Genomic DNA, 144179 nt, shown 5'->3' with positions numbered 1-144179 from the left:
CTCAGAATCAAGAGATGTAAAAATCTGTAATGTAAGAATTCAAATGCAAATGATTTATTAAGGTAATACTCCCAGGAGAAACAATAAGAGTGTGGGGAAAGCAAGACCGGGCAGGGGAAGAAGTAAAGCAAGGCTGCAAATTTGGGCAAGAACTCACAGAAAGCGACTTCAGCTTGACCCCACAGGGGACCTCTGGGGTATAAGGCATGCCTCAGGGTTTATCTGAGTCTGAGGCATGGAATCTGCACTTTCCTCCACCACCCATTCTCCACCCTTGGTAAGGGCTGCCCCAGGGTTTGGAGATGGGGGAATATAAACTTCCAGGCATTTTCTGAAGCCCTGTGCTTGGGGGCCTCCAGTAACCTGAGGGCAGCCTGAGGAAGAAAAGTCAATGTGTGGGCAGGTTGGAGACAAAACCAGTGTCACAGCTGAAGAGGAGTGCAGAGGAACAGTAGAGGGGATCTGGGGGAATTTGGGTGAAGCCATGATGTTTTGAAGGGCAGCTTTTGGAGAGAGACCCCTCTGATGCCAACACCTGGGGACTTTGTCCACCATCCCATTAGGCCTCTCTTTGTCCCCTTACGTTAGTCCTTCCTCTGCTGAATTCTGACTCCGTTAGCAGCACCAGACCTCGGGGCTGAGGTGCCCTGCAGTTTGGGAGCCAATCACATCTAAGGCGCTGAGAGAACTGATAGACTCAATTCCATTTCCTGGAAGGTTTAGTAGATTAGAACCTCAGCACCAGGAGTTTAGGAAAGTGATTTCATATGTTATAAATTGATGAAACTTTTCAACATTGTTGTAACTTTATTGAAAAAACATTTAAAATAAACATTTAAAAATAAAACAGAGCCTCTTAGAAGCTGGCCAGATGTCGATCCTTCAGAGCCTTGATGCCTTCTGTGTGCACTTTGGGCGCCCTCCTTTTTCTGGATTTCATAGCACTGAAGTTCCTCCCTAGGTTACTTGTACTCCCTGGTGGGAGCAGGTTCTGGACAAAGATAAGTCACCTACTGCCATATGAACCAGATACCATGTGGATTTCTGACATATGAATGCACAGAAAACAATAGATGGGATCTCTGAACTTGGGGTTTTTTTTCTGAAGTCTCCTTTATTTTTCTCTGACAAATCAGATTTATGTTTCTCTAAGCTTGAATTATGTAAAGCTCTGTGGTCTTGTGCAGGCTGTGACTTGAAAAACAGAGACAATAGCACTAAGTAAAGGTGTGAAGAACAATTTTACATTTTGTAGCATTTTTCACAACCATTGTATCCTGAGGCACTTAGCAGGAAGTAGCAACAACAACTTCTCCTATAGATCCTATTGGGGTGTGAATTCTGAAACCCAATTCTGACCTTCTATTGTTCATCTGATGGTGTGGAAGACTCTAAAAATGGCACTCTCTGGCTTTTTTTTTTCTTTCCTTTATTTTTTTATATTCCTTTGAATTTTTTTCTTTGATATTTTTATACATCTCTCCTTTAAACAAATATTTATTCAATATCCAGCAATATACTAAGCAATGGGGATAAAACAGCAAACAAGAGATAATTTTGAATGCCACTTTTGCTACTTATTAACTTTGTGTCTAGGTTTCCTTATCTGTAAAATGGAAATTATCTATCTCCTGTGGGGCATGAAATGAAATGCCGCATATAAAGGCTTTAGAACAATATATAGCAGTTAGTCAATAATTAGACATTGGGAACTGATTGTGTGGGTGTCAGGCACTACTCTAGGGAGTTTGAAACTAATACAATGTTACTGTCCTCACAGAGCTTACTTCTAGTAGTAAGATATAGACAATGCAGAAACATACAAAAATCTTAAATACTGATAAGTGCAATGAAGAAAATACAGTAAAATGATAATCAATTGGAAGTGCGGCAGTTTTAATTAAGGTGGTCAAGAAGGGCATCTCTGATGAGGTGACCTTTTGAGTTGGGATCTGAATGATGAAGAGGCAGCCATTCCAAGATCTGGGATTAAGTCCTTCCAAGCCAACAGTGCAAATGCTCTGAGGTAAGAATGACATTACCCATTTAAGACCCAAAGAAGGCATGTGACTGAAGGAGAATAGTGACTGAGGGTGAGTTCAGGAAGAGAAGTAAGCAGGAGCCAGATCATCTATGGCCCCTGTACTCCATGGGAAGGAGTTTGAATTTTATTGTGTTTTCTGTGAAGACAGAATAATTTTAAGCAAGCTGGGGCTGGGGAGTGGGTATTGATTGGATTTATAATGGATTGCACTGACTTGTTCTCACTTCTGAATGGAGGGAAGACCATAACAGGGTCAAGAATGGAGTAAGGGAGAACAGCTGAGCATCTGTGATGGTGGTCCAGGTGAGAGAAGATGTTGCTTACAGAGTGGAATTAGGGAGTATTGGTCAAATCTGGGATACCTTTTTGAAGCAGAACTTATCGAGCTGGTTGTGGGAGGAAAGAATCAAATAAATCAAGGGTGATGGGTTTTGGCTTGAGCATTGGATGTGGGGTAGTGTCATTTTCTCTGAGGAGGAAGACTAAGCTTGAGCTGATAGTTATGCTTAGGTCACGTGAAGTTTAAGATACCTGTCACACATCTAAAAATAAAGCAGCCAAATGAACAGTTGGTTATGTAAGTCTTGAGTTTAGGGAGAGTTCCGGGTTGAATACAGACATTTTGAGATCATCAACAGTTAGGTGACTTTTAAAATCATAAGATTAATTTTAATTCTCTAGAAAATAATGACTACTATTTATTCAATACCTACCAAATACCAAGTATTGTTCTAAGTGATGTACATGCATTTATTCATTTATTTAATACTCATCACAACTCTAAGATAAGAAACGTTACTATATTAATTTTACTGATGGGGAGCAGAGGCACAGAGAAGTTAAATAACATGCTCAGTTATATACCTAGTCAATATTGGAATTTGAGCCTAGGTAATGTGGTCGCAGTTTCCAGACACTAGAGTATAGAGAAAACAGAGGGAATAGGACTCAGTTCTAATGCAGTGTAACATTTTGAGGTCAAACGGGAGAGCTGGAGTCTGCAAGAGAACTGAGATGCGGTCACTGAGGAGGGAGGGGGTCTGAGGGCGGGTTGTGGAGCCCTAGATAAGTAAGTGAATAAATAAGCAAGAGGTTAATGCGTCAAATGTTGCAAGAGCACCCACCTTGACACTATATATGTTAAAATTGGAACAATGCAAAGATGATGAGCCCTATGCCTGAGGAAAGATGATATATAGGTTTGTGAAGTGCTCCATGTATTTTTGTGGGCCCATATCTCATAGTCTACGGAACTATAAAATTTTTGTGTGTTAAAGATTTAAATCTGAAATTCAAACTTTAAATCATCTGGAAGAAAACGTAAGAGAATATATTATGATCTGGGAGTAGGAAAGAATTTCTTGAATAAAAATAGCCAATACTTAAGTGCTTAAAATGCTAAGTGCGGTTACAATAAGTTATATAATATATATATATAATATATAATAAATATAATAAATAAATATAATAATTATAATATATATAATATATTAACACATTTAATCCTCACAGCAATCCTGTAAGATTATCCCTCCTTTACAGATGAGGCAACTGAAGCATATAAGGCAAAAAGTACCCAAGGTTGTACAGCAGGTAAGACGTGGATCCAGGACCCACCCCCAGTGGCCCAGCTCTATAAACCATGCTCTTAACCAGCATCCCTTCCTTAGTCTAAGCTATAACACAAATACACATTCCACAAAGCAAAATATTAATTGACTAGAGTACATTTAATGAAAAAATTTCATCAAAAGTTATCTAGATAAAAGAAAAGGACAAACCACATACGAGGAGTAGATATATATATAAAACACATGAAACCAATCAAGTGATTAGTATCCAGAATATATAGACAGCTCTTAAAAAGATCAATAAGAAAAACACAAAGAATTGCACAGAAAAAAAAGGGCCAAAAGCTCATGTGCCAAGTTGGTCTTAGGAGCAGACAGATGGGATACAGGTGGTTGTGTACCTCTGCAAGTTGTGCTTGAGGTGGTGGGAGGGTGAAGTAGTTCCTTGTTTGCTTTTACTTTTTTCTATGTTGTTTGAAGTCATTGGCTGGGGACAGAGTGGGGAGACAGATTGCTGGAAAATTGAGGAAGGAGGGAAAAGCATTTAAAAAATTCCCAGAGTATGGGAGAATGGGTAAAACAATTGTCAAGATAGTGACACCCCCATATTGAAAAGAAATACAATGCTCAAAAAGATTAAATAAATTTGATACAGTTCCATAGCTAGGCAGTGACAAAGCTAGGCTTCCCACACAGGACCTCCATCCATCTCAGCTCTAGTAGTTTTTTCCTGTGTCTCAGTTTCTGAGAGGCAAAAATTTGCTTCTCTCTATGGATCTTACTGATGTCTGGAAATTCTGGGTGAATTGGAATTGTTTCAAAGGTCTGCTTGCTCCTCTCAGGCACTATCAAGGTGGTCTGATACCTGTAGTAGCACTGTATTCTTATTTGGCTTATTTTAGGAGTGAAAACAGAGGTAACGAATGAGTGCTTGTTACCAAGTCCAAGCTTGTACCACGTGCTCGCATGAGTCAAGAGACAAGGTGTTGGGACAAGGAAAAGTGACTTTATACGGAAGACTAGCAAACTGAGAAGATGGCAGATTAATGTCCTAAAGAACCATCTTAATTCAAGGTAGAATTCAAGCTGCTTTTATGCCAGGGAAGGGGGAAGCAGGAGGGAGTTAGGAAGTGACGGACGAGCACAGGCATCTGGGTGCCAGCAAGGTCCCAAGGTGGGTTGTGAAAACTCTTTGTTCTCGGTCAGTTGACCTTGGTTGAGGTGAGTCTGGTCACGATATTCCTGCAGAACTCAATAAGACAAATGTTAATTTTTCTTGTTCACATTTCCTTATTGCTGCAGGGGAGGTAGAGTTTCTTTGAAGGAGGGCTGTCACGTACACCCCAAGCTGGGGGCAAAATTCCTATAGTGGCTAACATGTCTTTGTGCAGGGCTAAGCAGAGGCTTATGACCCAGAGGTTAAAGCAGCAGAAAAGATAGATACAATATGGAGTCAGAGATGCCAAGCTTCTTCTACAAACAAGAGGCCGGTGGGGCGGGGGACATGGTGGTGGTGGTGGGGTCTTAGTTCATGAAGAACAACTCAAAGATATCCAACAGGTTGTTACGTATATTCCTTGAGGAGGAACTGGAACTGTTTTATTGCGGAACTATTGTCATTACTTTTCTTGTTTAACTGTTTTTCCTTTGTTTCTGCATTCCTTCACTTACTTTCCTCATTAGAAATTGCCTGTGCCTGCTCTTTGGAACCCAGGGAAGGCCTAGGAGACAAAAGCCTTTCCAACAAACAAGAAATGGGGGACAGGGAGGGGCTTTTGTACCCCAAAGGGCCCTGCAGGATCCTGCTCAGATTCATGTTTGTTTAAGGATTTTAATTTTTATTCACTTACTCATTTGAACCATTGGGCACCTACCATGTGCTCTAAAGTAACTATGTGCTCTAATATATTCATGAGCACCTCCATGTACTTTCTATATTTATTCATTTATTCATTGAACACACTGAGCATCAACCACATGTATTAAATTCTAGAGGGGTGGCAAAAAAAAAAAAGGTAAATATGTCAGATGGTGATAATTTATATGGAGATAAATTAAGCACAGTAAGGGGATTGAGGGAGAGTTTGGCATTTTATTGGTCTGCTGAATGGACAGGCTTCAGAGGAGAAAAACATGGTGGATATGCATAGATCTTCTGAGAAATTTTGCTATAAAAGAGAGTAAGATGGAAAAGTAGTTGGAGAGGATGTGGAAGTCAAGGGAGAGTTGTTGTGTGTTTTGTTTGTTTGTTTAATTTCATGTGGGAGATCATGATGGTTAATTTTATGTGTCAACTTGACTGTGCCATGGGTTCCAGACACTTGATTAAACATTATTCTGGGTGTGTCTGTGAAGGTGTTTCTGGATGAGGTTAACTTTTGAATCTGTAGCCTGAGTAAAGCAGACTGCCATCCCAATTTGGATGGGCCTCAGCCAATCCACTGAAGGCCTGGGTAGAACAAAAAGGCTGAGTAAGGGAGAACCGTTCTCTTTGTGCCTGACTGTCTTTGAGCCAGGACATCAGTCTGCTTTTGCCCTCAGACTTGGACTCGGACTGGAACTTACACCACTGGGTCTCCTGGGTCTCATCTTTTTCAGTGCAGGTCTTTTGGACTTCTCAGCCTCCATAATCATGTGAACCAATTCCCTATAATGAATCTCTTTATATGTATTATATATATATATATATATAAATTGTAATGCTCTAGTAGGAAGGAAAATTGATGATTCTGGAAAGGTGCCATATTCTTAACAGAGAGGGAGTGGTAACTAATGCACAAATGGAGAGGCTATATATAGTTTATATAAAAAAAGCAAGTAAGGAAGAACAGGTGCAGGTACAAGTATGTATATATTTGTGGATGTGAGCACTTGTGGAAGTTCTTTTTTGATTGCCTCCATCCTCTCAGTGAAATATAAGGGAAGTTCTACAGGTGAGAGATAGTGAGAAGGGGATATAGGTGTTAAAAGATTGATAACAGATATTTAGTTGAAAAGTAAACAATTTTAAAGGAAAAATATACTAGTAAATAATGCCATGGATGAAATGAATTCCTGTACAACTCTAAAGTCTAATTTTTGTTTCTTAGTTCCAACATCCTTAAACAATGTAATATCCTATCAAAATCTTATAGTAATTGAGAAAATTGTACTTCACCCTCTGTGTAGAGTGGATAATAAGCAATAAGTATTGAAAAGGTTAGTGGAGACAGTGAAAAAAAATTAAGGACCTTGAGTTATCCACAAAGAGATCCCTCTCTCCTGAATACTTTCCTTTCCAATAGAGACTGATTTTGTACTCTGAAATTGGACTATGGGACTTGATGTATGTTCAACTTTTTTTAAAAGAAGCTCAAACATTTTGCCTTGTGCTTTCCATTTTTCTCTAAAGTAGGAGAACGGTTTAACGTTTATCTATGTGCAAACATTACTCTTGTAATCCTAGAGTGTTATGGAGACCTTGGCTTATCCATCTCATCACTTTTATTTGCCCATGGGTGGCTTCACCTTGTGTATACTCAAAACTCCTAAGTAGCCCTGCTACTTCTAGACAGATAACCCATTTTTATTGATCTCTAATCTTGACCCATGTATCTGTCTCCCTGACAAAAGGCTGTGCCCAGTGTACAATAAAGTATTCATGTTGAAGCACATAATTCTGAATTTTGACATTTTAAAACACTAAAACTTTAACTTCTGTGGTGCTAAGGTATGGGGAGAGTAGGGCGTGGAGTCATAACTAGGTAGAAACAAGTAGGAGTGGGTAAATCTAGGTGGAGAAATCAAACCACCCACGGGAATTGCCAGAAATAGATTGAGGAGTTTTTTTCCCTTCCACTTCTGCTTTTCTTTCAGCTTTGTCTGTAAGATTAAGATTTGAATTTTTTTTTTTTCTCAAAACCCCACTTTTGTTTATTTATTTATTTTTGGCTGTGTTGGGTCTTCGTTTCTGTGCGAGGGCTTTCTCTACTTGCGGCAAGCAGGGGCCACTCGTCATCGCGGTGCGCGGGCCTCTCACTGTCGCGGCCTCTCTTGTTGCGGAGCACAGGCTCCAGACACGCAGGCTCAGTAGTTGTGGCTCACGGGCCCAGTTGCTCTGCGGCATGTGGGATCCTCCTGGACCAGGGCTCGAACCCGTGCCCCCTGCATTGGCAGGCAGATTCTCAACCACTGCGCCACCAGGGAAGCCCCTAAGATTTGAAATTTGAGCGTGAAGAGCTGTTACAGTCTTATTGTGAGTTTTGCTCATTCAGGTCAATCTTCTAATCCAAAAGAAACTTTCTGGCTTTTATTAATTTCTAGCAGCATCATTCTGAAAGCCAAGCATGCTGTCTTACTGTTGAAAAACATTAGCTTAATTTGAAAAGTGCTTTGCCATAAGTAGAGTTTGTTCCAATGATGTATTCATTGATTTTTTTTTTAACTTGTTTCTTTTTCAAGTGTGTGTGTGTGTGTATGTGTGTGTGTGTGTGTGTGTGTGTGTGTGTGCGCATGATTAGCAACTGTAATGTTATTTTTGGTTTAGTGGAGGCTTCTCTTTGGGTTATGAACTGTTTTGTTTTTTGGTACGTCACTGTGCATGTTTTTGTGGTGCATTTAATATAAAAAAGGAGACATATAAGTACCACCCAGGAAATCAGTAGCATAGCACCTCAGAATTATTTGTTGTTATTGTTGATGGTGTTTAATTTTATTTTGCATATATATTATTTATGAAAACTTTATGAATCCTGCCAAAACACATTTCAGGAGAATTGGAAATGGTATCACAAGAAAAATTGCCTGGTGTGGATCAACAGGGTTTGTGGCCCGTTTTATAAATGTGCCTTTTTGTTGTTTAATTGATAAATTATGTATGTAGAAAGAAGCAAAAGAATGATTGATTAAATGTTTATGAGAAACTCTAGTACGCCCTAGTACTAGAAACTCTAGTACGTTTTTAAAGTGCAAGGAACAGACAATTAGCTAAGGGATTTGTCACTGAGGTTATTGATCACAATAGGAGTCTAAATGAAGGGAAAATGTGAATTCCTCTTCAAGTCACCAACAGGTTATTATGAAATAACCCTAATTTTGAATTCCCTTTCCTTCTCAAAAGTTTGTTATCACTCAACTTACAGCTCTGAGACCTTTAGCCTTTGACCGAAAGAGATAAGAATCACTGAAGAGGACTATATTTATCCTCTTTTATCAGTTTCTATGAGGAAGGAAGACGTGTTTTTGTCTCTTTTCTTGCTTATGAAAAGGCGGGCATAGTGTTATAGATCTTGTTTGCTGTGAAAGAAGAATAACTATATCAATTTGATTGAAGGTGTCAGAAATGTTTTGGGAAACAGCAGAAACGGAGCTCTGAGGTGGGAAAGGTTTGACATGTAGCAACGGCAGAGCCTGGTTTGTTTGTGTTTTGATTTAATACACCCACTGTGTGTTTAAGCATATTATGCCATAAAAGCCAACTGCTGTTTGCAAAGCTGGCTGGAGTGTATTTTGTGGACATTTGTCCTTGTTTTACCTGTGCGTTTAAATAAATAAATAAACGTAAGTTTTTGATTTCTATGAGGGTTCCGGTAGACTTTTTCCCCTCGATTGAAAGTCTTAGGCATTTTATAGGCTTCTCAGTTGGATGGAAAGGAGGGGAAGGGGTGTCCTAGGTAACAGATTGTTTTAATAAAAGGTGTCCCTTACCCACAGAGATTCTCTGTCGCACTCATGGCTGCCGCTGGAAGTATTTACGTTTTAATGGAAATAAATAGCTAAAACTAAGGACTGACACTAAAGAAAGTGAATCACACCCATAATTATCCTTATATTCTTAATCTTTTTTCATTTGTTTACTTTTGTGCATTTTGATGAAGCACTTCACTTCCCAGTGCCTTAGTTTTCATATTCACATAGTGGGGTCCATAATGCGGTTTTATAACCCTGCTGAGAGGATCAATGAGGTCCGTGTACATGAAGGGACTTAATAAATAGTATGTGATTTGAGCTTTCTGGATGAAAGGTGCTACGTGAGTACAAAGTAGAGCAGCCTCCCACAGGTAATGCCTTTGCCTGGATAACTCTGATTATAGGCTTTCTTTATCTCTTCAAAGCAGAGATTTTTCTCCTTGATTCCTTCCTGTATCTTCATTGCAGAAGCTAAAATGCCAATTTACTCAGTACCATTTCCTTTTGAGCATCCATACACCAATCAAGGAACATACTTGCAAAAAGATTTGTTAGTGCACACATGGTCAATCTCATAAATGCAAATAGGAAAAAGGAACAGTATGAAAGAAGCGTTCACATCACATCAAACCCCCAGATGGCTCTCAGAACCTCTGCCATCTCAGGTGGAACTGAATTTTAGAATATGTATTTTCAAGTGAAGAGACTGTATCCCAGGAACATTGAATAGTGTTTGTTAGAGTTATTTAAATTTGACTTCATTATGTTCCCATTTCCTGTGCAGCTCCAGATAAAAGTGATAACAAGAAATAATTTTTTTAATAGATCTTTATTGGAGTGTAACTGCTTAACAATACTGTGTTAGTTTCTGTTATATAGCAAAGTGAGTCAGACATATGCATACATATATCCCCATATCCCCTCCCTCTTGAGCCTCCCTCCCCCCCTCCCTCCCCCACCCCTCTATGTCATCGCAAAGCACCAAGCTGATCTCCCTGTGCTATGCTGTTGCTTCCCACTAGCTATCTATTTTACATTTGGTCGTGTATATATGTCCAGGCCACTCTCTCACTTCATCCCAGCTTCCCCCTCCCCACCCCTGTGTCCTCAAGTCCTCAAGTCCATTCTCTATGTCTGTGTCTTTATTTCAGCCCTGCCACTAGGTTCATCAGTACCATTTTCTTTTTTTTTTTTTTTTTTAGATTCCATATATATGCGTTAGCATACGGTATTTGTTTTTCTCTTTCTGACTTACTTCACTCTGTATGACAGACTCTAGGTCCATCCACCTCACTACAAATAACTCAGTTTCGTTTCTTTTTATGGTTGAGTAATATTCCATTGTATATATGTGCCACATCTTCTTTATCCATTCATCTGTCAATGGACATTTAGGTTGCTTCCATGTCCTGGCTATTGTAAATAGTGCTGCAATGAACATTGTGGTACATGTCTCTTTTAGAATTATGGTTTTCTCAGGGTATATGCCCAGTAGTGGGATTGCTGGGTCATATGGTAGTTCTATTTTTAGTTTAAGGAACCTCTATACTCTTCTCTATAGTGGTTGTATCAATTTACATTCCCACCAACAGTGCAGGAGGGTTCCCTTTTCACCACACCCTTTCCAGCATTTATTGTTTCTAGATTTTTTGATGATGGCCATTCGGACTGGTGTGAGGTGATACCTCATTGTAGTTTTGATTTGCATTTCTCTAATAATTAGTGATGTTGAGCATCTTTTCATGTGCCTCTTGGCCATGTGTATGTCTTCTTCGGTGAATTAATCTCCAAAATATACAAACATCTCATGGAGCTCAATATCAGAAAAACAAACAATCCAATTAAAAAATGGGTGGAAGACCTAAATAGACATTTCACCAAAAAAATAATTCTATACAACACTTTAAAGTGTTTACAAAACATTTTTACAAACATTATTTCATTTGTTCCTCACAACAACCCTGTGAGATAGGAAGGACCTATGTGCTCAGAAAAGTTATGCAACTTGTCAAAAAATAGCCCTCTGTTTAGTGGTAATATGTAATTTAGAATAAACATCTTCAGTACTTTTCCACATTTCCAAGGATGGCAAGTGAGTTTTATCACACATTCCATAATCTGATTAATAAGTAGTGGCTGTCTATAGTGCTGTGCTCAGGATTTTTAGGCTATATCCAGTGTCTGAGGGAAAGAGTGCAGTAATTGAATAGTGATGTCTGATCTTTATGTGGGCAGAGCCCTGGGTTACCAGTAATGCATATCTGCCAACCCAGAAATGCACCATAATGTGGGTGTTATGGACTAAAAGTTTATGTGTGCCCTCTCTCCCCCAACCAAATTTATATGTTAAAATCTAGTCCTTAATGTAATGGTATTTAGAGGTGAGGCATTTGGGAGGCAATTCGATCATGAGGGTAGAGCCCTCATAAATGTGACTAGTGCCCTTAGAAGAAGAGACCAGAGAGCTAGCTGCTCTTTGCACCATATGAGGACAGAGCAAGAAGATGACCCTCTGTAGAAGGGAAGAGATCACTCACTAGAACCCAAACATACTGATAACTTGATCTTGGACTTCCAGCCTGCAGAACTGTGAGAAATAAATTTCTGTTGATTATAAGCGACGAAGTCGATGATGCTTTGTTATAGCAGCCTGAACTGACTAAGACAGTGGGTTTTTAAAAGAGTGTTTTTTGAATAATAAATTTGTCTCTGTAGTACTCAAGTAAAATAGGTATCTCTGAACAGTTTGTAGCAGGGGTGTGGACTGAGCCTGTTAGTTAGCCATGGTATGCAAACACAGCTTTTTGATCTGGAAGAATTTAATTGAACTACTGTTTAATCTAGATTTATGATTTTGAAATGTGGCAGATGATTATGACATAGGTGTATATTTTCTTGATCTTTCTCTCAGTCTTATTTTTTGTTTGTTTGTTTGTTTACTTATGGTCACAAAGGCTCCTACTCATCCTTTAGAAACTCATGCAGTGCTTGGATTAGGTGAAATCCATTTAGAAAAGCTGATGCATGAGAATGTAAGGACAGTGATGAACAAACGTCTTTCTAAATATTTGTTGGTAAAATGAAGGAGAAAGTGGGGGAGATCTTTTGAAATAGAAGTAATGTAGGAGAGCATCTTAGTTCCCTGGTATTATACCAGGTAGATGACAGTCTATTCTTGGTATTGGTAAAGTTAGCATTGATTGCTGGAGTAAGTTATTTTGGGATGGCATTAATATTACGGTAAATAATTTAGTCCTATCAACCACAGGAAATATCCTATCTTAAAGGACACATCAGAAGACATGTCTTTTGGCTTTTAAGAAAATGATATAAGGCTCATATAGTTAAGATTATTTTTGAAGCTGACTATCCCTGGGAGCATAACTGTACTGATATTCTCCTTTCAGTTTGCAGACAATTGGCCCACTTTGGTGATGAGTCATTCAGTTCCACTTTCAATTTTGGCATTGAAAAATACATAGATAACTCTAGTGTGAAAAAAGGTATTTCCATATTCTTGCCTTAAAATTAGATTTAGAAGTATATGACCTGTTATTTTGTTTCTTTCACCAGAAGGTTTTAGCCATGAAATTTTTATAAAAATAGCTCTAATACACTTTTTTTTTTATTATAGATTTCGTAGTTTATTTTTTTATTTTTATTTTTTTTTAAACATCTTTATTGAAGTATAATTGCTTCACAATGGTGCGTTAGTTTCTGCTTTATAACAAAGTGAATCAGCTATACATATACATATATCCCCATATCTCCTCCCTCCCACATCTCCCTCCCTCCCACCCTCCCCATCCCACCCCCCCAGGCGGTCACAAAGCACCGAGCTGATCTCCCTATGCTATGTGGCTGCTTCCCACTAGCTATCTATTTTACATTTGGTAGTGTATATATGTCCATGACACTCTCTCACCCTGTCACATCTCAACTCTCTAATACACTTTTATAGTTGGGAAGGACCATTTTAAAATATGAATTGGAATTCATCATTGTATGATCAGCTTTGAAATTTGTATCTTCTGCCAGACATGTCCTTTGAATTCCAGAGCATACAATACTAATACAAAAGGAGATCTGAAGTGGAGTAAGCAAGAAAGGTAGACATCATCTCTGATACTTGCTTATCCCTGGCCCTCCTATAACAACCCATCACCATGTTCCATGATTTTACTTCCTAACTGTTGCTAAAATCTGACCATATCACCCTGGTTTTACTATTAGCAACTTTAGGCTTAAGCTTAGGCCAAGCTACCAATCTCTCCCTAGACTTTTAATGGAGTCATAACTGTTTTTCCTTCACTTAATCTTTCCTCTCTCCTGTTCATGCTTCAGAATGAACTTTTTCAATGAAGCTGGTATAGATTCTTCTCCCCAACACTAGAGTATGAGGAATTTTATTTCTATAAACAAATTGAATCTGCTTCAGGACCCAGCTCCCTTGGGCCTTGGGACATTCAGCCTCAGACAGTACAGTGGATTTAGATCAGGGAGGCCAGAGTCAGACTATCTGAGCTCAAATACTGAATTTATAAGACATGTGATGTTGCCCAAATTACTTATTCCTTAGAGTCTCATGCTCTTTCCTCATGTGTAAAATAGGGATAACAGTAGTCTTTAACTTGCAGGTAGTTATAATGAGGTAATCCCAATAAAGCTGTTAACACAGTGCTGGCCATGAGGTCAGTGAGGATGTCAAGGCTGCCATGGGCAGCCCTCGTTGCCTGCCCCCAACCTCCGTACCCTCAGTGTTTGGCCACACGTACCCTCAGTGTTTGGCCACACGTACCCTCAGTGTTTGGCCACACCCACAGGAGCGCTCACTGTGGTTCTCCTGGTCCTGGTTCATATTGTCTACCTCCTGTAGACAAAGACAGCCTACAGTGAAAAATCGAGACCTGGGACTCTGCTATCATCCAAGGCCCTCACCCTCCACCCCTAACTTCCTCCATTCTCTAGTCTAACACCACATAATGGACCTGATGGTGGCGTGGAGAAGTAGGGAAAGGGCAAGGAGGTGGAGATAAAATGACTACCTAGCCCTTTGGATAAATAATTCTGGCCCCTCTTTCCTTATGTCAGGATGGGAAAGGAGAAGCTGTTTTATTTTTTTCCTTAGTAACCTCTCTTGTTATCCCAAACTCAGTTCTCACTACGTCACTTACCTTGATGGAGCATCCGTTAAGGATGCGTTCCATCCAGGCACGAAGCCTGTGCCTGTACTGTTCCCATGCTTTTCCTCTCTTTCTTTGCCTGGTGAATTTCTATTGGTCTTTTATGTCTCAGATCAAAGTTACTCAGAGACGCCTTTTCTGAGGTACCAGGTGAGGACAATCCACCTGTAACATATTTTATATTTCTGTGTGTTGCTCCACCCAGTACCCATCACAGTTTGTAATGATTTTTAATGTATATATCGTACCTGTCTCCCATCAGGCTGAAAGCTCTAGGTGGGTAGGGATCACATCTGTAAAGACAGAAGTTTGTGGAATTAACAGAGTGCTTGGCAGGAACTCTGTTAAATATTTGTTAGCTGATGGAATAGGTAATTTTTCATAAGCACTGAGAATTCATAGTCTGTAGTACCTCATGCCTTTTAACATTTGATTTTACTTTTAAGGTTTTTAAATCTGCAAAGAACAGCAAATATGAAGTAATCTATTCTTTTTTTTTTTTTAATTAATAGCTACTTTATTTATTTATTTATTTATGACTGTGTTGGGTCTTCGTTTCTGTGCGAAGGCTTTCTCTAGTTGTGGCAAGCGGAGGCCACTCTTCATCACGGTGCGCGGGCCTTTCACTATCGCGGCCCCTCCCGTTGCGGGGCACAGGCTCCAGACGCGCAGGCTCAGCAGCTGTGGCTCACGGGCCCAGTTGCTCCGCGGCATGTGGGATCTTCCCAGACCAGGGCTCGAACCCGTGTCCCCTGCATTAGCAGGCAGACTCTCAACCACTGTGCCACCAGGGAAGCCCCTGAAGTAATCTATTCTTAATTATGTTATAGCTGAAGAACAATTTTCATGTTTGGATTTCCTGTTGCCTTCATTGACCAAGCATAGGAATTAGTCATTATTGCTTTCTGTTTCTGCATTGTTTATTGCAAACTACTGGTACTTAGAATTAATCTTTTGATAAAACATTATAAGGTTACATACTTATTTACAACTGTGCACGCATGTGCGCGCGCGCACACACACACACACACATAGGTAAGAAATTCCTTTATTTAGGAGGATATTAACTATGGATGCTACAAATCTTCCTTCTCCTCTTTCCTTCTTTCTCTATCCTTCCTCTTTCCCTCCTCTCTTTCCCCTTCTCCCCTCTCCATCTCTCTCTCTCTGTCTCTTGTCTCTGTCTCTGTCTGCCTCTCTCTCTCTCTCTCTCTCTCTCTCTCACACACACACACACACACACATACTTCCTGGTCTGAACTTATAACTGTAAGAAGTCATGGAAACATTCATCCATAGATGACCTGGTTAGCTTCAAGATACACATAATATTGAAACATTCTCTTCAAACTTATAGCTCTCCATTGTGATTTAAAAATTTGCATTATCATTTTAAAGGATTAATTTTATTTGGCAGTCCTTCCAGGATTCTGCTCTTAAAATCACTTTGGGAATTAACAAATGCATTTGGTTTCCAAATCTGCTCAGCTCTGCACCTTCAGCTCCAAAGTGCTCTGAGCTCAATTCCCCCACTCTCTTCTTGCCGCCCCAGTTAACTCAGAGGAAGAATACGTCTCAATAGACTGTTAAAAAGGCTGTTCAGAGATCTCTCCTTTTCTCTTTTGGGGGGAGAATTTCATTTGACAAATTTGGCATGCATGTCATCGGTCAATTAATAGTTAATAGAATGTGGACCAGAATAAAATTAATCTTCAGAATACTGGCAGATCAGTTGCACTTCTGCTAATAAGGATTCAGTGTGCATGACAATCTTATTGGAGACTGAATACATCTGTTCGTTGTGTAGTTAACCTGATTGTTTCCAGCCTACCCTGCTCACTGGCATCAGTTTAACCTACAGAGCCAAGTCTGGGTAATGGGTTGGTCTTATCTTCCATAGATGCTAAGAAGAAGATCACAATAACTATAGATGAGGTGATGTTGGAGATAAATTCCATCCTCCTCAGCCTCTCAAATGTCCAGAAGAGTCCTCAGCCCTCTTAGAGGTTGCCAAATTTTAATGTTAGGACAATAATGTGCAGGTGCTACTTTTTAAATATCAATTTTATTGTCTTAAGTGTAGAAGTACCTGAGAGACATTATGGAATGGCAAAAAAAAAGAGGAAAAATGAAATTACTGTTACAGTGCTGTTCTAGCACATCTGGTATTTTGATGTGAACTCTTCTAAATTATTTTTTACATGTATTTTTAATTAGTTGCATTCATAATTTCATGTACTGATTTTTCCTTGATACTATTTCATAAATACTTCTGCAATTTAGAGTTTTCAAAGTATCAACATTATATTATCTAGCTAATAGATATGGAATAATTTGCCTAAACATGTCCTATTGTTGGACATTTGGGCTGCTTGCAACTCCTCGACATTTTAAATAACATTGTAATGAATAGTTTTGTGCACAGATGTTTTGATTTATTTTTCTTAAAAGAGATCCACAAAGTGGTATCATCACTGCTTGACTTTTGGAAAGTTGAGCTTAATAACATTATTATTCTTCTTGAATTGCCATAGAGTCTCAATAGGAGAGAACTGTGCGTTTACATAATAATTCTATAAGAGCTTTATTCAGTTGGATAGTTTCAAATGCCCTTTCAGTGATCTTTTTTAGTTTCCCTTTCTTGGAATAAGGTGAATCAACTTCATTTGTAGAAATACCAACAACAGCAGCAACTCCATACTGAGTACATATGCCAAGGTGCCAAGCCATTCATTTACATTATGCTAATTGATAATCACAACAATCCCAGGAAGTAGATATTATTATTGCACCAACTTTTTAGGTGAAGAAAGGAAGGTTCAAGATTGTTAGGTACCTTGCCTAAGGTCACACAAGGTAAATGGTAGAACTGGGATTTGAGCCCTACTCTGGTGATGTACCTCATGGCTTCATTATATGGATGCATCAAACCATGGACACAGTTTTTCAGACTGTCCCAAAGAAGAAGTAAAGCTTCATGCTGTGCACATTTTAATGCCACTCCCACTGTTTGTTCAAGTTAATAAATACTGTTTTATCAGGTGAATAAGAACTCTGCAGAAATGGTAGTCACTTAAGGAGAAACATTGGATGCAATTAAGCAATAAGTCATATAGTTCTGGGTATCTGAATGGATAGATTGAAAACTTCATAACCAAAAATCCATGTCTCAGTGTTCACTGCTACATTTCTAATCTTAAGCACAGTATTCAGAGTGCACACTCACTGTATGTTGAATGATAAATACTAAACTCCAAATGCTAACCAATTCTTTCAAAGCCATTTACTACCCACTGCATCTGAGCCGGTCACTGGGCCTTGACCAAGTGTATCTGTAAGTTGCTCAGAGTCCTTTTTTATGCATTAAATCCCTCTCCTCATATAGAACTAAAATACATCTTTGGGGATTGCAAAAGTCTGCCACTTAGGAAAGCAAAACAAAGCAAAAAAAAAAAAAAACAAAAAACAGCGTCACCAGGCCTAGGGCGTACACTGGTACTTGCAATGAGGGGAAAAATACACAGCTGAAAATAACTGTAAACCTACAGAATCATAATTAATGAATATTTAAATAGATATATAAAATGTAACAGTGCTATGTAGTCAAATGCAGTTCCACTCATTTCTTAAAGTGTTATAAATTTTATTTTTGGTGATATATGGGGGTGTTTTATCATGTTTAAAATGATGTGGGGTAGAGCCTCCAATATTAAGAGTTCCCAGAGCTGCTAAAGTTACAACACTGTATACCACGGCTACTTGGTTTGAATAAAAGACAGCTCATTAGTCCCATACTCATTCTGCAGGCTGCTGATGGCCATTTTCCAGAAGAGCAGGTGTAAGTCTTTCTTGCTGCTAGTGGTTGGGGGTCAGGAGTTGGTGAGCCTCATGGAATAACAGACCTTCCCTCTTCGGTCAAAACCTAATATAGCCTAGTATACTCTTTTCCTTTTTAATTTTATTTGGTCAAATATGTGCATGCATTTATATTTCATGAAGTTGTTTTCTGCTTAGGGATTATCTTTTAGATACTATATCAGATACTTCATGAACTTCATGGAGACTATCCTATTGCATTTTGATCCTTACCCTTACCTTTGGGGAAAATTTACCCTAGTGTGGAAACTGTTAGACTTTCTGCATCCAGAAGCCATAGATTCAGCCTTGAGTCAATTGTGCTTCAGTGTTTGGTCCCGGCTCTCTTAGCTGGGCTTTGCTACTCATCTTTGGTTGCTGTGGTTGGGCTTCCACCATGAGTGGCTAGATCCCCAGATGCTGTCTGTCTGATTGATTGAATCTCTGCTTATCACCGGCCATCAGAGTCCACTAATGATAAACTCTGTTCACCTGCAGCTGTTGTTTACTTCTCAACCTCTTTAATGCTTAACAGCTGCCTGCCTGAACTTCCTTCCCTGTCCCGGCAGTCTTCCTTTTAGTTTGCTTCTAGGCTTTTCCCAACAACCTTTCCATTTGTCCGGTTTGGCTCTGGTGGGACAGCCTAAAGTCTTTGTGCAACCTCCTCCAGATTGGCCATTTGTGCCGCTGACAAAGTCCCTGGTCCTGAAGCAAGAAAGAATGATATACAGTTGAAATACATAAGAAGCAGAAAACAGTGAGTAATAATATTTAAGTAAAAGCAAATGCCTTTTTCTATTTTATGTTATTTAAAGCTATCTGAAACAGAGAATTTTTTTTCAAGACAATCCTCACCTCAACTTTTTCATTTATGTTCTATGTAGAAATTTTTGGTTTTAGGCAAATGGAGTCATAATGAAAGTGGATTCTTTTTCCTTTTTTGGAGTGTGGGTGAGAGTGTACTGCCTTATTACCAAAATATATAACTTATGATTGGAAGAGAATCATACAGATTTCAACATGGGAAATTTTTTTTCAAAAATATTTTCTGTCTTAGCTTGAACGTTAAGAAAGTTCCTTCAGTGCCTTTTTTCCCTCTGTATTGCTACTCTTGACCACAGAGCCTGTCTTGGTTTCTCTCTCTTGTAAGAGAATTTGCTTCCTCCTTTGCTCAATATCTGGTTAGCCAGTTACTAACGTTGGTTATGGCAGTTTGCTTTCTTTTCTGGAATTGAGGACTTCTGTCTTGACCCTGGCCAGTCATCCTATAAATATGTGTAGTGTATTTCAGTGGGAACAGGCTAGAGAGTAGGGCTGGATTTGAATGAAATACACACGTGAATAGTGCTTCTGATGGAAGGTCAGTAGTATCACCTTGGTATCAAGGAAAGCTTTATTAATGAATGAAACCACTTTCTTGGCTTTTTTTCCTCCTTTATTTATTTTTTGTTATCCACTCATGGTAGATTTATCAGTTGGTTGATACGTTTGTGGGAGTGGAATTTTCTTTGCTCCTATTCTTATTTGGTTGTTTGGCTTCATCTGAAAAGAGATAATGATTTTTCTCTTGGATTCATATGTGCATCTTCCTCATTTCCAGTGCTCATATGAAGGAAGAAAGCACAACCACGGTACTGTACAATATATGGTGAGCTACTTAGCTACTTGTGGAGCCTTTTCTGCTATCTAATAACCTTCAGTATACTGTTGAGAATAGAGCCGACGTTGTGGGTCCAACTAGCTACCTTTTTAAAAAAAAATATTGGGAATGGAATGAGGCCAAGTAAGCTGAAGCAGAAAAGTTATGCCTTTTAATCATAATTGCCTAAAACTATGGTTGCCCTCACCTTCTGGTGTCTAAGTGGTTACCTGGCGTTCTGTTATCCAAACGTCAATTACTCAGCCCGAAGTGATTTAGATTTAAAGCAGAAGTCGTACCCTTCTGTAATTATGGCTGTTTGATCAATGATCTTGACATTTTTACATTTTCAGTATTGTGAGGGAGAAAATCCAGTTTTAAGATTTCCCTTTAAGAAATTAGAAAATTAAAAATTAATCAGATTGAACGTTGCATGTCTGCAAAAAAGAAAATTCCAGATGTCATTCCAGCCATTAAAGGACAGGTGTTTCCTTTTTAAGACCTGACATAAGCAATGAGTACCAGCTTTAATATTTTGATAACACCTTGGATTGAAAAGTTAAAATTTTTGTCTAATATTTCCAAATAATCTCACATAGCTAATGGGGTTGAAAAACAAAACAACTTTTGATGAATGGGTATTGCCAATTAAAAAGGTTTCCCCAAAGTGCTCTATGCTTCATGAAACTTTCATTGGCAAGTTATATATTAGACAGTGAATCCTAATTTTCGAATACTGTATTTGAATTATAATTTTTACATATGGAATGGTATGTAATTTATAGTCTATTTTATAAATGGCATTCAAGCTCAGATTTAGAACAAAACAATCTTCTAATTAAATGGTAATTTGGGACTCATTTGTGGACTCCTGTGATCTCATTTTCCTATTCATTATTTTGGTTCCCATCCCCCCCTCCAGAGACATTACAGTCATTCCTCTACATTGAGAGGTGAAACATAGAATGTTAGAAAATGGACAGACTTTGGAATTATAAAGATATGAGATTGAATTTTATCTTTGATTCTTACTAGGAATGTGATTGTGGGCAATATAACAACTCTTTCAGAATAAAATTTTTCTCACAATAGTACTCTAATTTAATAGCAATAGATAATATTGCAATTAGCAGTAGCTAGATAATATATGCTAGTTCCTTTAAGGCAAGTTATAAACATTATCTAGTTTAATTTTCACAATACCACCACAGGATAGCTATTATTATCTACATATTACATATGAGAAAATCAAGTCTTAGAGACGCTAAGTAAATTCTTCTAATTTCATACAGTAAGTGCCAAAGTCAATATTCAAACTCAGACCTCTATTTCCCTTTGTGAGAAATGGTATTATAGTCTCTTGCAAGGTTGTTGTGAGAATTTAATGAGATAATGTAGTATATTTCCAGGCACTATGCAAATGCTCTGTAAATTTTGGAATCATATTCGGTCTTCTTCTTTATTTTCTGCTTCTAGTCATTTTCTAATTCTTGCTTTTTATATCTCTTTTAGCTTTCTTTTCCTCTTCTTTTTCTCAGTGTTACTGTCCTAATTTATGATATGATTTTTTCTTTGCATTGTTTTCCCTGGCCCTGCTTTTTAGCATTTCATCTCCTTTCCCGTAACAACATATCCTAAGAAATATCCAAAGATAGAGTTTTAGTCATATGACAACCTCTATACCCTTCTCCTTGTAAACCTTTTCAGAAACCTAGATTAACTCCTCATGACTTACAAAGCAGGTTTAATTTCTTGGCGTGACTTTAGGGCCCTCCCCAAAGTGGGCATGTGCTACTTCTCCAAGCTTTCTTACACTTCACGGTTGCAAACTCAACTAGTCTCACTTTCCCCGAGTAGGGCGTGTGTGTGTAGGTCTACTTTTTTGCCTCTCTAGTATTGCACATAGTATGATTTCCATCTGATAGGTCTCCCCTTCCTTCCCCTCCCTGCTCCCACTGCTGCCTGCCATTTCTACCCACAAGTCTTACACAGCCAGTTGAAAAACCACCTCTTGCATGATGCCTTTCCTGCCCTTAACCAGAATCTTTCTTCTGTCTTTCATTCCTAGAACCTCAAAATTCTACTGTATTACTTATAATATTTTTCTTTTACTAAAATTGTATCCACATCTTCCTCCAGTGTTAACTATCATCTTTGAAAAGAGACCCCATGCCTAGTTCGTCTTTTTATGTTCTAAGTAGCACCACATACAATACCTTAGATCCAGTAGAACTTGGATAAATTGCATTGAATTAAACAGAAGCTCAAAAGGGAGACCCTATGGAGTAGGGCAAAGAGCAAAAAGCTTTGGAAACAGGCAGAACCAATTTAAATAATACATCTGCCAATTGAGAGCTTAATTAGGCCTCAGCTTTCATATCTGTAAAGTGGGCTAATAGTGTCTATCTCAGATGATTGTTGGAAAGATTGAAGTAGCATGTACCAATAACTAACACTTCAGCATGTGCTATGTGTCAGGCCTTGTTCTTAGCAGTTTATGTATATTGATTCATTTAATCCTTATAATTCATTTAATCCATATAATCCTTATAATTCATTTAATCCTTTAATCCTATGAAGTGAGTGCTATTATGATCTTGTTTTTAGAATGAGCAAACTGAGACACAGAGGTATTAAGTATCTTGCCCACGGTTCCCCAGCTAGTAAGTGGAGGAGGTGGGATTTGAATCCAGGCAGTCAGGCTATAGAAAGCACGTGTTGCACTCTACCTTAGTTTATTTTCCTTCTCTATAAGTTGAAAGAGGGATTATTATATTCAGTGATCCAGCAAGTGCTTGTACTAGATGTCAGTGTTCCAGGCAGGATGTGGTCTCTGCTCCTAAGGCACTCCCAGTGTCACAGGGGAGGTGGACAGCAGGTAAACAGTTTGACAAGTCCTGTGGTAGCAGTATTCACAGCATGCTGTGGGAGAACAAACACATTTCTTGTTCGCTCAGGCTTTTCTTTTAGAAGAGTGTTTTTCCTTTTCAAGGGAAATTTCTCTTTTCTATTTATGATGCCATAATAATTAAGTGGCTTAGAGAAATCCTAATATGAGGTTTAGAGTTCTAGGCCCCAAATAGCCTATGATTCCCAAAGCCTCATATTTATACCCTTTTCTCTGTTACTTAGCTCTTTGACTTTTGAAAATCAGATGGGCTGCTTCATGGGCTGTGGTCTGTAAATCAAACGAAACCTTAGGAAAGATGGTTTTGATACTCTCCCATTCAGACCCTAGTAAAGAAGTTTATGCTTGAAGCAAAATGTGGGTGAGCAAAACTTACTCTTTGTTCTTGTGCTCTAAGTTGAATATTCTCAAACAAGGTAAGAGAAATAGCTATATAGCTATGAGACTCTGTGCCACAGAAAATTTAATGTCTTCAATGGTTCATATTAAGATTTTTTCACCACTCTATCCCCAATACCTATCCCCAAAGTAACACACAAAAAGAAATATATTCTAATAGCACTTATCCAGTCTAATTTAAAGTAAAATCTTCCATACACACACACACACACACACACACACACACACACACGCACGCACAATAGTTCCTGGCAACTAGCCAGCTACCAAGTACCTGTTTGGCAGGATAGCTCATTTCCTTTCAGAATGTGATATGTACAGAAATAAACTTTGAAGGAGGAGGTGAGAGATGGGAAAAAGACTACAGAAAACAGGTCTCATTTAGTATAGCTACATCCCTCAATGCTTGTCATATGTGCTTTTCCTTTTTATACCATTAGTTTGCATATTTATCATGGCTATAGGTATATTGATTTACAATTTTCACACTCGGTCTTTTACTTTTTTTCTGTCCATAGATGTTCTTGTCAGAGAGAGGGGAATTCTACTTGTTGTTTAATAGGTTTCTGAGAAATGGCAACAGACTGAGCACTTGGTGATATCCTAGGAGTAGAATTTAGACTACCCAGAATTACTGAGAAGTCAGAATTACTCCAAAAGCTACCCCAGGAAGGATGGAAATCCTTCCCAAGCAAGTAGGACCTATGTTTAAAAATGTGGTCATCATATCTAATACATAAAAAGAATATCAAGTAACAAAAAGGAAAAGAAAAATACATCTTTTTTTCCCTCTTAGTTTGATGGCTTTTGCTCCTCATTTCCCTAACTCCCAAGTTCAAGTGTTCGGTATGATTAGATGAGGTGAGATGAAGGGCAGCATCATGTGTCTCAGTAGAATAGTGGTATCTAAACTAAGATGAATATTAGAATTATTTTAGGTGCTTCTGAAAAAAAATTTCCAGGGGCCCACCCCAAATACACTGATTTTGTTGGTCAGTGTGGAATATGTAGTTTTGAAGAACTTACCTGTTGACTTTAATGATCAGCCATTTTTTAAAACGATTATAATCATGAATTTGGTATTTTTGAAGTTTCACATGATTCTACTGTGCAGTCAGGAAGGAGAACTACTGTTACATCAATTGGGAAGTTAGATATAGGGGTAAAGTTTAGATGAGTATAGAGTATTGAAATAAACTAGAGATACTTAAAGACAGTAGAAAGAAGGTAATATATTTGGAATCAGTGATCTCTAAAGCCCTTTCCGTCTTTAAAATTATAAGGCACTAAGCACTGAGATCAGTAACCCTACAATACTTTATCACCTGTCTCCAGTCTATGATGTACATTTGCATTCTGGTATAACTATACTAGTGTGGTTATCAGAGATGAGAAATGTGCCAGGCACTGTGCAGGTGGAAGAGAAGGCCAAGGGGTGACCATATTTGTCTAAAAATGAGGGAGAGTGGTGATGAGAAAGAAGGATGGAACTCCCTTTTACTGAGTAACTACTATGTGACAAATATTTTGCTGCCTTATATAGCGCTACTATTAGTAAAAATCATAGTAGTAGCTAACACTTTTATGGTCTTTTTTATGTGCCAGGCACTGTTCTTAAGTATTTTATATGTATTAACCCTTTGAGTCCTTAAAAAAAATTTAAAAGTTGAGACTATTATGTTCCCCATTTACAGATGAGGCAACTGAGGCCCAGATAGGCTGTGCAACTTGCTCCACCATCACAGAATTAGATAGTGGCCAAGTTTAGATTCAGCCTAGAAATGTACTTTTCCTGAGTCTCTGCTTTCAGCAGCTTTCCCTCATAACTGGACTGAAGTAAAGGCTCTAGAATTTTTGTATAGATGGATGAAAGAAAGATTGAACTGCTTTCTGAGGAAAACATGGAGTTCTGGACATTGATGATCACATGACTCCTTAGTGTGCCTCTCAACTAAGTATTTTAAAGCAAGGGCGTGGGCAAAGACAATATTTGTAGTGGGTAGAATTGCAAGAATCTTATTTAATTGTGATGTCAGTGCTTTAAATTTATTAGTTGCTGAATTTATTTTCCTGTAGCCTTCATTCTTAGTCTATATACAAATCTCCTGTTAGACATTTGACTTTCTTGTTGAACTTCCTCCTTCCACGTGCTATTTTTCTACCTATCACCTCCGGCAAAAAATACAAAAAGGTCAAACAAACAAAAAATAAACAAGCACTCTGTGACATCCAGTCAGAAAAATGTAACAGATGAGATCCATCTTTATTTATTCTTTTGTGGCACATAATATATTCACTTTTAGTACCTCTAATTTGCTTATCAGTCTTATGTCATTGTGAGCTTGCTGTGATCATCAGAGTAAGGAATAAACCTGTTTTATGTGCATTACCCAAGTATCTGCTGGCTAGATATCCTATGCCCTTTAATATTATAAACAAGCAAGCAAACCAAACCAACAAACAGAAATCCTGCCACCACCATCACACACTGACTGACATGCCATTTTTGGTGGAAATCCTATCCTTCACTCCACCCCCTGAGAATTCCTGGATAGGTTAAGTTTTTCCTAGTCACCTTTGCCTTGATTTCTTATTTTCCTCTGAATTTTAAAATCTCTCCTGTGTATCTCATTTCCTGCAACTTTTCTTTTTATATGGATCAAGCCTATCTTTGCACTTTTTGCCAAAATAACATTGGCAAAGGCATTTCTATACTTGAAGATTCTATTGAGGGTTTGGGGGCATCAGAAGTTTGCTGTGTTGCTCCCAGCACTGCCAACAAACTACATTTGCATTTTAGATGTCCCTGTTTTTAAAATCCCCAGGCATTACTACCACAGGTATTTCTCAACGATTAACTTTATCTCAGGGTCTTCAACCTTCTGCCTGATGGACAGGCAATGTCCATTCTCAGATTATGCCACAGCTACCTAAATTCTCAGTTTCTCCTCCAATTTTTTCCATGTCCTATTTGTGGATTTTGAAAAACAGACTGTGAGTTTACAATATGGCAACACTTCTTTCATTTACAAACAGACAGACTTGATCTACTATCATTAATGCTCCTAGAACTAGGATGGTTCCATTTCCAAAAGATAAGCTTGAATAAGTTCCAACTGAGGAGAGAGTGAAAGCACGAAGTGTCCTGGAAAATGTTTACATCTTCCTCTAGGTTATGAGAAATTATGTAGGCTTGCTGGTTTGAATTATTTTTTTAGGAAATAGAGGAAGCAAGTCTCCAAGTGGCCCACATGAGAAATGAAAAGCTATAATTGAAAGATACTCCAAATAGTTACCCTGGTTATAAAACAAAGTATTGAATCACCTCACCACCAGAGAAGGTTATGTTCATGGACCTTGACTGTGGAGGACCTCTGTTTGCCCATCTTGATTCAGAAGGCAAGGCTTGTCTCTATTCAGACTTTTGTAAACAAAAGGAAGAAATATTCCTAGTGTATTACTGGGACAGCTGTATAGGTAATACATGATTATTCCTTAATATTCCTCTGAGTAGAAGATTAAAAATATTTTAATGAAAAATGTTTTTGACTGGTATCTGTGTCTTAGAATTCTAAATCTCTTACTCAATGCCTTATGAGAGGAACCAACTAATTATATAGGGTATTGGCAAGGAGAAGTCTCTGATATTTGGCTAAGAATCCCTGAAACTTCCCCCTAAGCCTCAAACTCCAAGTCCAGCTTATTTTTATCTGCAAAGTAATTCAGATCTCCCTCACTTCTTCTTTACATCCCAGTCCTTTCCCTGGGCTAATTTTTCCACGTCAAAACCACCCATCAAGATGTTTTGTGAAACTAAAATAAATTCTCACCATTTGATTCATTATGTGGCTTTCTGTAAATAACAGTTTTACCCCTCAATGCTACAAGATCACGCTGCACTGCAATGCATGCTTACATTGGAAATGGCAGTCTGCTGTGGCCCACTTTTTGTTCCATTGGTTGTAAACCTCCTCTTCCTTCTCCTCCTCATTCTCCTTTTGATTATTCACTTTTTAGCACTTTCCTACCCTGTTTAAGTATTCTCATCTGTAAGGTCTGAAGTCCTCATTAAAAAACATTTGCTGAACCACCCTCCCTCCCCCCAAAATGCAAACATAGGAAATGTAGCTTCAGTACTTGGGCTTCCAAAATGGAGTTGAGGAGAATAGCAAAGCTGCCTATTCAGTGTTTCTTGGCCAACATAGTTCATTTTGTGAAATGCATTAAGTGACTTGATCTCATAACGTTGTTGGGACAGCATGAACGATGAGGAGTCTTAAGTAATGAAACATTCGCATTATAAATTTTGTTGAGGTGCATGAGGCTTATGATTTTGAAAAGCACTTTATTTTAATCATAGTAGGTGAAAAGCATACTCTTGATATAACCATTGTGTGAACATTTCTCTTAGAATTTGGTTAATAGGAAGTATTCCTTCAAATGAAAGGAGAAGTTTTATTATTTTATTTCTTTATTTACCATAAAAAAGGCAAACAGAATGCTCTGAAACCTCTGTTATCCTCCTGGCTCTCTGTGATAAAAAGTATTAAACTTGTTTATATTTATCAGAATCATACTGCAATACATTTTTCTCCACACTGCCTTGTTGATTACACACATACATACCCAAAACCCATACTCAAAGCCATCCAACTTGTTGCTGGACTGCTGGCATTGGTCTGGTTAAACAAAAATTTTTTTTTCCATTTAGGGGTTAATATCTTTTCTTTTTTTTTTTCCACCAGCCGGTTCTAAGTGGGAAAAAAATATAAAGAAGTGTGTAAGTAGAAAATAGTGGGGGAAGATTCCTTAAGGCCAATACACCAATCTTAATCCTAAATCTGTCCTAAAGAAATGCTAAAGATTTTACTGAATCTCCAAAATAAAGTGACAGTAGAGGAAAAGAGAGGTTTAAAATAACAGAAGGATTTGTGAAAGACACGGGAAACCTGGAGAAAGGAAAATAAATTGTGGTTAGTGAGAAGAAATAATAGCTCTATTAAGTAGGGAAAAATAACTTTAGCAATTACTCATTACACATATAGGATATATATATATACACATACATATACATATACATATGTGTATATATACACTGACACACATACATAAAATCAGTGCATTCCATTTGCCACTTCTCTAAAGTACTCTGGAAAATAGCTTTCCAAGGTATCACTCAATGAATTATAGTTTCCATCCTTTGAATATTTGCTTAATAGTATAGAAAAAGTAATGATCATAATGGTGGTTTTAATGATGAGAATTACTACTGGAACTCATTTAATAAATCTTTTCTCCAAATTGATGCCAGTTAAAGGTCCAGATTAAAAAAAAAATTTAAGGGTTAACAAAAATCTCTTCAAAGGAATCTCTTGTCTTGTTGCAAATAAAAGCAAGTTTAAAATTCTCTGTGTTCAAAAGTCAGTTATTGACAATTCCATGGGCTCCTCAAACATGGGATTTTCATTTAGCAGATCCAACTTTACCTGCCAAAAGCCCATAAAATGGCCCCTTTCCATCTGGTAAATTTTCCACAGTGAAATTAGAACTGTTGGAAAATAATGGAAATCTATGGACACAGGTACACTGTGACTGAAATGTGAAAATTTGTCAGTAATATCTGGTGTAAATTACTTAGTTAAGGACCAATGTTAACTCTTGTAGACCAGGAAAGCTTGAGTTTCTGTGTTACAGCTGATGTAATTTCCTACCTCCAGGCAGAGGTAATTCAAACCCTTCTAGAGAAATAACAGCCCCCAAGCTGCCAAACAGTGGTTCTTAAATATTTTTTGTGAGTGTCATGACCCTTTGGAAGATCCAATGAAAACTAGACACTCAACCCAGAAAAAAGATGCTATGCAAAAATTTGGAAGTAATTTGAGCAGTTAAAAACAAACAAACCCTATTCCAAATAGTTTTTGAAAGAGGAGTTCTTCAGTCCCTTAATGCATTTAGCATTTCTCAGAAGGAAGCTTTCTTAAGTCCAATGTATAAATTTAAATAATTTCCCATAGGTTTATTTACCCAGCTCTGTTTATATTACTGACTTTTCCCCTTTTGAAGATTTAAATGAATTTCTCATATAATTTTCTTTTACTCTGTGAATGGGCCACAGAGGAGATAGCTCAACTAGTGGAAAACAGTTTGCCTTGTCCAATGTACCAAGAAAAGAATATATGTAACTAAATGTTTGTATGTGCCCATGTGCACACCTAGGTGTAATTCAGAGAAGGTGACCTGGCATATGCATAAGTATGTAGATAAGACCCCAAAAAGACTGTATGAATTGTTCATTTATGTGATGTAATATGTATGGGTATGCCAGCTCCCTGCCTCCTACCTCCTTCTGAAAACAATAACAACAAAGCTCTTAACCTCTGACTCATGACAACTTTTATTATTTTATCAAATGTTCTTAACAGAAGTAAAATGATCTCCAAGGGCAGAAAGAACTTTCTGAGGCTCACAGAGGAGGAAAAAATTCTGATAGGGAAGAAAGGGGCCAACAGGATGATCCTTGGCAAAATTAAGTTGTACTATTGTAAAACGATTAGTAACTCTTCCTAGAACAGGAAATAGGCTTTTCCAGAAGATGCTTCTGGAGATTTCAATTTAGTTTACGTTTAGTTTCTCAATTCATTCCTAAGATCAGTGACTCATTTCTTAAATGACTCTGTAGTATGTTATTTTCTAACCATATGGAGGGCATTGTCAACCAAGTGGTTTCTTTTCCTCTTCGAGGCACTGTTTTTACATGGTGACAGCAGAAGTCCTTTCAGACTCAGGGAAACCACAGGATTATCTGCACTGGCAGTTGCTCAAGAGATCGTGCTTAGCAGTAGACGGCCAACATCATTTCTCTTGATTCACAGCATAGGGAATTCCAGCTCACTTTGAAGCCTGTTCAAAATATTCTTGTCCATCTATTTTACCCCCAAGCCAACTCATTTTTTAGACCTGCCCTTGGTTAGCTTTGATTGACAGAAAGGCTTTGGAAGCCATTGACATCTTATTTTAGAAAGGATTGAAATCTTACCTCTCTGAGGTCTTCAATCTCTGTTTGGAGACCAAAGGCACTATGTCAAAAGACTTGTAGAAACGTGTACTTGGAACTGGGGCTTCTGTGGCAGATTTACGACCCTTGGATTATTTGAGGTTTCCAAGTTAAGACCTGATGGAGCGAGGGATGTGGAGAGGCAGCTATAATATGGACAATGCACTGATAAGTTTTTCCTAGAAATAAGAATAGCCTCTTGATCTGTCATAGTTAATACAAAAATAGAGTAATACAAATGAAGACTTAAATTGATGAGGCACATGTGTAAATTGATAAAGGAAGTTTGATGCATCATAACATTGAAATTTATCTAAATTCAATATTGTTAAACATTCTTAAAGATCAGATGAATTATACATGAAGTATATGGATTATTTGTCCCTGGCAAACAATGGTGACATTTCTGTCTGTCACTTAGTATGACAAGGTTAGCATGTTTTATTCAAAACTTTTAAACAGTAAAATGATTTGTATGCATTACTCTTTCTTTGGACTGTCAGGGAAAGCAGAAAGCAACACAGTTATTCTATGACATTGAGTCAGCATGTGCATAAAAAAACGACAGAACAGAATTGCCTCTGACATCTATAAAGCTCCTACTTTTGCTTTCTAATCATTTGGTAGAAAAACAATAAAACCATAAAGACAGAAGTATTTCCCTTTCACCCCCAAAAGAAACAAGCCATTCCATATTGAAATATAATATTTGTGATATAATAAATATAGAATATTCATGAGTGGGAATAGACTCCTGGAAATAGGATGATTTGGGTTTTAAGGAAATTTAATGACAGAATATTTATTTTCTTCAATAAAGAAGAGTCAGGCTATGTTGTTCCTTTCAACGTTAAAATGCTCTGCAGTGATGGGATGGGACAGTAATTTATGAGATGTTTGGATTTGTGCTCTCTGTGTATGTAGGATGGGCATATAGAAAGAAATGAATAGCAGAATAGAAGGTATTATTCGACACCTGGGTAGAGACAGAGGACTTCAGTGACTTGTCTGCGGTTTCTGTCACAGCAGTCTGACACTGGAGGGTATGGAAGTTAAGTCCTGATAGAGTAGGTCATAGAGGAGAGGCAACTCCCGAGGCAGCTCTAAGATTGCCCCCTACCCCAGTGCCCCCAATCCAGGACACTAGAGGAACATGCACTTCACTGTTGCTGTGCTCTTCTTCCTCTTCCTCTTATGAGGTTCTAAAGCAGAAATGAGTTTTCGGGAGATTATGCTAGGTTGGAATAAGGTAGGACCTAGGGATCTGGTGCAGTATAAAAACCCAGGGACAGAGAATACTTGAGGCTTTGAATTCAACCCTTTCCATTCACAGGTGGCTTAGGGACCTCAGATGGTGCTGCAGCCATTCCACAAAGAACATTCCGCTGACACCTCCTGGGAAGATACTATGAACCAGTGACTCTCTTGGGAATAAAATGATGGCTGAGATAAGCTCTTGTCTTTCAAGTGTTTACAACAAAGGAAGAAAGACACATTAGCAAAAAAGCACAATGGTGATACAGGTGCTGTTGCAGCTAATTGCGCAGGGTGAGGGGATAGGGAAGAAGATGGGTGCAAACAGGGGAAGGGGTCAGCACACCATACCAGTTTCCTGTTCCTCCACTCCATACCCTGATATTTTCTTTCATTGCATTCGGCAGTATGTTCACTACATCTTCAAAACCACTAAATTCCCTGCATCATGCATGCATTTTGTGTTTCCTCCATACCTGCCCAGGGCCTGGAGAAAACTTGGCTCTTTATTTATTAAGCTTTTTTGATTATTGTAACAGCTGCTAATGGCTATAATTGATTATAACCTGTCTAAGGCAAAAGATTGAAGTATGCATTTTGGTGGGGGTGATTCTTTCATGGAGACTGTTGAACGAAAGAAAAAAGACATTTTACTGTATACTCCATTTTTCTGGATATAACACTTAACTCACGTTGACCCTGAAACTCATCAGTGTTAATACATACCACATCAGCTACAAGGTAGATACTCGTTGCAAAGGTAATTATCACTACTTCACTTTAGTTAATGCACAAAAATTATACCCAACCTTTTTTAATCCTTTACCTCAATCCACCTGCCCCCTGCCAACCTCCAGGACATTTAGCATCAATCTAAACTGTTAGAATAAAAGAACTGTATTGTTTTCAGAAAGGTTTATCCTGACTCAGTAAGCAATTTATAGAGGTAGTTCACAAGCAAATTATGATAACCTATTGCCGAAAAGAGACTTCCAGGTGCCACCAAACTTTTGGGATGCTGTGCAACCTTGCTGGTCTGTCATTTTTAAGAAATGTTGTCTCCGTAGAGGAAAATGTTTTCAGAAATACTCTGACCTTTCCATTTTTTAGCATGAAAGTGAGGTGATCTAAGAGGAGCCACCTTCCAAGTAAACGTGGTGAGCTGTTAGTTTGAAATATTCATTGTGTTTCTGTTGTGAATAGCCAAGGCAGTGCTAAAATTCAGTTTGCTGGTCTATTCAGCTTATTCATTTCATGCAAATCCCAATGTGCATGAAATGAACAAAGGAGATCCTTTCTCTTCATAATGCATTGTTAGTTTTCTATTCCATTTTTATTCCCAAACTCGTTTTTCTCTCTTTCAGCGTTAGTGCTTTATTCATTCTTTCCACAAATATTTGTAGCATCCTTAGGCATGATGAGACCCCAAAGTGAATGGTACTGTCCCAGCATGGTAGTCAGCATGACCCACAGGTTTCATTTTTTATGCCTTTTTAGTTACACCATTAGAGGATGCTTGGAGGTTTTCTTAAGACCACATCTGTGATGAAGGGAAAGAATGGGATGCTCAATTATGTGTGTCTACTCTGAGCATGGTTTGGGGGCTCATTGCCTTAGTGACTCAGGGATTTGGAAGAGTATGTACTTGGGAGTCTGACTGATAGGGATTCCCTTTGTTGCTCTGCTCCTTGTAAGCTCTAACCTGGGATGTTAGCTCTCACTCTGAGGGAGTTTCCTTATCTGTAAAAGGAGAATACCTGCCTTATACTGTTGTTAAATGAGTTACCAGAGTGTCTGCACCTAATAGGACTCCCTCAATAAGTGATCATCCTCAGTGCCTTTCCTAGAATCTATAATCTAGTGCATATGTAACTGAGTAAAAACTTTAATAATAATGTAAGAGAGGCTCAAATAAGTCCTATTAACGCAGATACAGCAAAGTGTTCTGGTATTTCTTGGAGGATTTGGTAAATTGTAGACTGTCTGATTCCTCTTCTCTTTCCAGTTTTTATCTTGGATGTAATGGGTTCCTATCATGGGAATTTTTAACTTAAATAAATTCAACTATAAATACACAATAGGGAGTGAGAGAGAAAGGGAATGAATACGAGTTTAAAAAGTTTACATTGCATAGCTGATTACACATGCCTTTCCATTCCGGGAATACTTCTCTCTGACTCATCTTGGGCGCATCTCCCCACACTGAGTTTGCTCCTAGTGTTTTGAAGACATATGTTTTTTATATTATATGATCCCAAATTCAAGCTCACTCAAATAAATATTGATTGGTTCCGATGCTGGAGGAAAAAAAACTGATTTTGTAAGACTTCTTGAGAGATGGCTTGTTTCTCTCTGATATGGTACCTTTCTAAGGCATTAGCCAGGGCATTTTCAATTATTCATGATTATTAACTTATTGGCAGCATAACTTTTAACCGCATTGTACTTCTTGGCTTTTATTCTTTGTAATTCCTTTCATCTTTTACTTGCATGTCTAGATTTTCTTTCTCCTTTTTTCCCACATAATCTCTGTCGGAATATTGACCTGTTTCTTGCCTGGGTTACTTACTGGCTATTTTATTATTTAATTTTTCAAAAAACGTTGTAGGGCTGTGTCTAGTACTCAAATCCCTGTGTGTAATGTCTTCAGTGGGTCATGGAGCTTAAGGCATTGTTTCCTTAGGAACACCTGATAAACTTTTTATGTTCGTAGAGTGGTAGGTGACGGTTTTGCAGGTTAGAGTGAGCTCAGCAGTGTTTTTATCATAATATTATCATAATGTACTCTTTGCTGCCTGATGCTTGTCTGATTTTATTCTGCCAACACAAAGGATCTTTATAGACTGTTAGCACAGGGATCCAAAGCTCTGATCCACAGTAAAATGCAAAGACCACAGAGCAGATAGATCCTTTATCAATTATTTACATCTCTGTGTGAATCCAGTGTGATAAGGGATAGAAGAAAAGGCCTAAGGGCTCTAAGCAGGTTAGGAAGAAACAGGTCTATCTAAAAAGGCCTGGGATGGGCTATAAGGCCAGCTTTCCTACATTACACCTTTGCTACGTGCTGCTATTAACACTGTCAGACATTCTTCCTCCACCTCTGCCCCCATTTTTATGTCTGCCCTTCTCCTTTCTTTTATTCTGTCATACATGATTTTAGTTTTTAGTTACCTTTCTTTCAGGGGAGTTGTTTTAGGCTCTTCATGCAAGTAAACATTAATACTGAATATTCTTTATTAAGAATAATAACACCAATGTTTAAGTACATAAGATTCATTAAATATGAGGATAGAAACTTTATAAACGTTTCTAATTTTCACAATAATTCTGTAAGGAAAGTACTTTCATGGTAAAATTGGGGAAAAAAAAACAACAACAACCCTGAAAGACAGGGAGAAAGTAACTTACCATGTGGTTTAAATGATAGAGGCGGATGAGACCCCATAAGTCTTTATTGCCTGTGCCCTCTCCACTATCAAGTTCTGAGTAAGAGAGAGAAGGAGAGACAGACAGAGGGTGGGCTTATCATCTTCCTATGTATACATGCATTTTTTAAAACCATGGCTGCCTTCCAGAGACTTTTGCAGTGGAAAACCAGTGTTGCCCGGACTTTGAATCCAAATATGCCTCCCCACCCCTACCAAAGTGAGCTGAAATTTTACAAGTTGCAATTTATGCAATTGATGTATTGTTTACTCTGATATAGTTTCTGCAAATGAAACAGAACTTTATCCAATTTTATTTTTCAAATAAAGCATTTCCAGGGCTGGCAATTGCTTTACTTCTCACCGGCTGGTCTTTGAAGGCATAACACTATTTTCTTTAACATTATTTACTCCTTCCTATAAGGAGCAACACCCCTTTCATATTGTGTCCAGTGAAGCAGTTTCTCATTTCTGAAATTTTAATGCCTATAAGATGGAAAAAAAAAAAGAGGGAAGGAAAGACCCTGGGGTGATTTAAGATGATGATTCTGGATTGAAGCATCTTGCTACTTAGAGGAACACCATATTTCATAGTGTATTTGCAGAAATGCTTCATGGCACAAACTCCTATTTCATGTCCTTGAAGGCCAATGGAGTAACAGAGTTTCTGTTTCAGTGCCTATCTGATCAATAATCCTGTGACTTTTTGGAATTGCCATCTGTCTTGTGATACATTTTTACTGTGTTGATGTGCAGTGACTAACACCTACATGCATATATTTTTGTCTCTTGCAGCTGTAAATTATTTTTAAAATATTTCTACAAGTTCTTAAATTTATTTTTATAGAACATCTTTTCCTTGATTTCATTGGAGACATACATAAATCAGTTTTATTTGAAAATATATTTGGAATTTAGTATAACTTCCCTTGGGCTTGGCCTTTAATTCAACATACAGTAATAGGGCATTAACTATGTGGCAGGAAATATGCTAGGCCTTGATGAGTAGGACATGGACCCTGCCTTTCCAGAGTTCACAGGCTTTAGACTTGAAATGGTAGTTAAGAGCATGGATTTTATCACCACTCTGCCTTAGTTTGAGTTTTTTCCTTACAACTTGTTAGATGTTAGACAAATTGTTTCACTTTCTACGTCTTAATGATCTCATCTGTAAAATAGTAGTGATAAATGTTACCTTAAGACTTATGTGAGTATTAAATGAGCTAATACTTGTAAGGTGCTTAGAGTGGTGCCAGGCACATACATCTCAAAAAATTATGGGTATTTTTGTCAATTATTATTGACATTACTGCTATTATTACATGAGTTACAGTTAAATATTATCCTACTCTACAATAAGTATAAAATAGAAATACGTTTAAGAGGAGGGAATACAGACCTCTGTCATGAGCTGCCAAGAAGTTTTCATGGGAGAAATGAGACTTACATGTATATATTTTTTGTCTCTTGCAACTTGAGACTTGAACAAGGTCTTGAGGAAGATGTAGTATTTCACTAGACATATAAGGAAAGTCGTAACATCTCAGGCAGCAGAAATAGCATTTGAAAAGGTAGGAAGGCTTGAGAAAGTATGCCCCACTAAGCAAACTATTGGTTGGGCCATGTATGTAATTAGGAGTGGAGTGTAAGGTAAAGGGTAAGGTCACAAAGAGCCCTGGGTGATACACTTAGTATTTAGACTTAATCATGGTGGTGTTGGAAACCGTGAAAGGATTTTTAAAAAGAAAACTAATGTGATTAGATTTATATTTTAGAAGTATTATCCTACTCAATGTAGAGGATAGATTAGAATGCTAGCTAGAGGAAGGTAAGATGCGAGGCTAGGTTTTTGTAATTGGTAATATGAGAACTTGATCAGATCCTTAAGACTGTGGCTATGGAAATGGAAAAGAAGGAACACATTTGAGATACATTTAAGAGAGTGACTTGATGGTGCTGTAGGATCATTTGTCTGGAAAGGAGAACTAGAGGGGTCCAGGGTGATGCTCAAGTTGAAGTTTTGGACATTTGGGTGGATGACAGTGCTATCAAGTAGAGATAAGGAGCAGATTGAAGGGCAGAACAGAGGCAGTCTGGTAGGTGGGGATGAAATCTGGGGCAATCATCACCTTCTCATGGACTGGCGTAGAAAGAAAAACTGGAAAAGAAGATATAAGAAATATACAAGAAGTAGGAGAGGAACCAGATATTACAGAATCTAGGGAAGAAATAAATGTCAAGAAAGAGGTTTGTTAACACAATTAGTAATTTATTTATGATCTTAATGAATATATTCCAAAGTTATGAAGAATGAAATGAAGGGAAGGAAGTGACAACAAGTAAAGATTATTGTTAGGTAGCTCAGCTAAGAGACATAGTAAATGAAGATGATTTTTTCCCCCTTAGGCAATTAGACTTGAGAATTTTTGTATACAATGGGGGAAAAGTCACCAGAAGGAGAAGACAGAGGTAAAATAAATAGGGAAATAATTAAAGAGTTCCTTTGAGTTGAAAATTATTTGGAACCAGAACATAAAAGGATATAATTTTCAACAAGAGGAAGAAGTCCGATTCATATGTATGGGAGGCAAGAATGGAGTGCATGAGGGTAGGTTGTTTGTGTCTGTAATAGGAATTTGAGGTGATTCATTTCTATTTGTAAAATAGAAGGTGAGGTCATCTTCATGGGTAGTCAAAGTTTGCTCTCTTCTTTCCCTCATGATTATTTTCTTTTGTCTAACTCCTTCCAGAAACCAAGTAGTAAAATAAATAACATGTATTTTAAGGAATCTCTAGGTTCTGTGGGTTTCTTGGTATTTCCCAGACTTAATGTGTGTGGCTCTTTTCTAATGAAGCTTTATCAAATGAAATGTTAACAGTAAGACAGTTTTCACTGTTTTGACCCTATGCCTCTTTGATCACTTTTTTTAATTGAGGGGGCTTTATAGATCTCTGTAAGGGCTAACCATCATGTCATTGTTTTGGTTAAGGTCACCTGTGTGCTCTCTGAGCATATTAGCAGCAGAAAAAAAATGACCTTTGATATTTGGGATTAGCAGGATCTCCAATCTAGATTCTTTATTTAGAGTCCTGGGAGGGCAAGTCTGGTGCCCATCACTAAGCACTCTTCGTACCTACTGGATGTTTGCTAAAGGACCACCCAAGGAACATCTCTACTTATTTAAAATTCATGTAGAAGAATTGTATTATATCAGACAAATCCACTGAGGATTAAAGATATTATGTACGTTTCTCAGCGTTATGTGGGGCTGTATTTCAAACTGGATTTTTCTTACTCTAAAGTTCAAGTTTTAAACCCTGTGGTATTAACCTAACTCCCCTGACCAGTCCCAAGCTTTATGCTATTTGACTCTACTTCTGTCTTTGACAATAAAACAAAAATAATTCTACTTTTTCTTCCACAGAACATCACTACAAATCACTTAATATTACTGTAATTGTCTTTCTACCATCTTTAACTCATTTAATTTTTCCTCACAGGTAATGTTTTGAAAACCCTTCCAATATCCAAGTAGTCTCTGTAAATAAGCTTTAGTTCCCACTTTATGAGGGAACTGCTCATACAGTGGAAGTAGCATTAGACTTGAACACAGAGGTTGAGTTCTGTTTTAGCAAATTCTAGAATTTGAAATTTGGACAATTATCTTGTCTCCATTTTATTAATTTGTAAATGAGAATGGCACCTTAGTTAGCAACAAGGTTTCTTCTTTTTAAACAGTTTTACCCATGTATATTTTACATACATACCCCAAAGTTCACCCATTTAAAGTACACAAGTGAATGGTTTTTAGTATATCTATAGTACTGGGCAAGGATGACTCTGATCTAATTTTAGGACATTTTCATTACCCCAAAGAAACACCGTAGCTATTAGCAGTCACTACTCACCACCCCCATCTTTTCTGTCCTCACCCCCAACCCTAGGTAAACACTAATCTGCTGTCTTTCAACACAGATTTGCCTATTATGTAAATTTCATATAAATGGAATCATAGAACTTGTGGTCTTTTGTGACTGGTTTCTTTTACTTAGCCTAATGTTTTAAAGGCTCATCTTTGTTGTAACATCACCAATACTTCATTCCTTTTTATAGCCAAATAATATTCCACTGTACAGATAAACTACGTTTTGTTTATACATTCATCAGTTGATGGACATTTGGATTGTTTCCACTTTTTAACTATTATGAATAATTCTGTGAACATTTGTGTACAAGTTTTTATGTGGACATATGTTTTCATTTCTCTTGAGTAGACTCTTAGGAGTGGAATTGCTTCATATGGAAATTTTGCCCTCATATGGTAACTCCATTTAACATTTTGAGAAAGTGCCAAACTGTTTTCCAAAGTGGCTGTACTATTTTAAATTCCCACTTCATTTTGATGATGACTAAAAGATTAAGTTAATAGGGAAAAAGTAAATGTTAAAGTACTACCCATGACTACTTTTATTATTCTGTCTTGTCTAACTCCTCCCCAAAACCAAGCAGTAAAGAAGTATTTAGCACGCATTTAAAAAATTCCCTGGTCATCTGCGGGTTTCTTTAGGTATTTCCTACGCTTAAGGTTCGTGACTTATGAGCTCACATTTTGCTAGTAAGGCCCTAGTGAGGCCAAGAACAGATGTGAGTCTGGCATATTCAAGTTAACTCTGTAGTTAGCTATTTGTCCCTTTTTTTTTTTTAACCACAGTTATTACTTACATTTTATTTAAAGTTTTTAGAGGATGAGCTCACAAGAGTTACCTGAATCATTAAAAACCACAAAGTGGGAGAATTTAAAAAAATAAGAGTAGATACCAAAATAGCTTTTAGGAAGATGACACCTTATTAGTTTCTAAAATTGTTGAAGAGAGCAAAAGAAAGCTTAAAATCTTAAAGATAAGAGATATATTTATAATCATGCTAAAGAATACATTAAAGCAAACAAGAATGAGGAAAAATACATTGTGTCCAATAGGTTATATCCTGTTATAAATGAACATCATTTCTATGGTACTCTTTTTTTTAAAACCTTGTAATGTGGTTATTCTAAAATTTGAGGGGACATTTGAGTTTCCCTCTGAAGATATGGAAAAAAAGTGTTGGGTGTCTCATCCCCACTTCCTCTTCCCCCCAGGCCAAATAAGTCTGTGCTGCAAGGGCACTTCTGTTGTGTCTGTAGTTTTGAAATATCAAAAGAAACGGCATCAAGTGTTCACGCTGAACGATGGCACAGAGTGGGCCGGAGAAACCTGTCAGGCGGAGCATCACAGCGTCTGCACAGTCACACGAGGTGTCGTGAGGGGAACGCGGGGGCTCGGGGCTGTGGTCAGTCACCGGCTGGACGCCGGTGCTGCGGAAGGCCGCCTGCCTTCTGTCCTGGAAGTTGTCCCGGGCTGGGAGGCCGGCCTTCAGACCTTTGCGCTTGCGCACTGCCGCCAAGACGCGGCTGCGGCTGTAGAAGGGGTCTGCAGGCAGGGTCCGCGAGCGGTCCGACACGCACCGGGCGGGGGAAGGCCCACCTCCCCGCGTGGCTCTCGGGTTGGCGGTGAAGCCAAAGACTCGTTGATGGGTCTTCATGACGAACATAAGGCCACTTGGGAGTCCTCTAAGACGTGGCCCGCTTCCTGTTCAGGGCTCTGTAGCTGCCGCCAACCTCTTGTTGTGGGCCCTGGATCTAGAAGCCGGGCTCTGGGAGCCGGGCGGGCGGTCAGCCGCGGCGTGGAGGCAGTGCCAGGAGTGGGGACGCGCTGCATGGTGTCCGCGCGCAGCGTCACATCTGAACGTCGAAGCGAACGCCGCCTGCAGTCTCCTCGCGCAGTGCCCCCTCTTCGGTGGCCCACTGGAAGCCAGCCACCTCGCTGTCCTTGATCTCGTTAAGGTACTGCACGCCCTTGGTGACTTGGGATGATGGGGTCGGTGCTGGCGGGCCCAAAGCACCACATCTTGTGGGCCTCGGCCGTGTCCCCCTCGTACTTCTCTTGGCCAGGGAGCGGGCCCGCTGCTCGAGCTCCTGGTGGGCAGACACCTCACCCTTGCCGGTGTCCACCACCCGGCCATCCGGGAAGGGCTGCGCCCTCAGGTACAGCCGACTGTGCTTGTTAGGGAACTTGGACAGGTAGAGCATGTTCGCCTCCTCCCTGATGGTCTCACCTTGCGAGACCACTGTTGGATTTCTTGATGGAATGTGGGTATGGTCCCCACTCCTCGAGGATGCAGGGTGCTGTGGGATGTGGCTTGGCCGGTGCTTCAGCCCCAGCTCCACCAGCTTGGTTGGGCAGGTAGGCCAGGTTGTTGGCCTCTACGACAATCCTGACAACCCGACCCAGCTCATGCGGAATTTCATCACCTTCATGTTGTGGACGTGCTCCAAGGCGGTGATGGTTCCCGTCTTCATGAGAAAGCAGTGAATGCCCACCAGGCCCACGATGATGTTTCTGTGAGTCACATCCTCCTTGGGCTTCACATAACAACCCATTAAAGGGGTTGTTTTCTGAATTGGCTTCAGGTACCTGGTCTCCTTCCTGGGCGTGTGGTTGGGGGTGTGTATTGTGGTGATCATTTTGCAATCTTGGACAGACATCTCCGAGGGTCATGCCAGTGATTTCATAGATGTGTGGATCAGACAGCAGTTGTGGTCAGTCTCACCCCTAAAATGACTGGGAAAGTAAATTGTTATGGTTGTTCCAGTGATGGAGGGAGATTAGTGCTGTTTTACAGGTAGTATTAATTAAAATGTCAAAATTGAGGACTTCTGAGGAGTTTGTGAGAACATGACTCAGAGAAGGGGACAGTCTTAATATAGTATTTCATTTTACATGAGACTTCATTCTTTGGGGACAAGAGTCACATCATAGCCATTTTTGTTTCTACAACAGCTATTACTTAATATATGGTCATAGTATTAAGTAACCAAAACAGGAAATTCTATATCTGCTAGAAACTTATATTTCTACCATATTTCTATAACTAAATTGTGAGAAGTGTTTTTTGGTTTTTTTTACAGATTAATAAACTGAGACTCAAATCACTTGTCTAGTACAGATAGGCACTCAATTTTTGAACAGTTAAAACCAAAGAACCAATCAAGAGTACATAGTCACTTCAATAACAAAAATAGTTCCACTTTAATACTTTATCTAGTAGGAAATTATTCTCAGCAACAAATTTTGTTAATTATCCAAGATGGAAGTGTTACTTAGAATCATTTGACTGGATAGAATTTGAGTTTCTCTTAGGTTATTAGGGTAAAGCGTTTTTGAGATTAAATATGGAAAAGTGGTTTTCTGTAAAGGGTGACTTGAGATGCTGCTCTAAATTAAGCTGGGGGAGCAGTAAGTATTTTGGATGATAGAGATGAAAAAAAAAGGAAAAAAAAAAGACCTCAGTAAAATGATCAAGGCTAAACATGAACATTTTTGCAGATAAACTGTAATCTAGCACCTGAGTTTAAAGAGTCAACTATCTAAGCAATGTTGGATAAAACCTAGTCAGTAGGAATTCATATGAAAAAATCAGATCCTATTGTTCACTGAACAGGAATTTACAGTGTGGCATGTTTGTCACCATGTCTGTCATAGGAATATAGTGGCCTGAACAAATGAAGTAATAGTTCTATTGAGATTTACTTATCACTGTTTGTTTTAGTTCTGTTGCTGCACTAGTTTAGCAATACTCAGAGCACCTCCTTGTCAGAGGTGTGTGTCCTAGTCTTAAAAGTTCTCTCTTTCAAGCTCCTGAGGCATCAGTACCAGCAAAGACCGTAGTGTTCCCTTTCGCCTTTTCAGTTTTCTAATGCCTGGGTAACCATTCTTTTAATTAAATTCTATTAAAATAACTTGTGTAGTTTTTATCTTCTGACTGGACCCTGATGATTACAACCAGAGATGAGTAGATGATGGAGTATGGGTGATTAATAGAACTTTTCAAATATGAAAAACTTGTATGTGAAAAGCAAATATATTAGCTGTACTTCACAGTGCTGGTTTCTTTATATTTCCTTCTCAGAGATTGTCTGACCCTATACTCTACCACCATAAATAGTCATGTTCTGGAGCACATGACCTAATTCCATGGCCACAGCTGATTGGACCAGGGTGGGCCCTTAGGGGCAACAGATTTTAGGCTGGTCAGTTGGCTATGACAAGGTTTGGCCTAAAGTGTTCTGCCCAAAGATAGATGAACTGAGCCAAAAGGATTCTTTCTTTTATGATTTTTAATCAAAAGTCTCAGTTCAAAGCTGCACCAAAAGAAGCATGTGACGCAGTTGAATCGATTAATAGAAAAGCCTAAGTGGCTCATGAATTCCTGCCATGGAGTTTTCCAGAGACATTTGACGTATGGATCACTTTCTTCTGCCCTCAGCAAAAACACTTCCATAATTAGGAGTGGGTTTACTTTGTGAGGTAGCTATATCCCTATCAAGTGAATGTTCAAGGAGAGAATAGATAACTGTCACATTTGTTTTAGAGGGGATTTCTTCAAGGAAAGCTTTTCATGTTAGACTGTAAGATGTGCTTGTATTTCTAGACTCTGTTCTAGACCCATTGAATAAGAATATCTGAAGAATGGAGACAAATCATACACATTAAAAATAGCAGCAGTAACAATGGGAACAACTCCGTCTGCCATGTTATGCTGAAGTAGCTGTAGTTCAGTCAGATATGGGAAGAAAAGGCTATATGGTTGTTCTGGCTATCTATTGCTGAATGACAAAACTATCCCAACAGTTACTGGCTGACCATTTTTATTATCTCTCATGACTTTGTGGGTCAAGAATTCAAGCAGTCTCTGCTGGGCATTCTTTTGCACCACCTAGATTGTTGAGAGCTACCTAGTGATACTTAACTGGAGACTAGGTTCATCTGTAGTATACAAGATGGCTTCATTCATGCCTGGCATCTTGGTGGGGACAACTAAACCCCTCTCTTTCTTCATACAGTTTCAGGACTTTTCCCTGTAGTCTTTCCAGCAAGGCAGTTGAACATCTCTGACATGTGGAGGCTCAGGGCTCTCACACTGAAGGCAGAAACTGACAGTCCTTTTAAATGGTAGGCCTGAATCTGGCATATGCTACTTCCACTGTTCTCTATTGGTTACAGTAGACACAAGCCAGCACAAATTCCAGGGGAGGGAAAATAAACCTTCTCTGTACGTGAGAGAAGAGTTAAAGGATTTGTGGCCATATTTTTGGATTGGAAATACGTAATATTTGCTGAATTCTCATGAGAAGTATGCCAGTAAATTCTATCAATCACCAGTAATAATGATGGTAACTATTATTTTACTGACTTCAATTTGCTTTTCAAGTTAATATGAATATATGCATTCTTTCCATTGAAACAATCTTTGTCCTTTTACTGAGAGGGAGAGAGAGAGAATTGTTTAGTTAGAATTCCTTTAGATTTTTAGAAGATATCATGAAACATAATAAATAGGATCACTATTTTTCTTGGAGAGCTGAACTGATTTAATATGCTGTTGGTGTTATTTACACTTGAGAGCAGATTAACAATTTTTTTTATATTAATTATGAAACAGGAATTTGGGATTACTATTTGGTTTTGTTTTTCTTTCTTTTTATTTATTTAACTTTTCCTCTTGGTAGGGGTTGGTTATTACTTTGCTCAAGTTGCTGGGTGACTCAGAAATGAAATTGACATAGACTATTCAATATCAAGTATGTTGATTTAAATTAAGAGCACAGAAGAGAGTTTCAATGAAAATGCAATGTCATTTAATAAATTAACATGTGGGACCAACTCAGGCTGAAGGTTGGTTTAATAAAGTTGCTTAAAGTTTTCTTTTGTTGAGTTAAAGACTAGGGAACTAAATCCATTTTAATGATGTTCTCCCAAAACGGTAATGCTAAAATTGCAAGAGCTAAGGGTTATGTCTTAACATGCACCCCCGACCCCCAGACAACCTCCTGAGTTACAGAACTCTCCAAACATAACACTGTTTCTGACTTGACAGATGGAAAAAGTAATTCTCTTATGGGAAAGTCATGTATTTCCTCTATGGAAGATGATTAATATGGATGCCTTTCATGCATCATTTTAAATCCTCTGGCCATACTTTCTATTCCAACCACTGCTGCAGCAATCAGTTTGTAAGCTTTCAGCGTCTTCATGCAGGTGAACCTAATAGCACCTTGCCAGGATATCTCAGAGCCTCTGACCTGAACTGAGTGTCTCTAACTTCCTGGTGCAGATCTTCTCTGATACCACATCATTGGAGACCTATGGGAACTCCTTTGTACTCATGCGTGCACAACCTAGAAGTAGGAGGGGTAGAAGCAGATAGATAAATGCATACTTTCCCCCACCCCCCAACTGGACAGGTGGCTCCTAGGCACACTTCTTAATCTTCTCAGATGACCACTGAGGGGTGGAGTTGTTTTCCATAGTAGTGAACAACTATATACTTGTATCGTCTCTCTTTCTTTTCTTCCATGTTTCATTCCCCCTCTCCCTCACTCTTGTTACTTGTGATCACATTCCCAAATAAATTGCTCACACATAAACCTTTGTGGTAGATCTGCTTTTTTGGAGGAAACCAGAGCTAAGACAGGCCCTATAAAATGTGTTTCTTCCACTTAAATGATCAGTAATGTGTTGGGATTTAATTAGGGTACGTTTCCTCAAAATTGAAAGCAAGACTATCCCAGTATATGAGACTCTGTGTTCAGCACACTGTACTATCCATCTTTATCTTGTTTCAGTATTCTCTCTGCTGTTACATCTATGACCTTTGTTCTCTTGGCACACAGACAAGAACTTTTGGACGAACGCTGTCTGCTTATGAAGTTAAATGTTGGAAAAGGGTATTTTGAATTTCAGAGGTCTGGAAGTTTTCATGAATATTTTAATTAATTTTAATTTCCTCTCCCAAACAGTATAATGGCATCAAGTCTGGTAAAGATCATACCATGATTTCTCCTCTGTTTAATCCTAAATATTATATAGAGGGGAAATAAACTTTAATTGAGCCACAGTTTAAGTTGGAGATTGCCCAGTTCCCAACTTTGTAAATCACCACAAATTCCTTCTCAGACCCAGTCTTTGATTTGTTGAGATTAGATCTATGTTTTATAATTTCATTTTTTTCTCAAGTGTTATATAGAAGGTATCATTCTAAGATTAAAAATAGTTCTGGGTGTATAAACTGGAAGACATACATGCATTTCACTGAAATAAAGCTTTTTAGCCTCCTAAACTATACTATTTAAAAACTATATAGTCTTTTGAAAATATATAGTGGTCACTCTAATGAAATCTGGGTAGTATAACATTTTATTTTACTTATTCATTTTTGCAATATCATATTCATGTTGGTGGATATATTTTAGAATTGAAAGATAGTTTAAGGTAATTATACATTTTCTAATTAAAAGATATAAAGGATTTCAAAGTTTAGGGCTAAAAACCAACATTTCATTTACCTAGAACATCTCAGTTTATTGGTTGGAAGTTTTGTGGCTGTTTTAGAAACTTGAAGCATTATAGAATCCAGAAAAAAATAGCATAGTTGGTAGTTTATGTTTGAAGTTAAGTATTAAAATTATTGGGAATATTAGATATTTTATGAACTAGGCACTGAGATAACTGTCTTACATGTATTTGACTCAGTCTTAAAAATAGCCTTCTGGGATATGTGTTACTATTAATCCCTTTTTTAAACAAGAAGAAAAATGAAACTTTAAAGAAGTTAATCAATTTGATTAATTTTATCCAGCTGTTAAGTTACAGAACTGAAATGACCATATCTTTTCTAATTCCAATTCTGGTGCTCTGAATGGTTGCTTCCCTAGGGAAGACCGAAACCTGATAACCACTCCCAGAAAAACCTGATTGGTTTCCTGACCAAATTGACTATTGCTGGCTGTGAAATCAGACTCACTTGAAACAAAAGTATGGGACTATAAGAGAAAATTTAGAGAATGAAAAGGTGTTATAGGATCTAGGGTTCAAAAGGGGAAGAAATTTAGAAGAAAAGTAGAAAGAAAATGGAAGAAAGAATAGTAGAAAGAAGATAAGTGTCTGGCCAATAGTATAAATGGTAGCAGAGTGACCATGGCATTGGTGATTGAAAAATGATCATCACATCTGTGGGACGGAGGAAGAGTTGTACTGAGCAGTGGTAAATGGACCTATTATTATCTTACTGACTAATAGAGGGCAAATTAGTAATGGGTTCTAAATTCCATACATTGCCCTCTATTTAAGAAAGCAGAGAGTAATATAGTATGTATTAGTCGTATTCCAATGCCTGTTATCATTAAAACAGAAAATTTTGTTATGTGGAGAGTTATCTTTCAGGTATCTGGAAATTTGTATCACAAGGAAAAGCACTTCAGTGATTCTGATCTTTGAGTGTCATGATTATTTATAGTTCTTGGCATAGAAAAGATCAGGAAAAGTTTGATTCGTGTCATACTTCAAGACATCGTATATTTCCCGTTTATTATCATTTAGTTCTTAAATGACTATGACTCCTAGATGTAATTTGACTTTCCCTTAAAGTTTTTTTTTTTTAAATAGGAAACTTTATGTTTTAGATACAGTAAATGTTGCCTGAATACTGAAATTTTATTTATTTATTTTTCTATTCAGTGAATTGATCAAGAGATTTCAGATGATTATTTCAAGGCACAGAATCGTAATTTGTCTAGGCAAGAATACTCTATACAGTTTTACCATTATTTCCTTTCATATTTTGTCACCACGCCTATTTCTCTTGTCTTTCTTCTGTATATCTTATCCCTCATTTATTTAATGTATGCTCTTTTAGTTTTCTATTCCATATGTGTATATATGTCTATCTGTGAAATATGGATAAAACTGTTCCTTGTATATGTTTAATCTTCATAATGATTAAACTTCATTCTCTCAAAAAGATATTCCTAAAGTATTAGTTACTATATGTAGATCTAGTTCATTCCCTTTGATTATTTCATTGCTTTCTATTTTATGCATATAGCACATATTATTTATTAATACCTTCACATTATTTCCTTCCTCCTTGGGCATCTGTGTGTTTCTCTGGTACATAACCCAAAGACCAGATTGCTGTGCAATAGGTCATATGCATGCTCTATTTTACTAAGTACTAATAGATTATGTGTACTGCAGCATGTCTGCACACATGTGTACTCCCATTGACAAGGTTTCATAAATACTCACAAAATTAAGATGCTATTTTATGTGCTATTTCTACCTATTTAGGGATGTAAAATTATACCACAATGTTATCTTTTTTTTAATAAATTTATTTATTTATTTATTTATTTTTGGTTGTGCTGGGTCTTCGTTTCTGTGCGAGGGCTTTCTCTAGTTGCGGCGAGCGGGGGCCCCTCTCCATCGCGGTGTGCAGGCCTCTCACTATCGCAGCCTCTCTTGTTGCGGAGCACAGGCTCCAGACGCGCAGGCTCAGTAGTTGTGGCTCACGGGCCCAGTTGCTCCGTGGCATGTGGGATCTTTCCAGACGAGGGCTCGAACCCGTGTCCCCTGCATTGGCAGGCGGATTCTCAACCACTGCACCACCAGGGAAGCCCCACAATGTTATCTTTAATTTACATTTCTCTTAATAGTGAGATGGAATATTGCTTTATGTAATTATTATTGGCCACTAGCCTGTACTTCTGTTTCCTTGAATGCCTCCTTAGCATCTCCCTGAATTGTAAATATTGGTGTGTCAGAAGGCTGAGTATTTGAACATCTTCTCTTCTCACTCTTTTGTTTTTTAAAACCATCAGTCTGGATGAGATCACCATCTATGTCTTGATGACTTCCAAATTTAAATCTTCATACAGGACTTCTTTATATCTAACTGCCTCCTTAATGTGTCCTCTTGGATATTCAGTAAGTATCTTAAAATTTACATATCCCAAAGTGCACTTTTGATCGCTACCCTTTCTCTCCAAAAAAGCCCTACTCCTGACTAGTCTTCCCTCATTTCACTAAATGCACTAAAAAATCTTGGAGTTTTCCTTGAATTGTAGCATTCTCTCACATCTTATCACCTACTCATCAGTCAGTCTTCTTGGCTTTATTGTCATGTATATCCAGAATCTGGATGCCTTCTTTATACTTCAACCATTATCCCTCTGGTCCAAGCCACCATCATCTCTAGCTTGGATTACTGCAGTAGCCTCTTAACACACCCATCTGCTTTGACACTGTTTTTTCATCTGGCTTAAAAGATTCATGTCTTTTCATCTCATTCACAGTTAAAACCCCAATTCTTGTAGTGACAAAAAAAAGTCCTGTATGGTTGTTCTAATCTCACTTATCCATCTGTACTTGCCAGTTGCATTCCAGCCACACTGACCTGTTTGATGTTGCTGAATATGTGTCACTCTTCCATCCCAGGGTCTTTGTAATTACCATCTCTTCTCTGGAATCCTACTCCCTTGGATAGCTTCATGTTTGTTTACCTCTCTTCCTCTGGGTCCTGCTCAAATGCCACCTTGCTTAAGAATTCCTAGTATCTCAATTTACTTTTCTTACGATATCATGTGGTAATGAGTATTTTATCTGTTTTCTTTTATAGTGTGTGATTTTCCTTAATTTGTATCCTTTTAGAATGTAAACTGCATGAGGGCAAGAAAAATTTTGATTTGTTCCTTGCTCTAGCCCCACTGTTTAGAATAGTGCTTGACATTGAATAAATATTAGTAGAATGAATAAATGATTTTGCTTTTATCTAAAATTATATTTTGGCTTATATTAAAATTAATTTCTAGTTTTCTTTTGGTTCATATTCTTTTGGTTCAAAAGGTATATGTATCTTCTTTTAAACCTTGCTTTTCCCCCAGTAATTCTATGCCCTTGCCATTTTAAAAAATGTGTCACTTCTGGAGAACATTGTGTGTGTGTGTGTGTTTGTGTGTGTGTTAAGGGCAGTTTTAGGTTCACAGCAAAGTTGAGAGGAAGGTATAGAGATTTCCTACCCCTACACATGTGTAGCCTCCCCCAAAATCAACATCACTCAACAGAAGAGTACTGTTTTTTTACCAAGGATGAATCTACATTGACACATCATAATCAACCAAAGTCCTTAATTTACCTTAGAGTTCACTTTTGGTGTTGTACAGTCTGTGGGTTTGGACAAATGTGTAGTGACACGTATCCACCATTATAGTATCATCCAGAGTATTTTCACTACCCTAAAAATCCTGTGTTCTGCCTATTCATCCCTCTCCCCAGTCTAACCCCTGGAAATACAACTGATCTTTTTTACCCTCTATAGTGTAGTTTTGCCTTTTCCAGAATGTCATATATTTGTCATAATTATGCAGTACGTAGCCTTTTCGATTGACTTCTTTCACTTAGGAATGCTTATTTAAGTTTCCTCCGTGTCTTTCCAGAGTTGATTTATGTTTTGTAAAAACTCAAACTGAGAATCTTCATCTTCTATTAAGTTTGTTTAGCTTATTTACTGTAATTTCAGTTTTGCTATGACTTGTTTCTGTACTTTTTGATGACTTTTATTTACCATGCTTCTGGTTTTTAAATTTTTCTACCATTAACTATAACAAATATTTATCCCAGCCAGAAAGTTACCTGTTATTTTTGAGACCCATAATTATATGTTTTTCTCTACCAATAGCTGTTATTTCACCCAAAGGAATTCCTTTGCCCATGTTGATATTGTAAGGAGTTTTAGGACTGTACTGCCGTCCCTTTTTTAGTTACAATGTAAATTCTTTATTTTCATTTGCAATATAACTTTTTTTCTATTTGTTTTTATTCTTGTGGGACTATATCTTTTTAAAAAAATCTTTCAAAGAGGATACATGTATGATAAAAATTTCTGAGAATTTTTTATGTTGAAACCTTATTTTACCAATATATGTATTTATTAACTCAGATAAATATTAAAAGAATGGTTCAATTTTATTTTCCTTCAATATTTGCATGTTATGGTGCTATTGAAGAGATATGTTACTATGACTTTTTCAAAATTCCTTTGTTCATGATCTGATTTTGGCATTTTCATTGTAGATATGCGTCTAGGTGTGATTTTTGATTCTGTGTCCCAGTACACTATGACTCTGAGTTAGACTAGGCTAACAGCTATAAAAAACAACTCCAAAATCTAGGCATTTAAAAATCAGTAAAGGTATGTTTTTCACTCTCACCACAGTCCAGCTAACTGTTTGGCAGGTAGTTGTTCAACATGGTCATTTGTACCCTGGCTCCTTTGATCTGGAATTAGTCATTTAGCTCCACCTAGATACAAGGGGACAGAAGGAAAATGTATTCTTCTTGTGTGCCCAGGAGGTCAGTGAAACAACTTGGTACAAACAGAGATTTGTCTCTGCTGTAGAATGCTATCAAACTGAAGCTTAATATAAAGCCTTTTTTAGTTTTGGAAAGATTCTTGGTTATAATTTTGTATCACTATTTTATCCCCTGCCTGCAGTCTTTATTTTCTCTTTTGATTTTCCAACCCAGTGGACTTTGACACCTCTGTTTCTGTTCTCCAACATTCTTGTCTTTTTTTCTCATTTTTCCCCCCTCCTATTTCTCTGTCTTTTTCTCATGCCTTTTGGGAGAGTTTTGTGACCCAGTCTTCCAGTTAAGTAATACAATTTTGAATGTATTCATTCTGCTACTTCACAGGATTACTTATTTCACAAATCTTATCTTTCATGTCCAATATTTCTATTTTAGTAATATCTGATTGTCTTGCCACCTGTTGCAAATATGTTCCTTTTTCTGTTTGAGTATATTCTATCTTTTTAAACTTGTTTTCAGTCTCTGTCTCTTCCCTTTAGTTCATTTTCCTCCACTAAGTTTTTCTCTTTGTTGTCTTCTAAGATAGTTCTCCTGTTCCTTAAATGTCTCTTAAGTTTTCTCTGTATGGCAATCTTTATTTCCTGAAAAGAAAGGAAACAACAGGTGGCTGGCCTGCTATCTGGTTGGGTGGGTTAAATTGACCATACTAGTGAGTTTCGGGCTTATGCCCACCACTCTCTTTTTTCCTCTGTCATAGAGTGCTTTCTAATCTCTGTACTCAGACTTAGCTCATGTCCTCAGATAGCAACCTTCTTTTCTAATTCACCAGTCCTAGGAAACGTGAGGAGGACTCTAAGGGGGCATCGGCTGCTCCAATCCTTGTTCTGGCTCTCTGTACCAGCAAGACATTGTTGATATCCTTGATGTTATCCTACAGCCTCTAGTCGGAGATCTAGCCTTCCTGCCCTGTGTTATTACAGGGTGGGCAATGAGTGGGGAATAAGGATTTCAAGGTGATAGGTAGAGTGAGATTGCCGTTTTTGTTTTTTAATTTTGATTTTTTTGGCCTTTTAAAAAAATTAATTTTTATTGGAGTATAGTTGATCTACAATGTTGTGTTAGTTTCAGGTGTACAGTAAAGTGAAGCAGTTATATATATATATATATATATATATATATATATATATATATATCCACTCTTTTTTAGATTCTTTTCTCATATAGGTCATTACAGAGTATTGAGTAGAGTTCCCTGTGCTATACAATAGGTCCTTATTTTATATATAGTAGTGTCTTTGAAATTATGAAGCAGTATGAAATAGTAAAAACCCCTGGGATTGAAGGAAAGAGGAATCTGTGTCGGTTTGCCCATTTTTTTCATTCATCAAACATTCTTCATGCACCTATTTTTTATTTAATGAATATTATCAGGGACCTATGATGGGCCAAAAACTGTTAAATGAACTATAAATTCAGTAGTAAACAAAATAGAAAAAAATATTGCTCTAACAGTCTGGGAATGGAGGAGACAAACGTATGTTTGATTTGTTAGGAGAAGATAAATGCTGTAAATGAAAACAACACTGTTCCTGGTTAGAGAATGTCAGAGGCTAGGAAGGCAAGATTTGAGCAGAGACCTGAATGAAGGGAGAATGCGAGTGGAGTGCGTTCACTTAGTCTCTACCACTTATAAGCCATGTGATTGTGGGCAGGGTTTGTTGTAGAGGTTGAGTGGGGCAGTGACCCATTACATGTCATTGAGTAGGGACTCAAGAATGGCAACTCCTACTACTAATAATGCACATTATTAATAAACCTCAATTAATAATTAAAATTCTGCTTTAATGTATCTGACTTTACTGTTACTAAAATTGCCTTTAATTTGTTGAAAATTCCTGTGGGATTGGCAGCAAACTGATATAGCAAATTTTAATCACTTTGTTTTTACATCTGAGAGTCATTAGTCATGGTCTTGACCACAATACAGTGAAGTTAAAAGATTCCATTGGCAGAAAGCAGTGGATTTTAAGGACCATTCAAGGAAGAGTATGAATTAGTGAGGGGATAGCTAGCAAACATTTGCTAAATTCTTTCTGGTTCTTTAGAAGGAAGTAGGAACATCCTTCCCTCTTCATCTCTGTCTCTCTCTTTCATACACACAGGCACACACACGTTAAGCCAGCAGAAGATTTAGAATAATTTGCTCATGTAAACATTATAACTAAACTCTCCCATCCAGGATTTTCATCTGCATAACTATATGAGCAATGCTGAATGACACCCTTTCCATCTTCCAGCACCTCTCTGGCCCTCATCCATGTGGGAACTGAACATCTCATTGCTCTATAGTCACATTTGATCAAACATGATATTAATTATCCAGCTTCAACTCTTACCTTGAACATCAGAACTGGTCTGAATAAATTGCCTGCTTTGTAAGACTGTCAGCATTTAAGAGTTGAATATTTTCCATCAAAGAAGAAGCTAAAAGGTTTGGACCGTCTTGTCTAAAGGCACTTTCCAGAGAAGTGTCCAAAATGTTTAGAATGGCTGTAACACTGTAGTAAATGTATAATTGTTCAATTTCACTACCTTAAAGGAAACAGAACTCATTTAGATAAGTGATCTCCAATTTTTAGTACCCCATTTTTTGTTCCAAAGATCATTTTATTTAGATTGTTACGTATAAAATATGAAAACCACATTTTTTTTTTCTTGTTGAAATTTGATGGAGGGGATGGTAATGGTGAGAAGCCCAGATGCCGTTTAACCTGACAGTCCCCCAAGGGTCCATGGAACACTGGAAACTGCTGATTTAGAAGTCTCAGTTGTCCAACTCTTATTTGCAGGTAAATAAGAAAAGATGGATGTGTACTGCCCTGACTCTTTCTCCATAACATGGACTTAAAACTTGCTATTTCCTATTATGTATTTTGATTTGGGGAGAAAAAAGACAATATTACTCACCCATTATAATGAAATATTCCACTAACACATCCAGGTTCCTTAGCCATTCAGAAATCTCTTACCGAGGAGTGGGTGGGAATTAAGAAACAATCATCCCATCTCTGCACTAGGTGCTGACCCAAGCATAACAGTTTTGCAATGTTTAAGTATTTTAACTTTGCATAATCAGTTTGTCTATCTGTTGTGTTATTTCTACCTTTATTCATTTATTCAACAAATAATTTTTAAAACCTATTTATGCTCAAGGACTAGAGTGAGGACTTGAAGACAATAAAAAAAAAAAAAAGAAAAGACAGGGTCTAGGTTTTTGGCACTCACAGAAACTGTACAACTTATTTTACACTGAAATATTTACAGTTATATAAAGGACAAGTACCTTTTGGCAGCAAACATCATTCTCATTTTCAAGTTTGCTAGAATTATCAGAAAAAAATGCTATGTTACAATATGATTGATTTTAATAATCCTCATTGCTTTAATGATGTATATTTTTAAACATGTGGTAGTTCCTACTTAGAGATTTTCAGGGACTGATTGTTGGTAAGAAAATAACTTGTTCCCCCCAAAACAAATATTCTATATTATTTATTGGTGTCCTTCATCTGTCTCACTTAATACTGGCTAGTGGTCTTAAACACAAAAAGAAAATTAGGTTAAATTCAGAGAAGCCTATGTGAGAGATGTTTTATGGGTACTTCTCAAGGAAATGCTGGACATTTTATTCACTAGTCATCCTAAGTGAAAAACAGCCTACCCAGTTACATACTGGAAAACTTTTGATGAGTAGGATGAGCTTTTTGTGGAAAGTAATCATGTCCTTTACTTTGCCAGTGACACCAGTACCATGGTAAATAATTGGTATTCAGTACTTTATTCACTGGCTAATGTGTTGACACCTGAAACTATCGGCCATGAAGATTCTCCTAAGAGGGTATTATTCTAAGAAGCGTAGCCTGAGGGTCATTAAGTTGTACAACTTTCTCTGTTACTTCAAAAACCAGATATTATGCAACTACATTTTGTACAATTTTATTTCCTGAACTTTTGCCAAAGATAATCTGATTTTTAAAAAATCAAACACTATCAGTTCCAGTAAATGACAGTTCACTGCTACTTTTTCAGCCCCACTTGCACCCAGGTTTTCAGAAGGGCACACAATTACCCTTAGACTTGCTTCTAAATGTTGTTAAGGATGTTGTGATTTGTTAGCTATGATGACTCAGATGAAACCCCCTTTTAAAGAGATGACTCAGTGGTATTTAAATAAATTCTGTTACTTAAACTGGAAAAAAACTTTCTAGGCAATAATATCCTTTCTTTGAACTGTTTTATGACATCAGTTGACAGTATTGCTATCTGTGACCCATTCTTATATCTGTTCTGGTGCTGTTGGTGCTTTAAGTGATGGTTGCAAATGCAGTAATGTTTTGTTAGCTCAGTCTTGCTGATTCGTGATTTGGGATAATTTCCAAAGGGAATTGGCTGAAGTTTAGTTACTCTTGTCACCCAAGAAATAGCTTACTAAGAAAAGTAAGTCTTAATAAGATTTCTGGAGTGATTTTGATTGAGAAAGAAAATATGTTATACAGGCTGTTTAAACATTTGTTAGACTGAACATCATTATTATCATATCATATCTGTATCTTTTCAGTCATTGGCTGTGATCTTAATTTCCTTGTCTGTAAAACAGTGAGGATAATAGTATCTGCTTTGTGGTGTTCCAACTCCTTCATCCATTAAGTGGTGGTACTGATGGGGCCTACATCATGGACTTGTGAATGATAATGGGTTAATACACAAAGTGATTAAGCAGTACCTGGCATATGCAATTCTTCCAATGTCTTAGAAAATTATTATTGGCAGGGTGCTCACAACTGTTTGTTAGTAATACTGCATTAAACATTATTTCTGGGCCTCGTTTAACCATCAGATGAAAAATTTAGTCGAAATCCCTATTAATTATGATTATTTGGATCAATTTTATACATTTAACAGTAACATATATGTGCTAAAATAGACATTTCATTAAGGTAGACTTTCCTGGAATAAAGAAGCTTCTCACTGTTGTTCTAGTTCTTTTTTTTTTTTTTAACATCTTTATTGGAGTATAATTGCTTTACAGTGGTGTGTTAGTTTCTGCTTTATAACAAAGTGAATCAGCTATACATATATCCCCATATCTCCTCCCTCTTGTGTCTCCCTCCCACCCTCCCTCTCCCACCTCTCTAGGTGGTCACAAAGCACTGAGCTGATCTCCCTGTGCTATGCAGCTGCTTCCCACTAGCTATCTATTTTACATTTGGTCGTGTATATATGTCCATGCCACTCTCTCACTTCGTCCCAGTTTCCCCTTCCCCCTCCCTGTGTCCTCAAGTCCATTCTTTACATCTGCATCTTTATTCCTGTCCTGCCCCTAGGTTCTTCAAAACCATTTCTTTCATTCTTTTTTTTTTTAGATTCCATATATATGTGTTAGCATACAGTATTTGTTTTTCTCTTTCTGACTTACTTCACTCTGTATGACAGACTCTAGGTCCATCCACCTCACTACAAATAACTCAATTTTGTTTCTTTCTATGGCTGAGTAATATCCCATTGTATATATGTGCCACATCTTCTTTATCCATTCATCTGTCGATGGACACTTAGGTTGCTTCCTTGTCCTGGCTATTGTAAATAGAGCTGCAGTGAACATTGTGGTACATGACTCTTTTTAAATTATGATTTTTTTCAGGGTATATGCTCAGTAGTGGGATTGCTGGGTCGTATGGTAGTTCCATTTGTTGTTCTAGTTCTTATGCTAAGAATCTGAATTGCACTCACAATGTTTACAAAGCATTATTATAATATACGGAAGCACTGATGTTTGCTGAGAATCACATCAGAATGAAAATTGCCCTAACTCTGTTTTATTCCTGATTATTTTTCTATTTCTTAACTCCTTTCCCCTCAGTGTCCTTACCCTTAACTTTAGTAATAACTATCTTGAATACTTTATGGAGGTGGTGTGAGATGAATTGTTATGCTTGATTTGGACAAATGTTCTTTTAACTGAAGCAGCATACATTCCTCCTTCTTCTGGTATGAGCACCTGTTTTCTTCATTTGGTCCTAACATCTTTATTGTGAGATACAGTTGTGATGCCAATTGTAAAAAGATGTGCCCCACACATTTTTAAAAGCAAATTTTGAGAAATGGATCCCTGGAATTATAAACTTGAACGCAAGCGCAAAGACTAAATCTGATGGGGATCTTTCATCACCAGGCAAGCATCTGAAGAGATACTGTTATTAGGTTCTATTACCCAGTCACTGGCACTACTTTTGTCTCTTCCCTTTATTTACCTAGTCCTTTGGCTCTTCCTTTGTTGCTTTGTTTCTGCCAGCTATGCCATATTCTTCCAATAAACTCATTTGTTTATTTAAGTTAGCCAGGGCTGGGTTTTGTTTCTTGCAGTTAAAAATCCCTAAATGGTGTAGTGTCCCAAAATAAACTGTGAGTTGGTGAGAAAGGTGTGGTTCCAGGAATTTGTTGAATTAGCCTTGTAAAAGTCACTGAGCTGGTCATAGCTGAGTTTCTTCTGAAAATGGAAATGTTTGGCCTTCTTGGTTTTGGAATTTAATTTTACCTCTAATACCACAAAAACATTTCTGGGATAAAATAGAATATTAAAGATGGAAACCCTCTGAGCAAGCTACAGGTATTTACATATAGGGGACACCCTACCAGGTCCATGTCAATGATTAAAATACTCTCTTGCGCTATCTTGTTAGATCAAGACAACACAGAGGAAATATGTTTGAGGAAATGGCTTGAAACAAATGAAAGCATGGCCAAATTAGATTGAATGGAGAAGATGGATAACTTTTCCCTCTTGAGGGGGACAGTGCATCAGGAAATATTATTGGCAGAACAAATAAGACTTCATTGCTACTGAGATTTTCTTCTCTTTCTCTAGCCTCCAACTTAAGCAGTAAAAGAGTAGTGAGGACAACTACTCATGAGCTGTCAATTCAGAGCAAGTACAAAGATGGGAAACCACCCCTGAGCTGCACGTAATATTGGCCCCCAAATCTTATCATTCCATCAAATTGTTTTTTGATTTCATATTTTTTTAAAGTGCTAACCTGTTTTATTTCATTTTTATTTTTAAACCATTTTTGAGGTATGATTAACAGATAAAAAGCCTTACATATTTAACGTATAAACGATGAGTTTGGGGATAAGTGTAAACCTGGGAAACTATCATCATCAAACCAAAGTTTCCTCCTGCCTCTTTTATTACTCTGTGTGTGTGTATGTGTGTGTGTGTGTGTGTGTGTGTGAGAATAATATAAGGTCACTTAATATAAGATCTACACTCTTAGCAAATTTTAAGTGTATGATACAGTATTGTTAGCTCTAGAGATGACTCTGTATTGTAGAACTTCCAGAAAGTCTCTATTTTACGTAACTGAAACTTTGTATCCTTTAAGAATCACCTCTTCATTTTCCTCTCCCCCCAACCCCTAGCAACTACCATTCTAATTTCTACTAATGTGAGTGACTACTTAGAGCCCACATATAAGTGAAATCATGCGTATTTGTCTTTCTGTGTGTGGCTTATTTCAGTTAGCATAATGACCATACCTGTTGCCACAAATGGCAAGATTTTCTTCTTTTTAAAAGTTAACTAATAGTCCATTGTAGGTATATACCACATTTTCTTTATCTACTCATCCAGTGATGGACATTTAGGTTGTTGCCATGTCTTGGCTATGGATAATGCTGAATACTGTAAATAATAGTTCAGTGAACATGGGAATGCAGATACCCCTTTGAGGTACTGATTTCAGTTCCTTTGGATAAGTATCCAGAAGTGGGATTGCTAGTTAATAATGTAGTTTTATTTTTAATTTTTTTGGGAACCTCCGTACAATTTTCTGTAATGGCTATACCAATTTATTTTCCTACCAACATGTATCGGTAGGTATACCAGGGTTCTCTTTTCTCCTCCTCCTCACCAAGATTTGTTCTTTTTTTTCTTTTTAAATGATAGACATCCTCATGTTAGTGAGAGAGGATATCTCATTGTGGTTTTGATTTGCATTTCTCTGATGGTTAGTGATGTTGAGTACTTTTTCATGGCACTTGTTGGAAAAATGTCTGTTCAAGTCCCTTTGCCCATTTTTTAATCAGGTTATTTTTTATTTTAATTTTATTTTCACTATTGAGTTGTATGAGTTCCTTATGTATTTTGGATATTAACCTCTTATCAGCTATATGGTTTGCCATATGCATGTATCAATTGGTGTATAAATATATTTTCTACCATTGTGTAGCTTGCCTTTCCATTGTGTTCATGAATTTCTTTGCTACATAAAAGATACTTAGTTTGATGTAATCCCACTTGTTTGTTTTTCCTTTTGTTCCCTAGGCTTTTGGTGTCATATCTAAAAAATTGTTGCCCAGATCAATGTCAAGGAATTTTCCCGTATCTTTTCTTCTAGGAGCTTTACAGTTACAGTTTCAGGTCCAAAATTTAAGCCTTTATTTTGAGTTGATTCTGTGTGTGGTGTAAGATAAGGGTCCAGTTTTATTCTTTCACATGTGGATATCCTGTTTTCCCAACACCATTTATTTAAGAAGATATGCTTGTCTGAAGGAGGTTGCCAAAATCAGTGTTGCTGCATGGTGGTAAGGGCTGGAACCTCTTATTCCAACATCTTGCTGATGTCACTCCTCAAGTTGTTGATAAAAGCCTATTATCAGTCTTGGATTTGATAGTTATTGATATCTATTATGAGAGAAGAAATTGTTCCTTTTTAGGGACTGAGTTATTACTTAAAGTTAAATGAGACTCATTTATAGATTACTACTCTCTTCCACCATTGTTTCAGAAATAAATTGTTCCAAGCATGGAGGTAGGGTGGGAAGGCATAAACATGTACCATATGTCCTTTTCCTAAGATTCCTTAAAAAGGTATTTTAAAGGATGTTAAAAGGAAAGTTTTAAAAGGATCTTAAGATTGGAGATAGTGTGTGTGTGTGTGTGTGTGTGTGTGTGTGTGTGTATATATATATACACACACACACACACACATATATATATATGTTTTTTTTTTTACCATGGCTGTTATTGATGTACATCTAAAAATCAATCATGTCTTAGGAAATGTCCAGCAAATATGGTACAGAAATATATACATATAAAGGTATAGCTATAAAATATATATAAATATATGTACCAGTATGCACAGAGCAAACTACTGAGTTAACACATGCTTTTAGAAATGGGAAATTAGAACTTTTATGAAGTAGAACAAAACTTCCAAAAATATTCAGAGCTAATGGAAGTTCTACATCAATGAATCCTATTGAGTTCATTGGAGGCAGTATCTTAAAAGTGAAGTCATAGTTTGTGGAACTCATGATATCTTGAATGATATCATGGGCTCAGTAGGTGTTTAGTCATCTAAGTTGATGATGATTCAGCCACATTGGTACTTAGCCACATTACCTATAGTATGGAAATGATGATACCATTATTTTTCATTTTCATTTTGCTGAGATACGCTAAATTGTTTCTAAAACAGTATTCATCTTATACTGTAATTAATCTGAAACAGATGCATCTTATACCTTATTTATGTTTTGTAACTAAAATAAGAAGAGGACTTAATTTTAAATCTGTCTTTTCTATAGGTAATTCCCATAGTGAAAGCATGGAGGGCAAAATTTTAATAAGGAATCAATATTTAAAATAAGTATTCATGCTTATTTTAAATACTATTTATTGACTAAATTATATATTTTGAGAAGAATTTTTAAACAAATTTTTCCATGGTTCTAATATCGTCCAGTTTGAAGAAGTGGCAGATCAATGATGAATGATTTGAGGATATGAAAGATTTAGTCGGTGTTCTAATTCTCTGACCTGATGATCCAAGACCAGCATCAATAAAGGGCATCAGGAAGCCTCCCAAGGGTTTATTGAGGGGAGGAAAAGAGCTTTCCTCTTCTTGTGCACAGAAAAGTTTGCACAGTTTTTGGAGAGCATAGTTTTGGAATTCTTCACAGTTTATCAAGTCTTATTATATTCTGCCCTGCTCTATACTATTTTATCCTGTCCTACCCAACCTGACTCTCCTTAACTATGAGTGGAGTTAGGGAAGAGAAGTTATTTCTGAATCTGCATCCCTTGAAGCTATGAGCCTAGGTATTTCCACAACTGGTTCACTAAGAAGCACAGGAAATGATGGGCATGTGTGCAAGAATAATTGTTCCACTTCTAGAAGAATGCTCAAATGTTCCCACAACTGGCTTCATTTTAAGGGAGGCAGAGCAGAAGTGCTATGTGCTTTTCTGTGCACAAGAAGAGGAAAGCTCTTTTCCTCCCCTCAATAAACCCTTGGGAGGCTTCCTGATGCCCTTTATTGATGCTGGTCTTGGATCATCAGGTCAGAGAATTAGAACAGTGACTAAATCTTTCATATCCTCAAGTCATTCATCATTGATCTGTCACTTCCTCAAACTGGACGATATTAGAACCATGGAAAAATCAAAATAAAAATACATAAAAAATCCCAATCAGAATTATTTTCTGTGCTTGACATCTTATTTAACACAAAGATGGACATCTAAAGAAAAGAGCTCATATCTTTCTTTTGGAAGCAAAATAACTACATGAACATAAAACTGATCAACTTAGCATTGTCCGAGAAATGGTCTAGGGCCAATAATAAAAAATCCAGCTTAACTTTATAAACTCAAAATCTAGTCACAGAACCATTTTATGAAGATATCAAGATCTTCCAGATCAAAAATAATCCAGAATTCATTAAGTAGTATTCAGTCTAATCTTTTCAGTAAGGCAAGGAAGGGAACAAATATATTTTAGGAAGATTTGGTAGTTAAAATTGAAACAGAAAGGATATTCTGATTAACTTTCAGTTAACCAAATTGCCTTAATCCATCTGCATTTAGTTTTTAGATTGAAATTTGAGAATTTACTTAAGTGTTAGTGTAAAGGGCAATTCTGAAGTAGGAAAAAAGTAGAAATTTCAGTTAGACAACTTAAAATCTCAGCTCTCTTTCCTAGTTATTGAGTGATCCTGGGTTTCATATCTCAGAGTTTCCATTTTCTTATCTGTGAAACAAGGGGTTTAGACTAGTAGTCACTTCCAAGTTTAAAAATTATATGATTTTAGAGTACCTCTGACATCCTTTTGCTTTTGGTGTTACAATACCTCTCTGCTTTATAGACTGGATCCTTTTTAAGAACAGACATGAGGGAGTCTTCAGTATTTAGTGTAGAGAGCAATGCTAACATACCAAAACTGTAGAGTAGTTCTTTTTGTCATTAATTTAAAGTAGCAAGACTATAGATAAGATTTTTGATTTTATACACTCTGGACACATTAAGCTTTTACTTTCTTTTACCCAAAATTCAGAACTTTGTAAATAAAATATTATTAAAACCACTGAAAATATTCATGGTCCATTTAGCCAACAAAAGAAATCAGTTTTGTATGTACAAGAATAGCTTTTCTCTTGCTTGTGTAATTAAGCCTTCTTACTTTCGTATGTTATTTGTAAACGTAATCAATCACAATCAATCTAAATATCCAAAAGACAAAATATTTTACACAGGGAAATTGCAATACTATTAATATAGAAACTCAACATGAGACAAAATACTACCTTTAGTCAGGTTTGTGTAAAAGGCAGTGAAGTCAGCTTAGAAAAGTCAAGTGGGAGAAATGAGACTGAGAGGAGAAAATGCCAAGTGTGAGCAATCTATCCAAAAGAAGAGACTGACATTGTTGGTTACCACTTATCTCCCTCTGTCCTTGTTGGCAGAGCTTGAGTTTAGAATGCACTTAGAGTATGGACATATGACCTACCCTTGAATAATGAAACTTGAGGAAAAGTCTTTTGGAGGGCTTCTGGGAAATGTTTATCTCCCAAAAAGGGAGAAGTAGAAGAGAGAAATTTCCCTTAAGCTGTATTTTATCTACATGAGATCTCTGAAATTGTGGTAACTGTCTTTCAACATGAGTAGGGAAGTCAAAGGATGAAAGCAGTAGTCCAGTGGGATGGCAGAGTAGGAAAATAAAAGTCCTGGGTACCTTTGGATTTGTGTTGAGGGAGATAATTTTACTTATTGTTTAAAGTATTCTGGTTGACTCCTTTGGTGCTTGTGGCAGAAAGGGTTGTATCTCTTCCATCCCTAGCTACCCTCTCACCTTTGGCATTGTTTTATTTTTGTCCTAGAGACCCCTCCAACATGCTTGCAATTGCTTATGTAAGGTTGTTTTGGGTTGAGGGACCTGAGTGATGGGTATGGGGGGGTACCTTTTAGTTCCAAGTTTTATTTTCTGTTATAGATTGGAGCAGTAGTTCTGTCTGCTCAGAATATACATTAACTCAGATCACTTAATTGAATATGCTGTAAAAGAAACAGGAAACTGAAGAAGTACAATGACTGCAATCATAGCACCAGAGTTATTATCTCTAATGTTTTGTAGAGGAGAAAAGGAGAGAGAGTGGGATGACGCTCACTGGTGGTTAGTAACCAGTGCTTTAAAGAAAGTGACTAAAAATGATTTACCATTAATTCATAACATATTATCATGAATGAGTAATTTATATTGTTGCTTTCACATGGCACTGTTTTGCCCTTTTCGGTGCTGATTTTGTTTGTTGTCAAGTTAGTCACTTGTTCAGTTATTTTTGGCTCTCTTGTATTTTCTAATAATCCTTAATAGAGTTTAGTGAGCTAAATACTTTTGTTGGATAATATATGCATGAATGCATCTAAGGGTTGGACAGAGGATTTTTATTTCTGCTAATTAGTGTGAAACTGTACTTCAGTTTTTCCCAGATCAGTTAATATTTATTTTTGCATTTCAGTTGATTCTTTCCCCAGAATCCATCATCTCCATTTTGCAGACTGTATAATGGAAATATCAGATAATTCTAGCTTTTGCCTCAGGTACTCTATTCATTAATCTATCCATTCACTCAAAAATGTATTTTGAGTGTCTAATTTGTGCCAGTCATAATGTTTATTACAATGATGGAGAAACTAAATTCATTTCATGCCCTCATAGAGCTTATATTTATAAAGTCACATCAGGATTTCAGCATGGCTTGGCATGTCTAACTGATGACAAATGCACATTTTTTGGAGAAATAATTACTTAGTGCCTAAGCCCATGATCACTCCTTTTAAGTTGGTTGTAGAGTAGACATTACTAAAAACCCAATTTTAATTGGTAGAAAGTAAGACCTCTACTATGGAAGAGGAAGCATGCAAATAATCCACTTGAAGTTAAAAACAACAACAACAACAAATTTTTCTGACTAGAAGGGGCATAGGTATACATTTCAAGGAATGAGAAGAGAGAGAGTGTTATGTGTTAGGCTAAGCAAACAGAGACTCCTCAGTGTCTTTTCATTTGACCTTCCAGCAGTACATGGCACAACTGAACACTCTGTCCTTGATAAACTTTCCTTGGCTTCCTCTCTACCACATTCTTGAATTTTCTTCCCTCTCTGGCTACTCCTTCTTAATTATTTTGAGGGTCCTCTTCCTTGGTTTGTTTTGTTTCTATCATACATCATTTACAAACTAAAACTGGGCAATATTGTTAACTTCCATGACTTCCATTACTATCTATAGGTTAATGTTTCCCAAACCTATATCTGCAGCTTGTTCTCCCTCCTGAACTTCAGTCTAGATCCACACATTCCACTACTGATTTGATACCTGATTTGGATGTCTGCCTGGTCACTGAAAAGTCAAAATATCCAAAATATTTTCTCTAACCTCTTCTTCCTCTTAAGTTTTTATCTAAAACCATCATCTTGCCCTGTTTTTACACTCAAATCCAAAACATCACCAAGTCCCTTCTGTGCTACCTCTTTAAACTCTTGCTCAGTTTCAACCACTTTATTACATTTTCCTATTCATTATCCAAGCCATACCCTTCATCATGTCACCTGAATTATTTGATTGGCTTCCTAACTGATCGGATTCCCTAGTGCTAGTCTTGATTCTCTCTAAACTTGATTCTTTCTCAACTGCAAGGCTGAGTGAACTTACTGAAAGACAAACCTGATTTAGAGTCTTCATGGTTAAAATCTTCTTGGTGCTTCTTATTAAGATATAATCCACATTCTTAACATGACTGCACAATTTAAAATCTGGCCCTTCTTGTTTGCACATCTCTCCATCTTCCACAATGTACTTTGCTATGAACTATTTGGCAGTTGCCTGAATGTATTATATTACCTTACCTTCAAAACTGTGCATGCACTTTTCTGAGAGAATTTGTTGTTTATTTTCCAACTGGATAGCTCCTATATGTACTTCAAGCCTTACTTTGGATGCTAAATTCCAGAAATTCTCTGCTGACTGCCACCCTCATGAAGTTGGCTTTGTGTGTCCTTGTAATGATCCTATTTTCTGCTTCTATGACATTATGATATAATTTCCATGGTGGTCTTTATCCGTTACTGGAAAGTATTATCCAAGAGAGCAAGGACTTGGCCTGCACTATTTTATCCCCAGCACAATATCTGGCACATGGTTAATACTTATTCATTATTTGTTTAATGAAGGAATGAAAATGAAATCAAATATTAAATACAGAGTGATTAATGTAATCATGCTAGCATTGAGGTATCTCTCTTCCTATTTTTGTAATGCTCAATAATATTTAATTCAGTATAGAGAGATGCTCAAAAATATTTGTTGAATTATTGAATTTTTTAAAAATCTAGAACTCATGGATGATGTTGCTGATTTTTTCCCCTTAATCAGTTAACCAGTCCCTCTCTCTCCCTCCACCTGCCTCACTTGTTTAATGCTTAATATGTCCATGTTTTTCCAAGTGAAGTTAGTGGAAGGTATAGAATAATCTCTCTCTCTATTTTTTCCCAATGAATTTCTATAGTCAGTGTTTCCACCTGAGGGAGATTTCTTAGTGTATTGGAAATAATGTTAACCTGTATGGCCATTCTGTTCCTTTAATTCTAGATGAAGTATGGCTCTCAGATCTCCCACAGGAGAAGAGAAGACAAATAGAAGAGGCACAGAAGATGGACTAGAAGCAGTAGGGAGAGAGTTGAGTGAGAGAATTTAGATGATGATGTGCAGAGATATCCTTGCTTTCCCTGTGACTCCTGAGCCTCTCTAACCCATAAACCAGTCCCTCTTCTAGTAGTGACTCTTGGCTCTTGCCAAAATTTAGATGTTCCCTATGGCCTAGGCCAGTGGTTTGCAAAGTGGTTCACAGAGTGACTGTAACAAGAGCCAGGTATCTGTAATTTTTTAAAGTTTCCTAAACAGCTCTGATTTGCAGCCACATTTGGGAACCATTGACTGTACAGTCTTCCTGCATACTGCAGACTGAGTTCTTAGGCAGTGACAGAGATACTCCGGAGATTTTGCACTCAGATCGTTTAGCCTACACAATTTATGAATTATTATAAGTTTATGCCTCTATAAATTTATGGAGGAGAGAATTATATCTTTATCAATCCATATAGAAAATTCAATTAAATAAAACAAACATTATGTGGGAAGTCCTTTAGATTTGTAGTCTATTTGTATAGTAGTGTGTATATCTTCTACCTGTCTCCATTTTCTGTTACACAATAAGTGGATTGATATTAGGGGTAATATCTCGTTCCTTTTTATCCTCATATCTAGCAGAATGCATGGCACATAGTAGGTTTCCAACTAAAATTATTTTTAAATGAATGGATTGATAATTTTTCTCCTTATGAACTTTTTCTGCTTTTATACAAGGACTTTAACATGTGTTAGGCTATTTGGACCTTCAGGCAATCGGCAAGTATATAGGAAGGGTTTTTCTGAATTAATTGTTCACTCTTCTGAACTTCCACAATGTTCCCTTAACTGAAGTTATTTAAGAATATGGTCCCATCCTCCACTCTGTTTTAAATTTTCAAGGGCAGAAATACATCTTTGTACCCCCCAAAGCACAATGCCTCCTTAATAGGAGAGACTCTATTGAATTGATTCATAATTATTAACAAATAAGGCAAAAGTGTTTTTGGTGTCAGTCCATACAATATAATTGTAATCGTTGGTCTCCTGTAGACCTGCCATTAGAACAGTTCTTTGTACTCATTATATGCCCTTCCCTCATATTCATGATTATAATACAGCATTAGTCCTTGGATGGATCACTGAATGCTATAATCATAAATTGGCAATGCATTTTGCACTCAGTTCTTCATTATGCTTTGATATTGGAAAGAGAGTTTCTTTTAAGTCTGAATGAATTATAGCTGGTGGCTCTCTCCAGGTCCCACCAACACTCAATTACCCAGGAACTGATTCTATAGTTTTCAGGTTATACAGGCCATTACCTCTTCCCTTCTTACTTCTTGATGTCTGCGTTTGCACCATTTCACTGCTCATTAGAGTGTCTGGAAGAAAAAAAAAGTACCTTGAGAAGGCAACGAAGGTGAAACTCAGGTTGGTCATTTTGTACTTGTTAGTAGTCCTGATAGAAAGTTTCATGGGAAATGTGATAAGTGAAAATATTGGGGTACAGTCTGGGCTACGCTCTCTATATGTGGGTTTTACTACTTGTTTCTTCTATCATTTATCTTGCAACATTTAGAGTTTTCTCAGAGAGAAAGTTGTTCAAGGAAACAAAATCTGTCTCCTATTTTTCTCTCATAAAAATAATTTTAAAACATGTAGATGTGCTTTCTTTAGTATCAGGCACAGCTGAGTTCGTGCTCTTTGCGAAGTTACAAAATACTGTATTTGTGGTAGGAACTACCTGGTTGGTGAGGAGGGGAAGGGCATGGTGAGGTAAATAGAGCTGCCATTCTTGAAAGTTTTATCCAAATATCTGTCTTTTGCTTCAAGAAATTTTATTCCATCTTTGGCCGTCCCTATTGTAACTTAGTCTTTATGTCCTGTTGCAATTACTGTACATAAAATATGTTCTGAAATTTGATTTTGTATACACATAAACAGTATGCTTAAATAGTATTTAAAAAAATCTATGTACCTTTGTTTTTGTGTTCTGAATGGGGGGAAGGACTTCCTGTATCTCTTTCTCATATTCTGATGTAAATGATCGGCGAGGTGGTAAATTTCTACATGTAGTGAAAATGGGAATTGAACACTGATAGAAGGTGTAATTTATGATTCATGGGATGATTTAAGAAGAAATAGTGTGGAAAGTAGTACCTACATTTTTTCTACATAAGACGTGGGAAACAAAAACATGGGGCAAATATTTTTCTTGATGTTTAGATGCTGAATCACAAAATTGGCTGCTATGCTGTGAAGAAGATTTTCTTTGAATTGTCTTTGCTGTTTAAGTTCATTTTTTCATAATTATACATTATGGTATAAAATTCTTATCGAAAAAGGGAAGTGATCAGAGAATGTCCTAGAAGGCCATCCAACTCATTACTCTAGAAGGACCAGTGGAATTTTACAAGGCCCATACTTCTTGTTAAAAATCCATGTATATTTTTGTTGTCGCAGATATACAGGATTGAAAACACAAAATTCTCAAATTATTTTTCAACAATATTTTGGTAATGTACTGCTTAAGTAAAAAATGGTTTTGCTCTTCTTATCTTTTCCTTTCAAATATTTCAAAACAAGGTCCTCCCAAGACCAAGTTTCTTTTTTATTTTCCTGTTTTTAATTCTGTATTATAATTTGTTATTTGCAATGATTGTCCTCTTTAAAGATGTGTATTGCATTGCTATTCCTGTTTAAAAAAAAATGTATGCTTGTGTTCCAGTTAGTTTGGGATAATCTGGGTGTGGTCAAACTAGTTACAAGGTAATGAACATGAGGGCTAGAAATTATACAGATGGGTAAGTCATAAAACCAAGTGTCAAACTATTTAAGCCAGGAAGCAAAACTCTTGACTTTCTTTTCCTAAGTACCAGGTACTTAGGTGGTACTTGGAGATGTCTTTTAACTCTTTTCCCCTTCCATGACTGGGTCAATGATTTTGCACATCTTAAGCTCCTCCATATCATCCAGTTCTACTCCCATTTGCCTTACCTTGTTTCTGTCCAGCAAAATTTCCTTCGCTACATAATTCACATGAGATTCCCCCACTTAATACCCACAGAGCAATTCAAGCTCTGTTTGATATATTCTCTTGACCACTTCAACCCCAGCTTCTTCAGACCTCCATTTTCTCCTTAAATGATTAGGGCAGTATTCCCAAAAGTGTCCTATAGAGCAGTTGTTCTATGATGCACTCTGATAACGAAAAGGTTCAGGGCTCAGTAAGTTTGTACATTGCTACATACTTTGTATGTCTGACATTTATAACAAATATTAGCATGTTATAAGTTCTGAGATACCCCACAACAAACCCATTAACTTTGTAAACCTTTGTATAATGTTTTTCGAACATTTTCTCTCTTTTTTCAAAGCATCTGATGATGTCTTTCGTAGACTTTGGAATCTACTAGTTTTGACTTCTGTGAAGAAATTTTGTCAATCATCAAATTGAAGACTTCACATACATATTTTCAAATATAATGTTTTCCCCTTCTATTAACATAAAAAACTATATCCTTACCACATAGTTAAAAACATAGCAGCTTCAGTTTTCTCCCACTCTTCCTGTTTGGAGAGATAGAAGAACTAGAGCACACATAGGTTGGTACTTCTTGTTAAAGAGTGTGGTAATTATTTTGAGAGGAATAAAAAAACCATCAAAGAATGTTATTTATCAGCAAGGGCATGATTCAATCATTTAAACAAACTGCCAAACAAATTTATTAGATGGAGTGAGGAGAATGGACTAGGGTGCAAGTGAAGGAATATGATGGTGATTAACAACAAGGCTATTTTAATAATCCAGGAGAAATGTTTAGGTAGCATGGACTAGGTGATAATTTGATGTAAATTGAGATAAGTGGGCATTTACTAGAGATAAAAGGAACAGGACAAGGCAGTTAAAGGGGTGATTGAGTAAGAGAGAGAGAAAGGTAGGAGAGCTACTATATTTCTGGCTTGAAAAATTAGTTATTATAATTAGAGAAGGACCAGAATTGGAGGAGGTAAGGGATGCAGAAAACCATGGGTTAAGTTTTGTCCAGGTTGAATCAGAATTACCTTGGAGAATTTAGGGGTGGAGTTGTCAAACAGGCAATCGAGTATACTGACCAGAAGAGTGATCTTTGGTAGAGAAAACAGTGAAAACAAATTGAATTCATGAGACTATAGATTGGCAAATAAAATCAGGGCCAAGTGTGAGGTTATTTAATATTTAGAAGTAAACAAATCTGTTATTTTTTTCATTTTGTATCTTCATTTTCATTTCAACATTTCAACAACATAAAATTATTGAGCTACACTAACAAACACATTTCTCGCTATTAGTGAATAACCTGTGAAGATTTGTATTCAGCTAAGTAGTAATTATCTCCTAAAATATACCAAAATTTTTCTAACTTGGTGATTTTAATGTTTGATTTTAATATTTGTTATCAGTACACTCAGCAGAGATGATTGTCATTTCCTGGAAATAAGTTTTCATAAACCCAAACACCTTTGCTCTGTTCTAAATGTATAATGCCCTCTAGCCTACTCAAGGACATAGCTACAGATCTACTCCTCTTGGTTGCCTACATCATCAATTTTTTCCCTCTCTACTGGATCAGCATATGTGTAGTTTTGCCCTGGGTCAATTTGGCTAAGCTGTAATTAAGTTTCCCAGAAACCTCTTCTTGTATAGCTCCAGGTTAGAGTTGGCCAAAAGAGAAATTTGCGGGGGATTTGGAAGGTTCCCCAAACCTTTTTTCTCTGAAGCAGACATTTTTCTCTGAAGGTCATTGGGAACAGATGTGGTGTACGACAGTTGCATAGGTACCAATAGGTTCTAGATTTTCTTTGATCTCCCTTGTGGTGCGAAACAGATGAAGAGGTTCTGGCAGATTCCAGCTTTCTTCCATCTCTTCTTGGCATGTCTTTCTGGCTGTCATCCCTACCGACCAACAGTAACTTCAGGCCCAAAATTAGATGCATAAGCTGCAAATTTCATGGTGTCCTCCATTAGCTTTATAATGGTCCCACTCTGACACCTCATCATGCTTGGTTTTCCAGATGTCCTCTCAAGCTTCAAATATCTAACCACCTCAATGTTTCAGGACGTCTGGTTAGTAATTTAATTTCTTTTATCTGACCTTCCAACCCGCCTTTTGGTTTTTGTAGTTATTTCCTGAGCTCCTTCCACAAATGTGCGAAGTTGTATCAGGTTTCTCCAGAGAAACAGAACCAATATAATAGGATATATATTATACGTATATAATATATATATAATGTTGTATATTAAAACATTATCTATCCTATTAGTTATATTATATGTAAATATGATATCTATATATAATATATAATATGTACATGCGAGTATAATTATACATAGATAAATACATATCCTATTAGTTCTGTTTCTCTGACACACATACACGTATATATACACACACACCTATTATATATATAAATTATTGGAATTGGCTCACATGATTATGGAGGCTGAGAAGTCCCATGATCTGCCTTCTGCAAGCTGGAGAACCAGGAAAGTCAGTGGTGTAGTTCAACCTGAGTTCCAAGGCCTGACAGCCAGGAGCACTGATGTCTGAGAGCAGGAGAATATGGATGTCCCAGCTGAAGCAAAGAGAGCAAATTCATTCTTCCTCCACCTTTTTGTTCTACTCAGGCGTTCAGCAGATTGGATGATGCCCACTGCATTGGTGAGGGCAATCTTCTTTACTTAGTCTATCAATCCAGATGCCAATCTCTTGTGGAAGTGCTCTCATAGACACGCCCAGAAATGTTTTCCCAGCTATCTAGGTATCCCTTAGCCCAGTCAAGTTGACACATAAATGGTCGGTGGTCTTATTCTTAAAATCACTTATTCTATAATACTCTTAATGGTTTTGCTTCCCTGTTTGAATCTTGACCGATGCAACATATGATTATTTTGCTCTAATATTAAGGTGGAAAAACACCTCATTCTATCAGTTACCACCACATATCAGTGCTTTACTTTGGATCACAATTCCTTGAAAGACTTGTCTATAATTGCTTTCTCCAAAATCTTGTTTCTTAACCCACTCCAAACTTTCATCTGTATCGCCACAGAATAACTGAGTAAAAGTACAAAATGGTATCCACATTTATATATCAAATGGTCAATTTGCAGCCCTAGTATTGCTTGAACTATCAGCAGCATTTGGTTAAGTTGATCACTCCCTCCTCCTTGGGACCCTTTCTTCACTTATTTGCTAGGATATCGCACTTTTTTTTTTTTTTTTTCTCTTACCTTTCTGGTTGCTACCCTCTGTCTCCTTTGCTGGGTTCTTCTCTTCTCTATACCCTCTTAATATTTGGTATCTTAAGGCTCAATCTTTGGTCCTCTTCTCTGTGGACAGTCATTCCTTTAGTGATCTAATCTTGTCTCATTACTATCTACTTATTGATATGCCCAAATTTTTATATCCAACCGAGAATATCTCAAAATCCAGACTGATATCTAAGTGCATATTTAACATATTCACTGGGATATTTAATAATATTTTCAAAATCAACATATCCTAAGCTCCTGTTTGTAACTTATTTGTAACCTTTCCCCAAATTCAGCTTTATCTACAGCCTTCCCCATTCATGTGATGGCAGCACCTTCCTTCCTGTCATTCTGTCCAAAAACTTGTAGTCCTCCTCATTAATCTCTTTCTCTTACATTCCAAATTACCAGCAAATTGTGTTGACTAAACCGTCAAAATATGTGTGGAATCTGAACACAAACTACATAGCTACTGTGTCTCTGAACCATTATCCATTCACACAAGATCACCAGTACTCCTTCACCTTCTTCAAATATTTACTCAAGTCCAATTTTTCTCAATAAAACATACTCTGACAAACCTATCTAATATTGTAACCTACCCCTGCCTCCACCCTGACACTCTAAACCTCCCCCGACAACTGCTCTACTTTTTCTTTTTATGTAGCATTTATCACTGCTAATACAAAATATAATTTACCTAGTTATTATACTTAAGTTCCATTTAAGTAAACTTCATCTGTTTTGGTCATTGGTGTATGATGCCAAGTGCCTAGGATGGTGCCTGGCTTCTGGTAGGCATTCAACAAAAGTGTGCCATGAGATTTTGTTAAAGCCATTCTCAATTACAGCAGCCTATGGATACTAGCCCAAATATTATTTTCCTGGTATGTAAGAGATAGAATACAATCTTTTTTCTAGGATCTTTTGCTTTATGAGTCATCAAGTTGTCTTCTGTGTAATTTAGGAATGCTTTGATACTGCTTGTTTGCCACTATTATTTATCTTCACCCCAGAAAAATATAGGAGAGTTGAAAATCCCCTTTGAATATGAGACAGAGCAATTTAGAATGTACAAAGTGTTGAGTTACAGTTTTTCAACGTCACTCATCTTTCATGCTAATGTCTGTTGCAGGAAACCATCATAATTTTTTCTTTAGTTTTTATTCCTTGCATTTTTAAGCTAAAGTACTTTACCATTCCACTCTTCATTGTCAAATTGTATCTCTCTGGCATTGTAAATACTTTTGATATATAATACACTTTCTTGCCGTTCTCTTGCTTGCCATTCCAGTAATGGAATGAACCCTCTAGGTTCTAGTTAGTCTACTAGGTTATGACCTCCTCTCAGTGTAAGCACTTTTAATTTTCTTAACTGTATGCCATATACCACATATTTGTGCTTTGCCACTTCAGTCAGTGCATAACATGTCTTCCAATGTAGAGAAAATTGTGATCTGTGCTATATTAGATCTAGAAAATATATAGCTGTATATTTGAGTTAAATATCTGTGACCTATTATACCTAAAGCAAAACTAGCTAGGCCATTTTAATATTTCTAGATTTTTGTATGGTAAGAGAAGGGCAATGTAAAAGAGGGAATTATAGTCATTCAAACTGAAATGACAAACTGGGAATATTTAGAATGTTTCATAAACATGATTTACATGGCAAGTACTTCCTAAATGATAATTATAAAAATGGGGGTAGAAACTATTACAACAGACCAATCTTGGAGGGTAAGTGTAAAAAAATAAAACTCTAATTGTACTAGACACAGGCCATAATAATTATATATTGGGCTTTTCTTAGAGTTTCACGTTTTTAATGGACCACTTTTTTTCTTTTTTGTCTTAACAATGGCTGGGGTTTTCTCACATTGTATAATTCAGCCATGCCAAGTTACTCTTTGTTCATCCAGTATACCAGGCAGTTTCATGCCAGACATTGTTCTTACTCCCTGAAATATCCTCTGACTCTGACCACAGTTGCCCCCACTGTGATATTTTTAAGCACTTATTACTCTTTTTAAACTTAGCTCAAGTGTTGCCTCTCTTTCCTAAATCTTACCTGGATAAATTGACCGCTTTTTCTTTTGAAAATCCAGCGTAATGAATTATACCATAACACCACACAAGAGCATGCAACTTATTTATATACACGTTCTTTCCTCCTACTAGACTAAGTCTTTTAAAGAAAATGATACTTTCTTAGCCATCCTAATATGTCTAGAACATCACATACTGAGGATATGTGGTAGTTATGTAATTAATTTTTCAGGTGACTGTAATAATGGCTAAATGGGGAAACTGTGAAATAATAAGATAAGGAATTAGTTGAACAATTCTGGGTGGCATAGAGCAGACTAGATGTGATCAATATAATTATCTCTGACTTTAATTAAATTATATAAATAAGCAAAAAACAGTAGCAGCAAATTAAACTAAATCCAATGATCTATTTAAAAAGAAGATAGGGGAACCATGTTGTTTCATCACTATGTTCTGAGGTCTGGAAAAACCCAAGCTGCAGAGGAACTATACCTGATAAACTAGGCAAACTTTTAAGTCAATGGAAACTAACTTTGGTTAGAACCAAAATTTCTAGTCCATTATCATTATCATCGGCAGCTCATCTCTTTCTGTATCCATTCAGAGACTAACTTTCCAGAACAAAAACTATAGAAAAGGGCATAGGTGAAAACTTGTTGGACATTTGGATGCTTAATCACATGTGGAAAAGCTTCAGAAACAGAGATGGGACAGAAGAGGCCTGGGATTACGTGTGCCACGAAAGGTCTTCGTGCTTTCTACTGCTGAGAAATGAAGCAACTGCATCTTAACTCTTTAACTTAGAGAAACTGCCATTTTGAGCAAGAAAAGATCTTATTTTAGTCCTGTGGACCCAGAGTTGATGAATGTTTGTTAGGTTTCACAAACTGCAATAAATTCAGTTTAGAACACCCTGATGTCCCGATGAGAAATGAGATGGGGAAGCTGTTGGAATGTCTCCCACATGGAGAGTAAAGTGGACAAATGACACTTCACGTACACTGTTGCCATCAGACCTTAGACTGATACAGATTTTGCCCATTCAGAAGGGTGGGGTCAGAGCCCAGGAAAGGAAGAGGAAAAAAAAAAAAATACAGTAACAAGGGAAAGAGAACATTTCCCTGAAGACATAGAGAAAAAAAAGCAAATATCTGAAAATGACTTTTTATGAGAAGCAGATGGAGACTTTAGGAGACATCTGCCTGGTGACATCTAAAATATGGAGTAGACAGGAATCATGGACGAGAAGTGACTTGAGCATCAGTATATAAATCTTCACTCTCTTTTCCAGATCACCATCAAATGAACAGAAGAATATAAAAACAGAAGGAAAATTTAGCATTTTTGATGGAAAATATGGGAGGATGCCATCCATATGCCAGAAAAATTAAGGATGGAACATTAAATGAAGGCAGTGGGGAATTCCTTACAAACGTCTTCCAGAGAAAGTAGTATGGGTTTATAAGAACTAAACAAAGATGATCAAGAAAGAAACAAATACTTCCTTAGTCTGTTATATCAAGGCTATAATTGAAGACATATTTGGAGAGAAACATGTTAGAAATTATTTACTAATATAGATCAATTGAATTCAGAATCAGGTTGCTTAGGAAAATCAAGAGTAGCCATGTCTGTTTTAAACAGAATGATTGCAGGGTATTTTCATATTTGGAAGGAGTAGTAGTGGGAGACAGCAGTCCCAGAAAGATGGATGGTAACACCATGTGGAATATGGAAAATAGACCCCAGAAAAATAATTTTAAAAGTTAGCTCCTCTCACAGGAGATTCACTAGTGAAAACATGACTATTACGGCTCTAAGTTAGACAGGCAGTTAGATTGCAAAAGAGATAATATAAACTTTCATGAAACCAGTTTTCAGCCTGAGATCTAAAAGAGTTTTAAATAGTTTCCAAGAAAACTCTAAGATGATAAAAGTAAAAGTCGTTTGTAACTATGGTCTAGAATGTGCCTTCTTTTCAATTATGTGTAAAAGTAAAACAAACCCTAAAAAGAATCTTCCATATAAAAGAAGATAAATGTAACACCTAAGGTAGGGAAAGACAGTAATTTTAAAAAAAGAAATACTGGAGTGAAATATTTTTAAAAATTCATGTAAAGCCCTTATAAAAGTCAAAGGAATATGGACTCTGAAGAAGTCAGACCCAGTAGTTCGTTCTGCTACTGTGGGAAAAACACAGTAGCAGAATGAACTACTGAAATAGAAACAATAAAGAACAGAAATTCTGATGAGTTTCATGTGGAAAAGCTTAAGAAGCTTTGATAAGATGCTTATGGAAAGGAAGAATGGAATGAAATAAACAGAGGAGAGATTGGAAAAGGACAGTCAATAAAGACCCAAAATATGAATTATTATTTTGAAGAGCAGGCCAAAACAAAATTAACAGAAATAATATAGAAAGATGTACTAAAAGAAAACTTTTCAGAGAGTAAAACAAACAAAGCATAAAACCTCTGGCCCTGAATTTGAAAGCAGTCATCGTATGGCAAGCAATATTAATTTTTAAAAAGATACTTAAACTTTGACCTATTTTGCTGAAAAGGGTAGATTTCTGGATGTGAAAAAATCATATTCATCCAGGCAGGAAAAAAAAAAAATCAACCAAGGAAGGAAAATCAGAGTTGCAGATTTGGTCTAATAACAATTTTGAGCTGTGAGTGGTAACAATAATATGTAAATAACTAAAGGAATAGGAGTATCAACAGCAACAAAAATATATAATTAAATTGTTATTTACATGTTAAAACATAAGGACATTTATAAACCATATAAGCCACTTTCTTTAAATGTTTATAGGTACATCATTACCTACTGAAAAACTAAATGAAGATAAAGAATTAGGTTGAATTGTTGCGATTATGGTTTATCTAACCTGTTGCCCATATTACAAATAATTATAATGGAAGAGGAAGATATTATGAAAATAAAATAATACTAATAGTAAATGGTTTAAAAATTCAGGTTATATTCTCTTTCTTCCAAAAAAGGAAGGCATAGCAGTAGAGAGTAGGGTGGGCAGAATTTAAATATGTGCGCTTCATGTTTTGGTTATATTCTGGTAAATCCGAAGTGGGTGCTTTATTGTTGATGGTGACAATTTGAAATGTACACAGTCAAGTATTTTAAAATATTGTTGGTAGATATTTTTAGAATTAAGGATAAGATGTATACATTTTATATTAGTAGAGTGAAATGTGGGGCACCCTCCATAATCCTGTGTAGCAGATACTGTATGCCCTGTGTTCCCCTGCCCAACTGCTGGGTTCACCATGTCTGCAGTGGGTAGTCCCCACACATGCTGACAGCTTTCCACCACAATTACCCCTGTGGTGTCTCTTCAGTGGAACAATCCTGAGGTCCTTCTGTATGTTCCTCAGAGGATTTTCAGTGGCATTGAACCTCATTTGCTCACACAGGTACTGCTTGAATTCACGTGACTCTTATTGCCTTAAAAAAAATTGTTCCCAGTCTCACTTTCTCACTTATACTTCCTTTGATCACCTCTCAAATAAACTCGACTCAGGGATACGTAGGAAGAATCTAAACTAAAACACAGGAAATAAAGATATAAATCAAGAATGCACTAAAAAAAAAAAGAAAATAAAATATGATGAAAGAAAAATACATGTACTTACCTTGACAAAGAATATGAATATGTTAAATTCTCCAACTGAAAATAAGACTTTCAGATTAGATCGAATTGTATACTGTCTGCGAGATACAGAACTAAAACCAATTGACCAAGTTAGCTTAACGATAAAAGAATGGGAAAATTATTGGTCAAATACAAGGCAAAATAAAAAATATGATAATATCAACAATAGGGTGTTCAGGTAAAACATAAAATGGATCATCTTATATAAAGGTTATCTTTTAAATGTAAAAGTTTTATATCAAACACTAATTCATCACTTTTAACAGTTTACTACTATCATGAGAAAAACAACTATTAATTATACAATATTAAACAACACAGTGAAGGAGAGAATAATTAGTATAAGAGCAGGACAAAAAAATTAAAAAGGAAAACAATAGAAATTTAACCTAAGGGTGAGTTCTTGGGAAAAAAAGAAACTCTCCCTAATCATTTCAAGAATATAGGTAAAACACATATATGTAATATTAGGGAAGAGGAAAAGAAAAGGAATTTTACTACAGATACAGGGGTGATTTAAAAAAATATATAAAGTCATTAGCACACAATTCGAAAATCTTGCTATAATAGATTATAATTTTATAGGAAATACAAATAACCAGACTTCTCTCAAAAAGAAGGTGTGAAGCCTTAGCAGAATCATAAGGTAAATAAAAAATTAAGAAATTATCAGGAAAATATCTCCAAACAAGTTCTGGGTCAACATCTTTCTTTTGCTGATATTTTTTATTTAACTGCCTGGATGAGTACCATATTCTTTTAAATCTAGATATTTTAAAAACATGAAGTTCTTTCAAATTTAACAGTAACTGGCAACGCCTCTATCTGAACTGTTTGACAGGAAAGTAAAAAAACATGTAAAGCTTTAAAGTTAATTGAAAGAAACTACCATGATCATAATCCCAAAATTTGACAAGAGAAATTAAAAGTAAAAATTACCGACTCATTTGACACATTTTGAAACATGTTGGTCAACAGCATTTTGACCTTTGAATGTTTTAAGCATATAATAATAGTCTTATATCCATCAATCTATTAAGCTTTAATAACATTAAAAGGTAAAAGGAGAAATATTTATCATTACTTAAGAGTCCAAAGGACATTTAGTAAAATTCAATATTTATCTCACTAAAAATAAAATCTCTTAAGAAACTAGGGATACAAGGATATTTTCTCAGTATGACACATCTCTTTGTCAAACCTTTAGCCAAGAGATATTTAATAATGAAACACTAAGAAAAGCCCACTAAATCAAGTTTATGACAAAGATTCCTGCTATTACAATTATTGTATAATATTGTTTAACTTAATAAAACAGGAAAAGCATGAGTAAATATTGGGAAAATGAAGGTAAAATTACCATTATTAGAAGATAATTTGATTATTACCTGGAAACTGAAAAAAATTGAACAGTTAGTACAAAAAAGGTTTTTAGAGTTTCCTGAGAATAAAATGAATATATAAGAATTCATAACTTTTCCATATAGCATACTGGGATCCGACCAATAAGAATTTGAACTTCAGTTCTGGGATAATTTGTGAACAGTAACTTCATTCTTTAAACTTGTATTTTTTCCCTGCTAAAAATTATAGCAACGATGCTTAGCAAGGATTGTGAGATGAATAAATTAGTGTCTGTTATGCACGTAGCAAAATGTAAATGCTCAATTAATAGTAGCTATATTTTATTTTAGATTGAGTAATATAATTTTAGGTATATATCTGATAAAAGATACTTGGGAGTAGGACAAAAGCATGATTTATCTCACCTAAATCACTGTAGATCACTAAAACAAAAAAGTACAGAATTTAATCATAGCAGAAAAAAGCAGATAGACTAAAAATCAACAATAAAAATACAACCAAGATATTGACAAATGTGTATAATTGTCCCAAGATAAGTCTCTGTACTTGAAGGCACTTGCCTTCTAGTCCCCCTTCAAAAGACAGTATTACCTGAATTGTGAAACATTACAGTATTTGCCATTAACGTCAGAAACAACTTAAACATTCTTACCCATATACCCTTTGTTAAATATTATTCTGGAAGTTCTAGCAATCCATATGGAAATATGACATAAACTTAGGATGGTACCACATGTTGCTTAATGTGTATGGTATAATTGCTTACTATAAAATAAAAGAAAATAAAAGGAGGAACTATTAGAACAAAAGTAACCAGAAGGAATAAATTTATAAACACCCTAAAAATACAATAATAATAAACTCCTATTCATAATAACATAAATTTATTTGTTACTTATGTGAGGAAAATTACAAACTAAAATCATTAATGAGGGACTGCAAACAAGACTTGAGTACATAGAAAAAACGTCATCTTTTGAATAGAAAGACTGAATTTTGAACAATGTGAGTACTTCCTAAATTAATTAAGAGGTTAACATATTCAAATAAAAATCCAAATGTAATTCATTTTGGAACCTGATAAAGGTTCCTATTGTTTATTTAGAAGTACAGAAAGTTGAAAACAGCTAAAAAGTTTGGGGAGAAGTAGCACAATAGATAAATTTTGCTAATAATTTAAAGCATAATAATTAAAGACAGGATAGTACAATTTCAAGAAAAAACTCAGACTGTTTAATATATGAATATAAATGTCATCAAAGTAATGAGAATATGTGAAAATATGTAGTTAGGTCATCACCTTAGAATATAAACAGGAGTATATTTCAGATAAAGAGAGAAAAACATGAAAAAAGAATACAAGGACCCCAGATGGTGGTACCCTTTGGTACCAGGAAGGGTGGTACTATGAACCAGTGGTATGTGGTTGCCTGCAAACTTGTCTCCACCTTCCCAGAGCTCTTGGTAGCCAGTGGGGCCAAGGCCCAGAAGACCTTGAAGGGAGGCCATTAGGAAGGATTCACAGCCTTGGGTTTCACGTGCATTTGCTGTCCATCAGCGCAAAGTCAGGCGTGTTGTATTGATAGTACCAAGTGGTGGACATCTCAGTCTTTTAGGCAGGGGGAAAATGTGGAGTTCTTGTGTGTTGGAGCTTATTGTTTCTTCTCAACAGGGTGAGCCATGGACAGAGTGGGAATTCATTTTCCAGCATTGTGTACATAAAGATTTGGCTTAGAATAAGATGCAGTCAAACTAATGATAAAGATTGCATTAAATCCCAAATAAAAACATAAGCTAAAACAAAAATAGAAAACATTTCCCAGAACTGAAGGGCATCCATGCATTTCTAGGACTTTAAGGGCCAGCCAAATGCCTAGCACAGTGAAGATCCAAACAAGTTTCATCATCGTGAACTCTTAGAAAACCAGAAATAAAGAGAAGGTCCTAAAAGCTTCTAGAGAAAAGTCTATCTAGCAGTCAGACAAACAAAATAGAGTTTCATATACAGGGTTAACGTCACGGTGGCATTGGGCTTCTCAGTGGTAAAGTTGGAAACTGGAAGACGATGAACCAATGTCTTTAAAAACTGAAAACTTTAATGTGAATTCCCTGGAACTGGCCCAAGAAACAGGAGTCTAACAAAGGAGGAGAGAAGGGAATTTGTAATATCCTGAGGGTGACTCCCAGGATAATGGCTATGTGGAATGTCTGGAAAGAAAGCAATTCTGACTGGATGTGGGAAGACTCCAGGGTGGATGCTTCAAGAAGGGAAAAATATTCTCAAGGTATGTGACTAAATGTAAATAAGTCTCAGTGTTCTGTTTGAGAGTTTGAGGATAAATTGGAGACAAGTACATAGAAAACTAAGGAAACAGAAAACAAAACAGGTATTTCCAAGAGAAACAGGAACTTTATAAGAAGATGAATATACACCTAGTGTACCTTGTAGCTCACCAATAAATTTTATTCACGTAGTTATATTAGTGTGAATACCAAATCCTGATTTTTTTTTAAAAAAACATATGAAAAAGCCATATAACTCTACTGGGAAGGTGGGGATGGGAAGTGTGTATGTTAGGGGAGGTATAAGAGAGTTGGGGATATCTTTTTCAATCCGTCTCCCAGAGTAATGGAAAGAAAAACAGAAATTAAAAAATGGGAGCTAATTAAACTCAAAAGCTTTTGCACAGCAAAGGAAACCATAAACAAAATGAAAAGACAACCCACAGATCGGGAGAAAATATTTGCAAATGATGTGTCCAACAAGGGATTAGTCTCCAAAATTTACAAACAGCTCATGTGGCTTAATATCATCAAAACAAACAACCCAATCAAGAAATGGGCAGGAGACCTGACTAGACATTTCTCCAAAGAAGACATACAGATGGCCAAGAGGCACATGAGAAGATGCTCAACATCACTAATTATTAGAGAAATGCAAATCAAAACTACAATGAGATATCATCTCACACCAGTCAAAATGGCTATCATCAAAAAATCCACAAACAATAAATTCTGGAGAGGGTGTGGAGAAAAGGGAGCCCTCCTACACTCTTGGTGGGAATGTAAATTGGTACAGCCACTGTGGAGAACAGTATGGAGGTTCCTTAAAAAACTAAAAATAGAGCTACCATATGACCCTGCAATCCCACTCCTGGGATTTATCTGGAGAAAATCATGGTCTGAAAGGATACATGCACCCCAGTGTTCATTGCAGCACTGTTTACAATAGGCAAGACATGGAAGCAGCCTAAATGTCCATCGACAGAGGAATGGATAAAGAAGATGTGGTACATATATATACAATGGAATATTACTCAGCCATTAAAAAGAATGAAATAATGGCATTTGCAGCCACGTGGATGGACCTAGAGATTGTCATATTGAGTGAAGTAAGTCAGAGAAAGACAAATATCGTATGATATCACTTATATGCAGAATCTAAAAAGGATTGATACAAATGAACTTATTTACAAAATAGAAACGGACTCACAGACTTAGAGAATGAACTTATGGTTACCAGGTGAGAAGGGTGGGGGGAAGGGATAGTTAGGGAGTTTGGGACTGACATGTACACACTGCTATATTTAAAGTGGATAACCAACAGGGACCTACTGTATAGCACAGGGAACTCTGCTTGATGTCATGTGGCAGCCTGGATGGGAGTGGGGGTTTGGGGGAGAATGGATACATGCATATGTATGGCTTAGTCGCTTTGCTGTGCGCCTGAAACTATTACAACTTTGTTAATTGGCTATACTCCAATGTAAAACAAAAAGTTAAAAAATAAAACAGCAAAAGCAAAAAAAAAAAATCCTAATGTGTGAGTTAGTACATAATATTTAAAAAATATTCTCAAAAAGGGAATGGCTCCTTCTTTCTTCTCTTCTTTTTTCCCTTCTTTTATCACTCTCTCCTCTCTGCCTCTGTTTTTCTTACTCTCTCCCTAGGAAGCAACAGATGAAAGACCTCATCCTTTGAGATTGGGTGATACAGAGATAGGGTATAAAATGCAAAGCAATAGTGATGGATACAGGGTAATTTATGGAATGCAGTCTGTTGGAGAATAGTAGTGATAATCTTGTTTATTCAGGGAGAAGCAACAGCAACTCAGAAATGTCTGAGGCAAGAATAAGTTTTTCCAAATTTGAGGAACAGCCGGAAGGCTAGAGGTACGCTAAGGACCCCATTGCTGTAGGAGAATTAGGTGGGAGAGGTAGAATCAGACTTGATCACATAGGGCTTTATAGAACATAGTAATGTTTGGCTCCTGTATGTGTGGAGAAAAGACTGTGGGAGACAAAACAGAATCTGGAAAGCACACTGGCCCAAGAAGGAGATCCTGAAGCCTTGGGCAGGGCTGGCAACTATGGAGGTGGTCAAAATGTAGCTCTATTGGCATGACATTAACATTTTCTCAGCCAGCTGAGAGGAATCCTGTGTTCTTAGCTCTTTGTGGGTATCCTAAGAATGGTTCTTTATCTGGAAATGCCATCCGCTACATGCCTGAAGCTTCTGGAAGAATGGTCCTGGAGCTCTGAGGTTGGAGAGAAGATTAGAGAAGGAACCCTGGGGAGGGCTGTGTCAGAGAATACAGTCTGAGCATCCTTGCACTCAGCCCCTTCCAAAGAAAAGCGTATTGAACTAAGGGATAACATCATCAACAACAAATTAGTATATTAGAATTACCTGAAACAGCTTCTCAACATTTCAGTACATGGGTCAATATCATGGATAATCACCAATTAGGAACACTGCTTCTAGAATGCCAATTCCTTCAAGGAATGTCTCCCATTCGTGCTATGCATTATGATGGGATGTTTTGCAGAAGTGCTATGTAAACAACTTGTACCAATAGTGAACAGGGAACTTCTTAACAAACATGTACTGCTTTAAGTGCATGCTAATGCCACTTTTCTTCTTCATTTTGCCAATGCAATATTTAATGCACCGGTATAGGCTGTTGAAACTGAAACAGTTTTCCTGTAGTGTCCCAGAAGTCTAATTACAAGCCAGCTAATTCTGTTTATCTGTGTTCTGTTAGCTTCTTTATTAGAATAAAGAAGCTCTGTAATAGAGTGACTTTTGACTGTATGTTTCAGTGTTAATAAGATGTGGTTTAACTGCTTCTACAAGCTTGTCTCCTTTCTAACACTCTAAAGACAGGACAAATCAGTTTTGCTAAATCTCATATAACTTTTCAGTACTACCTGCCACCCAAGGGTAGCAAGCAATTATTATGTTTTCCCTTTTTTTCTTTTTTTTAACAACAAATATTTGGTGAGCACCTACCATGTTCTAAGCAGTAAACAAAGTAGAACAAATTCCCTTCTCCTATGCTGTGCTCTTATTCAAATGGAGAAATAGAGACTACAAAAAGCATTAAATAAGATATATAGTACATCAAATGGTGATAAGTATTGGAGGAAAATAAAACAGGAAGAATAATTAGCTGGCTTGTAATTCAATGGAATATATGACAGGGAGGTGAAGTATGTTTAGAAGACTTGCTAACTACTTGATGATGTCTAAGTTCCCATCATTAATGATTTAATACTTATATGGTCTTTACTTGAGTCTTGAAATAAGTTTCCCTTCCAAGAACTTAGTGGAAAGCACACTGAGAAGTCTAGACTTTAGTTTTTCTTTTGTTGCTCTTCACTTTTATGCTTTTCCCTCTCTCTGGACCAGGTTATTCACTACCCTGGCTTTTAATCGTGTCTGAGAGGTAATGACTCCCAGTGCACTTCTCCAGACCTGATTTGTATTCTAGCCTCCAGAGTATGTTGGATTTTCCCCCCTGAATGTCCCACAGGCATCTCAAAATCAGCATATCATAATATGAACTCACTACCCTACCATTTACTTCTCCACACACATGATCATTTTCCTGAACTCCCAATCTTATTTAAGGGCATCATAATTAAACTTACTTACATAATCCCGAAGTGCGATCATCCTTTGTACAACTTTCCCTTATCTTTCACATCCACATATTGTTCCCAAGAGTAACTCAACGTATTGCTTCATTTTGCTTTCAAAGCACTTGTTTTAAATCAGCCCAGCTAACACACAAACGCACACACACACACACACACACATATCAGACACCATGTTAGGTTTTGGGAACATGAGTGGAATGAAGGTAATTCTTGCTGAGCCTAAAACATAACCAGACTTCTTTGGCTGGACCAGAAAGTGACTAACTGTGCTAATTTGTATGGTGGCTTCTGTTACAGGGGCCTCAGGGAGATAATCTAAAAAGGGTGAGGACCTAAGGGCAATGGAAAAGATATGATGAAGGTTGGTCTCTGTACTCGTGAGGCAGTTTTGTAGTTTTTAATCCAGTATGGAAAGAATGGTTAGAAGGGATAGGTTTTCATGGAGAGCTCCGTAAGACATCAGGCTATGGAATAAGAGTAGAGTGATAGCATTGATTAAAGCCTCTGGTAATAAACTGTGACACAGGTGGAGGAATGGGATTCCCTGCTTCATGGCTGTGCACAGTACTGCTCTGGCATCCCAAGGTTGGTAACCTTCTCTACAGAGTGTAAGTAAGAAGAAAGAGGATTGATTGCACTAGGGGCGCTTTGAGCACAGAACAGTGACAAATAGAGCAGAAGAGATAGAACAGGAATCTATTTCTTACCATACTGATCAAAATTTGGAGTCCTGTATTCTAATGCAAACTTTAGTTTTAAAGAATTTAGGATTGTCAGTGGGAAAAGCAAACATTCTGTTTGAAATCAGGCAGTTCTAGGTCCATATCCCATATCTTCTAGTTACTGCTGTGCAATTTGAGGAAGCCGCACGTCTTTTCAGAGTATTAGTTACTTGAAATGTTTAATGGCCATAAGTTATTAAGGTTATTGTGAAGATACATTAGACAAGTGTATAAAGTAGACCTACAACAGTTTCCAGATTACTGTATATTCCCATCATATGGCCTTAACAATAATCACAAGAGCAAAAAACAGTGAGGTGCTTTTTTGATACCCAGTCCTGTAGGGGGAGTGAGGGATACCATTTTTGACATCATTCATGGAAACTATTTGAAAAAGATATTTAAAAGAAAATATATTTATTTGCCTGTTATCCTTTTCAGAGAAATTAAGATAACAAGAAGGGAAAAAGGGAGCAAGAGAAAAATGTTAACCATCCATAACACTGCCATTGCTCTTTGGTAGCTAGTGCACACATATCAAGTCCAGCGGGCTCTTGAGCCTGCAAGGTAAATTCCAGAGTTACTAACAGTCCTGTTTGTATTCTCCGTGAAGCTGGCAGAGAATTCCAGAGTACATCATTTATAGCTAGTAAGAGTGAATCCACAGTGTCACCTACTTTTAATCCCAAGAAACAGTAGCATGTGTTTGTGTTTATTTTTCAGTGAAGTAAAAGTTAATGTGAAGAAGAGTCAGAATATCATGTTTACACATAAATTTACATGTTGAATTATTTTTCAGCAGAAGGTGGAATGTGTGACAAGAAATAGTTCTTGGGCTTTAATTTCTGCTGAAATTGAAAAGTAATCCAAAGGACAAAAGTCAAGTAAAAGAGGGTGAATTCTGGAAGAAGTTTCCTGAGATTTTCCATTTTGTTTGTTAACACATAGTCACGATGATAGTGTGGAGTTTTCATGGTTGGAGGACTTGGATGCACACAACTAAAGGCTCCATAGTTCTCTTGGCAGATGATGATCTGGCAGTGGGTGAACTTGAAAATGACAAGTACAGCCATAGTGTTTATGATATTTAATATCTGAGGAAATTTTGCTGGGGCCCCACACTCAGATTTCTTTATAGCTGCCTCCTTTGTAAATAAGGCAGAGGTTTTAGTCCCCAGGAACAATAATACCATAAATGAGAATAATGGAGTAATGATGGTTCATATTTATTAAAGTTCCTAATGTGTGCCAGGTCTTTACATGCCTTATCTCATGTAATCTTTAAGCTGATACTGTTATTTAGGTACTGTTATTACCCACACTATAAGGAATCTGAGACTTATGTATGTTTAAAAATGTTGACCAGGATGGAATACAGATTTGCAGCAATGAGAGTGGAGAATTGAGCACATTTTCTGCACATTTACAGATGTTTAACCCTTGCCTTGAGAACGATTTAACATAATGGTTAAGAATATAGATGCTGGCATTTTCCATTTTGTTTGTTATCATATAGTCACAATGATGCTTTGGAGTTCTCATGGTTGCAGGACTTGGGTGCACAGAACTAAAGGCTCCATAGTGCATGGCAAACAAGATTTTAAAAATCACACCTCTCTTCTATCACTTTTATTCACAATTAAGCCCATGAATTCATGCTGGAACCTACCTACCTGGCATTAAATCTTACATCTTCCATGTCATTTGGCCAAGCTCTTTACCTATCTGTGCTTCATTTTCTTTCTTTTAAATGAGGATGATTTTAATAGTTCCTATTGCATAAATTAGTTGCAATGATTAGATGAATTAATTACATATAAAAGATTTAGAACTGTGCTTGGCACATAGTAAATTCTCAAAAAATGTTTGCTTTTATATCTAGGCATTTATCATGAAATTTAAAAAAATTATAGGAGAAAAATTTAAGGTGCTAATGACTGGGAAAATCAGATTAGGCTTTGAAAATGGAACCCTCTTCACAAATTAAATCCACAGACAAAGTTTAGAATGAGCTTGGTCTTACGGGAACTTGCCTCAACCATCTGGTTAAAAACTCAAAGTCCACTGCTTCCAGAAAGATACATGCTGGCCCATCTGAATTGACATCTGTGTGCACACTGAAGTCCCGGAGGGTAATTAACAGAGAAAACTCCAGCAGCAATACTGACATAAGCCTGGGGAACTAAGCCATAAAATTCTCTATATAAACAAGTGGCCTATATAACCACAGAACTATAAATTTTGGTCTTGCCCCAGGGGCACCTGAGATAGCCAGATGCTCAAATAAAAATAAACTTATTTCTGAAGTACATGGCAAATACGATTTTAAAAATTACACTTCTCTTCTATCATTAGGCCCATGAGTTCATGCTACATTGTTTCATGACAGCTTTGAATAACATCTCATGACCAAAGCATGAAATGTACTTCTCTGGTTTACCACAGAGTTTTAAAAAAGTAAACTTTTATAAATTTATTTATTTTGTTTATTTTATTTTTGGCTGCATTGGGTCTCTGTTGCTGCGCGCGGCCTTTTCTCTAGTTGTGGTGTGCGGGCTTCTCACTGCGGTGGCTTCTCTTGTTGCGGAGCACCGGCTCCAGGTGTGTGGGCTCAGTAGTTGTGGCTCACGGGCTTAGTTGCTCCACAGCCTGTGGGATCTTCCTGGGCCAGGGCTCGAACCCGTGTGCCCTGCATTGGCAGGTGGGTTCTTAACCACTGTGCCACCAGGGAAGCCCTAAAAAAGTAAACATTTAAAATTGAAGTATAGCATACATAAAAAACTTGAAGCATCAGTGTATATAGCTCAAAGAATTTTTACAAATAAATATATTTATGTAACCGAAACCCAGATGAAGAAATAGAATATTGCTAGCTTTAGGAGGCACCCTTTTGGCCTTCCTAGTCACTAATCTCCAAAGAAAACCACCTTTCAGTCCTAACACTAGGCATTAATTTTGTCGATTTTTGAAATGGAATCATAAAACTTTTACTCTTTTTAGTCTTCTTTCACTCAACATTGTGAGATCCATCCACAACACAGGCATACCTCGTTTTATTGTGCTTCGCTTTATTGTGCTTTGCTTTTAACGCATTTTTTACAAATTGAAGGTTTGTGGCAACCCTGTGTAGAACAAGTCTGTTGGTTCCATTTTTCCAACAGCATTTTGTGTCTCTGCGTCATATTTTGGTGATTCTCACTATATTTCAAACTTTTTCATTATTATATTTCTAATGGAGATCTATGATCAGTGATCTTTGATGTTATTGCTGTGATTTGCTGAAGGCTCAGATAATGATTAGCATTCTTAGCAATAAAATATTTTTAAATTAAGGTATCTACATTGTTTTTTAGACATAGTGCTATTACACATTTAATATATTACAGTATAGTGTAAACATAACTTATATGCACCGGGAAAAAAATTTGTCTGACTCACTTTTTATGATATTTGCTTATTGTGGTGGTCTGGAACCAAACCTGCAATGTCTCTGAGGTATGCCTGTAGTTTATTTACTCTCATTGATGCTTCGATTAGTTATATAAATAAACCACACTTATTTATCCATTCTGTTGTTGACGAATATACAGATTGTTTTTAGTTTGGGATATTGTGAATAATGTTCTGAAAATTTCATACATGTATTTGGTGAACATCTTGAGTCAATTCTGTGGGCAGTATACCTGGGAGTAGAATTGTCAGATCTACGTGTACGAGGACATTCAGCTTCAATACAGAATACCAAATGATTTTTCAGAGCCCTCATAGCAATTCTCAGTTCATTGAGTAGTGTATCAGAATCAGGTTAATATTCTTCTCATTAAATTAAAAAAAATTATTGTGAGGAAATGTGTACAGTTCAGAGTGTGATAAATATATATGTTTGTATTACCGCTGTTCCAATCAAGATGTAACACTTTTCTGTCACCTTAGAGAGTTTTCGTGTGCCCCCTTCTGGGTATACTCCACCACAGACAACCATTGTTCTGATTCCTGTCACCATAGGTTACTTTTGACTCTTCTTGAATCTTCATATAAATGGAATGCTACTCTTGTGTCTGCCTTCTTTTGTTGAATATAATGTTTTTGACATTCATCTGTGTTGTTGCTTTTATCAGTATAGCATTCTTTTTTTTTTTTCATCGTAATATTGCAATTTCCTTTCCCATTCCACTATTGATAGATTTTTGTGTTGTTTCAAGTTTGGGACTACTATGAATCAAGTTGCTATGAAAATTCTTATACAAGTCTTTTTGAGGACATATCTTTTGGTTTCTCTTGGGTGAATATTTGGGGAAGAAATTTCTTGGTCATAAGGTAGGTATATGTTTAACCTTATAAGAAAGTTCCAAACAGTTCTCCAAAGTAGTTGAACCATTTTCAAACCTCATTAGCAATATCAAAAAGTTCCAGTTGCTACATGTCTTTGCCAATATTTGGTTATAATCAAAAAGGCAAGCAAGACTATTCTCATGGGTATAAAATACTATCATATTGAAGTTTTAATTGGGTTTTCCTCTGGTGTAAATGACACTGAACGCCTTTTAATGAGTTTATTACCCAGTCATTTGGTAACATGTCTGTTCAAGCCTTAGTCAAGGTTTTTTTTGTTTTGTTTTGTTTTAATTGGATTGTGCATTTTGATTTGTATGAATTTATATATCTTGGATTCAAATCTTTTGTCAGATATATTTGTTACAGATATTTTCATCCAATCTATGGCTTGCCTTTACATTTTATTAATGGTATCTTTTGATTACCAGAAATTTTTAGTTTTAAGAGGTTCCAATTTGACAGTTTTATTTTTTATGCTTGTTGAGGTTTTTTTTGGATATCTGAAGAAATCCCTGCCTATCACAGAGTTGCAATAATAATCTTCTGTGTTTTCTTTTAGAAAATTTATAGTTTTATCTTTTGTGTTTAGATCCATCTTGAGTTAATATTTATATATGATCTGAGGTAGGAGTCAAGGTTCATTTTTCTTCTATGTATTTATCATGTTATTCTAGTACCATTAAAAAAGACTCTTTTTTCCCCCCCTTTCGATAGCCTGAGAGCATTTGTTGAAAATTAGTTTAATATTTTTGCCAGTTTTTTCCATGAACTCCCTATTTCATTAATCTCTCTGTCTATTTTTATGTCAATAACACATTATCTTGATTACTGTAACTTTATAGAAAACTTTTACAGTTGGTTTTTGTGTATTGACCTTGTATCCTGTGACAGTGCATAAACTGACATGATCAGTTTATGCACTGACATGATCCTAAGGTTTTTGTACTTTATTCTGTTGCTGTGGTGAATTATTCTGACTGAGTTTTTTGGATGTTAAACCAACCTTGCATTCTTGGGTAAATGCCACTTGGTGAAGTTGTGTTATACTTTGCTCAATTCAGTTTAATGTTTACTAAGTATCATTGGGTCTATGTGCATGATGGGTATCGGTCTGTAGTTTTCTTTTCCTGTAATATATTTGTCAGGTTTTTGTGTCAGGTTTTCTCTGGTTTTATAAAATTATTTTGGCAATATTTTCTTCTTTTTAATTTCTGGATTTGTATAGAGTTTGTATTATTTCTTTTTTAAGTGTTTGACTTCCATTAGTGAAACAATGTGTGTCTGGTGTTTTGGGTTCTTTTTTGTAAAAGATTTTCAATGATGAATCTAATTCTTTAATGATCTATGTTTTTGAGTTATTGCATAAATTTATTGATAACATTGCCTTATTATCCTTTTAAATATCTGTAGGTTTTGTAACGTTATCTCCTCTGACATTCCTGATGTGGTCATTTGTGTTTCTTCTTTTCTTACCTGCTTTCCTATGAGTTATTTGGTCTTGCTAATCTTTGCAAAGAACCAATGTGTGGCTTTCTTAATTTTCTGTCATTTTTGGGTCTGTTTTATGGTCTTTCCACTTACTTTGGATTAATTGTTTTATTTTTTGTGATTTCCATTTGCACATTGGATTTTACTTCTCCAATATAAGGCATGCAAAGAGGACACATTAGAGAAAGAGAGAGGCTTCTTTGCCTACGTTATGAGTCTAATGGGATTTTTTTTGAAAAGGCCATACTGGTATATGTGCAAACTCAGTCATCCACTCTATACAATGTCTGATGTAAAGCCACTAATCATCAACACAGTAGTATCCCTACTTGTAGGGGAGTGTAGTGAAGTGTCCCAAGAGGACAATCTTATGCTGCTTCTAAGTAAAGGAAGGGTTTGTCTATGAGAGCTGAAGGAATGAATAAAAATAATAGCAATACTACTAAAAATACTACTCAAAAACCTTTTATCAGGTATTATGTCTGGCTTGTTTCTCTAAATATTTGTGAGATTCATCCATGTTTTTATAGTCATTTTCATTACTGGGTTATATCTCACTGTATGTATATATCAGGATTTATTTATTCAACTGTTGATAGCCATTTGGTTAGTTTATAACTTAGGCTTATTGCAAATACTGTTGTAGTGAATATATTCATATGTTTATATTTTGGTGCATATGTGTATATGTTTCTGTTGGGTGTATACTTAGGAATAGAATTGCTAGGTCATAATATGTTTGTACTTATGTTCAGGTTTAGTAAATAACGTATTCCAAAATTATTAATCAAGGAGAAATTTCTTTTAAAAGGAAACTTAAATACTGTTATTAAAGGAAAACTAATATCACTGACCATAATTAGAAAATTAGCCATAAGATTAAAACATAAATAAAAACTTTGTTTACGTTCATGCCACTAGCATGAGCTTTACTGCCACGACATGTGTGGGTACTACACTTTGGGTAACGCAGGTCTATGACACTTATTAATAATTTTATGCTGTCTAGTCTTGTTATATTGCATTGGGAGCTATTTACATTTTTGAAATAGGATGTAATTTTTAATCTGTCTTATATATTTTCTTGAAAATGGCAGGAACATTATACTATAGTTTTGCATATCATTTGTGCCATTAAAAATGCCGTTTAGTAAAAAGTCAAGCAATTTATAAGCTGGCTGTTTGCCACAAATTGTTTTAACCTTTAAGCCAGTGATGGTGTTATATAGTAAGCACATGTATGCTTGTGAATTTTTGTGTATTTGGTGCTTATTGATTATTAAGAATTTATATGTTGGAGTATACCTGAAACTTATATGTAATGTTTTATTTACCTCAATAAAAAAAAGTTGGTATGTTAGAGTGAAGAAAGCTTTGGCGTTGGAGTCAACAGACTGGATTTGAATACTTTTATTTCCCCTTACTGTGTTAACTTTAATCAATTAATTGAATCATCCTGAGTCTTAGTTTTCTTTTTTGTTAAATAAGGATTTTAATACATTATAGCATAAAGCCACACAAGGATTAAATAAGATAATGACTGTTAAGATCCTGGTACATAATAGGTCTTCAATAACTGATAATTTTCATCTGTAGACTTTTTCTCCTTGACCTTGATTGAGAATTAAGTGAATTAATAGATCTTTTTTTCAAAAAGTAAATTTGTTTCTATAAATTATTTGCTTAAGCATATATTACTATATATTTCAATATGCATAATTCTGTATTTAAAAATATGTTTTAATTCTCAAAGTTTATACCACTTCTAAGAGTGTCTTTCTCACTCCTCCTTTGGAGTAATTTAAACAGAGAGAGAATCTGACTTAATGAGCCATGCGACAGCTTGATAATGGCCAACCTTGTATAATGGTCAGTATAACATGGGCTTTGAAATCAAAGTATGTGGAGTTAAATCTTGGTTCCACCACTTACTTGCTATTATGACAGGTATGTAACCTACTTGAATTCCAATTTCCAAGTCTACAAAATAGAGATTATAATATTGATACCTACCTCAGTGTCTAAACACAACACAGTCACGCATTAAATAATGAGTTTTTATTGAAACTATCTGCTTTTTTAGAGGATTGGGAATTAAGTCTGTTCTTTACCTTCTGTTTTACTAGCAAATTCATGTCTATGTTTCATGTATTTGTGTGTAAATGAAACAAACAAAAAAAGACACTGCTCATATACCTGATTACATGGTCTTTGTAGGCTGTCACACCTAGGATGTGATGAGTCCTCTGCTCAGTGAACTTGCCCTTGATCTAAAGATTTTGTTTCAGAAATAGATAGCACATTGATCTAATGTTTCTAATTGCTTGGAACAGCACAAGGTGACTATCTGATCTTTCTTTGATCTTTTAAAACATCAATTTGATCTTGCACATTTAATAAATGCAAAAAATAAAAAATAAATGAATGTAATCATTTTGAATGCAATCTAAGAAACTTGCTTATATCATTTGTTTCAGAGATCTATGATTCTGAGAAAATTAGGGACACTGGTTTTAGTTAGCTCACTAGTAAGTTCAAGTTAAGTAAGCATTCTAGATGCACAAATCTGGAATAAAATTGTAATAGATAGAAGTTATTTAGGAAGTCTGATTGAGTTGATAACATAGCATTGAGCATAGGACTGCAGAAGCAGTGGGAAAGGGTATATATAAGGGAAGGAAAACAGATAGTGCAAGTATGTTTGGATCTGGAAGCCATTTGGTTGCTGACTGACACCTCCATTGCCCTTCTCTGGTGGCTCAATGAACATTAGTTGCAGTAGTGTTTTAAGTCAGGGACTGTCAAATTCCAGCTTCACTCTTGAAAGCTGTTATCTGATTTAATTGGAGTGGCAAGCACCCAAGCTGACTTCTTCATGTGCAAAGAGCAACAGATTATCCAGGTTACTTGTGAACTGTGCGTAACCCTTGGTAACCGCCACTTGAATATCTGCCAGCATGTAATGCTTTTCTCTGTGGAGGACAGGAGGGAATTCCTGATTTTGGAAGCAATGGATAAAACAGTAGTTGTATATGCTCCTAGCAGAAATAATCACTCTTGAGTGAACTGGTCAGGAACAAGCCTTACTATTTTCTGTAGTGCCTATATCATTTAATAAATGAATAATTCCAAATATAGATGTCCCCGAAGTGTCCAGTAAGACAAGCATGTCAGTTTGATTTCGGTGTTTGGGAGAACCCCATTCTATGTGAGAACTTCCAGTATTAGAAGAGATAGTTTTGGTTTTTCTTTCTACTCTTATTCAGAGAACATTGCTTTATCTGATTGGCGAGGTGAGGGTCTAACAACGGTTGTTCAAGTTTTGCATTTGCGCATGAGGCAACTAGCTGGGTGAGTGTGCTGCAGACCAGATGTTATTGGAGGGTAGAGTCCAAGGGACTGGAGAAGGGACAGGGAGCCCACAGGTTTAGGTTACCAGCAATAAAGCTGCTACTTTGATTGCCATTATCCCAATTCCTCTGTCTTTTCCTGAATTGGGTCTGAACTTAGAGGGAGAGAATTGAATGATTTATTGGTTCCCTTATCTCTCAACCTGAATGTTATAAAGATATTATTCCAGTGGACATATTGAGAGATTATCAGAGAACTCTGCTGGCTGAGAAAGCTGAGCTGCTCCTAGGAATGGAACCAGTCCTTTGCACACTGCAGGAATTGGGGGGGGGGGGGGGTGCAGTGATCAACACTGCTGGCTTTACTTGATTCAGAATCAGTGGGGAGAGCTCAGTAAATCTCTCCTGCTCACAGGAGAGTGCGAGCTACTGATCGCCAGTGGCTCCATTAGCTCTGTATGACTTCACTGAAATTAAAATCTGTAGGGCTTGAACCTCCCCTCAGATAGCTGTGTGTACACAAGGCCTAATCTAACCTTGTACAAAGTGGTGGGATTTTTTTTTCTTCTTTCCCCTCACTCACCCCCCACCTAAGTGTTTGGGATGAGGTGGTTCCATCCTTCAGAATTTCAATAGGCCGCTGTTCAAAGCAGTGTCTTTGATCTTTGTGAAATTAAGGAGTAGGGAAAGCATTGCCAGTAAGACTTAACAGATCATGTCTGTCTGCTGGCCAGTATCCATTTGTGTATGTCTGCTCTTTTCCTAAGGAAAAAGAGCCTTTCACAAAACCACCTAAATATGCAGTTGAAATGTTGAAATCAGGTAAATCAGCTGTTACTAATTTGATAGACTGAGGCAGAAAGATACTGGACTACTTTCATATTAGAGGTTTTATCACCCTTGGAGTATACATTGTGGGCTTGTTATATTAATGGCCAGTCCTAAAATGTTTGTTTTGCTCTTCTCTCGATTCTTGAATTCATCAATAGATACAAACTAAAATTGTTTCCTTGATATTATCAGAGGAATAGTACTGTGCATTTGCTATTGAAAATTCAAAAGCCTCTCACTCAACCAACCAAAAAAAAAAAAAAAAAAAGCAATGCCTGTTTTTCTAATGTAGCATTATGTTCCTGTTACTTGAAACCCAGAGATAGACAGATATTGAAACAGCCATTTCTCATGGGAAATAATACTTACCCATCTAATGGGACCACTTAAAAGCATGTATATGGTGTCTGAGATTTGGAATAAGGCTTTCTGCCAAAAGAACAACAGCATTGCTGGGGTTGTTTGATGGAAAATCACAAAGCCATGTATTTGTGGAAACCGTTTAGTAAGATAATGTAATATCTCACAACAACTGTTGGTTGAATTTTAAAAATATAAACCACAAATGCATGTTGTGAAATATATTGACCTATATACTGTCTAGACATATTAAAGAACTATTTCCTTTTACAGAGGTTATTAAGGTGATTATAGGATATCTGTTGTGAGATTAAAGTTTATACTAGGCCAGCGATAAGCTAAAGGTAATAAAATACCTCTGTATACTGCCTTAATCAAGTCAGATAGGCTAGATGACCTCTGAATTTCCTTTAATCTCAAAATTCCAAAGAATTTTTTTTTTCAAACAAAGTAAACAGCTAGAAATTTGTATTTGCCAAAATGTATCAGGTCAGATAAAAATCACCATGTATGGTGACCTTAATTCTGAGTTTGAACCTATCTATTAGGTAATGACATTATTTAAGGACTGTTGAAAGGGAAGCACTAAACTAAGTCCTCAGAGTAACTTGAAATTGGAAATTTTTATTTATTTACATATTCATAGTATGCCTTCTAAAAAAGGATTTAATGTGAATTAGAAGTATAATTCCTGCCTTTTCTACTTGTATAATCTTATGGGAGAGTTAAGAGCAAAAGGACTCCTCTCCTTACCCCCTCCCTGCAAGGAATAGATAACATGTGCACACACACACGTGCAAGTATATTCATGGTAATTCTCAAACATGAGGGTGTTTGGGTTCTGAAGCAATTTGGTATAATTGGTATTATTCAGTTACAACTTAGTGAAGTAAGGGCTGAAAGGAGAATACTGTGCCTTGCAGAGAAGGCATGAGTGATAGGTTTTGCAGGGACTGGAGACAAACTTTGCTTTTAGAAGCAGGTCTGATCTAAACCTGCAGGTGACTCTTTGTGGCAGATTTGAAAGCATTCCTGCTCTACTCAGACTGAGATAAAAGGAGATATCTTGAAAAGGTGGAAAGGATAAGCTAAGATTTAATGATTTAATTCTCCCTTTGAGACAAGGCATTGAAAAAGTGAACTTGAGTCCCTCCTCATATGTTCAAGGAGTGAGTCTTCTGTTTACAGTTTAATAGATGGAGTGCCTGTTGTTTTACAGTCCAGTCCTCAGCTCTGTTTCTTGCCCAGCACTGAATGGTTGTTTCATGATGGGTAAGTCACTTAACCTTTGTATGTTGTATTCTTTTCATCTGCAAATAGAGATGATAACACTCACTGGGGATGTGTTGCTAAGATTAGGCAATATATGATTGTGAAGAGCAATATATATGCTAAATAACAATGATAATGCTGTCTATCAGAGCGAATATTTGGATAAGAGAGCCTAGGCAGTTTTGCGAATAGCATCTCCTGCAGAGAGAGGCTTTAGCAAATGATTACCTGGTCTGTGGGGCTCATGTTTTGTAATAGAGTAAGATTATCCCTCCCAACCCTCCCCCCTCATACGCCTCTTAAATTTTTGGAAATTAAATACCAAGTCATTTTATCCAAGAGGAGGAAATGAATGTCCTGTGAGGGTCCTTTCTGCAAGGTCCTCTGATTGTGTAAGTTAGAATTTTCTTTCAGGAATTCTACATTTAGACATAGGGCCTATTGCAAATGTTCAGTGGGGAGGCCCAAGCCTATACAGCCAGCCCATATCTGAAGGTTATCAATTTATTGAACCTATAATCTCAAGATCTCTTTTCTCTTTCCAGAGAATGTACTTCCTTTGCAACCTTTTTTTTCTATCTCCGTTTCTGTCACCTAAACCCACCTCCCTTGCTCAGATCTTTAACAGGGTTAAAAATGGTACAGCCAGAAGGAAGAACCTCTAATCACCACCTCTGTGACCGAGACAAGAATTTTGTTAAGGGCCAAAAGACTGCTACCACCTCTTACTTTCTTGAGATGTTCCAAATGGCATATTGCTATGTTCTGAAGTGAGTATAATGGCATAAGGTCGCAGCAAGAAAAATGCACCTTCCCCCCCAAAGCGTAGATCTCACTAGAAAATAAAAAAAAGAAAGGTCTTCAGTTGGGTTTTTAGAAAACCACACTTTACAGAAACGTGAGGGTGAGAGCCAGAGGCATGACCGTTTAATTTCAAACTTGAATTTTCACTTCTTCCTTAAACGAGGCACTATGGTAATTGCATTTCATATGTACTTAGTGTTTAATCTATTTCAGTATCTACTCCCATGAATTCTCTCTGTTTGAGCATTACCACACAACCTTATAAAGTAATTAGGATGGGTATTTTTCTTCCCATTTTATAAGTGAGTAAACTGGGACCCCAGAAAGAGACAACTGCATATTCAAACCCTTCCAGTTCTTTTGCAGCCCCCCAAACAATTTTTTCATTATTTAATATAACTGTTTCAAGAAATTTGTGAATCTTATCCTAGAGAAAAATGGAGTCTCTGAGAGCCTTTTTAACTTCAATCTTAAAAGGAATAAATTCTAGAATAAAATTTAGAACTTCTTCTGACCAGTTTAGACAGAATAATATTTCAGGAGTATCAGAACAATTCCTTCTATTACCGATTAAATAATCCTACCATATGTTCTTGGAGGAATTTTCCCTTATTTCGTTTCATGTTAGAGAAAGGACTTAAAAACAGTGACTTCTGATAGAGATGACACAACAGCTGAGATTTCTGCTAAGGCCTGATTTCAGATCTTTTTCTGTAAGCATGTTAATGGAAGAGGGAAACAGGTTGTGCTGGCAGAGGTTTCACCCTTGAAAGGAAGGCTAAGAGTGAAGAATAGTGACTCGGGTGATACGGAAAATGTACTTCACTTAGATTGAAGTTTAGCTCAGAGGTATCCTATGGACACGTTGTCTGTACGGATTGGAGCCCATGCTGTGTCAATGGAATGCCTTTCCTTGGATATACCAATTGCTGCATATGCTGGAACATTTGGCAACCCTTGGGGGCCCCTACACTGTTACACAGTCAGTGACAGCACAGGCAGCACAGATGGGCAAAACTTGAAAGCAAAGAAAGCAAACAGTTCCCCCTTATCTGGAATCCTCATGCAAGGTTTTCAGGTGTCCACTGAAAATGGCTGACCTATTATTTCCCCAACTGGTCTTGTGTATTCCTTAAGGCAAGCTTAGGTGGCATTGGTATTCAGGAACTGTTTATACTGTATCAGGCTGCTTCCACTTGTATACTAATTCTTAATTGTGGTATGCAGTCTGTGACCGCCATCTGCTTAAGCAGCCATGTTTCTCTCTCATTCAGACTTCGTGAAATTAAAATATTGATAAGACTAATTTCACAAGGTGAGGAAGTTAATAGAGGAATTGGAATTGGTGTGCTTTCTGAATTTGAGTGTCCAGTTTTGTCCACAAGCATTTGCTGTATGCTATTGAGTATGGGTAATTTTTAAATAAATACTTCTGTCTCTCAGGAGGAAGAGCCTTTCATTATCCTGAGAGATGGTGCAGGATGTGGCTCTGAAGGTTTAGTGAAATTTTTACAGTTTCATATGAGTTTCTTAGGTTTTGGTGAGGGAGAACATATGTAAATTCAGAAGAGTTCTACTTATGAGAAGAATTCATTTGGTCAACAAATATTTATTGAGACCCCACCATGATTTCCTACTAAGGAACTCTTCAGAAAATTTAGTTATGAGTACATGTTACAATCACATCATTGCAGTCTTGCTGAAGGGATAAAGGCCTCTAGTGGGTCAGTTCAAAGATTCATCCTTAGTAGAAACATTTTCTAAGAAAACAGGATGACTACATAGTAACATTTAAGCTAAATACAAAAATAAGATTATGTTTGGTCAAAGATGATTAGAGTTTTGGCTGACAGTCAGCTGATAGTTAACTGGTCAGGTGAGATAATTCATCTCCTAGAACAAGTCTTTATAAGACTTGTTTAATGGAATTACATTCCATTAAAGTTCGTCATGAAATTGTTTCTGCCTTAAAAGAGGTTTGGGACAATTTCTCTTTTATATGTGTGACACATACCATGTATGTGCTAGGGCTACACATATGAGTGAATCAAGGTCTGAGTCCTTTGAAGAACTTAGAGTATGGTCTGAATTAACAGAAAATCAGATATGTGAGAACAGTAAGGAACAACCCGTAATGGTTTCTAAAGTGATTCCAGAGGAGAGAGTGCGAAATTGTACAGAGTGGTCTGGGCAGTTGGTCAGCTACATGAAAGAACTCTTCTTGGAACTGAGTTTTGACAGAGAATTTTTGTAAGTTTTTTCAGGGGGATAGGAGGAAAATTGGGGGAATTGGAGGAAGTAGAGAGATGACCTTACCTTACAGAGGGGGTAGAGAGCAGAAAAGTAAGTTTTCTGCATTGCAGAACTTTGGGGACTCTGGGTTCTATAAGCATTTGCAGGACTTCCCTGGCGGTCCAGTGGTTGAGACTTCGCCTTCCAATGCAGGGGGTGCGGGTTCGATCCCTTGTCGGGGAGCTAAGATCCCACATGCCTCGGGGGCCAAAAAATCAAAACATAAAGGCAGAAGCAATATTGTAACAGATTCAATGAAGACTTTAAAAATGGTCCACATTAAAAAAAAACCCTTTATGAGCGTTTGCACCCTGAAGTAGAGTGTGGTGTTAAGGCTGGGAAATGAGAAGACTGTATTGTTGAAAGAGATGAGGCTAGAAGGATTGTCAGACTGGCCTTCTTTGCCACGCTAAGGAATTTTTTGTTGTTGTTATTGGTTAAAGACTTTATTTTTTAGAGCAGTTTTAGATTCACAGCAAAATTAAGAGGAAGGTACAGAGATTTCTCATATACCCTCTCCCCACACATGTATCCTCTCCCTCATTATCAACATCACTCACCAGAATGGTGCATTTGTCACCACTGATGAACCTACATTGCCACATAGCAATCACCCAAAGTCCTTAGTTTACGTTAGGGTTTCCTCTTGGTGTTGTACGTTCTACGGGTTTGGACAAATGATGTACTCATCATTATTGTGTCATACAGCCCTAAAATTTCACTGTCCTAAAATTGACTTCTTTCACTTAGTAATATGCATTTAGGGTTCCTCCGTGTCTTTTCATGGCTTGATAGATTTATGTTTTTGGCACTGAATAATATTTCATTGAATGCATATACCACAGTTTATGTATCCGTCCATCTACTGAAGGACATTCTTCTTTGTTTCCAAGTTTGACAATTAAAAATAAAGCTTCTATAAACATTCATATGCAGGTTTTTGTGGGGCATGCATTTTCAACTCCTTTGAGTAAATATCAAGGAGCACAATTGCAAGATTGTATGGTAAGAGTATGTTTAGGTTTATAAGAAACCAACAAACTGTCTTCCAAAGTGGCTATACCATTTTTGAATTCCCACCAGCAATGAATAAGAGTTCTTGTTGCTCCACATCCTTGTCAGCACGTTGTATTGTCAATATTCTGGATTTTGGCCATTCTAGTAGGTGTAGTGGTATTTCATTGTTGTTTCAATTCATGCTAAGGAACTTAAATACGTTATTGTGTAAGGAATTCAAGGTAGTGGGAGATTGTAAGTGGAAAACTGATGATATATATGATTTTAGAACAGATCATTCTGAAAGCAGTTTATTTTTCATTCCGTAAATATTTATTGTCTGTCTTCCTAAGCATTATACTAGGCACTGGACACACAGTGGTTAAGAAAATAAGTATGGCTCCTGCCATTATGGAGCTTAAAATCTAGTAGGGAAAAAGGTATTAGACAATAAGTTATTGATGTATACACACACAAAAATGGAATGAATGTTATGATGCCCTCTCTAACTAGGTAACATTCAAATCAAAACCTTAAGAACGGGTATTCAGGGTTAATTAGGTAAAAGGTTAGGGGAAGGATATTCCATTACAGAGAACAGTTAGTGTCTGTGAGTGACAGCCAGGATCAGGAAAGCAATAGCTATGTTTGAGAAATAAAAGAGGCCAGCATCTTTGTAGTAGAGTGAATGAGGGAGGGGCTCAACTAACCCAAGAAAGTTTAATTGAAATTATTTAGCAGCCAATCAGTGCATCATTCACATGTAACTTATTTATGTTTTCAGCAAGTTTAGGTAATTATCTAGATCAGGGTGGGCAAAATATGGCCTGCAGGTTAAATCTGGCCCATTGCCTGGTTTTGTAAATAACTTTTTATCAGAAGACAGTCATGCTCATTCATTTACTGTTTTCTATGCTTGATTTTGTGCTACAACATCAGAGTTAAGTCATGAAAGAGACTCCTTGGCCCCAGAGCCTGATATATTTACTGTCTGGCTTTTTACAGAAAAACTTGAGCTCTGATCTAGATCCTTGTAGTTTAATATAAAGTAAACTTGCACACACAGACACATGTACACATGAATGTGCACACACACACAAACACAAAAATCTTGCTTCAGTAATGTCTATATATGAATATAGACATGAATGTTGAAATCCTGATTGGTGTGAGTGCATCCTCCATTATCACTGAATTTCTCTTTGTTGAAAGAGTGCTGTAGGCTATGTGAGCACCCAGTAAAGGAAAGCTGTGATTCTTCCAGGATTATGGTCAAGGAAAACGTTCTTCCCATAAGGGAAGAATTCAGGATTGCTAGTTAAATATGCCTTAGGATATGTGTGATTCTAAAATAATTTTTACAAAGAAATCCTCCTCATATTTAGCTTCAAAAACAAAAATATATTCTGCTTTTTTTAATTAGAAGAGTATATGGTGCATTACTATGTGCAATAAACAAAATTTTAGAATTGGAAATGTAAAATTACATGTATCAGGGCATACTTCATCATTAATAATGCAGTATCGCTCAAGGTGCAATAACATTTCAAGCAGTATGTATTTTAAATGCTTTATAAAATAGTGCTATAGAAATGCTAATTTTATATAGCTAAATGCTATACAAAATTTTATAAATTCCACTTGAATTTAAGTGGAAATGCATAATGCCAATATATTTGAGAAGTAATATAAAATGTATCTGTTTTTAGATGCTGCATAATGATTTGCAGTCCCCAAATAGGAAGGAATAAAAGAGACATGGGCGACTCAAAACAAGTATTATGGTCTTTAAATATTATTTTAGAATAACATATGTGTATAAATTATATGTAATATATACAGTTTAATGTTTAATAATAAACATCTATATACCTCCTACCCAGCTTAAGATATAAAACAATATGAAAAAATTTGATATTCCTGTGAACTTCCTGATTATATTTTCCCTCTTCCCTAGTAGAAACAATAACTTCCTTTACTTTATAATAATGATTTAGTTATTTTTCTTTGTAAATTTACCATATATGCATGCATCCTTAAGCAATATATTGTTTAAGTTTTCTGTTTTTAAAATTTGACATAAATAATATCATAGTACTTGTATTCTCCTGTAATTTGCTTCTTTTATTCAACGTAATATGTTTGAGACTTATCCATATGGATTCCTGTTGCTGCAGCAATTCATTTTCACTGCCTCTATAGTATTCCTCTATAGTGTGTGTGTGTGTGTGTGTGTGTGTGTGTATATATATATATATATATATATATATATATATATATATACACACCAAGCTGTATGTGGTAGAATATTTAGGTTGTTTCTAGATTTTCCTATTATGACCAATGCTGCTCTGAATGTTTTTGCACATATTTCTGAATGTACATGTATAAAAATTTCTCTAAGAATATATATAGGGGTAAAATTGCTGGGTCTGGCTTATTCCCAACATTACTAGATAATGCAAAACTATGATTGAACCAATTGGCACCTTCATCAACAACGTTGAGGATTCCTTTTACTCTACAATCTCTCCAAAAGAGTGTACAAATTTTTTTTTTTTGGACTGCTAAAGTAAAATAGTGGTGAGTTACATTTTATTTCTTTTGGAATATCCTTGGTTCCTAAATGGGTTGAATATTTCTCCATATGCTTATAGGTCTTTTGTATTTTCTGTTCTGTGAAATACTTTTGTGCCCACTTTTCTATTGGACTGTCTGTGTCTTACTGAATTGAAGAAGTTCTTTACATAATGAGGATTATAGACCTATATTCATTATATAAATTGTAAATTTTTTTGCCTCTGTGGCTTGTCTTAAATGGAGTCTTTTGAAGAACAGAAGTTCTTAATTTAAATGTCTTTGAATATTTAAAATCTTTTCTTTTATGGTTAGTGATTTTTATATTTTCTTTAATGCATACATCTCTACCCTTTGGTAAATGATAGCCTCTTATATTGTGTTTTTAATATTTTAAAGTTTTGCCTATTACATTTAAGTCTTGTATTCATTTGAAATTGATTTTGTATATGGTGTGAGATAGGGATCAAATTTCACTTTTCCCCATATGAATTACAAATAACTCCAGCACAGTTGTTTGCATCCTCCATTCCATATATGGGTGGGTCTGTTTCTAAGGTGTCATTTCTGTCCCATTTGTCTAATTTTCTGAGGTGTCATTTCTGTCCCATTTGTCTAATTTTCTATCTCTGTGCTAGTACCACACTCTTTAATTATTGGGCTTACTTGTAAGTTTTGATATCTGGTAGAGCAAATTGTCCCACCTATTTCTGCTTTGGTAGAATCTTGAGATTGTTTAATTTTTGCTTATCTTTAGAAATTGTTAATTAGACCTTAGTATTGGAAAACAGTGTCACTGGATATAAAATTTTCTCCAGTATTTTGAAGATACTGTTTCATTGTCATTCCATTTTTGCTGTTGAGAAGCCAGCATCAGTCAAACTGTCATTCCTTTGTAGTAGGCAGTCTTCTTTTTTTTCTCCTTCTGGCTACTTGATCTGTCTATCTATCTGTCTATCTATCTGTCAGATAGATAGACAGATAGATAGATAGATCTATCTATCTGTGTTTAACTGTGATATATACAGATTTTGCTTTTTCAATTGTGTCCTGATTGAAATTTGCTGGTCTTCCTGAACCAAAGGATTGGTTTCTTTCAACAATTTTGGAAACTTCTCATTCATATTACATATTTAAATATTCTTTTTCTTTTCAAACTCCAGTTAGATGTTATTGGACCTCGTCACTCTGTCTTTTGTATATTCTAACGTTTCAGATTTTCTATCTTTTTGCCCCTATGCCCTACATTCTCCCTTCTGAGTAACTTCCTCAGATCTAACTTTTAGGTTACTAATTCTCTTTTCAATTGTGTCTAATCTCCATTTTAACTCATAGATTAAGATTTTATTTTTAGTTACTACATTTTTCACTGCTATTTATTTATTTATTTTTCCCAATCTGCCTGGTCAATTTTTATAGCCATTTATTCCTCCATAATAACTTATTTTAATAAGTTTAACAATATTTAGTTTTATATCTGATATTTTCAGTATTTATTATCTTCATAGGTCTAATTTTGCAATTAGTTTCCATTAATTCTTGCTTATAGAGGAGTTGTTTAGTGATTTAAAAAACAAAAAGTGAAATTGCATTGTTTGGAAATAATCTGTGGGAGATTTTCAGGCCTCTATTTAAGAGTGTTTTCATTGTGCAAGGAAATGTGTTTACTTCTGATGGATACCTGGGTGCATTATCAACCTAAGAGTAATTTAAACTAAAATCTCACCTTAGAGCTTTTTACTTAAAAAAGAAGTAGGATTTCTGATTCAAATACCATCGTTAGTATGCACCTCTGGTCAGGAATTCTCATGGAAGACTAGTTTAGTTTTTTGCCAAAGCCATGAGAGAAATTTTTCTCTCTACTTTACATGATTTATGTATGTGTGTTTCTCCTATTTTACACAGTACCAGTAAAGACTCATACTTTGTCTCTTAACCCTGTATGCCTGTGGCCAGTTAAAGTCAAGTTGTAGATCACAAGAAGTTTCTACATGCCCTTAGGGCAAATACTATCTCCAGTGATTGCTTATTCATATAAAGTCAAACTTTTTCATAATTTGGGGCCTTATGCTTTTCCTTTGTTTTTCCTTAGTGTATCCATACTTTAGAAAAATGGTTTCCATGTTTAACCAGAATTATTTGCTGTGTGCTGGCGGAGATGTTTTCTTTCCATAACTGGTCTACCATGTTGCCAGAAACATTACTGGATTTTATTCTTCACCATACCCTGTAATTGTATTTATCTAAGGAAAAAGTTTATCTTCGACTATAGTTATATAGACATCGTTATGCACATATTTCTGAAATCCCTTTATCAGTTAGAAAGTAAATAGTTACTCGTTACCTGTCGTATAAAAATGCTCTGAGGATTGACAGATTACCTCTGTCTTAATTTTTGTTTTTTTTGATAAAGTAAACTAATAAGGAGGTTTGATTGTAAACTTGACTGAGAATTATTTGTAAGTCTTTTTGGATGAAATAAAATAGATATTCTGAACCTCTATACATACAAAGTTTATCTTGGTAAGATGGATTAATATGCGTTAGAAGCAAGTATTATATTTACAAGCCATTTTCTTTCATATCCTAGATTATGTAATTAGAAATACTAGTAGACAAATTGAAGTTTTCCTAATCTTTATTAAAGACTGCCTTGCAGGAATATATTCATAAACAATTATAAGCCTTAATCAAATTTGTAGAGTGTTAAATAATTTAGATAATGGATTAAGTTAGAATTTTTAATAATTTAACATTGATTTAATTCATATCTTTCTTAGAGATGGCAATAGTTTTCTTTGTTTTGGGTGTGATAAAACTGTACTTTTAGTATGAAAAAATCAATTTCATTATATGTCTATTCTTTGTAAGGCTGATCATCTCACAGATAAAATGAAAGTTAGACTGCATGTAGACAGTAGATTTGAGTTTTTCACAGTTATGAGTAGATGCACATTAATTTTCTGAGCCTTGCCAAATGAGGTATGATTTCAATTTGTAATTTTGAAATATGGTAGGATAAATATTGAAATAAAATTGCTAGTAACTAAAGTTTTATGTCTTTTGTGTTTTTCATCTTACTCGAGATATATGGAAACTTTTTAAATTAGTTAAAACTGTCTGTTGTGATGGTTACTTATTTGAACTATCTTCTGGAGTTCTGTTTTGTTTAGGTATTATGAGGAAGAATCTGAGCAATAAACCAGATGCTTTCTATTTCATCTGTTCACATGTACCTAGATGGCAAGTCTTCTGGGTGATGTTGACAGCTAGGACGTAAGCTTGGAGGGAATTCCTTGATAATACTTTCAGGACCAAATGCCACTGAAAAGAAAAGAATGTTTTTGAAAACAGATGTTCTAGCTATATCAGGAAAGAAAAATAAGGCAAACATATTTTGAGCATGTCTGTGCCTGCATTTGTAACTAGAAGTCAATAGGCAATTTTTTTTGGAATTGGAAATGAGTCTTTCACCTCTCAGGGACCTGTGTTGCATGACACTAGATATTGCCTAACAGAGAATGTAACCACAGAGCCTCAGTAGGTACATTACCAAATTGGAACACACTGATGGCTTATGAAAAATTTCTACACCAACTCTATTGTTGGAGTTGAATGGAAACCTGTTGTTTGCCAACTCTGGTTCCTATTACCATTAGTGGAGGGGAATTGGTCCAAATAAACTATGCCTTTGAGTGACCCTGCCAGGACCCACTTCTGTGACCATTGGATAGTACATGAGCAGCCCTTCATGTAGGGGACACACACACACACCTCTGAGTATCCTCTTTTTTTCTAACAGATCAAGAGGGTAAAAGAAAAAAACTATAGAAGAAAAAGCAAGGAGTACCAGCTATCACCCACAGTAAACATTACCCGTTCTAAAACTAAGTCTTCTAAATTGAATAGAACCTGACTAAATGATTTTGAATTTTTGGCATAGTTGCGGCATAGACTAGATGTGGCTTTTGCTCAGCTTTCTCACGGTGAAAAGCTTGGATGAAAACCTTGTGGGGAAGATTGAAATGGCCCATCCAATTCTGCAGCTGCTGGAGAATCAACACTTCTTGCCCCAGTGCCTCTATTATATCATTTGTTTCTGGATCTAAAAATTCAAATCTGTGATATTAAATGGACAGGCGGACTTTAAGCTGCAATATCACTGTATTATCTGGTTATTTTCCAGAGGCAGGTCATTCTTGCAGAGAGTTCTGAGTTCATAGCACAGGATAAATGATCTGTGCCAGATTTTTAGGCACAAAGAATAGTAAGGGCAGAGTTGGCATATACTCCTTGCTTTGGCTGCAATGTGGTTGGGTTCAAGATATTCCAGATAGCTTTAAATCTGAGTAAAATTTAAGGAACAATGTTGTGAAAATGAGCCTACTTCAGCCACACCCCTTAAAGGTTTTTACTCACCTAGTCAGCCGGGTCTAGGAACCAGAATCTTGACCACAAATACAATTTTGCATTTTATATACGTATAACCCCCCTCGTATGACTCTCACTGCTTTGGCATTTTGAACAGTATGTGCTTTACACATTTGTAAATCTACAAATCTGTAAATATCACTGTGGAATGTAACTCCTAAAACATTACTAAAATATAACTAAAAATATAACTAAAAGCTCTTGCATGAAAGACAGCAGTATGTTAGATTCATAATTGTGTCTAGAAGAAATGACACATTTCTAGGAACCTTGGACCTTTGCATCTACCTGTTAACACACAGTAATATGTAACTTAGTTTCAAAATAGTTTTAAATATTTCAACTTCAACCAAATGGGACTAAGAATTTGCAAAGGTATTTGCTTATATAAGAGGAAAACCCTTTCATCATCCTTATAGATTTCCTGCAAATAAATCAGAGACCCGTGAGTCACAGTTCTCCCCAACAGACTTGCAGTGACTTAGTGTTTGAAAATCTTGACAGTGGACCTGAGATATTTCTTTCTAAACTAGTCTCTTGGATGTATCTTTATACTTGCATATGTGCATACTAAATGGATTAAAATTCATATGTAAATATGTTAACAGTGTGATACGCATTATTTTAATGTCCTAGGAATTGGTAAAATTCTTAATCTAGAAGTAAGAGAAATGTATCTGGCTAGAGTTAGCTAGTATTTTTATCATAATTCTCTGTTTTTAGCAGTCTAGTTTTGGGGTTTGCGTATTGATCCCCTTCTGTCTGTCAAACTTTTCCATGTTTTTTGGTAATCCATGTTGAAACAGTTTCTTGTATCAGAGCCAGGAGAACTTTCAAGTAATCTCCTTGTAGTATTTCAAATTTAAGAGATTTTTGTCTACTCTATTTTTAGAGCTTTAGTTATTTCTTTTCAGATTGCTTAGAGCCTAGATTTATGCAGTGCTGGAAGTTAAATAGATGATTCTAAAGAGGTGAATACTTCTTTGACATTTTTCTGTGGAATATTTGGCAAATATCTAGGGAAAGGACTCTTTCTGCCTGTACTGTTGGAATCAGTAAAGTTTTGTCAATAACTTGAAATTGGCAAGGATACTTCAACCTCAGCTTTTGACTTCAGCTTTGAATGTTCAAAGTTATTTTCCATTACCAAACATATCAAAACAAAAACATAAACATGGAAAGCCATGACTCACTTCTGAGAAGCATTCTGCAACATCTATTCCTGGCTGCTGTGGCCTGGAACTGGATTGTGTAATTTAACTATCTCATGACAACTTCTGGGAAGAATATCCTGTACTTAAAAAGAAAAAAAATTGTGTATTAGTTTTTAGATTAGATAATGGGAATGATTCTCTTAAAACCATTTTTATTTTTGAAATGTATGTAAAAGTTATTAGGAAGTTTGCAAAGCAAAGCAATGGTCTCAGTTCCATTATCTTAAACTTTTTTTTTTTTTTAACCTGTCCTGTCAACATCTGTGGATATTTCTAAACTATGATTAAGAATATTGTTGCTATATACTATTTATTCTTCTTCACTGTATGTCATTACACATTTTGATTTATGTAGGAAAAACCTCTCCCTAAAAATTCTCCTATTTCTTCCCAGTCCATTCTTCATTATATCATCATATACAAGACTGTTCTTTCTTCAGGCATATCACATCACAGCTTCTGGGTTTTGAGTATTTGCTCAAATAGTTTTTTTTGGTAATAATTCCTCCTGAATTTTTTTTTAATGATGTCTTCATTCTATAAATATTGTCACCTCCACTGTATTCTAAAGTATAGACTAAGTGAGAGAGTGGCATAGACATATATACACTACCAAATGTAAAATAGATAGCTAGTGGGAAGCAGCTGCATCGCACAGGGAGATCAACTCAGTGCTTTGTGACCACCTAGACGGGTGGGATAGGGAGGGTGGGAGGGAGATGCAAGAGGGAGGGGATATATGTATACATATAGCTGATCCACTTTTTGATACAGCAGAAACTAACCATTGTAAAGCAATTATACTCCAATAAGATGTTAAAAATAAATAAATAAATAAATAAAAGTATATTGCGAATCTCATTTTAAAGGTGGTAGATAACAAATACTATCCATGTGAACAATTTTGCATTTTCTAAATAAATTGCTTCAATTTATTTCCATCCTTTTTCCAAGTGCCTCAGGCATCAATGAAAATGGGCTCATTAATTGCTAAGTAAGTAATTTTTCCACAAGTATAGTCTTGTTCCAAACACTCATTTGTGCATTTACTATGCATGACCAAAGAGTCACCAAACGCAAACCTAGTTATTAAGTGAAATACACATTTCCTTGGAAAGTGGGCATCAGGGTCAAATTAAAATCCCACACAAACAATTGCATCACTTATGATCACTGCTTGAAAAGTAAAATGCCAACTTACTTACTTGGATGGGAAAGCTTAGAGTCATCCACATTGTTAGGGAAAGTGTGTAGTGTGGATATAAAAGCTTCTCTCTATTTCTTGACCCAGGTTGAATGTTTTCTGCTCCAAACAATCTTTCTTCATTTCCTCGGTTAAATATGATCTCTCTGATTTGTCATAACATCTTAACTGTGATTTTTCTCCATATTGTATTCCTTGTCTTAGATTTATTTAAACACATGCTTTATCTACCCATTAAAATGCAAGTTTTTTTGATTGCATGGAGTTCATTTGATCCATCCTTACAGTACTTTACTTCGCTTAGTACCTTGGACAGAGTAGATGCTTCACTAAGTGCTTGGTGAAAGCATGAATAATGTAATAATTATATAAAAGTATTTATTATAGAGAGATGGGTAGGAATAAAACTGAATTAAAAGATACTTTATGTTGGTTTATTTCTTCCCCATTCTACTTTTATGCAAAGCACGAGTCTCTCCATTGGTTATTTGGATCTTCATTCATTGAACAGGAGTGATGCATCAGACACAGAAGGATGTGTTCTGCCAGTTTTGAGCTGCTTGTAATTCATGTGTGCAGAATTATGAAACAGACCCAAATATGTTGGCTTATCTTAGGCAAAACACAATTTCCAAGTTTTTAGGAAAATAAATTTGGAAAACTATGAGAGACTTGTAAAAGACTCGGCAGTCTAGTGGTTCCTGAGTGTTGTTACTTTGATTGGTATTGTTACCACCATACTTCTCGTCGGCATTTATAGAGAATTTTTGTCTTGTGTTTCAAAGTAAGATGTGTAGTATAGTGGGTGTATTTTGTGGTTGGGGCTTTGTGATATGAACAAATGAATGCAATTCAATGAACAATTGTTGATTGCTTCTTATATGAAAGATTCTTTAAAGTCTCTGTGTTGGATGGGGGAGAGAGATGAAAAAGAAAGAGTTAAGATCCAGTAGAGAAAAAGGGTATATTTATAGATAACATTGTGAGAGAAATCAAAAACTGTTTACCTTAGGTGATATAGATATTTGTCTACTCAAAAACAAGGAAATGGGCCTGGGAACTTGAGGTCTGTTTAGATTCTATATGGCTCTGATTTTATAAATCATGAGTAGAGGAAGACAAAAGGATTTTGAATTCCAATTTTTAAAAAAAAACGCAGAGCATAGGGTGACAAAAGGCAACATTATGGTAGCTTGTTGGTTTCAGCCAATGTCATAATGTTTTTAGGTAGCAATATCAGAATGCTTTTGGAATGATTTTTATGTTCCTGGTACTATACCAAGCTTGACTATTATAATTAATAATAACCCTTTTATGCTATATTAATATTATTCAGGTGAGAAAACTGAGGTTTAGAAAGGCAAAGAAATGTGTTGACCATCACAAAGATAGGAAGCAGCAGGGACTGGTCAAACAGCATTAGGCCCTCAAATGTGTACTTCTAAGCACTAGGATTTATTTCTTTATTATAGTGATTGCCTGTATAAATTAATACACTAAAATGCTAATTCTAAATTTATCTTTTTATTCATACTCATTAAAAATAGCATACGATTTAAACTCCACTAAAAAGACTAACAATGTGAAGTAAGAATGTAAAACAACTGAAACTTTCATGAACTTTTGTGGGAGTGTAAATTGGTACACCAATTTTGGAAGACTGGCATCATCTACCAAAGTTGGAAAAACAGTTATCCCATTGCCTAACAGTTTTGCTTACTTGTGTGTGTGTGTGTGTGTGTGTGTATATATATATATATACACACACACACCTTAAGTGAGTGTTTTTGTGTACCAAAGACATGTACAATAACATTTATATCAACATTTTTGATAATATCCCCAAACTTGGAACCACTCAAATTTTCAATCAGCATTAGAATGTGTAAGGAGATTTTGGTATATTCATGGAAGTGAAATAACATACGGCAATAAAAATGCAACACCACATTGTTATCCCACCATATTAAGCCAGAGGAGACAGACATAGCAAATAAATACGTATTATATGACCCCATTTGTATAAAATTTATATAAAATTAAAAAAATAAGCAAATAAATATGTGAGTTAGTAGCTTTGGAGGTGGCTTTGGAGTGTTAGTGGTGTACTATTTCTTGACTTCTTGTGGTAGTTATGTGGCCATATTCCTTTTGTGTTTATTCATTTAGCTGTGACCTATGAATTGTACACTTTTCTAGGTGTATTTTTACTTCATTAAAAAGTTAAACATAATAGCCATTATTTGTGGGAAAGGAGATGTTCTGGTTAAAGAGGAAGTTAACAATAACTGCCACAAGAAAAAACTGCATAGCTCTTGTAATTGGCTTGATAATCTTTTCCAAGAGAGGTTGTTTTACATTTAGGTACAAAATACACAAATAATATAGCATTACTTTGAATATTTGAAAGTTTTACTTGATAAGGATTATAAAAGTAGAAGATAAAGAAGGTATGGAGCATTGAGCCAAACATGTATCTCTAATATTCATTGGATTCCATACCATTGTTTTCTTTTAGCGTAGGAGGGATTATCAAATCACTGGTAATTTGGGTTTGATATTTTTTTTTGAGATTTTACACAAGTGTCAAGTGAGAAATTAGAATATTGTTGAAGTTCCAAGTGCTTCATAATCTGTGCTAAGACCAGACATTTTGGGGACCACTCACCAAATTCCTGAATATAATCTCATCTTTGGCACTTGCTCTAGTTGCTGGAACAGTAAACATTCTAATTTTTTTTTGAAGTAGTTGGTCATTGAAAACAGATATATACCCTCACTGTAAATATTGTTGACCTCCTTTGGAGCAGAGGGTGCCCTCAGTGAACTTTGTCTGACTGACATGAAACTGGCTTTAGTCACTTTGGTGCTTGGGTCCAGTCAGCTCAAAGTGCAGTCTCTTCTCATGATACAGGTGAGTTTTTGTCTTGATAAGAGCAGAGAGAGGGTAATTTAAGAACACAGGCTCTAGAATCAAACAAATCTAGGTTCAAATCCCATCTTTACCTCTGTCTATATGCTGACCTTGGAAAATTAAACTTTCTAAGTGGGGTAATAATATACTATTGATGTGCAGATTTGTTGAGATAATGCATGTAAAATCCCTAGCACAGTATCTGCTGCAAAATAAGCTTTCAATGAACATTAGCTGTCATTTGTTAATAGCTATTATTATTACTTTAATACATGATGCTTTCATGTGTAACAAAGTACCACATTAACTCAACTGACCCAAGCACACAAATGAAGGGAAATAAAGCAGGTCCAACAAATTGCTTTAAGTAATATATTACTAATTATTCATGTAAATAAAACCAATACACTTTTGTGTAATAGGAAACTTTATTCATCTAGAAAATACAATTTTTGTAAAAGCTACATACAATGAATATTTGCCTCAGCATATATTTCTAGATACTCAGATCTAATACAAGTAAAACCAGTTTGAAAATCGATGACTTCTAGTTAGTTCTTTACGCCATAAATGCGTGTTTAGAGTGCTTTTAGTTGGAAAAAAAAAAAAAAAAGGTCACCTATGTACTTGAAAGATTGAAACCAAAGACTGAAGGAGATATTTTACCGTTCTTCATTTTATGTTTAAGCTTTGCTGAGATCAATGAATTCCAAATCATTATGCATCAGTTACTAGGTGCAGAGGAAATGCTTTAATGTCTGGAAGTTTCATCAACCTCATTCCTCTGGCAAAAAAGGAATTGCTTAGGTGAGTGTTCTCAAGATCAGCACCCTATACACATCAGACATCTAAATATATGTAAACACTAAAAGGTTTGCATTTTCAGCGACACAGTCTGGTTTTCAGAGAATTAGTTTTGAACTGTAGCTGCTGGTTTCTCAAAATATATTTCACCATCATCAGCCAGTGCATGACAGAGGAGGTACCACGGGATAACAAGGTGCTCTTGGTTATAGGATGGTAAACACAATACATGCTTCCTGCTGCCTTATCGTATAGGTACTTTCTTTCCCAAATAGTTTAGCAAACGTTTGCCTCCCATACCCAAACTGTAAGAATGCCAGCTCTCTCAGGAGACAACTGAAATCCACAGCTACACAATTTCCCTTTTTCTTAAGGGGAAAAGTTTAAAAATAACCAACTTTTCTCAGCCGTGTTAAGCGTATCTTTTCCCCAGGAATCACTTTGTTTTTATATTTTCTGCCTCTCTGTTAAAATTGAAAACGTGAATGCTTCATTGCCTAAGAAACTGAGTACACTTGCTTTCTGAAATGTACCTTTTAATGTCTTTTATGATTTTGTTTTTCTTCCCTTATTTGCACTTTCAGCTGTGGATGAATTTCCATGCAATGCATCATTTCTTTAAGAGTTTACACACTAGAAGAAATCAAAATGGAAAATGGTATCTATTAAGCGAGAACAGCTTTCTCAAGTCCCCAGCAGATGCTGTTGGTGAGCAGCCCTCTGTTTGCTCAGCACAGCAGATCAATTTAACCCTCCGTAGGGCTGCCTGGAAGAAAGTGACATATTTCTGGTTGTTGAACAAATGAAGCCATTCTTTACTTGACTTTACCCTCTTGTTGTTTCAGAATACAGTGTACACCTGGGGGTTTGTAGATTTGAGTCACACATCCCTCCACCTTGTCTAAGATGATTTCTGTTATTATAACCCACTGACTTCCATTTGGCTGGCTGCCTGTGATCAATTCTGTTTTTGTGCTTCCTCCCTCACCATTCCACACATCGTATCACCTAGCACCTGCACACGTACGTTCCTTTTGTTTTTGTTTTTTTATAAATTTATTCTAGTTGACTGAAGGCTGTGGTTCTCCATCCTACATTTCTCTTCATAGCTTGGGGACAGCATCGATGAATCTTTCTGTGTTGGAGGCAGCCAGTTGATTTGTGCGGGAAGTCTTTGCCCTGCCTTCATTTGGGGAGCAGCATGATAGCTGAGCATCTCTTTGAGTAGACCTGTACTGTGAAGGATGAGTAGTGCTAAGTCTTGGACTAAACAGAGCATGACTCATATAAGCAGTATCAGAAGGGACAAAGCCTGAGGAGGGATAGTAGGACAGAATATCTGCTTTGCAATCCATATTCTTCACACTGGCAGGGGAGGTGTGTGATGACGTGGATATGTTGAGTGGCAGCATAATGCTCCATATTTCTGACAACTTGCCTGCTATTCATGGCTTGTCCCGTCCCTGTCAACTGTGTGTGTGTAACTTGAAGACTTGCATGCTTATGTGTAGGCTAAGTTCCCTACACTGGGTGCCTCTCAGTGCAGTGAACTCCTCTGTAAACCAAGAACCGGGGTCTCCCACTTCAAGTGGCTCTGGGGATGAAAGTTATATTGTACACAAGAGGAGTAAGGGGGTTTCAAAATCATCTGTTTGGACCTTGAAATAGAAATGTTTGTTCACAATTAAGAAATTGAGAAGGAGTAGCAGCAGAAGACATTCAAATCTTCCTTCCTAGTTATTTACTGTGAAATCGAACTCCATTCCTGGAGCAAAATTGATGGCATTTTAGGACTTCAGTGTTTTTCAGGTATCAATAAATTTCTGCTAGTGTCTCTTAGCCTCTCTAATAGCCAGGAGGACCAGTAATAAAACATAACAAAAGGTTTTAGTAGAAGAAACTAATATTTCCCTATATGATTTAGATACTTTTTAGGCATTCTTTTGACATTCGACTTGAATAACCCATATTTTTCTACAATTAATTTTTAGCCATTTTATTGTCAAATATAGCAAAATTAAACAGATGTTTAACTTGTTTGTCACAAAGTCATCTCCCTTTATACAAGCAATGTTAAGTAATTGAGCACTGCCAAGGTAGCAGAAGGCCCCCTCACAACTCTTCCCGATCATTAGCACGTCTCCTCCTAATATTAATCATTTCCTTACTTTTTATGATTTCATCATCTAGGTATGCATTGCTAAACACTAGAGTTTAGTTTTACCTATTTTAAAAACTTATTTAAATGGAATTATACAGTATGTATTCTTTTATGTCTGGCTTATTTTTCTATATGTTACCTTTGTGAGGTTGACCATGATGTCACATATGACTGTTTCTTTTCATTGATGTATGCTATTCCTTCGTGTGATTATACATATTTAAAAAATCGTTTATACTGTTGGTTAACGTTTGGCATGTTTCTTGTTTTAGACTCTTACAAACAGTGTGGCAATGAACATTCTTATTTGTGTCCTGTGGTATACAATTGCACAAATTTCTGTTGGGTATATAATCAGGTGTGTAATTGCTAGGTAATAGAGTCTGCATATCTTCAACTTTATTAGGTGAGACCAAACCATTTTCCAAAGTGGTTGTACCAATTTTCATTCTCATCAGCAATGGATAGCAGTATTTTCATGGATTTGTTTCTGGGCTCTCTACTCTGTTTTTCTATATCTCTTCCCAAATACCATACTTTTAAAATTACTGTAGCTTTAAAATATGTTGCAACATTCGGTACAATAAGTCTATCAAATTTCTTAAAGATTGTATTGGTTGTTCTGGACATTGGTATTTCCAAATACATTATGGAATCTATATGTCAGTATATAAATACCCACACACAACCTGTTGAGATTTTGATTGGTATATAATCTATAAATTAGCCGGAGAATTTATATCTTTACAGTATTGAATCTTCTATCAATAAACATAGTTCATCATTCTGTTTATTAGGTCTTATTTCTCAATGTTTCATAATTCTCTGTGTAGAGGTATCATATATCTTTTGATGGATTAATTCCTAGTTATTTGAATTTTTGTGACATTATCAATGACATCTTTTTATGTTTTATTTCTTAATACTTGATGTTGCTACATAGAAATGCAATCAATTTTTACATATTTGCATTATATCATGCAACTTTTGTAAACTCATTAATTTATGCTAATAATTTAGTTGTAGAATTTGCATGTTTTTCTCTAAACACAGTTAAGTCATATGAACGTTTTCTTTTTCCTATTTCAACTCAAACAATAGGTTTGATTTGTTTTACTTTGTGAATCTTTCAACATTTCACTATTAAATATAATGTTTTTGTAGGTTTTTTTGTATACCCTTTATCAATAAGGTGAATTCTTTCTGCTATCAGTTTGCTAAGCACTTTTTTTCATTCATTTAAAAATTTAAAAAAAAATTGTGAAATACAACATAAAATTTACTGTCATAACTTTTTAAAGTATACAGTTAAGTACATTCACATTGTTGTAGAACTATCACCACTATCTGTCTCCAGAACTCTTTTCATTCTTTAAAACTAAAACTCTGTACCAGTTAAACAGTTACTCCCCATACTCTCATTCCCTCAAACCCGTGGCAGCCATTTTCTACTTTCTGTCTCTCTGAATTTGACTACTCTAGGCTCCTCATAGAAGTGGAATGACAGAAAACTTATCCTTTTATGTCTGGTTCATCTCACTTAGCATAATGTCCTCAAGGTTCATCCATGTTGTAGCATGAGTCAGAATTTCCTTCCTTTTTAAGGCTGAATACTATTCCATCGTAGGTATATACCACATTTTGTTTATCCATTCATATATGGACAGTTGGATTGCTTCCACCTTTTGGCTATTGTGAATAATGCTGCTATGAATGTGGATGTACAAACATCTGTGTTCCTGCTTTAAATTCTTTTGTGTATATATCCAGAGGTGGGGCTACTGAGAAGACCTTGTGTCTGTGCCATGGTGTAATTTGAAGACCCTAAAGCAGAGCACTCAGGCCAGCCAGGGACACTTAGAACAAGCATCAGAGTGGATTTAGGTACAAATTCTGATTTCCAAAGTTGGTCAAAGGGTACAAACTTTCAGCTATAAGGTGAATAAGTTCTCAGGATCTACTGTACAACGTGGTGACTATAGTTAATAATACTGTACTGTATACTTGAAATTTGCTAGTAGAGTAGATCTTAAGTTCTTACCATACACATAAAAAGGTAATAATAACCAGGTGAGGTAATGGATGTATTAATTAGCTTGATTTTGGTAGTCATTTCACACATACATAACTTAAATCATCACATTGTACACATTAAATATATACAATTTTATTTGTCAATTATACCTCAATAAATCTGAGGGAAGAAAAACCCAAAAGGTGTTTTGTTTTGTCACTTGACCTGGTAGATCCAGTTTTCTTCTGGGTTCACTCCAGGTCCTTTGTCTCCATCTCATGTCCAAATATCACTCATAGAAATGTCCATATCTCGAGGTTGGGGAAGGGGTTAGTTCTTCAAATAGACTGTGGGCTAGTGGTAGTGGGGAAAAGGAAGGTTGGATCAATTGCAGGTGAGTATCTTACTTGGCATTGGAAAATGATAAATATAAGCCAGATATAGCTCTGATAATGTCTGTGTTTCTTTTACTCAGTTGCCATGGTTGAATCTTATAAGGATACTCCCCTTCCCAGTGAAAAATTGTACTGCCTGGATGAAGGAAGTAAGCAGTGCCTGGGCTAGGGAGGAGATGAGTGGCATCCTTGGATTGCATTTGGAGTCCACAGGTATTGCCAAGGGACAGTCAGACAGAGCTTATCAACTACATTTAAAAAAAATGAATCTAACCTTTCATTCATCAAACAGAACCCTATATAAATGTCACTGAGCATCAACATTCAATTAACATTGTGGTTTATTCATCAGTTAGGGATATATAGTGTAAGGACTCCTGTGGCTCCTGAAAAATCATTGTAAATACCTTCCTTCAGCTGTCTTTAGGTGAAGATGCCTCACCTGCTATATGTCAAGCACCTTTCATTCAGCCTTTACTTTAGACATTTATCATATAGTCCCTGGGTAACACGCTGGTAGGGTCTCACACTGGGTCATTGTGCATCAATATTCCCACAAAGAGTCAACCCCTGGGAACCTAGAACTGACCACCCATACCCTCACGCCCCGCAAAAAAAAATCAAGGATAAATAGAGTTGTTCTGTGCTTCTTAGTGTGTATAGTATATTGTTTACAAGTAAACATTTGTTAGAGGGGAAAAAGTAGTTATACTTTTCTGATGTGTCTGCATTCAACCCTTCCTCAGGGTGTACTTTTAATTCTGCAGCCAGGGTATTAGCAATATTAAACTGAAAATGTCACAGAATGTCAAATCTGAAAATGTCACTGGGAAAGGGGAAAAAAAAGATGGTGACCCTGTACCATCCACAGATGAAATAAATATGCCTCCCTGGTATTGCACAGTGGTTTTTTTTAGTGGGTATAATTTTATACGTTTTGCATCCTATTAATTTTCATGGCATCAATGGAGAAATATTAGAACAGCGAGATTGCTGAAGACAAATTAACTCATCAATTACATGTATGGGACAGTGGAGACTGAGTTTATTTCACCATTTCGAATTGCAGTAAAACTGTAATTACTAACTCGTGGAATCTTCATGGAAATCTGCATTCATTACCACTTAATTTGAAGTCAGTGACTGCTGTATACTTAACTTTCCTCTAATATCTACTACGAAGTAGAAATAGTAGAAAGCAGTTTAGAATTAAAGCAGCTGTCTTAACTCAGTCCCCACAGAAACATTTTTGTAATCATCCGAACTAAATTTTGCCCATGAAACCAGTGGGATTAGTTTGTATTTAAATAGTGCAGAAAATGGAAAATGAATATATTGTTTGTTAAAGGACACAGTTCTCCATTTCTAACTCTCTGCCACTCTTCCCTCTTCCATCTTTTCTGTACATACTCAAGTACGGCACGTAGAGAGTTGTTTCTTTCAGGAAGAATGGCAAAGGAGAAAAATGAAGCCAGAAGATTTAGGTTCAAATTCTGTCCATGCCATTTTCTGGGTTTATGGTTTTGAGCAAGTTATTTTACTTCTTTGAAATTCACACTCTTCATTTGTAAAATGAGGATTATAATACCAGCCTTCTAAGGTTTATGTGAGCATTAAGTGAACTAATATATGCAAATACCCCTAGTGTAGCACCCAGCATTTTAATGTTGGTTTCTCTTCTTTTAAAGAAAACTAGAAATTATAGGCATTACATACTGTGTCATGATTTATGGAGCAAATTGAATTTCCTTGACGGTTTTGTATCTAGAAGGATCAAAACTGCATTTATTATGCATAGACCATTTATTTTTGTTTTTGTATCTTTAATATGGTTGAAAAGCGAAGTTCTATATAAAATGAAACTGATCTTTCAACCATATATTTTTTATTTGCCACTATGAATTAATTAAGTCTGAAAGCCAGCATTTAAATGTTATTTTTATTTCTTCAGTCGGTAACTGACACCTGGGAAATGATAGATCACAGATGTAAGGGGTCATATAGGGGCCGAAATCACCTGCATTTTATTTTGGGATCAGTGATGTTCCTCAAAAGTCTGTTTCTGTCAACTACAGTTTTTGATGTATGTGCATAAAGAAGCAAAGGAAACAAGTGTCGGTGGTGTGGGCACTATCTGATTGAGGAACAGAGGATATAAAGCTTGCTCTCTGATCTTAGCGAAAAAAAGAACACAAAGACTTGGGATAGGGACTAGTTACAAACATAAAATGTAAGCAGAAAAAATCTTTTAAACAATTTAAAAGTAGTGAGGGAGCTTAGTTGGTAGTTCTAAAATTCCAGCCACAAGCAGCATTAAGTATGTTTAATCTCAACTCTACCTGTCAGACTAACTGTACATTGTGCTGATTTCTGAAGCTATCAGTACTCAGTTAAACAGTTAAGTAAGCACAGGTAGGAATAAAACTAAATTCTGTGCATTTGCTACCATTCACTTGGTTGCTTCTGGGCATCTTTCCATACCCCTTAAAGGTGTAGATGTTGCCCCTGAATCACGTCAGACTGGGAAAATGAACTGATTACTTCTTAAGCTGATCTGGCCAATTACACATGTGCTCCATGGGCTTGAATTGATCAACGTATATGCAGCTCAACATTTGTGTTGCTGGCCAGAACCCATTGAGCAAAAGCCATGCCTCCGATGTCAGCTGCTTGGGCTGAATCTATTGACCAGTGCCAATATATGGCAATATAGCATGGAAAAGAAACATCAAAACATTTGGGGGACTTGATGATCTTTAAGACACCTTCCAGGTAATAATTGCTCTCTGCAAAACTGATAAGGTTTAAATGAGTTAATACATGTAGGGCTCTTCTAAGAGCTCCTGCCACATAATAAGCCCTTAATCAACATAAGCTATTCTTATTATTACTCTTTTTACTGTTTGTATAGTAAAACTAGGATACAATTGCCAATTAGAGAGTGATGTTGTATCTGCATACAGAAAACAAAGGAAAGGTGAATGCAGCTGTTGATGATATCCAATTGAAAATCTCAAGTGAGAAAGCCCATGCTCTCACCTTACTTAGTATTGATTAGTCACAGCTTACGTGTTGATATGTACAATCCATTATGATGCTAAGAAAAAAAGTGTTTAGTGAAAAAAATGGTTACATCATTTATAAATTGATATCAGTTAGCTCTCTTGATTAAAATACACATTTTCAATATAAACTCAAAATAGAAAATACAACAAAGATCATTTTTATTCTAATTCTTTTTAATTCCAAGAACCTGTTGCATATTGTAAACCTGTTGGTCCAAGATATTGGAACGAATTCATAGAAGTTTATTCAGCAATGTTTATAGTTTATACCTAAGCTGATCTAAGATGTTCTGTTCCTGCCATTATCTGTCATACCATCTCTGGCCCTTGCTCAACTTTCCTTCTCTCAATATTCTGAATTGTATTGATAAGATTCAAGGAAAAAAGGAGGATAGTTAATGGTAAGGGTTTGTTAAAAAAAAAAAAGTCAGTGCATTGTGAGCAAATGAAAGTGAATTTGATTTTTTCAGAAATGTAAAGCCATGCTGTGTGGCTCCTGCTTTGGTCAACCTTGGCGATATAGTGTTAGAATATTGACTGCTGTGGCAGTATATAGGAAAACCTTGTTGACAGCACTTATTTTTCAGTGTTTTAAACGTAAATAAGAACCTTAGCATCTCAAATTATCTGCTATATTCATTTTCCCCTTTCTTTTTGAATTTACTCTGTTGGCTTGTGCATTCCTGGACTATTTCTACTTTCCTGCTTTCTCTGTCATCTCCTTCTAAATGCAGGCCTTTCCCAAGGTTCTTTCTTTAAGCTTCCTTTGCTTCCCCCTCCCAAACTCATAGATCTGGCTCAGTAGGTATTCTCTTTTTTACATGGATAATTTCCAGCTCACTTTGACATATGTCCCTTGACCTAGCATCAAACTGCCTCTAAGATATCTTTCCTTAGATAAAATATCAGCCAATTATACTCAACGTGTAAAGCATCAGTGTTTTTATCCAGTACCACCATTTTCTTTGGGTAATCCAGTCCTTGGCAATGGTACTCCTTTTCTTCCAGGTGCTAAAAAAAGAACGTTGACTCCCTGCATCCAGTAATTTTGACTTAACCCTACAGCTGATCAGATTCTTTGACCTATGGGATTTCTCCTTTATTCTCACTTTTACGTTTTCAATACCATCACTCTAATTCAGGCCACAATACTTATAGCCGAAGTGGCTACAGTGACCTTCAAGCTGCACCCCATTTCTAGTTTCTGTCCATCTTAACTGCTGCAAAATTAGACTGAGACTTTGGTCACACTCCTTTAAAAGCTGCTTTCTATGGCTTCTTTAATAGATTACTCATATATTTTTTTCATTTATGGCCCTTATTTTCCATCTATACCTACCATATGCTCTAAAACGGGGGTTGGCAAACTACCTAGGGCCAAATTTCTGTTGCCACCTGTTTCTGTTAATAAAGTTTTATTGGAACATAGCCATGTCCACTCATTTACATATTGTCTCTGGCTGCTTTCGTGCTAAAATAGCAGAGTTGAGTAGTTGTGACAGAGACTGTGTGGTCCATGCAGCCACAGATATTTACTTTCTGGCCTTCTACAGATAAAGCTTTCTGACCCCTTCTCTAGACCAGTGCTTTTGAAAGTTTAATAATTTAGTATGTCTTAGGTTAGGCCTATGATTCTGAATTTCTAACAAGCTCCCATGATGCAAATGCTCTTGGACTACAGATCATACTTTGAGAAGCAAAGCTCTAGAGCAAATTTACCTCATAAAATATTCACAGAGAGAAAGTATCTATGGTTTCATGACCAAATCAGATTGTAACTTCACCTCGGAGCTTCATGGTACATGTACATATTAATATACTAAGTTTAAGAATCTCTGACATAAAAACAAACAGAAAAATAAAGCAAAATGAAACAAAACACAAAACATGAACAGTTGGTCACCTTACGAGTTCTGTCCCTTCTAAAACTGGCAAAATCTGTCCTTCCTTTGGTTCATTTCTAATGTTCCCTCTTTAACAAGGGTAATAACAGTTCAACCTTCCTCATATTTTTAGGTATTCTTCCTCTTTTACACTACAACTGGCCATATTAAATGGTCAATAAATTTATATGTATTTAGAATTAAATTGAGTCTGTAAAAAATAGACTCAAAATAGATATGATACTGAATAGTTGGTAGTAAGGTATATGTACCCAAAAAGATTTTAAAGTAATTTACTTGAGGAAACAGTCTTAAGCATGACTTGATAGATTTAACTTAAAAATATTTTGTGTGTATTTCCGATGTTTCTCTAATATCATGCTTCTCTCTTGGTCGTTGTATTCTGAGTCTACATGACAACTTCAAGATATTGTGAAGAGAGAGAGATTTGGAAACAGAGGTGATTTATTTTTAGGGTATGTATTTTATTATTTATTTATTTTATTATTAATTAGTTAAAACCATTATTTCTCACTTGAAGTCAGAGATCTGGCACCTCATAGTCTTCAAGTTACTCCACTCCCCTCTGAGGCCGTGCTCCAGCTTTCCTGAACTCACTGCTTGCTCTTTCTCACTCCCAGGTCTCTGCACATGCTGCTCTCTCTGCCTGGAATACTCTTCTCTCTGCTTCAGTTGTCTTGTCTGCTTAACTCTTCGACCTTTTGCTTCCAGGCTAGGTGTTTTTACACAAGAAAAGCCTTTTCTGATCCTCATATCTGGGTTTAGAACTCTGCCTCTGTGCATTCCAAACAGTCTGTGATCACCTATGTCATGGGTCCTGTCATATGGTACTGAGGATTCTTCACTGTGTCTCCATTTCCTTCACAAGACTAGAACTAAGCTAAGGACAACAGTTGTCTGGTTCACCATTGTATTTTAAGTGAAACACAGGTTTAACAAGCGTTTGTTAAACGGATTCTGATTGTTTGCATTTGAAGTGAGTGGGGCTGGGAGGCTTTATTCTTGCCAAGGTTTTCTTCTCTGGATTCAGGTATGTTGTAGAAACCTGAAGCCTGCTAATATTTTCATGTGTCCTGTGCTAGAATCTAGATTTGGGGATCCTTAATTTAACAGGTAAAGTTCTGAATTGGAGTGATCTGTGAGGCATGTCTCTCAGGGCCTCTCGCTAGAATCTAGAGATCCAGAGAGGATGCTGTCGTTTCCATGGTCTTTGTGACTGTAGGAGAACATTGGAATTCATACTGTAGGCTGAATGGCGCTTGTTTTCTAGACTACTGTTCATCTGGGCATTTAAAAAAAAATGCAAGTAATGGTTATGAACCCACCTTTGGATAAGCACTTGAGGTCAGAGAGAGTATCTGTAGTGCAGAGAGAATAGTGGCAACCGAATATCTATAATGAGCTTCAGTATTTTGATGTCTTTATCAATGGCATTCCATAATCATTTAAGGATGGTGCCGTGTAAAAAGTATGTATCTCCATCTATTGGCACTGTGTACAGTGGAAGCCTGTAACCGTGCATCTGTATCTGCCACAGGTAGGCTGATATTTATATCCTATCAATTCCACCCATTTTTATTGGATTACTAATCACATTGCTAAATATTATTCTCATATCTCCCGCATTTGGATGGCTACTCTTATATGTATATTATGACTGAATATATAGGATGTTGTCTTTAGTAAAAAGCATTTACCCAGTGTAACTAAACCACCGTACCCTTTTAGTGTGTTCTACTAATTCTATAGAAGAGACTAGGCACTCAGCCATTTTCCTTTTATTGCACAGATTTGGATCTCACATATCATTGTGGTGGATATAACTGTTTGTCTTTGCAATAAATTCCCCACAAATATTTTATGGTCTGAATTCAATAGTGTTAAGAGCTTTCAGTTTCTGAAGTCCTGCCCTGCTCTTTCTTAAACACAGTAATCAATAGGCCTTGTGTCACTGAGTCATCTTTTTTCTTAATTTATAGAACTGCGTTGATAACTGTTGCCAAAGTCTTCTGTTAAGACCTGAATTCTGTGATAAATCCATTTGTACCAATAATAGTCACATTCTTTGAGTGCTGTCTTTCTTTAGTCACTCTGTGCTTGTATTGCCACTTACTTATACCACACCTTTCAAAAGCTATTTGATCTAAAGTTTTTATTTATGTTTCTACTTGTCAAAATTTGCAATATTTTGATAATCATTTGTTTAATCACTTGCTAAGATTAGACTCCCGTGAAGGTAGAGAGGTGTTTTCTTCATTGTATTCCCAGTTAACAACAGGAAATTACAGGTACTCAGTGTTTCAGGGAAAAAAAAAAAAAAAACGGTGACTGGATGAAGCCTGATTTAATGTTTGCAGGTATGAAGTGAGCAATGAGGTAGCATTCTATGGGAATGAGGTAGTTCAGGTTATTTTGATAAACTGGTATATTTAAAAAAAATTGGTCTGCTCTTGGTGGAATTTCAGAAGTAATACTTAAAGGATCCTTGACACTGTTTGGTTACTTCAACATTGTTTGTATCTCTTATCAAGAGAATGCTAAATCTTCATCCCCCAGTCCAATCGTTTTTTCTGACTTTAATGTTAATTTTTCTCTTTAACATATTGATTTCAGAAAGTCCCTTTTCCTTCACATTCCATATCTGTTGCTTTTTTTATAAAAGGAAGTTGATAGGTTGGCTTCATTTTTCTCTTTCTCACAAATTAATTGCCGTATGATTCTATAAGATAAGAAACCTTATTACTACTACTAGTAGTACATAGGTGATGAATTATTTTTAGTTAAGCTGGTATTAGCACTCTGCTAAATATTTTACACACATACTCATTTAATTCACCCTATACCTAATTTACAGAGAAGAAAAATAAGGTTACATTGGTCAGAAGGGCAAAACTGGAACTCAAGTCCACTGAAACAAAATGGTATCAAATACTATGCTCAAATGGATAAGAATGACGTCATGATGACATATGCAAGAACGATGCTAAAATAAATTCCGGTTGCATGGTTAAGATTGAATACTGCTCTGGTTCCACAACCAGGAATTTGATCCTATTGTCTACTATTTCCTTTATCTATCAATTGTACCTCCATGCTAGTATAAACAAAACTTGGAACTAAATTCATTTTTAAAACCATTTTATTTGTATTTTGGCTGAGCCAGCATTTCTGTATCATAATTTGGGAGGAGTTTGTAAGTTTAAAAAACGGGTCTCAGGTATAGATTGCCCCTGCTATAAGGCACTGTTCTTCAAAGTTATTCCCCATTCTTCCTTCCTTGTAAAGGGCAAATTCCTAGACCCCATCACAGTCAAGCTGAATCAAAATTTCTAGTCCAGCTGTTCGTGACTGTCTGCAGGTCTGCCATTTAGATGGACCCTCTTAGCATTAACTGAAAGAATATTTTTAACTTGGGCATTTATAAAGATGACAAGAAAATTTATTAAAAAAAAAGGGAACTCAAACCATGGAACGAATAAATTATTTATATAGTTGGTTAAGCCTAAGTATGTGTGCAGCAACTGTAAATAATGTGGGTTTAATGTTATGGTAACAATTTAGAGAAAACTGGCTTTGGTAGTTCCTGTAATCTTTTATGTTTTTGGATTTGCATGATTCCTTGATGTGCTTCTTTATTTCACAGTGATCCACACAGATTTCTATTGCATTGGTATTTAATTCATTAATTACCCAACAAATATTTGATCCAGGCATTCAGTGGGCTAGGTCATGGTCACTTTTTTGTATCAGAAATAAAGTACTAATTATACAGAGTCATCCTGTCTGTTTGCAGTTGTCAAATATTCCATTTTTGAAGCCCAGAACTTTTTGATCTGACATACACTGTTTCATCTCGAGTTTGTTTTTCTCTGGCTATTTCTCTACCAGTTTGCTATTGTATAAACCTGCGTCTGTGCAGGAGCTGCTAAATTCACGGCTCTTTTCAAATGCAGAAGTGTCTAGTATATGCATTTTGAAAATGTTTTCAAAGGATTCCTGCAAGATACCTCTTTAAAAGGTGTCTATACAGTTGTACTATAGGGAGTTTTATAGCAATACCTGATTTTTAGGTACAAGAAATGTTATATTCCAAGTTGTATGTTTTCTTGAAAATAACTTTTCATTTCATAGAATACGTTGCTCTTGTGTTTTTTTCCCCTACTATCAAAATTATGGTGAGTTCTTTTGAAACTTTTCTGTTAATGTTTTAATCCCTATGTGCCTAGCACATAGTAGGCACTCAGAAATATTAGTTGCGTGATAGAATGAATGAATTAGTAAATAAAACAATCCCAAATCTGTGACAGTAGCTATCTTTTATAAGAAAATTCTGCTTTTCCAAAGCTTTGTTGATTATTACCTATGTTCCCAGAGAAAGGGACTACATAAAATATTTTATGCTTCCATCTAGGGTTTTCAAAATTGAGCATGTTTTGTAATGCAAAATAAGGGAAAATACAGTGAAAATAAGCATGTAGAACTCTTCCAAATGCAGACCCTTGGAGTGTTGTTAAATCTCCTTCTCACTGTTTAGATTCTAGAATAAAAAAAAAATTCTTTGACTTTCTCTTGAAAATTGAATGGCCACCTCTGTAACCTTTGGGTTTTAACATAGTTAGAATTGATTGTTCCTGATCTGTATTGATGCCTCCTTTAGTTTTGTTTGTTTTCATTTTCCAGAGTCCCAGTGTCCTGCCACAACTATTTCTGTATACCATCTCTGCTCCTGCCCTGTTCATTGCTATTATTTTCTTTAGTCAGATCGTACGTTTCCTGTGCTCTTGAATCTTCCTTTGTCCTTGAACCTGGGCTGGAGAGAACACTGTAAATGCTAATGCATTCAAAGTTGTCGTCTTGGCTTTCCTTGAATCTTTCCCCTTGCTTTGTCCCTGCTGGCACTGTCTCTGTGAGAGTAGCTTACATTCCTGGAGGTCAAAGTTCTTTGACTTTGGCTGCTCCTTTCTCAGAGGTAGGAAAACAGTGATCATTTCTATAGATTTTCCCTTTCTGTCCACAACTAAAATCACTACTCAAGCTTTCCCTACATACAAGGTTGTCTTACCTGTGAGATTTATATTTTGGCATCTGAAAGTCTGTAGACATTATCTTTCTTCATCATTTCACAGTTGAACAAACAGTTAAAGTCTGGTTAAATTTGGTGCATTGAAAGCATGCACTACCTTCTGAAACCCAACTAAAATAACAGAAAGGAATAAGAGGGGTGAAAATCTACAGGAGTGAAGACAACAGTCGCTGATATATGACATCAACATTCAGGTGGAAAGCAGATGGATGAGAAATGAATGATTTGGCAGAGCAGACATGGAACCCTAGGTATCTATAGAGAAGGATACCAGAGAGGAGAAGGTCACTTTGTCCCCACTGGACCTTGGAAAGTCCCACAGATTCTAAGGGATTAGAGGCACCAGGTTCTGTGAAAGGTGAAATTTGGGGGAGACAAAATCAAGCACATTGTTTATTTTTATAAAAGAAGCATTTGGAAACATCAGATGACCTCTCATTTCTAACAGTCAGGCAGGTACTTCTTTCCCAGCTGTGAAGGACCAATTATGTCTTATTTTCCAGAGAAACTGACTTGGAAGGGATTTTTGAATCAGGGATCCTAGGCAAAGTAGAGGTGGGATGAACTTCCTTCCAGGAAACAGGGGGCTTAAGTAAATATCTGTATATCTAATGATGAGAATGTCCATCTCTTTACTTGGAGACTCCTATAGTGGAAGCATTGTGATTGCCAGAATCAAACATTTGAGAATTTCTTTATAATAATTTGGCTTGAAACTCTACTAACTTATAGGGCAGCCCATGAATTCATGAGCCCAGCCCATATGCAGAGTTTTAGATTAGTTTTTAAATTTCTCACTCTATCGTGAACAGTTGAGGACCACTAGAAATTTGGGTAAAAATGTCAACATGAGAGAAGGAGACACAAACAAATAAAAATCAGTGAAAACAGAGTCCATGCAGAGAATGGAAGAATGCATCATAAAACTGTAATATTCTCAGTGAGATAAGAGAAAGTGGTATAATCATCAAACAGAAACAGTATTATATAAATCAAAGAAACAATCAGGGAATGAGGAAGAGTTCTTTAAAATTAAAAATATAATAGTTAAAAAATTGAAGCATTAAAAGAAAACAATGAGGTAATTTTGACAGTAGAAAACAAAAGAGATAAAGTTCAATATTTAGTTAATAGGAGGTTCAGAAAAAAGAAAAAAAGAGCAAAGAATCAGATGATGATAAATATCAAAGAAATAAGAGAGGATTTTTTTAGGAAAGGAAGGATTTGAGTTCCTAGAATGAAAGGACCCATGAGGCACTCAGCAAAGTGGTTGAGAAAACACTCCAAGGCAATATCACATGTCCAAATGTCAGAAATAAAGAGAAGGATCTAGATCTCTTAGAAAAATGGCTTGTGCGTGATGGCTCATAATTAGACTGTCATAGGACGTCTCAGTAGCAAGACTGGAAGCTGGAAGGTGATTCTTGAAAAATTTGGAATAAAGCATTTTCCATGCATAGTTCTGTATGCAGCCGAGCTTTCAATCAATCTGAGGATAGAAGAAAGACATTTCCAGACATACATGATTATCAAAATTTACTTTCCATGTATCTTTTATTAGAAAACTTCTGAAGATAAGATCTCCCACAGGTGGCGAGCGAGCAATAACAACAGATCAGATTGAGAAAAAAGGAATTTTTGATACATATATGAATGAGGAAATCCCAGGAAGAGAGGTATGCAGCTTACACAGAGAGGAATCAGTCCAGTATACCAGACAGAGTGTATTGGGAAGGAGAACTCCTGAGAAGCGAAAGGATTGAGAGAATTTATGTTGGTGGAATATAGTATCGTGGAGAGCTTTTACAGTTCTGTTAAAGGGATTGGGAATGATTATTGATAGATACATGGAAAAATGAAGGACTTAAATAAACCAGTCATCTTTAATGTCACCCACTCTTGCTCTCTCCATTCATTCCTACAGTGAAAGTTGGTTTCAGCCTATATGACTCAGTTCAGTGTCCAGCAGGGGATCTTGATTCATGCATCTGGTTATAATCGCTTTCTTTCCTTCTGAAGACTTCGTCTCTGTTTGGTATTTAGCCCAGATTTTTGCACCTACCAAATTGTTACAGTGTTTTTATTGCATAAAGCATTCATTCATTTTATTAAGTAGTCATTTGCTTAGACTATCACAAAGCAGTAGTGCTGTAACATGATTTCCTCTACCCCACATCCCTCACATTTGAAGGATACGTGCTTACTGAAAACAGGGACTTGGTCTTTAGAGTATCTATGTTTAAAAATGCAGGATACCTCATGTTTAATAAATATTAGGTGCTTATAGTTCTGAGTTACTTGTCAGTTTTGCTAAAGCAAATTAATTAGTCAGCAAGACCCTGAGAATTCATCCTCTTACCTTCTGGCAGGATTGTACTTAGACATTCTAGACAAAATCTGCTTTTGCAAGAAAATTTATTCTTTCCTACCTGACCCATCCTAACACTTAACAGTTCTCTACGGCTAAGAATTTCTTCTTTTATGTCTCAGTTAAATCCCTTAAATTGCTATTTAAGTCCTTTTTTTTTTTGGTGCTTTGTTACACCAGCTGGGCAGTGGGCTTGGGCTCTCTCTCTCTCTGGTCTAGGTTGGTTCAAATTGAGGGTGAAAACAAACTTTTGTCTTAACATAGCATGGTATCTTGAAAACAAAGTAAGGGACTATAGTTTGAAAGCTCACTTCAGGTAACTTACAAATTTAGTCAGTTATTGTCTTCTGATGTGGAAATTCTGTAGCATAATGGCCCTTTGAATCTTGTAAACATGAAGAGAATTTGATTATTTACTGACCTTGAAAGTCTTACTAATTTAGCCTTCTACCTTTTGGAATAGACTGCTTTCCTAGAAATTTCTATTTTGGTTCATTGCCATGGCTGTGGGACTATATTATTAACCATCCAAACTATAAATTTCATGCTACATGATTTTTTAAATAACTGATGTTTACTGTTGATTTCTTTCCTATCTTATATAATGATAAACAATAACATATTTAGGGACCCTTATAAAATCTTATTTATTAGAAACAAATGGTTAGATCTTAAACCTAGGTTCTTATAGAAAATATATCGTAAAATACTTCTATTACACAAATATTAAATACCTCTGTGTAATACAAGAAATTGATGAAATGTAGATAATATATATTTACCCTTTATATTAAATAATAATACACTTTCATTAATATGTTAGTATCCAGGCATATGTTCGCTGCTCCTAGGAGCTGATACTAGTAGGAGGCTGCTGAGAAGAAATCTTCCAAGAGAGATATATACGCCAAGTGTCTCATAGTCAAACCAATGCATAAGATGTAAATATGCTGTGCGTTGTATTATTAATGTTGTCTGCTTTTCTGTAGACCATTTATGTGACTACCCTTAAAGTCCTTCACAGTGTGTGGGTGGTCAAAGATTTCTGAGCTACTCCCTATTGCTTTCAGATTGTTGAGCCAATTTGGCTCTAGTTAATAACTCTATTAACTAGATAATGGTTCCTGTCCTTTTATCAGCTCAGTAACACTACATCCCCATTATAAACAACTGGTCAGTGACAGAAATCTCTTTATATAGTAATACACGAAATACTTTGTCTCTTAAGGGCAGTCTCACACCAACAGTAACCAGTACTGCATTTTTCACTGGGAAAAGCTGCCTCAGGCTCTGTGGGGCTGCAACTAGGTGGCATCTTCTAAATCTCTTCTCTGGAGTTGAGCGGATGGCAGCTTTCAGATTGGAAGCTTGATTCACTGCTGCATTTAGTGTGGTTAAAACAAATGATGAGCCTGGAGCTGGGTCTTATACAGCCCCACAGAACAGTTGGCAAAATGGAGAATGAAGCTAACCAGTTTATTTGTCTACACAACACCAAAGAAATGGCTTGATGAATTTTCCCTTACTAAATTGACTGATTTTTTTTTTCCTCATCAAATGAGTTGAATTGACCAACTGTATTGGCGTCCTGTAGACACAGTCTGAAAAGTCTCCTGCTCTAACAGGCTTCAAACTAGGGGGGGGTCTGTAGTGACACAGCAGGTGCTGAGATCTAAGCCATTAAATGCAATGTATACACAGAGCTCTGCAGACAGCCCCGTGGAGCTACCACATAAGATGGTTTTTCATGTGTAAATGAGAAGGTCTTTCATTTTTCAAGCTATTGCATTATATCCCCTTCTGTTGAAAGACAAACACAGGAAATCAACCAACACTGAGTTAATTACAGAAGGGTGGCCAGTCCCAGAGTCTGGGTTGCAGGCTTCAGTCATGGGGCTTAAACACACCAGTAGATTTTGCACTTTGGTACTCAGAGTTCAAGCCACATTGGGGATTCATGGCTTTCGTGAGATTGCTCCCTGGGAAATGAGTTCTGGGAGTATATTGATTTTGAATGAAATGCTTACCAGGATGGGGGTCGAGAAGGGAAAAAGTTTTAGGACAAAGAGTTATGAAGAGCTAAATGGCTGATTTACAAAGTGAGACATTACCTGGCAGGGTGATTTAGTAGAGACTCCCCCCGCCCAAAAGTTGCTGCTAGAAAGCAAATTTGAAGTCTCCTAGGATTAATAGAAATAAATGTGGATAAAAAATATATTTGGTGACACCACGTGATTTTCTTAGTCATGGAATGAAAAACTTTATTGCAAATTACTGTAAAAGATGTTTAATTTTAAAAAGTTTTCACTATTTGTTTAGTTTTTGAAAGAGTCATAGTTTGAGGTTTTTACATATTTATGACTTCATATTTTATTTAATAATTTTGGTCCTGTAAATATAATGGGACCTTAAAATATTTTAAAAACGAGTTTCTCATGCTACGTGCTTATGTATGTACTTCTGTTACATGTGCACAGACACACATATCTTTGTGTTTCATAGATGTAGGTATTTATGCACAAACATCATTTGTTTATGTACTATTCTCTCTAAAACACTTAAATTTTATTTATAATGCCTTTAGTGATAACCAAGTAATGAATGCTAAAATTTCTCATGGTATGGAGTGTCCTCTCTGACAGACATTGAAACTTGAAGTTTTGATATTGCCGTCATCTCTGTTTTATTAGTGAGAAAGCTGATTCAGAGAGGTTAGGTAATTTTCCAAAGTTACAAAGCTTGTAAATGACAGAGCCAAGAATTTTAACCGAGGTCATAAGTCTTTGAATACTGCCATTCACCTCCTCTTGTGGAATATATATTTCAAGGTAAATGCTTGAAGTATATTTCAGTATGTTCTACAAAATATACAAGTATATTTCAGTATGTTCTATGTATACATATGCTCAGAATGTCTATGCTGAACATTTCTTTAATGAATTAATACTGTACAGCAGATTTCTAATGTAGGCCATGCTAACATCTGGTTTTCTTGGCCAAAGTAGAGATCAGACATATCCTTGTTTTCTTTAGTAGTATTCATCTCTTGGAGCTGTTCTCTTTTATATGGTTTACATTCATGTTTTATTTTAAGTTTAGCCTCAAAAGATTGATATTAGATACATAATTTTAAGGCCACATTTTGGTTTCTTTGCTATTGTTAGTAACTAGTGGAGAATAGGATTTGGGTCTTTTCCATATAGCATCTCCATATGACATTGCTCTCCTGAGTGGCAGGTGGCATTTTTTGTTTGTTTCTTTAAAGAAAGGAACTGAGGTAAAATCTGCAGTGGAAATATTTAATATTTATAAAACCGAAGAGGACATCAAAGACAAGTCTGGGTCTTAGAGACTCCTTTGAAAAAGTCTATTATTAAGCTCCATGTAGCCTAACACTTATGTGATTTGGAAATATATTGTGTATAAAAGTACTAACAGAGCTGTCCCAAATGCTCTAGAAGAAGTATCTTGGGAGAGGTCAGATGGGCTTAGATCCCACTGTTCTGTGTTTGTTGCAGTGAGGCTGTATTGTAACCATTGACTTTCTGAGCACAAAAGGGAAAAATGAAACGCTACCAGTCATGCCGTAGAGGACAACTTTGGCACGATCCTCTCAGCTCTTCAATGAGTATCTTCTGTTGGGTCTGCTCTGTTATTGACAGCCAGGGGATTGATGTGTGCGGGACAAGCTGTAATGCTAATGGTGCTGTATGTGTTAAGTCCTGCCGCAATGACAAAGGACAGATTCAAGTGATGAGTGTGAGACTTCTGTGAAAAGCAAGTTGGGATTGATTTTGCTAAAATTACTGTTCCTTTTGCCAATCCAGGGCCTTTCACAAGACAAATTGGCCATTTTTCCCCTGGATGTTTGTTGGGCAAGGAAAGATGCAGAAAAAAAGTAGGTGCTATTCTTGGTGGTGACTTACTACCAAAATTAATTTAGAAAAAGGCATTTTCAAAATACAAAAAATACTGTAATAGTTGTCCTAGTTGTTGTCTCTGCATGATCTCATTTATTCAGGTAAAAAGAGAGATTTAATAAACTCTCCAGAAGTTTCTAAATATCTGGGTATTTCAGTTCTTATAAGAAAGCAAACAAGATGATTAGAGCTTTTCAATCTTTTCTTTGAAATTTTAAATTAATTCCATCTACAAGTGATTTGAGTGATAATACTGGTAGGGAGCCCTGCACCGTAGTTTAGCATTTTTGATTATTTAAAAACTTTTCTTAAGTGTTTTCATTACTTTTGGCTTTATTCTACCGTATACTAAAATGGTTCTTTGGCAGAACTAACAGCATAAGAATTGTTTCCTTATGGAGACAAAGATTGAAGTAATTTTCTCCTGCTTCCTGAAATTATTAATCCATGTTTATATGTCTACTGAATGCCTGCTCTGTACCAGGTATACTTCTAGGGGCTGGAAGGGGGACAGGGAACAAAATAGGTAAAGTCATGCTCTTATGAAGACTATCTTTTTGTGTGAGAAGGTAGAAAATAACCACAACCAAATTATTGCATAATATGTCTGGTAGTAGTAATAAGTGCCATGAAGGACTACACAGCAGGGTAGTGGGAACAGGGTGTGGTGGAGGATGGGGCTGCTGTTTTTTACATGGTGATGAGAACTCAGGTGGCATTAGGGGTAAAGGGCTTGAGGCTAAATGTTTACCATCTGCTTATGTGGAGGATTAGACCTTGAGGAATATGGAAATAGGTAACCTCTGTTCCTTTTTAAAGAATAGAATGACATTTCACAAAGTGACATGATGTGACCTCTTTCTCTCATCTATCCAATATGGGATGACTTTGAGGGATGGAGCCTCGAACATGGAATCCTGTCGCCAGTTCGTTGTCATATCGGACAAAGGAAGTATTTGGGAAGACTGAGCTTCAGAATAATTCACATGATTGAAGAAAGGCAGGAAGGATTTTGTTACCACCCCACTGAGCTCAGGAACAGTGTTGCCTTTGAGGTGCTTGAGAGGTTTTAATCTTTCCTCCTTTGCCCATTCCCCATGCTTTCTCCTCCCTTCTTCCCTAGGTGGATGCTGCCATCATTCTTTATAGAATTCAGTATGGCATGCCCTTCCTCAGAGAAGTCTCCCCTGACCAATCCTGTCATTCCCTCATCACTCTCTGGCTTTGCCCACCTACTTTCTTCAAACTTGAGAGTGAGAGGGAAGGAAAAAGAAAATGATATCCTTTAGATGCAGGCATTTCAAGAAAGGCATTAAAAAATAAACTTCACACCACTGATACACCTTTAACATGCAGTCACATTATTCCATTTTTAAATTATAGGCTTGCTGATCAAGATTATCAGAAAACTGCCAGCAGTCAGAGTTGGGCAGTTAATGCATACATTTATCACTGCATTTTTCGTATTGTTTACTCAGCCTGTAGAAAAAATAAATCATTACCTTTCATACATTTAAAATTTGATGGCAACAATATCTAATGTTTATTGAGCACACACAGTTGCCAATCATTATGCTAAGAGGTTCACATGCATTACCTCATTTTACTCTAATGGAAATTCTATGAAGGAGATATTGTTATCATTCCTATTTTAGAGGTGAGAGAACTAAGGCTTGGAAATATTAAGTAAATTGCCTAAAGTTACAGGTCTAGTAAGTGTCGGATCTGGAATGAAGACTGAGGCAGTCTAAATCCAAAGTCTACATATAGTCATAGCATTCAGATACTGTTTCCAGAAGATTAGGGAAGAGAAAATGCAATCCCAATTCCAAGGCCTATAGTTAACCACTGCTAGTTCCAGAGCTTACTGACTTTAAGTTTTAGAAAGCTTAAGTATCTTTTTACAAAGCATTTAAAAATGACATTAATGAAAAGCTTACTTGGTATTAAACCAGTATAATGTGGAACTTCCGAGTGTCCCTTCTATAGATCAGTTGTGGAGCTCCTGCCATGAGTTTGAGGTTTGCCCAGAGAAAAGGGGCTGCAGTCAGGATTAAGACTTGATGAAATCTAGGAGCAAATGCATGTTTCTCTTGGAAATAGCATCCCAGAGATCAGCATTGTATAAAGTGCCGGAATTTGGTTTTTCTTTTTCAATTAGCAGCCAGACACAGAGAGCTGTGATTGAGCACAATTCTAGCCTCATTGCTCTTGCCTCAGCTCCCTCAGGCTCACCCATAGTATCATGATTCATTGCTAGTTCAACATTCACTGAGGAGCTTCCACTTGTCAGGAATTGTTGTAGGTGGTAGGAAACCAATAGTGAACAAAGCATGAAATCCATGCCTTCAGTAGAGCTCACATTTTAGTAGGAGTAGACAGATCATAACCTAAAAAATAAAATTGATAATTATATGGTTGAAAATATATCAGGAAGGAAAGAGAAGTGTAATTTTAGATAGGATGTCAAAGTGGGCCTCATTGAGAAGGTAACTTCTGATTAAAGATGATATTCCTGCTAGGAAGGACTATACCTGAGGAAATCGATAGAACAGAAGTTTCTCTCTCATTCTGACTCACAGTGTCTCACTCCCTCTGTCTTCTGATTGGCCCACCGACTATTTCAGCAAGGTCAGGCATGTCATGGCCTTGATTGTTTTGAATTCAGTGCCAAGTTGCGGAGTTACCAGACTAGTATTTGCCCCCTTTTTTTTTTTTTTTTTCAAGAGTTTTTGTCTCGTTTCCCTGCAATTAAAACATAGGATCATTTTCTTTATCCATGTATATAAGAAATACATAATCTCCTGCACAAATCATTACAAGTTTTGTGGGAATTTGTTCTTTGGTCAGGAATGTGCGAGAGCATGTTTCACCAGTTGCTTTTATTTGATGAGCAGGCAGGCACGGAGCCAGAGCCTTCAGAATAGTTCGGAATGTGGAGTCTATGGGCATGTGCTATAAGACATGTACCTGACATAAAACCCTCAATGTAGGTAATATTATTCTTATTTTACTAATGAAGTGATTGAGGCTGAGTTGACCAGCCTTCCTCCAAAAGCAGCATTCTGAAGGATTGTCTGATTTATTCAGTTTCAGACATCAAGCACCTAATTTTATTTTTCTGGGCTTTCATTTTGTGTGTGTGTGTGTGTGTATCTGTATGTCCATATGGCATAGTTACATCACAGGTGATACAGGGTTTTAGGGGCTACAATGATAGCGCCTTTCTTAATATACTACAGTATACCTCAACTTTTATTTTTAAAGTTCTCATAGAAATGCTTGAATTTTCTATTCAAATATTATCTTCTGGTATCGATGGAATGCTGAATAACTTATCACAGAAAATAACAAGCTTTATGCAACATAAAATAAAATTTTATTTCATGCTATCTATTAATCTTTATTCTGTAGTAAATTTATTACATGTTCAAATGATCCTATTTTAAAATCTTATGTTTGCTAACTGAGGTCACCAGAAAGATAGACCATAATCATAATTGGACAGCTAATGAATGTACTTATCATTGCATCTTTCTCATCTCTGACTCAGGGTTTACAAAATAATTATTGCTGTCCATACATTTAAAATATGTTAGTAAAAATCTAATAATTACTGGGCACAAGCTATGATAAAATTTTATGATAAGAGCTTTGAGTACATCACCTCACTTCATTCTCATGACATTCCAGTGAGGAAGATACTATTACTCTGACTATTTAAAGATGATAAACACATGCCTTGATCAGGTAAGAAAACTTGCTTAAAGTTACGTACATGGGGGTGGGTTTAAGATTTAGGCAGGCCGACTCCAGGACTTACACTTAACTCTTGCACCATCTATATACTTCCAGAGATTGTAGAAAAAACATGAAATTCAGAATTGTAAGTTCATCATTTTAGTGGCTGTGTGGTTTTATATTTTGTTAAAATATAAAAAATACTATGTTTGACTCATAACACAGGGATATTCTGTGGAGCAAATTGTACAATATATGTGAAAATGCTCTGAAAATTTTGATACTACCCAAATAAATATAACTTATTCTTTCCTTAAACACAATCTTTTAATTGCTAGTTGCTAATAAGGCAAAACTATGGAGACAGTACAAAGATCAGTGGTCATCAGAGGTTAGGGTGGGTGTGGGGCAGGAGATACATACAATAAATAGGCAAGTAGAGAGGATTTATAGGGCAGCAGAACTCCTTTTTATGATGCTATAAAGATAGATACCTGTCATCATACATTTGTCTAAACCTGTGGAATGTAGAACGCCAAGAGTGAACCCTAACGTACACTGTGGACTGTGGATAATGATGTCAAGGTAGGTTCATCAGTTGTTAACAAATGTACCACTCTGGTGGGGGGTGTTGATAATGGGGAGGTTGTGCCTGTGTTGGGGGAGGGGGCAGATGGGAAATCTCTGTACCTTCCACTCAGTTTGCTGTGTCCTAAGACTCTAAACTACAGTCTATTAAAACAAAGTCTAACCAAACGTTTTGTTTTGACACGGTGTGATTTAATCTAAAACGTAAATGAAAAATTACTTAAAATTTCTTTAAAAAAATATATAGCTCCTAAAAACAGCATTGCAAATTTCACAGCTTTTATGCAAGGGAGATGTTTATGTTATAAATCCATTTAACAGAGAGGTATGTAAGGAGAACTAAGACATTTGGTCTTAAAAATAGTACACAATGGCATAGATACTTATCATTTGGGGCAAATTATTTTCTCTAATAGCTTATCTATAGGAATATAACTATGGTAAAATATATGGCAAAGGGTTTTTGGTCAAAGTTTGGCAATACAGCAATGACAGACATACCTCTTTCCATATTTCAATGAAAATACTGATCAAACTATATTAGAAGGTAAAAATTCCAAATAGATTGCCCTGAAAACTAACAGAGTCAACTGAAAAGCTATTTGAATTTATGTAAATTTCCAGGAAAATAGCAAATTTAAAAATAAACACACAGCATCAGTGATACATGTAATACATAAATCAGATAAAAATATCTTTAGAAAAATGTTATAATCAATTAGCAAAAAATATAAAAAAGCGGCTAGAAGTAAACTGAATAAGCCAGATCTATTACAAGATATGAATCTTGACTGTCTGGATCAATGGAGAGACAGACCAAGCGCCTGATGTAAAATATTATAAATATAATGATCGTAAAGCAGTATGAGAAGACTTTAGTGAAAGCACAATAGTATTTTGATACCTTTTGGTGGGTCCCCACTCTTTTGTTTAAATATTTTATAAACAGCCTTATTGAGGTGTAAATTAACATATAGTAAGCTGAACACATTAAAAGTGTACACTTTTACGTTTCCCAGTATGTATACACAAATAAAACCATCGCTACAGTCAAGGTAATAAACACGTTCATCACACACAAAAGTTTCCCAGGCCTTTTTTTTTTTTTTAACATCTTTATTGGAGTATAATTGCTTTACAATGGTGTGTTAGTTTCTGCTTTATAACAAAGTGAATCAGCTATACATACATATATCCCCATATCTCCTCCCTCTTGCGTCTCCCTCCCACCCTCCCTATCCCACCCCTCTAGGTGGACACAAAGCACTGAGCTGATCTCCCTGTGCTATGCAGCTGCTTCCCACTAGCTATCTATTTTACATTTGGTAGTGAATATATGTCCATGCCGCTCTCTCACTTCATCCCAGCTTACCCTTCCCCCTGCCCGTGTCCTCAAGTCCATTCTCTACGTCTGCATCTTTATTCCTGTCCTGCTCCTAGGTTCTTTAGAACAATTTTTTTTTTTTTTTTAAGATTCCATATATATTTGTTACCATACAGTATTTGTTTTTCTCTTTCTGACTTACTTCACTCTGTATGACAGACTCTAGGTCCATCCACCTCAGTACAAATAACTCAATTTTGTCTCTCTTTATGGCTGAGTAATATTCAATTGGATATATATGTGCCACATCTTTATCCATTCATCTGTCGATGGACACTTAGGTTGCTTCCATGTCCTGGCTATTGTAAATAGGGCTGCAATGAACATTTTGGAACATGCCTCTTTTTGAATTATGGTTTTCACAGGGTATATGCCCAATAGTGGGATTGCTGGGTCATATGGTAGTTCTATTTTTAGATTTTTAAGGAACCTCCATACTGTTCTCCATAGTAGCTGTATCAATTTGCATTCCCACCAGCCCTGCAAGAGGGTTTCCTTTTTTCCACACCCTCTCCAGCATTATTGCTTGTAGATTTTTTTAATGATGGCCATTCTGATCAGTGTGAGGTGATACCTCATTGTCGGTTTGATTTGCATTTCTCTAATGATTAGTGATGTTGAGCATCCTTTCATGTGTTTGTTGGCAATCTGTATATCTTCCTTGGAGAAATGTCTATTTAGGTCTTCTGCCCTTTTTTTTTTTTTTTTTCATCCAGAATAGTCTCTAATTTTTTTTTTTTTAAACATCTTTATTGGAGTATAATTGCTTTACAATGGTGCGTTAGCTTCTGCCCCACAACAAAGTGAATCAGTTATACATACATATGTTCCCATATCTCTTCCCTCTTGCATCTCCCTCCCTCCCACCCTCCCTATCCCACCCCTCTGGGTGGTCACAAAGCACCAAGCTGATCTCCCTGTGCTATGCGGCTGCTTCCCACTAGCTATCTATTTTACATTTGGTAGTGTATATATGTCCATGACACTCTCTCACCCTGTCACATCTCACCCCTCCCCCTCCCCATAGCCTCAAGTCCATTCTCTAGTAGGTCTGTGTCTTTATTCCCGTCTTGCCACTAGGTTCTTCATGACCTTTTTTTTTTTTTTTTCCCTTAGATTCCATATATATGTGTTAGCATACTGTATTTGTTTTTCTCTTTCTGACTTACTTCACTCTGTATGACAGACTCTAACTCCATCCACCTCATTACAAATACCTCTATTTCATTTCTTTTAATGGCTGAGTAATATTCCATTGTATATATATGCCACATCTTCTTTATCCATTCATCCGATGATGGACACTTAGGTTGCTTCCATGTCCTGGCTATTGTAAATAGAGCTGCAATGAACATTTTGGTACATGACTCTTTTTGAATTATGGTTTTCTCAGGGTATATGCCCAGTAGTGGGATTGCTGGGTCATATGGTAGTTCTATTTTTAGTTTTTTAAGGAACCTCCATACTGTTCTCCATAGTGGCTGTATCAATTTACATTCCCACCAACAGTGCAAGTGGGTTCCCTTTTCTCCACACCCTCTCCAGCATTTATTGTTTCTAGATTTTTTGATGATGGCCATTCTGACTGGTGTGAGATGATATCTCATTATAGTTTTGATTAGCATTTCTCTAATGATTAGTGATGTTGAGCATTCTTTCATGTGTCTGTTGGCCATCTGTATATCTTCTTTGGAGAAATGTCTATTTAGGTCTTCTGCCCATTTTTGGATTGGGTTGTTTGTTTTTTTGTTATTGAGCTGCATGAGCTGCTTGTAAATCTTGGAGATTAATCCTTTGTCAGTTGCTTCATTTGCAAATATTTTCTCCCATTCTGAGGGTTGTCTTTTCATCTTGTTTATGGTTTCCTTTGCTGTGCAAAAGCTTTTAAGTTTCATTAGGTCCCATTTGTTTATTTGTGTTTTTATTTCCATTTCTCTAGGGGCTGGATCAAAAAGGATCTTGCTGTGATTTATGTCATAGAGTGTTCTGCCTATGTTTTCCTCTAAGAGTTTGATAGTGTCTGGCCTTACACTTAGGTCTTTAATCCATTTTGAGTTTATTTTTGTGTATGGTGTCAGGGAGTGTTCTAATTTCATACTTTTACATGTACCTGTCCAATTTTCCCAGCACCACTTATTGAAGAGGCTGTCTTTTCTCCACTGTATATGCTTGCCTCCTTTATCGAAGATAAGGTGACCATATGTGCGTCGGTTTATCTCTGGGCTTTCTATCCTGTTCTATTGATCTATATTTCTGTTTTTGTGCCAGTACCAAACTGTCTTGATTACTGTAGCTTTGTAGTATAGTCTGAAGTCAGGCCCTCCAGCTCCATTTTTCTTTCTTAGGATTGCTTT

The 144179-nt window shown here is 36.4% G+C and overlaps 1 pseudogene; it reads right to left on the bottom strand.

The window, feature by feature from the left end:
• Positions 1-40052: 40052 nt before the first annotated feature.
• LOC132368056 (elongation factor 2-like) lies at positions 40053-41586 on the bottom strand (annotated as a pseudogene).
• Positions 41587-144179: the final 102593 nt, after the last annotated feature.

The sequence above is a fragment of the Balaenoptera ricei genome, chromosome 6, assembly GCF_028023285.1.
Source record: "Balaenoptera ricei isolate mBalRic1 chromosome 6, mBalRic1.hap2, whole genome shotgun sequence".
NCBI classification, from domain to species: domain Eukaryota; kingdom Metazoa; phylum Chordata; class Mammalia; order Artiodactyla; family Balaenopteridae; genus Balaenoptera; species Balaenoptera ricei.
This window is presented reverse-complemented; position numbering and strand designations above follow the sequence as displayed.